Source organism: Elgaria multicarinata, chromosome 1 (assembly GCF_023053635.1).
Source record: "Elgaria multicarinata webbii isolate HBS135686 ecotype San Diego chromosome 1, rElgMul1.1.pri, whole genome shotgun sequence".
In the NCBI taxonomy this organism is placed as follows: domain Eukaryota; kingdom Metazoa; phylum Chordata; class Lepidosauria; order Squamata; family Anguidae; genus Elgaria; species Elgaria multicarinata.
The window spans coordinates 178,356,730-178,500,908 of NC_086171.1; the positions used below are offsets into that span (position 1 = coordinate 178,356,730).

The window sequence follows — 144,179 nt, forward strand, 5'->3', positions numbered from 1 at the left end:
AAACATACAAAACAAGACTGCTGTAGGCTTTCAGCACCTTCATGTTCAAGTTTAGCGATAGTCACAAATAAAGGGACAAAGAATGTAAAACAGCCAACAGAAATTTCACCTCTATGGGTTAGCGGATGCTTTGGAAGTTGGTGCTTTAAAATTCCAAATTCCAAATGGCAGCTGCCTGGCCTTGTTTTGGGTAGTGGAGCCCCGTACTAGGGAGCTCAGATGGAAATATGTCCAGGTCTTGTGGTCTGCCCAGTCTGCAACTCCTCTTGGAAACTGCCTTCCCCCAGTTGTGGCCATCTTGGATTGCCAGGCCTTCTGCTCTCTATGCCTGTGGCTGCCATCTTTCCTCACTGATGCCCAGGTGGGTCAAAGCTTCTGCCTTCCTCTTCCAGCTTCCTTTGAACTCTACCCTACCGGTCTTTGCTCAACCATATATTTGATCAGGCTGCTGCCTTCTGCCTGCAAGTTCTGGGTAAATGGGAGTGTCCTCTGACTTTCAGGGTTTCCCCTATGTCTTCCCAGTGCCTCTATGGCTCCCGTCACTGGGTTGGGCATGATTGACAATTTATGCAGACAAACAATCTTTCTGGGAAGCTTATCTGGCATTACAGATCTTCTTGTTGAGAAGCTCCTCAGAACACAGTATGAAAATCATGGCACTAGCGGGAATTCTAGTCCAGGCCGATGAATGGAGTTTCCATTGCCAAACCCTCTGGGGCACCGGCAGCAGGCCAAAACTTTTTGGGGAATATGTATGGAAATCCCAAACAACATGGATTACAAGAAATCTCAGGAGCTACAAACACGATGAGAACAGAAACTTAACTCTGAATGCAAAATGCCAGTAATTTTCAACATTCTGCCCCTCTCAACTCAACACTCCACCCATCTAGTTCCCTCACTTCAGCCCACTCTTCCCCATACCCTTGTCCCTACTGTGGATCTGCCGCACTGTCAGTGGGCTGTCTCTGTCTTCTATCCCAAGAATTCCTTGCATTTCTTGCCCATTTACTGCACAGTCTCCTCCTGGCTCATGCCCAGAGGGGAAGGGAATGGGGTGGGAAGAAAGGGGGTTGTGCATGTGGAAAGAGAAAAGCCCGATTTCCTGCTGGATGTGTCAGTTACACCAGCAGCACACAAATCAAATCTAGGGTGGTGGTGAAACAAGGATGGCTTGGCAGGCACATCCACATCTCCAGGATTTCACTGGCTGCAGCAAAATCTGCTTACAATCTTGAAGGCTGCAGAGTAACCCTTCCTCATCCACCCCTGCCCCCAATTGGCACTGACTAAAGGATTGCATCAGGGTGGGGGTGGGGGTGAAATTGACTAGACAGGTTCCCTTGGGGCAGTTTATGCAGAACAGGGGACAGGGAACCTGTGGCTGTACAAATTTTATTTATTGCATTTCTATACCGCCCAATAGATGAAGCTCTCTGATGTAGGACTCCAAATGTGTTGGGACTACAATTCCCATTATCCCCAGCCAGCATGGCCAATTGCCAGGGACAATGGGATATGGACTCCAATACCTGGAGGGCCACAGTTGCCCCACCTGATACAGAAAGCAGGAGGCAGCCTATGCTTAAGCTAATGTATACCTTTGGCCATCCTGGGTTCCTGCCCTAATAAGGACCCTGGAAGTATTGCGAGTGAGCGGAGCAAGGCTGGACGACGACACAACAAAGCAGGAGTGAGAGGAGGCCACTGTCTCGAATCAAGGCTCTTGCTCCAGGCCCTGCCAGGATGGGTGAGGGGTTTGTGCGAAGCCTGAGTGCTGATGTGACCTGAATATCTAACAGGACAGGAGGGAAAGGATGGGAGCTGCTATTCATGCCGCGCTTTCCCCTGCTGGCTTAGTCGGAGCAAGGGCCAAGCAAGAACAATGCCGGGTTTGTTGCAATGGCTCCCGGTTGGTCAGGCAGCTGGGGGTGGGGAATGGATAGCAGAGTGGTGGGGGGGGGGGGGAAGAGAAGAGAGAGACCAACCAAGCCTGGCTGGAATACTATGGAGCTGGGGGGAGGGGGGGAGAAGCGTGTCTAAAATTTCAAAGACATTGGGGCCAGCAAGGGTAGGCCTGACAAGAGCACCCAGCATACTGTGCTGCTACGTCCACCAGGGGCCCAGACAGTGACTGCAGAAAAGAGGATCTGGAGTGACCACAGTAGCCGAGGGCCAATGACAGAAAGAGCTTCATGTTGCATAGCCTCTGGCAGCCGAGACAGCGGAGCAAAAGAATGGGCAAGCACTCCGCTTCTGAATGATCACAAGATCCGGGGAATCTTTGAGATTCCCTCGTCTTTGAGATTCCCTCATCGTGCAGGTTCACCATGAGAGCAGAAAGAGAGCTGAATTGCCTTGGGAGTTCTGTACATTACACCAAGTAGGTAACGCTCAAGCAGATTTCCAACCTGTGTTCCAGAGAATATCAATTTTTCTTAGAAGCTACATGGAGGTTTCTTGGTAAGATCACGAACTGCAGATAACGTCTCCCGAAGCGAAGATTCCCGTGCCATCACTATTGTATTTGCCTGTTTACTGACATCCCATTTGTATACTGCCCATATGGGTAATGTCGTCTGGATAAAGAGTTAACAAAAAATAATCAACAAAAGTCCTAACCCCGCCCCCAAAAGAGAATAAAACCAACCACACTAAAAGACAAAGAAAACAAAACCAGCAACAGCAAGAATCCAGCAGAGCTAAAAACACCGAAGGTCTTAAAATGCCTTGGACAATAAAACAAAAATTCAACCACAAAGTGAATTCAACCACAAAGTAGGAGTCAGGTGAGCCTCTCAGGCAGTGGCATTCCACACCAGGGCAAAAAGGCCCTTCCCCTGGTACCCACCCCATTTGGTGGGCTCCCCTGGAGAACCACCATTCTTCATCTGCAATCCACAGCTGCAGGGGAGTGCTGGTCATGTTCTAGGGTTGCCTCCCTCCAGGTGTTTTGGATGTTAACTCCCAAACTCCAGCCAGCTTGGCCAATGATAAAAAAATTGTAGTCAAAAACATCTGGAGAGTGCCAGGTTGGGGAAGGTTATTCTAGGGCACATGTGCACATGCACGCTTGCCATGTGGAGACAGCAAAGCCTGACTAGTGCCTCATGTGGACTGAGTGCATAGCCAAGGATGTATCCCAGTCTTCAGTCCTCAGCAGACAATTCAATGTTTGAAAGCTTAAAAGCACAGGATAAGAAAAGCAGATGAAGGATTTAATCTGTCAATTGTTAGGCAATCTGGTACCCTCCAGATGTTTTGTTGGACTACAGCTCCCATTATTATTATTATTATTATTATTATTATTATTATTATTATTTATTTATATAGCACCATCAATGTACATCAATAATCCACTATTGGCCATGCCATCTGGCGCTGATGGGAGCTGTAGTCCAAAACATCTGGAGGACACCAGGGTGCTGATCTCTCCAGAGAGCCAGTGTAGTTTAGTGGTTAGAGGCCATATACCTGCAATTGCCAGATGAGAAGGATAACATGCAAAGGATTGTTCTCTCCATCTCTCAGGCCCAACTTGTGAGTTCTGCCAGAGACATCCAGCTGGTTAGATGGGCTTTTGGCCTGATCCAGAATAGCAATTCTTATTCTCAATTTTTAAGATACCACAGTTCTGAAATTGGACTAAGTAAAGGGTATGCTCAGAATAAGGTCAAAGTCTTGAGCCTCACTAGAACACTCAAGCCTGTTTGGGGTAGGGGAAAAGGGTTACTGAGATAAACCAGATTCCAGAAGGGTAGCTGTACTAGTCTGCAGCAACATGAGCATATTTTCGGTAAAGTGCAATGCACCTTAGAGACGAAGACAATTGCAATGTTTTAACGCCCGGAAATATGGCATCACCTCATTTGCTCAAGAGTACTCCTATTGTCACTGCTAAATAACTCTTTACCTCATCAGCCTCCGGTTCGTTCCGACTATTTATGATGGTGGCTGCTCACTTTGCTGCCCAGTAGAAGAGAGGGCGGGAATCAAATCTTTGCCTACTTCAGACTGAGGAAGACTTTGTCCACAGGGGTGACAGTGTGCACCCAGGCACATATATGTACAATGTTACGGTGTGGGTGGGTGGCTGTGCGGCTGTTTCCTCGGGTTCAGTCTAGCAAACAGGGCCATCTGCTTCTTCACTGCTAGGACAAGAGGGCCCATGCTGAAAGGATATCCTTGTGCTGGGGAAAAAGCAAGCAACAAAAGCTGGACAGAAACTGCTGATGAATTCCATCGTTGTGTGATGAGTAGGTGGTACATACTTCTCCTCCCATTCAGGCTATACCAGCAGATAGGCCTGTGTACTACACTTCAAAAATGATATTGTAGACCTGGAAAAGGAGAAGGAAAAGGAACTAAAATGACCAAGAGAACAGAGCAACTCCCCCGTGAGGAAAAGAAAGCTTTCTGGCTTAGAAAAAAGGTAAGGGGGGATGGGATAGTTTTATACAATTATGCATGGTTTGGAGGAAGTTCTTGGGGAGTTTTTCTCCCTCTCTCATAATTCTAGAACTGAGCAACATCCAATGAAGCTGAATAGGAGATTCAGGATAAAAGTTAGTCCTACTTCACACAGCATATAATTAAACTATGGAATTTGGTACCATAAGATGTTGCAATTGCCACATACATGGAGGGTTTAGACAAATTCCTGGAGGAGGCTATCAATGGCTACTAGCCGGGCTGGCCATGTGCTAATTCCAGTGTCAGAGGCAAGATGACTCTCAACACCAGTTGCTTGGGAACACGACCGGGAGGGTGCAATTGTGCTCATGTCCTGCTTGTGAGCTTCCCAGAGGCATCCAAATAGCCACTAGGAGAACAAAATGGGGGACTAGAGAGGCCTTTGGCCTGACCCAGCATGGCTTTCACATTTTTATATGATGTACTGTAGTTGGATAGGTTTGACTTCTCTCCAGTGCTGCAAGGAAATGTAGCCAGCACTGTGGGAGGGGACGTATCTCGGTACTAGAGCAGCTGCTTTGCATGCAGAAGGTGCCAGGGTTCAATCCCCACCATCTCTGGGTAAGGCTAAGAAAGAATCCTGCCTGAAAACCTGGGGGGCCACTGCCAGTCCGTGTTGACAATACTGGGCTATATGGACCAACGGTCTGACTTAGAAAAAGACACCTTCCTGCGTCATGATGGTGGCAAAAGAGAAGAGAAGCAACATGTAACCAGCCTCCTACACGTCCCCTTCAACTTGGCCGATATTTCCTTCAGGGAGATAGAATCCTCTTCTCTCGGGTGGAAGAGCCATGCAAATTGTGTCGAGGGAAGAACTGGAAGATGAAGGCAGGATTTCCTTTGCGAGTGCAAGCTGGGGAAACCCTGCAGCCGCTTGCAGTGTTGTTGGGATGGGGGTGAAATTACAACCTCTTCCGCCTCCCCCCACTCTCCTTAGCTCCAGCACTGGCTCCACTTCAATGATCTTGCTGCAGGATTGCTGGGATGGGGGATGGTGTGTGTTTATCAGAGAGAGTGAAGATGTGTATGCACACACGTGCGCATGCACACACACGCACGCACGCACGCACGCACGCACGCACACACACACACACACGGCCACAAAGGGCCCTCTCCAGTACCAACAATGCTGGGCACCACTATTGTACAGGCTATGTCCCCAAGGGCATGAAAGTTTTGCTCTTCCAGCCAGAAAACAAACCCAGACGAAGCTGGTTTGTAGCTGGTAGCAGGTTCAAACTGAGTGAGGGAAAATGAAGGGGAGAGGAAAGAAGACCACCGTGCGACCACCACCAACACAAAATTGTTAATTTATTGTTATTAGGAGGCAAAAAAAATGTACTGTTACAAGATTCATTTCCCAACGGAGAGGGTCAAAAAATGAGCCAAAAATATATTTAAAAAAGGAATAAAATGACACTTTACAATTCATTAAATAATAATAAAAACGAGTAAAATATCTCCTTGTGCAATTCTGTGAAAATGAGAACAGAGGAGGGGGGGAAAAAGATGCAGTTAGAAAGCCCAACCCCCTTGAGGGGAGCAGCTCCGTGCAGGATAGGGCCAGGCAAGGGCAGGATAGGGCCCTGCAATCTCAGGCCTATCCGCAGCTTAAATGGGGCGGGGAAAGACCTGGTTGCTTGTGGCCTGCAGCCGGCTGCTCTTAACAGAGGGGCAAGGGGGGCTGGCACATGGAGCCGTACAATCCTTCCCAGAACCCCCTTCCTGGACCCTGTTGGACCCTATCGTGAATCCCAAGGTGAGCAGATATCAGCACAGAACAGTCACCACCCCTGCTAGCCTGGATTAACCCCCCTGGTCAGGAATTGCCATCCTCGCCCCATTGCAGCTTTTAGCTCGAAAGCTCAAGCACCGTATGGTTGTGAAGCACAGTTCTCTCGCAGACCATCATGCATGCAGGCATGGGAGATCAAGAACCCCCCTCTCCTACACAACTGCCTAATCCCAAGGCCAAAGCCTCACACCCTAAACTTGGCCAGAGGCAGCAGGTCTTGTACACTTAGTTCTGGGCTCATGGAGGATGGTGTGTGTGTCTCTCTCTCTCTAGCCTAGAAGACTGAGGAATAGCCCCTGCTCCTAGTGACTAGGCTCTGGCCAGCAGAAACACCTGCAAACTGGACGAGGGCACACTTCTCATCTCCTCTGCGCTGAAATCCACATCTAGGATTCGAGACAACCATCCCAAGATCTATGTCTTCCCGAAGGGGCTTGGAAGGAAACCTGGGCATAAATCGCTCCAAGCTGAAGAGTCTGTGGCACAGTAGAATCCTAGGCTCAGAGTCTGCCTTTATGCGGCCCAGGAGCACATGCATCCCGGCCCATCTATGTCTGCTCAGGCCCTGGTCCCCTCCCTACAGAAAGACTGCAGCCTTAGGCAGAAGGCTAGCATACAGGCTTGCAAAGGGCAAGCACACACCGCATCCACCACACATGGATTTGTGCAGGGCAGCAGCAGGAGATGATAATTCAGGGGATCCAAGAGCAAGCTGAGCGGGAGTCAAAGCTCAATCACAACGCAAGGAGACCTTCACAGCCCACCTTGTTGGGAAACAACAGAACTGAACTTGATTCCCCAGGATTCAGGGGGAGAAGGGACGTCACCGACTCCCCCCAATGCCTTAGACCAGAGGACTGACTCAAAAGTGAGCAATCCTGTTCTAGGAGGCCTTCCTCAGGGGCTTACCCCCCCCCCCCCCGTACCACTGAGCAGCCTGGGCAGCAGAGAAAGAAGCAGACACAGCGGAAAGCATCAGATTCCGTCACTGAGGGAGAAGTGAGCTGCCGGAGGTGGAAGGGGGAAGAGGTCGCTTGCAGGGAAGGTTCTGCCCAAAGCCATGCTCCTCCTCCCCACCCCCAGTGAGGTCCCCCCTGCTTGCGAGATGCCCAATACTGCGTGTGGTACTTCACCCCCTCCCCATCTGTCCGCCGCTGCCCCCATGACAGCTCACAGGCCCCATTTAGTAACAGCGTAATTGCTTAAATTAAAAAATTAAAATATATATACATATATATATATATACTGTACACACACTGACGACAACAGAACAGTGCCAAAACCAGAGTAAGGAGCGAGGGAACGGGGTGGGGGGCAGACAGTTTCTTTACAATAAAAACAGGAGTTCAATCTCAGCAGAAGAAGAGTCTGGGGTCCCCTAAAAATACCCATCTAGGGAAAGGGAGGTGGGCAAGGGGGATGGAAAGAGCAGGAGATGGGGGAAGAGGGGGGGGGGAGGAGGAGGAGGAGGAGGAGGAGGAGGAGGAGGAGGTGCGTTTGGGCTTTTACAATGGCATCTTCCCGATCCAAGAGGTGGCCGAAGGGCTCTCAGCTTCGCCGGGACTTTGAGTGCTGGATAAGCCACTGTAGGGTGATGTCTGTCAAATGCAAGATACAATCAATGACCATCAAGAGAAAGTAAGATGCACCAAACTGTCTGCTGCACGTGACTGGGCTGAGTTCATGATCCAATCCTGCGACGCTGCCGCCCAGACTCCAACAGAATGACCCTTGCATGCGAGGGAACTATTCCTCCATCCCTCAGCCTACAGGAACCCCTTTTTTTGCCTCGTTCAATGCTGTTTGGAGCAGGCAGGGCCCCGGGGACATTCAGCACTCTTATAAAACTAGCCCCATGACTCAAATAGCTTGGCCCATTGTGCTCCCATCATGGAAAGGCTCCAGTGGGGCATAAACAGGGCCATCTCAAAGTATTTTGGTGCCCCAGGTGAGAGGAACCAATCAGACACTGCTTGGGGGGGAGGAGCCAAGAAGGGCCCTGGAGCAGCAAGGGGACAGGCCTCTAACTGCGAGCTGACTGGTTCTGTTTACTGCCTCACACACTAGGGAAAGTATTGTGATTCAAAGTAGCATCCAGCTGCAGCCTGGACAGGCCCTTACTGTGTGTCAAGCCTTGCCTGGCAGCTATTGCTGCTGCCTGCCTGGGTGTCATTTGGTGCCCACTTTGCCCCCATCCCTTGAACTGGCCCTAGGTATAAGGCAGGATGTCCTCAGGAGAATTCTACATATTACTTGTGCATTTAACTCCCGGTCTCACCATCAGCTTCCAAGTTCTCAGGCATTCTCAGGCATGTAACCTCCCCGTTCCTTTCCACACTTACCAATGTTGTCCTTTTCTTTGCAAGAGATTGAATAGCAACAGATCTCGCGGTCCTGGATGGCAGACAAGTTCCTGCAGGAGAAATAGACGCAAGAGGGATCAGACTTCCTTAGGGAAAGGACATATACAATGATTTAAAATTAAAAACCCTGACAGTTTAAGACCAGAGTTAAGGCTATCTCATGTTGGCTGATCTACAAATCCAGGAAATTGAAAGTTAAGGCTAATGCCTTAACAGATGTGCCCCATGATCAGTAATGATCACAAACTGTGCTTGCTTACAACTTACCCCCAATGCACCTATACTTTTCTTTGGTCTTTCAAGCACAAGTCCTGATGGGGAAGATGTAGTGCCGGGGACCAGCAAAGAAGTCCCTCATTATCCTAGTCCTGTATTCCTTTATGAAGCCTCTAAACCTTACTGCATTGGTAGAGGAATCCTCCTGTGAGTTGACCTATCCCTGTTTGTTGCTTGTAAGCAAGCAGAATTTGTGACATTGCACAACACCATTACTGATCATGGGGCATGTTCATGAAGGCCTGAGCTTCCATTTTCCAAGCTTTGTGGAGCTTGAGCCAAAATGAGATAGCTTTAACTCTGGTCTTAAACAGACAGGATTTTTGATCATTGAATTTCCCTGGTTTTAAAAAGGAAATGTATTATTATACTAAAAAACAAAACACTAACAAGTCATTAACTGAGTTGATATGTACACATGAATAGATATATCCCTATAGGTTCAGAATAGCTTGCTTCTGAGTAAGCCTGAACAGGATTCCAACATAGCTTTTCCATTTTTCTCCCTCTCTACATCAGTGATCTGTCAATCGGTGAGAGTGATTCTCTTAGACTTCGAAATTACCTCACTCTGATCTCAGTCAACAGTTTCCTGCTCCCCCCCCCCCCCCCCCGCTGTCAAAATGCTGACAGGAGCAGTGGAATTCAAAACGCTGGTCTACTGGCAGCATTCTAGCTTCAGAGTGAAACTAAGCATGCCCGACATAACTTTGCTGACTTTTGCTGCCATGGGCTTTCAGAGGGCAGAAAAATCTTGATAACTTTTAAACTGCTGCTCAGAATATCACCATACCAATGAAAGGACCACCTCCTCATAGAATCATAGAATAGTAGAGTTGGAAGGGGTCTTGATAGTTTATTTCATCTTATTTTACTATAAAATTTTGTTGAAATCCATCCCCTTAACCTCTTTGGTTTTCTAGGGGCCTATAAGGCCATTGAGTCCAAAACCCAACGAGCCTGAATAAAGTACTTCTGTACTTCTCCCCAGAATTTGAAAGAAATATATAGAGCTGAAGCTTGGAGTAAAAAGTACAAATGTGTCAATTTTCAACACTAAAACTTGCTGTATCCATGGCAATTCATATCAGATTATCTTGAGATTAGGTACAATTGTAGAGAGTTTATAAAGTGGATTATGGAGTCCATGCTTCACACTATTATCTCAACACATCTTATTTTTATAAACTGTAGAATTCTGAGACTTAGAATGGTGGAACCTTTCTTTTTGGCACTCACTTGAACTAAAGGGGCATTCTAATGCCCATTTAATTAGTGGACCAAGGAAACGGAAAAAAAGTGTCCTAAAAAACATGTACTAAAATGGTGTGTTCAGATCTTCTCCCTATGAATGGCTTGGGGTGGGGATCATGCCTCCCACCTCTGTTCACCTCTGGGCCCACTGGAACCGCATGAACAGTTAGTTGCCCACATTCAATCTGATTTGGGCCTAAGCACTTTGGATTTTATGTATATAGGCCCCATGTGCACATTTATTTAAAAGATATTTATGCCACTTTTAAGGGTAAAAAGCTTCTCAGCATGGCTTCCAGAATAAAATCCCCAAACCCCAATATCAATGTTAATAATATTAATATACCAGAGATAATAAAACAAATATCCAGCCCCAAAATATTAACATCCAGGCTGGGTAGTGTTGGCCCTTTCTGCCTGAAAGTGCTTGCAGAGCACTTCAGATGGGGGTGCCCTATAGTGCACACTTTCTGCCTAGCTTTTCTATCGGGAAAGGAAGGCCGGGGGGTGGCGGGTGGCAAGTGTCTATTGATGAATCTCCTCAATGGTGAATGGAGCTTATTAGTGCAAGATGCTGAAAAAGTGTGCTATACTGGTTACAGTGTTGGACCGGGACTTAGGAGATTCGGGTTCTAGTCCCCACTTGGCCATAAAGCTCACTGTGTGTCTTCGGGTGACTCTCAGCCCAATCTACCTCACAGGGTTGTTGTGAGAATAAAATGGAAAGGAGGACTACATAAGCTGATCACAAAGAAAGAAATAGGTTTTCAGGATGTGAATATGTGTTTATTAGCAATAAACCCATAAAATAGGTTTATTAACAAGATGATAATAACTAATGAACCTATTTTAGCACCCTGAGAACCTGTTTCTCTCCTTTGTGACCTATTTTGGATGCTCACCCCCCTCCTGCTTTTTCTCGCTATATAAGCCGTCCTGGATCCCTTTCAAGGGGGCGGGGGGAGAAGCAGGATATAAATGTTATAATAAATAAATAAACACCAAGAGGCAAGTTCACTACATTTAATTCTACAGGACAAATGGAACAAGTGAAAGGCAGTACGATCCCTGTCAAGGCCTCACAGACAGAACTCAGGCGAGAATCTACTCTGTCCTCTCTCCCTGCCTCTTCCAATTTCTTAAGCTGCCTGCTCTGAACCAAGCACTGCTTTCTTGAGCTGCTGTCATCCCCATTTTAGCAGGTGATTGGGATAAACCTGCTTGACCTCTGTTCCACCACATCATCCAGACAGCACCAGAAAAAGGAGAGATGAAAAATACAGGCCTGCCTCTGGCGCCACCGTGTGGTCCAGGCAACGTAAGGCTCAAGGCACTGAAAGAAAACACACCTCTCCTGCCAAGCCCAGATTTTCCTCAGCTCTTTGCATTTCTGCAACAGCAAAATTTGATAGGCAAACTATGAGCCCTCACTCAGGTTCAATCATCAACACAACATATTCAATAAAGAGCTCTGTGGCACTTTGAAGACACAGCTTTTGTGGACAAATGGCTACCTCACCAGATGCATAAGGCCTTGTCCTCAGCTATTATTTACACTCACACAGAGAAAAAACATTGTCAACAGTAGGCCCAGAAGACCATGAAAATGTAACAGGTACAGTACATCTGTGACATTTCTATGCAAAATGTACAAACTGGCAAAACTGGTGAACAGATATTCTATAGTGTATTGTCATCAAGGGTAGCATTCCTGATGGCTTGTACTCTTATCTCCATACATCTCGGGTGCACAGAGTCTCTATACGTCCATGACAGCCAGGATGGAATTCACTGGGGGGGTTGCCAATGGACTGCAATTTCCTCAGTAAGTCGGTGATGTCACACAAATAACTAGGGACCCTGTACTACATCCCTAATCTACTTCTCACCAGCAACAATGGATCACCTAACACAAACCCCAATATGAGACCATGCAACAAACCCAGAGGCCATCTCTGCTCAGGTAACATTATTACAAAACCTAATCATATCAACCATGTGGTCAGCTGCTTATTCAGTTGCTTATCTTCCAGGGCAACATCTGCCATCCCCTGTCAACATTGCCCTTCTGCTGTCTATGCAGGACAAATAGATCTGACTCCACACACGGGAAAAACACAAATCTGACACAGAATGATAACATTCAGAAACTAGTGGGAGAAGGCCACTCTCTCAAGACACCCTGATGCTGACCTGAAAGTCAACACATTTCAACAAAACCACTTTAAAGGGAGCTCATGCATGAACTAGTATTCAGTTTGGACTTAATTGGGACCATGAATTTCTTCTCCCACTTGGAGCTAGAAAGATAGTATTATCACCTATGACTGCTGTTGTAAAAGGATCACTGTTCTTATCTTGTATCCATTGGCCCAGTTCACATTTAAGGACCACCCATGGCTTGTTGGGGCTGAGCAGAAATGAGTGAGCCCACTACCGCCCATCTGCTCGTCACTTCCATTCTCTGTTAACTTGTTCCTGGCATGTTATTGTGGCATCCAAATCTTGAAACTCTTGGTTGTTTAGGGGCTAACAAACCAGCATTAGCTCAACATTTGTTGTAGAGTCAACTCTGGGTTAACTCCTAAAAAACCAGTGTTTCCAGGTTCAAGTGTCACAATATCAATCCTGGAACAGGTGGAAACACCAAATGTGTGGGAGGCAACGTGCTCACTCTCCTGCTAGATATCAGCAACTCCTGGGTTAAACAACCCAGGAATTATTGTTATATGCGAACCAGGTCAGTGTGTGTGTATGTTCTGCCAACAGAGAACACCTCTTCATGCATCTGACAAAGTGGGTTCTAGTCCATAACAGGTTTTTTTGCCACAGTAAATCTCATAGATTTGATGACGCCAAAAAAGTCCATGCTGCTTTCTACCCCTCTGAAAGTTATCAACACAGCATGGCATCTTATGAAAGGAATTAAGAGTGTTTATACAGTCTAGACACTCCAAAACGGAGGTCACACAGCAGCCTTGAGAAAGCAAGCACATGCTTGCCTGCTGTCCTAACAGCAAATTTACTTTTAAGTCAGTGTAGCCAAAGAGCCCGGTTACTCAGCTTTTACAGCTGGAGAAATAGATGACCTGTCCTAATTCTGTATCAGGCTGTCACCTGGAAACAGCCTCCCATCTTCAGATGCAGGCTGTCATGGAGATGTCTGGAAATATGTGCACATTTGGAAGCAGGCACAAATGTTAATAGCCCTATAGCAACCGACAGCAGCCCTGGCCATGCCACCAGAGAGTAAGGTCAGACCGCCTCTTATGAGAGTTCTGCACAATCACAAGCCCCCTTCAGAAACTAAAGGACCTGCGGTTCAGGAGGCAACTGTGGTGAAATAATTCCCTTCCTGGATGGAGGAAAATGAAGAGCTTCTAAAAATGTAAGTATTACAATGAAAAAAATATTAATTTAAAACTAGCTTTTCCAGAGCAGAACATCTGCGCACTAGTACTTTATTGCTCAGTATCGTAAATTTCTTTATACAGAGATGAGCAGCTGCTGCGGTTTTCCAGGCGCCCTTGAGTGCACGGGAAAGCCAGGCACCTGGCTGACTAGGAGTCCATTGGACTCCCCTCCCAGCCACACACCCTACTCACACCCAGCCCCTTCGCCCACTCGCCTGCCCACTGACTCGTGGGACTTGAGAGAAGCTGCCAGCAAGCCACCCACCTTCCCCTCTGGGCTCCTCTCAGGTAAGTCCTGCGGCCAGCCTGTTGCTTAGCAACACAAAATTCTTCTCATAGCTCAGAACCTCCAGTGTGCAAAGTTCTTTTCATAGTTCAGAACCTCCAGCAGTCCACAAATTGCCGTGTGCCACACGTTTCCACATATATGTAAGATGTGTGCTAACTCCTCTAGAACTCCGCTCCCAAAGCAACCACCAGTGAAAAAAGCTGGGTACAGATTTTAACAACATTCAGTGGAGTGTTGAATTGCGTAGATTTAAACCAGGGATGGGCAACTTGTGGCCCTCCAGATGTTTTGACGCACAGTATTGGGCAAAAGGCGGGATACAAATAATAATAATAATAATAATAATAATAATAATAATGATGATGATGATGATGATGATGTTTTGGCCTACAACTCTCATCAGCTTTAGACAATACAGCCACAAGTTCCCCACCCATGATCTAAACAATATTCAGCAGAAGATCTACCATCATGCTCTTACCATGATAAGAGCTCAAAGAATAAAAGGTTAGGTAATTATTGATAGAGATGTCTGTGGACTAACAAGCTGTACAGCAGGAAATGGGGATAGGTTTCCTGTCGCTTTTTTTTTTAAAAAGGGTACCATGTTTGGAAGCCATTAACACTGTTTGGAAGATGGTGGTGCAGACAAGGCTGATAGTGGGAACACAGCCAAGTGCTGGTTGTTATACCGTAATAAACTTATTCATTCATTCACAGCCAGGAGATATTTCAAACACCATTTTGTGGTTGTGTTTACCAACATAACCAGAGTGAGATTCCGGTCTCTAACCATTTCTAGTGACCACAGACTGGCCCTATGGGGACATGAACCTGGTATGAAAAAGGGAAGGGAGACATTTGCAGATTCTGGCACTGGGCAACGAAACATGCAGGACTGTAGCAGTTACTGGTGCATCTCCCATTTGTTCAAAAAGGCTGCTACCACCTAGGCTTATGTTTTTTTAACTGCATTAAGCACATCCAGATCTGATTTCCAAGTCAACTTGAGTATGCCAAATTGATAGCCGTATGGTTTTTACACTGGATGTGTCACTTGTTTTTAATGTTGTATACACCTCCCAGGGATCCAGTGGGTGAAAGGGTGGTTTAGAAATTAAACAAAACAAAGAAAAGTTCATCACTGCAATGTAAATGCCTCAGCCAAGCTCAGCAACGACCCCTTTTTGAGATGACTGAACCCAAGAGGGGGCGAATACTTGCACAACTCAGTTGCAACAGCAAATACTTACATCTTCTCAATGAGCTCCTTCTCATCCAAGGCGCCAGGTAGATCTCGCTTGTTCCCAAGAACTAGGACCTGCAAAAGCAAAAAGGATACAGCTCTTAGCCCGCCTACCTCTGGAAAAGTCTGGGGTGGCTACATAAGCCAAGCAAATCCTGTACACCGATGTTTTCAATAGAACTGATACTGTTTGAACTCAATAATCCAGGGAGCCTCTTCCAAACACGGAGACAAAAAAGCCATCAAGGGACACGGAGATGTAATGCAGATGCTTTTAACCATATAACTTGTTTTAACCATATAACTTGTTCCTGAACACAAGGAAAATCCAGGGAGGACACTGTTACAGTGAAGAAGATAAGAGGAGCCTTGAAACCTGGGCATTTTACCCCCACCAGGTTGTCAATGACATATCTCCTCACCGCTAACAAACATGAAGAAAGACCTTTTGTGGAGCTCAGCTTCAGCTGTAAGCTGAAGTCCTATGTTAAATAGGACTTCAGCTTTAGGGAGACAGGCCCTGCAGCGGGCATGTCCCCCATTCAGCAGGGAAAGATCCCTGGAATCCATATAATAGCGAGCAATCACACCTAACGTGTCCTGGGCTTGTCGTGCCAAACCCACATACGGAGCATCCTCAATAGCCCTATTAAGAAGTTCACCCTCCATGTGTTTCAAATCGCATGAGAGGAAGGGCAGGGAAGAGCTCACTGGGGCCACCCTCTCTGTTGTGTGCTCATTGCTCGTCCCTGCAGCCCTCTCTGTTTTGGAAGGGTTCAATTCCACCGGGTGGTGGTGGCTTCTCTTACTTGTATAGACTCCCTGAGTCATTTAGAATCTTGGTTTTTCCAGTCTTCTAGATCCGACAGGGAGCCCACTCAAGTAACAGATGACTCCCTTGCTGCAGAAGTTAGCCCTGCAACCAGGAAGCCGGTGGCTCCGACATCAATGGGGTGGAGAATCAACTCTGGGTTTTAGTCAGAACTCTAAAGGAGCTCCTTTAGAATTCTGACTGAAACCTGGAGTGGATTCACCAGCCCAGTCACATCAGAGCCATCAGCCTCCACTGCCTGGGTGGCGGCAGGGAGAAGCGACAAAGACACGGTGCAGGGGGTGAGGCCAACAGGTTCATTCTCATTCTCCAGTTCTGATCATGCTGTGTGTGTGTGTGTGTGTGTGTGTGTGTGTGTGTGTGAACTTCTGAAGATGGCTAGGGGCTCGCAACACAAGGACTATAGCTATGTGCCCTGGTGCTACCTCAGACTTCTATTCAAAGCTACATGAAGAAAACACAGGCTCTTCCTCGTGTTTTCTGCCAGGCAAGCTCATGTGAGAGGGCAAAGGGAAGTTCAGCAAGTGAGTCTGAGTCGTTCCTTTGTTCCAAAACTACTGTAGAAAGGAAGTCGTCTGTCCTGTCCAGTTCTAGAAGCTGCTTGGATAAGCATCTGGAAAGGAAGAGTTGGCTGGGCAAGCGGAACCTACTGTAAGTTCCTTCTGAAGAGCCTGTTTCTCTGACAAATTGAATTTTGAGTTGCTTGACCTAGTCCGACTGGTGTCTCTTCATGTGCACAGCAAGTGGTAAACAGCTTCCCATATCAGCAGGGAATGGGAAGAGGAAGGGGTGAAGGCAATGCCCTACTTTGGGAAACCCAGTAGATGAAACACCCCTAAACTATCAGCCCAGCACAGTTCACAAGCACATAAGAGAAAAGTCAACCAAAATGAGTAATCTGGGGGGCGTGGCAGGCGTAAATGATAGAAATAAAAGTTTGCAGCTATCCAACAAAGGAACTGACAGAGCTAATACCAGGTATGAACAGTAATTCAAAGTAAAACAATTTAGCCCCCCCCCCCCTTCACACACACACACGATAGGGCACATGTGATCAATTCTTTAAATGCATTCCCCAATGGCAGCCACCACTACCCTAACCATTGAACAAAAAGCTACCCAGAAGTACAGATCTGCTATTAAACTCCAGCTACCCAATTGAGTACCTCCTGCTTTCTGCTGCAATTTCTTCACAGTTCTCTCTTCCCTCTATGGGCTTGCGAGGGCGGCTGCTTGTCAACAGATAAGAGTGGTTTTCTTTTGAAAGGTAAACTACAGTCTGCTCAAGTACTGCTCAACTTTTTAACTTTCAGACATTATTATAATCTGCTCCATCTAGCAGAGTTATCTAGCACTGCATTTATTTTGTGAAAGAGCATAATCCTACTGAAACGAAAGCTTCAGAGTTTGCCAAATGGCAAACACTGATCACAACATAATGCAAGAGACGCCTTGTATTCCCCAACACAGTCCCAAGCTGTGGATTTGGCAAAAAAAACAAATGCTATCTCCACAGCAGAATTCCAACCTTACTTCTCAGGGTCTATCTGACCTTTTGCATTCCAGAGACAGAGAGAGAGAATCTTACATCTTCACAAATGCTGCAGTAATAGCTTCTCCATATGATTTTCTAAACAGGCTTCTATTTTTCATGCTCTACTCTACCATGTCTTGAAAAGAGACATCTCAACAATAACAACAACAGAGTAGAGCATGAAAAGAGAGAGGAAGGATCAGGTCTGGATCATTGGCTACTAAGAAACTCTTACTAGTTATGGCCCAGCACACACTCAGATGGACCTGTTTGCTCACTCAGGCACAGCCACATCTCTGGGCCTCTCTGGAACTGGATCAACTTACTGGGATGCCCTGGAGCTGTGGCTTATCGAGCAGATTGTGAAGTTCGTTCTTTGAGGCTTCAATCTTCTCTTGGTCTGCAGCGTCTACCATGTATCTGGAATGAAACAAGCATGTTAGCAATGGAAGTCAAGAGGTGACTGGTGAAGTTGCAAGGAGCAGGCGAAGCCATGGAAGGGGAGAAATAATATCACAGGCACCTGACCAGCCCTCAGGAAAAAGGACAGCTTAATCTGAGGCTTCATTGGAGTCTCATCCACTGACTGGGTTACCCAGGGCCTCTCCCATCCCACTATCCTGCCTTAGGTCTGTCACTCTTTGCCACACTTGCCTTCAACATGGCTACTGGAACCCAAGTGCTACACATTGGTCAAACTGGTAGAAATCCATTCAGTTTGCACATTTTACATAGTATGCTGAAGTCGCTGTTGTGGGGTGGTGTTCACAGTTGTTGTCAAGGCACTGGAAAAGGTCATTTCACCCCAAAGAGTGAGAGCACAGAGATGAGATATGTAAGGGCAGGATTGTCTCTAAGATTTTACCAGCCACCTGCCCGCACATGTCCAAATTCACAAGGGCTAGTAATATTGGGAGGAGAGGGAAGGGTCAGAAAGTGCTGGGAAGATTCCTTCCAGATTGATTCTGCCACAAACCGCTGGCAGAATGGATTTCCCCTGGCCTCTGCAGCTCCTCAGACACCCCTCAAATCTGTTCCAGAGGGTTGGGAAGCCCTGCAAGCTATCCCAGTAATTAAAGTTCCCAATTATGCATTCGTATAGATAGCGACTGCCCAGCGTGAGAAAATGCTTCTGAAAAATGCAAACCACAATAGCACCTGACTCCCAAGGTGAGTAAATGCTGCTGCAAGCACTCTCCTTCTAAAAGTTACTTGACTAGGCATAGTCAAATCTACATGTCTGTACCAACACATCCATTCCCCAAAACGTGTACCTCTGTGTACAGCCTATCCTTGGATATTCTGGGGAGGGATCACAGCTCAGGGGTAAAAGCACAGCCTTTGCCTGCAGAAGATCCCAGGTGGAACCAGTGGAGGCTGGTGATTCTGATGTCAGTGGGGCGGTGAACCCACTCTAGGTTTCAGGCAGAACTCTAAAGCTTCTCACACCTTGGATAGCTCCTTTAGAGTCCTGACTGAAACCTGGAGTGGATTCACCACCCCACTGACATTGGAGCCACCAGTCTCCACTGGTTCAATCCCTAGTATCTCCGGTTAAAAGGCGCAGATAGCAGGTGATGGGCAAAATTGCTGCCCGGGACAGTGGAGAGATGCTGCCCATCAGAATAGACCAGGAGTAGGCAACCTGGTGGCCTCCAGATGTTTGGAACTGCAATTAGTATTAGCTCCAACCAGCATAGTTACTAGTTAGGGATTCTGTAGTCCAAAACATCTGGAAGGCACCAGGATGCCTCTGCCCCAGAATAGACAATACTGGGCAAGAACAAGTTGGATTTGGTATAAGGCAGTTTCTTATGGAATCAAAGGATTCTTTGCTTTAAAAAAAACTACCTCTGGCTTGAATAATTTTAACTTGAGGGAATTTTCCTTTTTGCTTGTTTTTTGCATTTGTTTCTACTAATCATGGGGAAGGAGCAAAGAGCTATGCAAGGCTCATTCTGGTTTCCCACATGCCTTCACTCCTATCCTGGCAGCTACCAGAATGCTTTAAAGTGAAAGTTAAGCATTCTCATGAAGCTGAACTCTGTGCCCAGCTGCAAATCATGTGCTTTTTCTGCACTTGGGTGGAGTTCCAGAATCTATCTAGCCATGCTTTGAAAGGCTCCTTTGTGTAAATTGATTTAGCTAGTAATAGATACAATCCAATACAGATGAGAATTTCCCCATTCCCCCTGCTTGCTAATAATTCCCACACTCCTTTCCTTCCCCTCTACTTAATGAACACGAAAATTCGTTTATGCCACGGGTCTGAATGTTGCAACTTATAGGGCAGGCAGCAGATACACATTCCGGCTCTAGCCTTCTGTCAATGAGTGTATGAGAACCAATGGTAGAAGCAAGGTTGAGTAATATTGCTACACAGGCAGTAGCTTAAACTGGCCTCTTTTATTTTGAAGAAAAAGGAGTCACAAAGGCCTCAATCTAGAATGCGCTCTAGGTACGGATCCGTATCGGGGATCGGGGGCCTGTGTCCGTTTCCTGTCAAAAGTCACCCTCCTCCAGGCTATTTGCTGTACTTCAGAAATAAAAGTGGCCAGTTTAAGCAACTAGATCTCTGTAACAATGACTTGCTTATACAGTTGCTTCTCCTACACTCTCTGACAGAAGGCTAGAAACAGAATCTCTCTCTCTGCATGTTTATCTTAATATGTAGTTGCTCCTTTGGTGGAGTCTTTACAGAAATACCTTGGGGCTAGATCAGAGGTTCTCAAACAGATCTGTGAGCTCTATTCAGTTGGTTCACTGAAAGGTGCAGAAGAATCAATATCTGTACTTTGCCCTGCAGTTGATTTAACCTTTCTGACCATGGAGTTCAAGGCTGTTCTGGCCATGGCCAGATTTATCAAACAAACAAATGAATATGCCGGTGTAGTCTACTATTTTCCCCTGAAAAGTGTACCAGTTAAAGGGGCCCTTCTCCACAGCCTGGCCTAAGGGCCCTTGATTTCTGAGCTAATACAGCACTGGTTTTGATGATGGTTCTGGCACTGAAGAAAGAAGTGGTCTGCCAAACCACCCCAGAAATTTTCAAGTGTGAGAGGAAGGAAGCAGAGAGAAAATTTGAGAATCATTGCATTAGGACTTTGCCCTGTTCTATTTTCAGCCAGAGGGAGGGTGATCATGAGCAGCTGCTTTCAATCTCCAGAAAGCAGCAGACTGGCGGGCGGTTATTCTGTCCACCCGTACCAGGTATCTCAAAGCAATAGAAAGGGTTTCATGAGAAGCAGCACTAAGAGGAACTAAAGCCTCAGCAAGGACAAGAGATCTTTCCGTGATGGCACAAGACATCTGCAGCTGCCAATAAGGGCCCTGCCCTGCAGCCTATTAAGTCTGTGTCTGAACTGAACAGGGAGCATGAAGAAACTTCCTCCTGCTGCCTTCCATGCCTCTTCCATGCTCCTTCCATGGAGCTCTGGAATCCAATGGAGATTCACTGTGTCATTCTACAATGTATAAAGTAGGGGTGGGCAACTTGTGTGGCCTTCCAGATATTTTGGCCTACAACTCCCACCAGCCCTAGTCAGCAAAGCCAATGTTGAAGAGTCATGGGAGTTATAGGCCAAAACATCTGGAGGGCCACATAAGTTGCCTACCCCTGGTATAAGAGAACCTGACCTCAGCACAGAAATGAAGCCATGCCTGTAATGCAGACAAGACATCATTTATGCGTGGGAATTTGATCTGGATGTCCATGGAGGTAGACATTACTCTTGGAATGAATAACAGAAAGGTCCAGCAGGCACCTGTTCCTGGTCCAAGAGGTAGGAAAGAAATGCATCACTAAGAGACTGGGGAGATTTGTTTTAGGGACAGGTCCTTGCATCATTCCAAAAGCCAAAATAAATCTGGTGGCTGAGGAAAACTCATGTAGAGGACCAAGGGATACCTTCAACATTAGATGTATCTTTAATAACCACTCAAAGTATCAAATAATGACTTGAGACAAAGATAAAAAAACTTGCTTAAAAGCAGACATGGGAACAGCAATTGACAGGAAGTCCATACAGGCAGGGGGCATAGTTCAGTGGCAGAGGAACACGTTACATACAAATGGTCTGAGATTAAATCACCGACATCTCTCATTAAAGAACTTTAAGAAGCACAAAGTTGGGAAAGGCCTCTTCTTCGGATCTCTGAAAGCACTCTCAGTCTAAGCGGACAGTGCTGGGTGCCAGGGGGATCAATCATAAGAACAGAAGAAGAGCCATGCTGGATCAGACCAAAGCCCTAATCCAGTCCAGCATTCTATTCAAACAGTGGTCAACCAGTTTACTGTAGGAAGCCAACAATTAGGGCTTGAGTACAACAGCATCCTCCCACTCATGTTCTCCAGCAAGTGCTGACTGCTTCCAATACTGGAGGTAATATATAGCCATCATGGCTGGAAACTATGACTAAATAAATTATCTGGCTCAGTAAAAGGTAGCTGCATATGCATGCTTCCCTGTCTCCAAGTAGTCACGCATGCTAATCAGTCAGATTAGGAGAGATGCGCAAGAGCAAATTCATGTCTTCAAACTGCAATGTCCAATGCAATGGCTCCTAAGCATTTCAGAAGCTAATGTGAAATCCCAATTTAGGGAGTAGACCTTCTCCTGTCAAGATGATGGCTGGTAGAAGCAGGGATGAGGAACCTGTAGCCCTCCAGGTGTTGCTGGGATCTTAAATATTCAAAATAATCCACCTAGTATCATTAAACCCTCCTTTTCTTCTAGCTTGATTCTCATCTTAGCCCAAGTTTATTTGAATGGCTTAACCCTACCTTTATTCTGCAAAAAAATATGAAAAAATATTTTTATTCTGTAAATTGGATTGATATGCGCAAGTTGACAGCTGAAGCGGTCTGGGTTCACTTAAATTAATGTTTGCGCTTAAATTAAAAATTCACCCACTGCATTTTTCATGGGATAAAGGAGTTATTTGAGCATCTGAATGTCTAAAAATGCTAGACTCAATCATACCTAAAATCATTTCCCCATACAATCACAGGCAGCATCCATTTAAAGGTGCTTGAGGGAACAGGTTATGTAGGCCGATCAATTAAAAAAGCTAGAAATTGAATGGGAGCTGAACAGGGAAGTCAAGAGCTAAAGACCCCCTATTCTCACTATATGGGAAGAAATGTTGTAAGTTGAGTCAATCTATCAACTCTTGTGATGTTTTTTGATATTTTCATGAAAGCAATGACTAGAATCTCTGAATGAACAGAACTCCAGTTTCTAGCATCCTGAACTGACTGGCCTACGCAGCCTGCTCTTGTGAATGCACGCAACACAACGCAGTTTGGATTATGCACCAATGGATCAAATTTTCTGTACTAAAGAAAGGGGTTGACCCATTATGAGTGACCTTGGTGGCCAATCAAAAATCTGTGGTCACCCGGACATCCCCCTCCCCCGCTCTATGGAGCAGGGTCTTGTCGCTGATCCCATGCTGCATCTCTGAAACACAGTGTGGTTGCAGGGATAAGCTGACACACTGTTGCCATCCAACTGCAGCTAAGGACTGGTGGGGCAGGCCAGCTCTCTCTGCTTCTGTCAAGTGCTTGGAACTCCAGCTGCCCAGAAAGCTCACAGGCAACCGGACATGTCTTTGCTGTCCCCATCCAGTGCCAACTCAGAGTGGGTGAGGAGAGAGGTGCCAGTTCTCCCCACCTCTGTGCCTGCCAGGGAAGGCCCAAGCTTCAACCACCCAAAGGGCGTGAAAACAAGCTTCCATGTCTCCAACATCCCTCTGCTCTCTCAAAGCCGGCAAGCAGCAGCTGAGGCCTTCAGGCTTGCTCTTCCTCTGCACTCAGGAGCTCTGACCACCAGCAGGGGAACAGGTCAATGCATCTCCATCGTATGTCACTGGCTCTATGCATCAGTTCAGGGACTTCAGAACAGACTGAGAACTCAGGCTTGAATTACTTACACAATGGCACTGACTCCACGGCAGTACCGCTCCCACATGCTGCGAAAACGAGGCTGGCCCCCAATGTCCCAGAGCTGTGGGGAGACAGGAAAAATGAAGATGAGAAGTTAGGTGTGAACTCCTACACTCAAGCGTTCTCCTCGATTCACACATAAACCTCTCCACCCCCCACCCCACCCCGACCGTGCCTGCTCTACTAAACTTTCCCACATCTCCCTTTCAGACACTGTCGGCCACACTCCCTCCACAGCCCAGGTCATTCTGCAGCTGAAGAAACAATACAAAGGTCTACCAGGAGAGCCCAGAGAGCCCTTGCGTTTGGGAGTTTCAGTGCTAGAGCTTCCACTTCACGAAAGCATTCTCACATTCACAAAAGTGCTTGTGTATTCGGATTATTATTACAAATTAAAATCTACTAGATTTTGTACAACAACAACAAAATCCAATCATTGGAACTGATACTTACATTAATTAAATATATTTGTAGGGTTTCCGCAGGCAAAGCTCATAAATGGAACTGAAAAAGGGATAACTGTTAACGGACTTGACTAGGGAGGCTGATTAACCAGATGGATTCTGTTGCCATTACACTGTTTGGACCACTTCTTTTAGGATTTCTATTGAAGACCTGCCCCCTCTACCAGGAACAGAGTTAGTTAGCAACAATCAATTTAGTGCTCAGATTCTGGGGGGAACATAGGGAGGCCCGACTTGGAGTGCCCCCAGTTTTAGACAAATGATTCTTCACTGTGGCCTTCTCAAAAAGTAGCGAAGGGGCTAGGCATTCTCTGCCCTCTGCCCCATGATTCAAGCACTGAAGTCATGTTCATAAGAACTGATCAGAGCACCCCAAGAGCCCTTGTCACCTAAAAGCCAGCATGGGATTGCATATGGAAGAAGCAAGATACTCTGTGTGGGGTGTGTGGGTGTGTTTTGGTAAAGGTAATTTTGTTAATTCAGTTCCATTAATCCGTCAGAATTTCCTTAACCTACTAAACTTGTCTCCAGCACTATATTGCAAATCTAGCAGCTGGCTTTGCAGAGACACTTTGCATCTTACCTTTATAGTCACATTCCCCTTGGTGATCTTCCTCATATTGAAGCCCACTGTTGGGATCATATCTTCATTGAACTGCCCCGACTAGAACAAAACAAAAACAGACCGGTCATTCATACGAAAGTTCCTGGCAGTTCCTGTCTACCCTGTATCCCCACTGAGAGCAGGGAAAGCTAAAGAGGAAACTGTCAGGCTCTATTCCTAGCTGGAAAGGAGTAGCTATCACAGAGTCCTTGCAAAGCAATATACATTCCCAGAATCCATGGAAGACACAATGAGGGACTGGGGAGCACCAGTGCCAAAGACCCTGAAGAAATATCTTCCTGGCTGGTAGCGGATACACCATGGCTAGCGCTATATTAATAATGCCACATGCTCCACTGGCAGTAATCAACTATTACATTAGGCATTCATTGTAGTATCTATTCACCAGGTGCCTTCATTGATGCTGCTTAAAAATAAGAAAATGGCACTGCTGTTAATAGGGAGTGTTTCAACACTGTCTGTAGTTAAAACAGTTTCTCTGCAGTTGAACATGAAGAAGAAGCATGGGGACAGATGAACCTTTTCCTTGGGATACTACTCCCATGGCGAGTATTTTTCCTAATTTTTCTGTCGGCTGTACGTCGATGGGTGGCAGGTTCAATGTATTTCAGGATAGACAACCTTATAACTGACAGCTCCACTGCTCAAGCTGTACATGCGAGAGCAAGACCTTTTTTGGGGTGGGTGGGGGGAAGGCACCTTCCCAGCCAAGAATCATAGAATCATAGAATAGCAGAGTTGGAAGGGGACTGCAAGGCCATTGAGTCCAACCCCCTGCTCAATGCAGGAATCTACCCTAAAGCATCCCTGACAGATGCTTGTCCAGCTGCCTCTTGAAAGCCTCTAGTGTGGGAGAGGCCACAACCTCCCTAGGTAACTGATTCCATTGTCGTACTGCTCTAACAGTCAGGAAGTTTTTCCTGATGTCCATCTGGAATCTGGCTTCGTTTAACTTGAGCCCGTTATTCCGTGTTCTGCACTCTGGGAGGATCGAGAAGAGATCCTGGCCCTCCTCGGTGTGACAACCTTTTAAGTATTTGAAGAGTGCTAGCATGTCTCCCCTCAATCTTCTCTTCTCCAGGTTAAACATGCCCAGTTCTTTCAGTCTCTCTTCATAAGGCTTTGTTTCCAGACCCCTGATCATCCTGGTTGCCCTCCTCTGAACACGCTCCAGCTTGTCTGCGTCCTTCTTGAATTGTGGAGCCCAGAACTGGACGCAATACTCTAAATGAGGCCTAACCAGGGCCGAATAGAGAGGAACCAGTACCTCACGTGATTTGGAAGCTATACTTCTATTAATGCAGCCCAAAATAGCATTGGCCTTTCTTGCAGCCATATTGCACTGTTGGCTCATATTCAGCTTGCGATCTACAACAATTCCAAGATCCTTCTCGTTTGTAGTATTGCTGAGCCAAGTATCCCCCATCTCGTAACTGTGCATTTGGTTTCTATTTCCTAAATGTAGAACTTGGCATTTATCCCTATTAAATTTTATCCTGTTGTTTTCAGCCCAGCACTCCAGCCTATCAAGATCACTTTGAAGTTTGTTTCTGTCTTCCAGGGTATTAGCTATCCCACCCAATTTGGTGTCATCTGCAAATTTGATAAGCGTTCCCTGCACCTCCTCGTCCAAATCATTAATAAAAATGTTGAAGAGCACTGGGCCCAGGACTGAGCCCTGCGGTACCCCACTCGTTGCCTCTCCCCAGTTTGAGAAGGTTCCATTGATAAGTACCCTTTGAGTCCGATTCTGTAGCCAACTGTGAATCCACCTAATAGTTGATCCATCTAGCCCACTTTTAGCTGGTTTGTTAATCAGAATATCATGGGGCACTTTGTCAAAAGCTTTGCTGAAGTCAAGGTGCCCCATGATAAGGATGTCCAAAGGCTGGATAAAGCCACCTTTAATCAGAGGCGTAGTTCATGCAAAGAGCACAAGTAGCAACAATGGACAGTTGCCATCATAGCCTCATAGGTATCTGCATGTGAAATAATTTCGGTTCCACAGCCCATTCCGTATTTGGCTCCTTCTGAGATACAACCAGTAAGACAACTTAATGCCACGTCTGACAAGCTCCCTGGGAATACAACTTTCATGCACACATTCCTATTCATTTTTAGCACCTGAATTTCAATCCTACTGATTTATTAGAAGGCAACTTTCTAGACAAAAAGGAAACTGTGATCACAATAAGATTATTATAACTTAAATGTATGTGTCACTTCTCACTGCAAAAAGCAGTCTTGAAGCAGCTAACATGCACAAATACAAATATCTATAACTAATGTCACAAATCCATAATAATACGTCACAAATAGAAGGCCCAAGCACCCTCCTCAATTCCTGAAGGAAGTACATAAATATGTGTCACCGGGACACTGTTATCACAGAACACTGAGGAGCCACACAAAAACAAAGAACAACAAAGAGGCTCCTACAAACATAGCTTTAGATAAAGGGCGGGTTTTTTGTTTTGTTTTCTACACTCTCGATGCAGAACAAGGAGAAAAGCAGAAGGCAAAGTCTGCACAGTAGGCTCCAGCTCTGTCCTCCATACACTGCACTGCAACATTTGATTCCTTGATTGCAGAAGTCCTTCGAAATTAATATGTATGGCAGCAGAGTTCAGCCCACTGCTGTTTTCTTGCAGTGATTTATAACCTCAACATTATCCGCATCCTAAAACTTCTCTTGCTTTTCATCTGGTTTTACGAGCCTGCAAGTCTCCAGCTCAAATCTATCTGTCAGCAATGAATTTATGCAACTCTATTAGGTTTCTTTTTTTTTTTAAAGTGCTTTTAGCCGTTGGCTTTTCAAGATATGACACATCAGCAACTCTTCCAAGGTTCCAAGACTCCTCACAAAGATTGTGTGTGTTCTCCCTAGCTTTCCACATTAAAAGGCATGTCTCGATTCTGGTCAAGGGGAGATCATTAGGCTGCTCAAGAGCATCATGCTTCGATAGGTCAACCAGTGCAATCTCCACCTGGGATTTAACATACCAGGCTATTCAAGCCCTTGGTTCTTCCACAATGCTAATAAGACCTCACACTAGTAGGGTGACCTCAAGTATCCTCTATTTTTCCTAACTGAAAGCTCTTCTGAAATAGGTTATCAATACCACTCAATGGAGAATTGCTCTCGGGTTAAAGTGAAAAATGCACACAGTGGGATTTCTAAATAAGGAGATAAACAAGTCATTTAGAGATATGGAACCGGTAGTAGTGCAGTCCTATCCTCACTTACCTGGATGTAAGCCTCACTGAACTCAATGGGACGTACTTCTGAGCGGACATGCATAGAAATCCACTGTAAAGTTCCCTAAATATGCATTTCTTTAAAAAAACCGAAAGTGCCCCTTACCCAAGATTGCAGGAATCATCATGACTCCACAGTTAAACAAAAAGTTCTGCCTGACCTACAAGAGTTAGCGTCCCACCACCACAAAACATGCCACACAAAGCAAGCTAACAAGCAGAAGAACTACAAACATGGCAAAACTGGGAACGGTCAGAAAGGGAGATCCCACCTGCTTTGCAATTCTTCACATTGAGGAGTTTCAATTCGACACTCAGATTAAGGTACGTGATTACGTAAGACATTAATATTCTTACCATGAAATTAGGGAAGGACCATCCTGCTAAGAACTAGGAGAGCCAGTGAGCCTGTTCAGACATGTTAAGCCATAGTTCGGCTGCTAACCCTTCTGCAGCAAATGGTTAGTGAGCATGTTTAAATTGTGGTTATGTAGCCACCATGGTTAGAGTTGGTTCACACGGCACACCAAGCCACAACATTTAGCTTAAAATGCTTAACCACTGTGGTTTAGTGTGTCATCTGAACAAGGTCATAGTAGTGTAGAAGACTTGGGTCAAAAGATACCTAAATTCAAATTCCAGGCAGCAATGAAACTCATTGGGCAGCTTGGGATAAGCACTCTTCTCTCAGCCTAAGCAAACTCAAGAGTTGCTGCAACAGCCCGACATACACCATTGACTACCCTGAACTCCTTGAAGAAAGTATGGGATCAGGTGTGATAAACCATGAATGGTTCAAAATCTAAGCTTAAGATCTTTATCTCAGAAGTCTCCATGCTCTCATAAGGCCATCTGTGCCCTGGTGTCATATGCAGGGAACACACATCATGCTATGTTGTGAAGCCTGTCTTCTCTGAGCACCAACCACTGGCACAATGCCTGGTGAAGTTGTGTAGTTACGAGAGATGGTAAGGCAGAACTGTCAACGTTGCTTTCCCACCTTTCCCTCTGCCCAAAAGCTGTTTTTTCTGGACCCCATTGCTCAGCAGCTCTTTGAACACAGTGGAGGAGCTAAATAAAACCAAGCAATTGTTTGCAGCACACTCTTCTACTAATAGGGCAATCCAAGGAGCTTCACAAAGCATAGTTCAAGGACCTGTTAGGACAGCGGATGGACAGTGACTAATCCACAGTTTTGTAAGACTCCAAGAGTGACAATCATGCATTCATCATAAACATACATTCAGGATATTTTGCTCCCTAGTTTTGTCCTACTACACAAGGCCTTGAGCCAGGGGTCATGGTTCTCTTACATGGTTGAGGAACAAATGAAAGAATTGTTTTGAAACAACTCTGACATGCACAGAGTACCTTTATTGCATCTCAAGAAGTTCCTGTTGAATTCTGGAGCAATATTTCCTGTAAGCTGACTGCCATGTAGAGATCTGGCTGGCAGAAGACATTTTGCATAAGATAAACTTTTGTATCTCAACAATTAAGCCTTCCTTGTTTTCAGGTATCCATGCAGAAAAATCAGAGACCAATTCATTCAATCATCGATTGGGAGATCGTACAATTGGGTATTCAGATTAATTTGTTGGTCCTCTTTAACGTCACTCCCTTGGAGTTGCTTTGAGAATTAGACAGTTTACCCTATTTTATTATTTGCTTCTCTCCTTTCTCTCTATTTTTGTGTATTGATATATTGTTCATAATTCAGTTACTTCTGTTAAACAGACTGGCTGTGTTCAGACAACAAGGTAGTCAATGGTGTGGTAATAATCAACTCATCAGTTGTTTATCTAGGGGGTACTCCCCACACAACATGATAATAACCAACTGTGGTGTGGAATAGGAGCAGCATTGAGTTGACTATTAGTCCATGCTGAGTTGACTAACTCATCCTCCACCCTATCTCCCCCCTCAGTCGTCCTGTTAGTATCCCATCAGCCATTGATGCCAAAAATCTATCCTGTCAGATGGACTAGAGTAGCAGCCGCCACTTCCTTTGCGACTCTGTGGCTGAAGAAATAACCAACAGTGGCCAAGGAAATAACTAATGGCACCCTCCATACAACATGGCTATTTGAACCACAAATAGCCAACTTTGCACAGCATTGGTTATTTCGGCCAAATAACCAACTGTTGGTTAAAAAAAAACCCTCCACACAACACAATTTCTAGCCAATTTGGTTAGAAATTGGAGTGTAGATATAAAACAAATACAAACACTAATCCAGTTCTCATGTTGGCCAGATTCTTGTTCTTTCCTTAAGCATGTTCCTTAAGAAAGTCCACATTATGTTTAAGGAAATTATTTCCCTGGAAATATCCCTATGTTGACAAAAATATTGTAAAAAGAAAAAGAAAAGACCAACAGCCTACTTATTAACAGGGTGACAAGTGGGACTTGTACCAAGTTTTTTTATCTATTATTTATTAACACTTATACACCACATATGCTAAAAAGCCATCAAGGCAGTGTACAACATTTAAAAACAATAAAACCATAAACAAAACAAGTACATTAAAACAGTAGAATATTAAACCAGCTCCATAATTTAAAAGGATAGAATTCTAAAAGCCTTTCTAAAAGCCAAGAGAGTGGGAGCCAATCGTAGTTCCTGAGGGAGTGCATTCCACAGTTGGGGGGTAACACAGAAGAAAGTCCTTTCAAGCATGCCCAATGGGCAGTGGTGCCCACAAGATTGTCTCTCTTGTAGATCTTAAGCAAGGAGGTTCATAACAAGACAGGTGGTCCTTTAGATAACCAGATCCCAAGCCACTTAAGTTTTTAAAGGTTAAAACCAATGCCTTGAATTGAGCTCAGAAAGCAATTGGCAACCAGTACAGGTCTTTCAAGAGAGACGGAATATGTCCTGATACCAGGCACGGGTTAGCAGTCTAGCACCTGTATTGTTGCGCTGTATCCCAGCTGCCTAGGGGTACTGTTGTTCAGGACTCCATGCAGCCAGGGAAAAGTGATCCCTTTTCTCCAGTCTCACCCCAGACTCCAAGACCATGTCATACCATAAAATGTCACAATAGAACAGTTAAACCAGTATACAATTGAAAGTAAAGATATCTACCTTCCTCTTAGCACTAGTTACTAAGTAATAGCCAGAAGCACTTCCTAGATAGGTAATATTTTCCCTATTGCATCCAAAGCTTAGCCAAGTTCAAGACAGCCTCCAAAGGGTGTCTGTTCCATAAACTGGGAACTACCACTACCTCTTCACATATTGGCTGGGCTCACACAACACGCTAACCCACCATGGGCTATCATGTTGTCTGAACGCAATGCGTTTCCCGCAGGGTGGCATGTTATTTTTCTCGAACAAGCCACCTTGAGAACCTATGGCAGCTCCTTTCTGAATAAAGTGCAGTCTATACAATCAATTTCAGTGATAAGGAAAAACACTAGGCATTTTTCGTCACACAGTAATATGGGCTACCTAACAGAAATGTGTTCATTCTGAGCGCATTTCCTCATAATTTGTCACTCCCATGGGATAAATGAGATCAAGCCAATCTTGTTAGACTGTTGGCTGCAACCTGCTGAGTCACACTCAATTCAAGTTCACGGCTGTAATACCAAGCATTTGGCACCCCTGATGATACAAAAGGCCTGCCCTACAAAAACGGAGAAGAGCAAATGGTAACCGGCTATACTCCACAACTTCACATTGTGCACAATTAACTTAAGTGGGAAAAGCAAGAACTATGCTGCGAAAACAGGATACAACTTTGAAAAAGAATTCTCACTCTAGCTCAACAAAACCTACATACCATCACAGCCTTTAAAAGCACCTTGAAATAGAGAAAAGGAGCTTGGAAGGCCTGCAGAGACTATACAGAAGACTTCCCCAACCTGGTCCCTTCCAGATGTTTTGGGCTACAACTCTCAGCATTCCTGACCACTTTTTGTTTGTTTGTTTTTTGAGGACTTATATTTAAAATAGGTGGATGAAAGCACATCGGATGGAAAGGGGATTTACAAGAGAACAAAAGACCACATTTGAAGACAGGCCCTTAAACTGAATGCAACAGACCATCTGTACCTGTTTTCCCCTTAACAAGGGGAATGTATGGAAAGAAGAAAGATAGAATCCCACGAATACATACAAATTTGAATACATATGAACAGAGCACAATATGTTTTACACACACAAAAAGGAAAAAAGCTGAGCGTGTAGATGTGCCCTGAGGAATATAGAAATATATAGGAATATATTTCAGCACTGAGTGTAGATGAGCTGAAAAAACAAGGGGAAATTATAACTGATCACATCTGCAAGAAGTGTAGCATACAAAGAGCACAGAAGTGAACAGGTTAATGAGGGGCTCCTTTGCGCTTCTTAACATGCACTTCTAATTCATCGGCCTGGTTCATATGATCACTGTGGTTTAAACAAACCATGGTGGCTTGTTTAAGCTACGGTGCATGGTCTGTTGTTGGGTTATTTGAGTGTTGTTTTCCCCTTGTTTTCCCGTCAGAACACACAACAATCTGAGCCTGTCACTATGACAAGTCACTATGGCTTGTTTAAGCCTCAGTGATCGTGCGCACCAGGTCACTGTATTAGACATTAGTTCTATTCATGCCTATTGTATATCACCCTGGTATCTGTAAGGATGAAGGCTCATCTAGAAATATTTTATACAAACAATCAAACTTAGAGCAAGTCAGGCCAAACGGATTTTCTACTCCAATATGGTTAAACCAGTAACTGGAAGCAGCTTTCCAAGGTCTCAAAACAAAAGCCATTCCTAGCTTTCTAGTCATAAGACATTTCAGACATTACGCTATGTGCTCTGAAATGAATCCCCAGTTCTAGGAACCATGCAGAGCACAATGCAATGAATGATGAATGGCATGCATGTGTATTAATTATGGGTATGGCTGCATTTTGTACACATACATATCATTCATAAACGAGCATGCACATGTATATTGTGTTTGAGATCTGTTTCCAAATACACAAAACATCTGAGGTGGCCCAAAGATTTTTTAAAAACTGGGATTAAACTATGCCAAGACCCTATTTGCGCCAGGGAAACCCAGCCAACCCCACCCCACACCCTGTTCTCAGTACCAGGGAGTATGCACAATAAAAATAAGTGCCTTTGAGCATGTAAAGAATGCCCTCTTGCTCTCACACCACTGAGCAACCACAGCTTCCCCCCTATATTCTAAGAAGCAGCGGGTTTTTCAGGACAGTTCATAGCTTCCAGCACTTCTCTTTTTAGGAATTAAACACCGGGGGGGGGGGGGGGAATTGTACATGCAAAGCACTCCCTCCCTCCTTCATTATCTCCCTGCTGCTTCAACAGAGAAGCCCTGAAGTCTAAAACTCTGCTCACATAAACCAAAGCACCCCAGGGAAGCTTCACAACTGCCACTGACAACCTAGTACTTTATCTGCAATAATCACATTTCTACGGAATCCACCTATTATTGCAAGGCTACTTTCCTACATGAAATAAATATTTCATATGTATTATGCCATGAAGCTTGCAAAATTTTGCTATTGCGGGGGGAATGCCTTAATTTAAGCAATCCTCCTTCCCCAACAAGTCTTCTACCCTGAGCCATGTTATATTTATACGGCACCTGAAAGAAGGGCTAAGTCTGCAAGCACATCCCCCTGGGTGGTACATATGCTGCTCCTTCAAGGAAAGTAGCAATCTCAAGCCTCGTCACATGGAGATCACTCATTACTGCAGAAAAATTGGACCATCTATTCCAAATAAAATAAGAATTATACAAGGTATGCGATGGTTTGACTCCATATCATCATCTCTGATGTCACAATTGGAAATGAACATGTGGCTATGCTCTGAGTTCAAGTCTTTGATGGCGTTGCCAAGCTCAAAAAGGAAACAGCTACCCTGACTGCGGGGTAGTGTTGGGAGTGTTGAATAATAATGTTGAGAACCATCCTTTTATAGGCTATTTGTTACTCAGTCCTGGTTGGCATATAACCCAGAGTACTGGTTGAGTATGGGTTTCTGTTAAATCATGGGTTGTTGTTACGTGAAAACACTGCACTATGGTATAACTATGGGTTGTTAACCACGAAAAATCCAGGAAGAGAACCCAAAGTTTGTTGTTGGGTTATGAACTCTGGGTTATATATGGATAATAATCCATGGTTAAACAATAGTGTAGAGATCGCACATAATGACAACCCCAGATTCAACAACAACCCATACTCAGGGCTGTCATTGCGTGCGAACTAGGCCCCTGTCTCCCTCATTCACAGAACTCATTCTTTTGTCCCTAGATGCAGAAGAACTGCCACTTTATTTATTTATTTATTGCACGCCCCATAGCCAAAGTTCTCTTTCCCCTTCAACTTACAAACACCTATTAGAACACGCTCCAAGTCACCACCCTAAGGTATTTCCCAGCTGATACAAACAATCCTCAACAATACACATTGTTTCTTCCCAAGTTCTTTGTGCTCCCATGTGGCTCTTATGAGGCTGCAATGAATGAGTTATCACTTGCATTCTCAAGTTTCAAATCTTTAGTTTTACAGCCCATGATGCCCATCACAACCCTAAGGAAATGTTCTCATCCTTCAACCTTATCTAATATGCAGTGCAATCTTAGGAGCAAAAACAGGAGAAGGCTGGGCACAGGCAATATTTGTAGGCATCTGACTCACTTATTACGCTAACAAAATATCACTGAATTAAGTTGCATGTTAGTGCTACCTAGTCAGATCCAATCAGAATTGATCTTTCTAATAAAATTACTTCTCCCTTTAGAACCAAGATCTTACAACTCTGATGTCAGGAGTGGGGGTGGGAAAACTGCTAACACCCTAATTAGTTTAGAAGCAGCAGCATGGTTAACCCCTTGCCACACGTTTCACAGCTCTCCAAGGAATTTCCACTTCCGGCAGACTGACCAGCCAAGGTCAGAGTCCCCCAGGAAACACAGTCTAGACATAAGAGCACAGGTTTATAGCTGAAAATTGCAGGCCGATAAATTGCTTTCCACAAACTCTATTCCACATCATTTCTGGACCTTCACTACAAGCAACCATTTCTCCTTCTGCAAGTATGCCAAGTACATACTGCTATGCTAACATTAGAGAAGTCACATGACACACACACCACACACATCATTGAAAGAATTTGTGAGAGAGGTTGTGTGGCTTAGTCCCTCCCTGCCGGGCACGCCTCAACCATACTCCTGCCACCTGTGTGTTGGACAGGCATGGAAAAGGGCTCTATGTAAGTCTTGAAGGATGGGAGAGCTCAGCACATATGTGAGGGGGACCATGATTGAGCCGTTCCAGCCAAACACGGACAGCAGGAAAGCATTTCTGCTGAGAGGGCCATGGCCAGGGCACATGATGCCATAACACATGAGGAGGGGAGGTTGTGCAAACCTGAACTGAGCAGGGGGATGGACTCAATGGCCTTATAGGCCCCTTCCAACTCTACTATTCTATGATTTTTAGAGAAGTGTGCACAGAAGCAAGGACAACCTTCATGGGCTCAGCAGGTAACAGCAACCTCCAGTATTTGTGGCATTTAGAATAGGCCAGGGTCATGCCTAGTGCTCCAAGTCTATTTCTGAAAGCAGCTCCTTTACTGGGGTTTAGATCCAAGGTAGGGTAGGGAACCAGAAACTCTCCAGACGTTGTACTGTAATTCCCACCAACTCTGAATGTTTACTGTGCTGCCTGGGGGTGATAGGAATTGGATGCCAACAAAATCTGGGTGGCCTCAGGTTCTCCATTCCTGCTTTACCTAATCTATCTAAGGCATATGTCACAGCTTTCCCCCAACAGAACCATCAAACTGAGGCTTTGAGGGCTTGTAGTAAATTCTCAGCTAAAGTTTTTTGGATTCACCAACAGTCACTTCCCAGACGTTTCTACCATTATTGGTAGGATGGATGTTTATAGTCCTGGGGAAATGTTTGAAACAGTGAGACTGAAATCTTTCCTTTTTTTAGGAGATAGTATCAGATTTTAGATGACATTTGAAAGCTTGAAGCAGTATTTCAAATTCTTTAGCAGCTACAATTTCCAAGCCCTGGATGTTAAGGTATTATAGGTCTGCAAATATGAACACAACCGTATCTGATTTGCATCAGTCTGCCAGGAAGAACATTCACTATTTAATTATGGATACATTCTGCTGTACACCTAGTATTTTGAATACAGGCACCGAAAGTGATGGGATCCTATAAATGGTGATATCAGGGAAACCGAGATACCTAGGTTTCAACTTATGATGCACAGCTTTATTATGCTTAAAGATGGACATATACAATTCACCAGAAGCTTATCTGTTTAGGATAACTGCTAACATACATCACAGAGAACAAGTACATGGACAGACAAGATGAAAATACCACCAAAATATAATAGAACTGACAATGAATACCTAATTAGTAGCACAGCTATGCTAACACCCCTGCTTTTGATCTATCTTAGCTGCATGTCATTATGGGCTGAGAAGAACTTATGCAGAAAAGCCTGCTCTGTAACTCTCTGCAGGTCACTGCAGGCAAGGGGAGGAGAAAGGACTGCAGAGGGCTGAACTGTTTTGTATCGCAACTCAAACTGCCAAAAATGAAAGAGAGATTCATATACAACCCTGTGGTTGATGAAATTTATGTGAGTAAGAAACAAGACATTATCCTAAAGAAATGGATCTTTTAACCTAAATTAAAAGTGGAAACAGGCTTATTTTAGCACACATGCTCAGTCACTTGCTGGCCCTACAGTTTAAGACACAACATACTGATACATGGTGGTGAGTGGTAACTGTGTGGGCTGGTAAACCTTTCTATTCCTTTTGTATTTATCTGCAAAGCTGTTTTAGAATCACACAGTGGGACTGGAATATTAGTGAAAAATATGGGAGCAAAGATCACAGCAGAAGGGAACAGGGAAATGGATCTGGGATTATCCAGAAAGAGGCCTTCCTGACTGGATCCTCTCCTTGCTTGGTATCTGCAATACAGGAAATAAATGGGAGAGAATGTAGCCTCAAGTATGTTACCCCCAATTACATGTCTAAGAGTAGACTTCTGGAATTGCAGGAATAGCTTCATAGGCTCAATTCAGGTATCACACCAAGCAATGGTAAAAGGAAGCTTAACTATAGTTTAGAACAATAACCAAATCACAAACCACCATTTGCAATTGGCTGGAGACCAGATTTAGAAACCAGGGTTTGAAGTTGCTGGGAAACATGAGCAGGAGGGTGTTATTGCAGTCATGGCCTACTTGCAAGTTTCCCACAGGCAGCTGGTTGGCCACTGTAAAGACAGAATCTTGGTGTCGTGTTTCTCAGAAAGCTCCTGATTTCGATGGGAGACAAATGACGAGGCCTGCTAGGCAATCCACAAAGCTTTTATTAAGGCGTATACATCTCTTCTACCTGAAGGGAGTCGAATCTCTAGGAAACTTCCCCCTAGGTAAAACTATGCAAATTAAGTGAGACAGCTGTCCGACCAAGGAGAACAGGAAGCCCCTTCCCAAATGCCCCTAACTTCAGAGAGCCTGGTGCGGAGGCAGGTTCTGGCGCAATCCTAGTCAGACTGACTTTCTCACACCTTCCTTCCGCTCTGTGCGTTTTAGCTCCCAGCGGACCCTAGCATCAGCTAGCTTGTCGGGGCGCTCTCCTCCGGAAGAAAGCTAACTTCCCACTGAGTGTGTAGGATTTGGCTTGGAGGAGATAAGCTCTGGAGAGGGCTGACTCCCACCTGGTGAATTGCCCACGAGAGCTTCCTCCCCCACTGGTACAGGCTGGCTGGTGTCTGGCACCACCTCCTCTAGGTCCAAATCTGATTCTGACTGATTACCCGAAACACCTTCTCCCAAAACATGGGCAGTAGGGTAAGACATGACACCTGGACTAGGTGGATCTTTGGTCTCATCCAGCAAGGCTCTTCTTATGTAGGCTGGTAAACTATGATTTGTACCAACTATGGCCTTGTCATGATGTCTGAACTGACAAGCCACAACTGGGGGGATGACGACTGCATCTCAAAACAGGAGTACTGAGCAGATAGAAAATAAAATAATCTGTAAACCATCTTTTGACTGATTATTTGGAAGTGCAAATGTATCTTTTATCTTCGTAAACTGCCCAGAGAACCTCAGCCATGGGGCGGTATAGAAATGCAATAAGTAACAAAATAAGCAAACATGGTTAGAACTAAGGTTAATGCAAAATGGCATAAACTGACTGAATTGGCCCAATGTTTGAATTCAGGTACTGTTAAGTATGTAAGAGTTTTGTTATTGTGGACTTCATTTTGTTCATCACTGACTTCTCCAATTCTGCACTTGGGAGTCTTACTCAGGGGGCTTGGCCAGCATAGATTATAGAGGTAAATCTAAAAGGTAAGTGAGAAGCAGGCCATAGCCATCTTACTACCATCTTTTAGCTACAAATTCTTGCAACTGAGTTTATATCATAGAATTTGACAAGATCTAGCACACGGGACCTTAAATGACTGCGTTCACAACCTTTAATGACTGTATTCACACACATTCAGTTGAACAGTCTTGGGCACTTTGGTGGTTATTGGGGAGCAAATATTTTAGCACTGTACCTTTCACACACATTTCACGTAGAGGGATAATTCAACACCCTTCTGCCTTCCCCACAAGATGGCTCCTGTTGTGTGAAATCAAGCTGCTCTGGGTTCCCTCACAGAAAGGAATCATTCCCCTCCTGGTGTCCAGGAGCATTCTGGGGGGAAACCAGGCAACTGCACTCTGATAGCAGTTTCATGACCATATTGTTTCGGAGACAAATGCAGGCACAGAACTCGCGTTGTGATTGTTGTTGCTGACATCATTTAAGTATGGTAGGCTTTAAAATCTCTGCTGGGGCAGTCAACCTAACCACTGCTCAGTTTGTGCAAGTCATATTGAGCAACAGCTTTGCAAGAAACTTAGAAGAGCTAGCCTGCCCGCCTCTCCTCTACCACCTCCCTCTCCTCCACGGCCAATGGCTCCCTTTAACAACCCCCCTTGATTTTCCCCTCAGCAGAAAGAGCAAGGCTGGACCATCCTAGCAACTTTTCAGATGAGCTCAGCATAAGGTGGCCCAGAAGGGCATGTGGGGTACTTTCCAGCATGGAGAACATTTGTGCCTTTCAGCCCTATGCTGCAAGGAGCATGCCACACAGCAATCGAAGACCAGGAATGGGAGCTGAGATAGTCCCACATGGCTTCCCTCCTTTTTGGTTCCCATGGGACCAAAAAGGCTACATTTCTTAGTCTTAAAGGGTCAGAGATACAAGCATTCTCACTCCACAGCACTCTACTTCTGGGAAGGAACACTGTCGTGAGGGCAGTAATTGAGGGAGGGGGAGGTTAGCTACCATTCACCCAAGAGCAACTGCAACTTGCTCAGATGACCAGATTGTACATTTGTAATAAAATAAAATGAAAATGTGACAACCCTATATATAATACCAGATTAGACAAGTATTATATTGCAATCTGCTATTATACTACGAATTCAGGAGTTACACAGGTATTAAGATCTTATCAAACTGGGTGCTGAACAAGTCTTATTAGCTCCCATTTCAAAGAGTCATAATTTAAGGTTAGGGAAAAACATTGCATACTGAAGAAACCAGTCAGTCTGGAGCAACTTGTTAAAGCGAAGAAACAGTCGCAGCTTGCATCCCCCAGCAATATTGTTGGGAACATCCCAACAAAAAAATCCTACTCAAATTGCATCCATGATAATGCAAATCAGCGAGGATTACAAAGCAGTGAAAAGACAGATTCGTTTCTAATTTGTTTCACAAAGTTTCAACTTCAACTCACCACACGAAAACTATCTGGTTCCTTCTTTTAAGATACTATTTCCCAAGCGGCTCAGGAGGAATTTCATGTTGCATCTTAGAAGACATTACTAAGCATTACTCATTCCTAACCCTCAGCGTTTGCAACTTGCAGGCCGCCTGCCTGCCTGCCTGCCAGTGTTGCCATTGCTAAGCTTCTGCACTCTGCATGAGCCTGCCTCTAGTTGAGCTTCCTTTACTACACATTCCTGCTGGCTTTCACATGCCCATTTTCTCTCCTGGATGAACAATTGAGTAGCTTTCTTTACACACTTTTCACTAATTTATTTGGAGTGAAAACATGAGAGTTTTCTCAACAAAGACTTCATCTGTATGAGTGCTATAGCAATCTGAATAATTCCCCCTTCTCCAGACTCTATAAAAATTACCCCAACAGCAAGGAAGCCAGATTTCCCCAGGGCAAAACCAGAGGCCACTGAGAAGAATGCCTTCGGCATCCGCCCAACATGCCAAGGCACACATGACAGTTATAGAACGAGCTCTAAAACCTAAGTGGGTGTGGTTTAAAAAGTTATATTGATCATCTGCAGGCTTCTGGCAAAATGGCAAAAACATTTTTTTCCCAGTATAGTGGACAGGGCTGGTTTCCTCAAACACTGCTAGAAATAAAGTTTAAAACTGCTGGTATTGTATTCCTGCATCCATCTCCTTCCTCTGCCATGTTCTCCTCCTCAGCCCTCCCTCATCCACTGTTTTATCCCCATTTTCCTCTCCACATTCAGCCTTTTGCTTAATAATAATAATAATAATTTATTTCTTACCCGCCTCTCTGATTGGATCGAGGCGGGAAACAACAACAAGCATAAAATACAGATTAAAAACATGGTATTCACTGTTTAAAAACATCCTAAAAGCATCCTAAAAACATACTAAAATATCCTAAAATTCTAATGGATAGGCTTGCCGGAAGAGATCAATCTTGACAGCCTTCCCTGACGCATCACCCTTTTTCATTCCCATTTTCTCATTCATGCCCCCATTCCCTTTCTCCTAATCACACATTCTAATTTCCCCAAATCCTAACCCCTTAATTAACTTTTTGTCTTCCTCAAACCTTCTCCATCTTCTTATCATTTCCAGACAAAACTATCTTCTCACACAAAGCAAATTTACCGATCCTTCCCCCTCCTTCTGCTTCATGTGGGGCAAAACCATACAGGATTCCAAGAATAATAAAGGGAAGTTTAGATCAGGCCCACCCCAAATGAAAAGTGAAAGCTGCACTGAGCTACTGTCCCTACTGGGATGGAGCTTCCCCCACTTCACACACCAAGGCCCTGCTGCTTCCCCACCCCAAGGTCTGACAGTGCTAAACTGAGCTCTCTTAAACAGCATCTGTGAACAGTACGGATCCTATCAGAATGGATCCCTCCTTCGTTGCCAACTGGATTTACAGGAGGGTCCCAAGTTTGGAAAGGCCCAAGACCCCACTGCACAAGACCACTATGGCTCGAAGACCCTGGCTACTATGAACATGGGGCATAAAAAAGAGCGACCAGCTTTGTAACAATCAGTTTGAGGCCTCGCGCAAACTACACTCAGGAAGTCTGAAAAGCCAATATACCACCAGTGATCTTACCTGTAGCTCCACTCAGCATGACACTGTGATGTCATGCAGCATTAGGAGGGGACAAAACAGGGAGATACATCTGCCTTTGTAAGAGCCAGTGTGGTGCATTGGTTAGAGGATCAGACTAGAACTGAGAAGACCCAGTTTTAAATCCTGACTCAGCCATGAAGTTGACTGGGTGGATCTTAAGATCCATCACTGTCTCTCAGCCTAAGCTCACAGGGTCATTGTGAGAATAAAATGGATAGAGAAGCATGTGTGCTACCTTGAGTTCCTGGAGAAAAGGCAGGATATAAATGTAATAAATAAAATAAAAAAAACATTGCAATCCTACACACATGCTACAGAAAAAGCCAAAAGTAAACAGGGGTTATAGCAACAGAAGCACATCTGTGCACTTTTCACGAGCAAACGCTGCACTACCTTGGGTAAAGTTACTGCCAAGGCTTATACCAGCCTTCCCCAACCTGGTGCCCTCCAGATGTTTTGGACTACAACTCTCAGAATTCCTGACAATTGGCTATACTGGCTGTGGCTGATGGGAGTTGAAGTCTAAAACATTTGGAGGGCACTAGGTTGAAGAAGGATGGCCTATACGATGCAGCAACACTTGTAAGTTTCTTGAGTTCCTGCCCCATTCCAGATCAAGAGGACTGCAGTACTTCATAAGAGGGAAGAGCACAACTTTTTTTTACACTTGTGTTTTTGCGCTGTGATTGTTTCTAAGATTAGCCTAAAGTTGTGTTGGATTTTCCCCCATCCAGATGAAGCTCCTCTGCTTATTAGACATTCAGGGCTTGCTCAATCTTCCAGGAAAACAGGCTGGACAAGCAGACAACAAATAGAATGACATCAGATGCTAAATGGGCAAAACCTGACTAAGGGAAGCTTTCATCTGTGGAACTCGTTTGCTTATGTCTTTAATATCACCCAATTGCCTAATCACACCAGCCTAAAAGATCATTATATTACATTATAGGTATGTTACTAGTTATATTACAAGTTACACCTTAACAAATCCTATACTGAAATGCACAAAGTGTTCTACTCCTAAAACTTCTTTAGTTCAACAATATTAAGAGAATAATGACTGCTTTAGGCTTGATGTTAAAACCACTAAAAAAAAATGTCCCCAGCACATAACAGGCTTTCAGCTGCATTGCCATATAACAGGAAACATTCTCACAGGTGACCTCCCTCCTCGTAAAGGTGCTTGTGTAGATTATCTGATGCAGCTTTTCTTTCTTGCACAAGCACTTATAAAACTGTATATACTAAAAAGGAGCTTTCTGTATAGAATCACTTAGAAAGTCTTACAGCTATAAAACCACAGCTAACATGTGATGAAGATTTTAAGCTGGGCACGTGGATTTAAGGATACAGCCTTATTCTCAAGACAATTAATTCTATTGGAGATGGTGGTTTACAAAAAAGCTACCAGAAAGTTCCTAACCAGGGACACTTAGCATTTACACAGTGCTTTTCCACTGTTCAAAGTACCTCACATAAACCATCTCAGTTATCCCTACAACAATAGATTAGTATCATTCCCATCCTAAAGGGGGGCAGTGGGGGCAGATAGACCTGAGGCTAAGAGATAGTGGCTTGCCTAAGGCCACTGACCTAATACATTCATAGATGAATGTTTTCAAGCTAATTGTGACTCTTTTGGTGATCAAAAAGGTTTAATTTTTTTTAATTGCAGGCCACACATTGCTCACCCGATTTAAATCAAAGTCTCCTCAACTCGCACTCCTACACACAGCATCAGCAAGTCCCTTCTCAAAGGGCAGATTTCACAATGCCTGAAATTTAAAGATATATGGGGTTTGGATCTTATTACTGCTGGCAACCAGGTTATTCAGCCACGCTAAAGGGTGTGTGCTAGGTGCGGAATAGGATGTAAGAGACATGCCCTGCCAGGAGGCTTAAAATCCGCAATAGCCAGATAGAAGTGGGAAGAGAGTCAAACTAACAAGCAGTGGAGATGGGCTGGAGGATAATCAGAAAATGTTGGCGAAGCAGAAAAGCATTCCTCCATCCCTAGAGAAACAGGTATTACAGTATTACTTAAAAGAGGAGAGGGAAGTAGCTTGAATCATGTGTTGTCTTAATGCAGCCAGGATGGCTTGTTAACCATGCAGTGTGGTTTACATTTTTTCTGAACAAGCTATTGTTTGCTGTTGGGTTGTTCAGAGTGGTTCACAGGCCTCACTGCATCGTTAATAAACCACTCTGGCTTCACTTTCAGACAATGCAATAACTCACACTATGGAAAAAGCACTGTGTTCAAACAACATGATAACCCAACATTTAACAAGTGACCCACAGTTCAAAGCGACCCACAGCCCACCAATGAGTGTGGGTTAGTGTCTTGTGTGAATATCCCCAAAGAAAGATATGGAGGTTTCTTCAGGTATAAGAAACAGCATGACAGAAGGCGTGGAGACTGGAGTGAAAGAAAGAGATAAAAGCAGTTTAGAGTAGATGAGCTTATGCAGAAAAGAACAAGGAGGACGCAAAGACAGAGGCCTCATTCACATATAATGCAAACCCATGGTATGGGCTGTTGAATTCTGGGTTGGTGCGATGTGTGAACATGATCGTGCTAACAAACCATGGTTTGTTAATCACAAATAACTCAGAAAGAAAACCCACTGCTTGATGTTGGGTTGTGAACTCTGGGTTGTTTAAAACATTGGTTGGCATTATGTGCGAAATCAGAAATCAGGGTTGTTAATGTGGTGTTTCACCAGGCTACAGAGGCAGAAGGCAAGAGCAGTCAAAAAGAACAGTCAGCCACTCTACATGCTAGTACTACAGTGCCACAAAAGCAAATGGGAAACAGGGCAGGAGCATGCAAAGGAGGAAGGAAACAACCTAGAGACTGAGAAAATAAACCATGATTTGTTTCATTGCCTGCCAGACAAACCCTGGTTAAGACAACAAACCATTGGTTAAATAAACCATGAGTTAGCATCATATGTGAATCAGGCCATTCACAAAGAGAGTGGGAGGCTTCCCCTGCTCTGGCTACTTGCCTACCCTCCTCTCCCCCATCTTGTAGCTAGGAGGCTACAGCTGTAACAAGAGGTTGACTAAAAGCTTCCTCTGCCTCTGCCAAGTTCTCTATATCATCCCAAACACTGAAATTAGCAGTCACTGCCAAATATCAGTATTTCGCACAACAAACTGGTTGGCCCACTCTTACCATAAGCCAAATCCTTAATGCTAACTGTGTCATCAGAACAGCATTTTTTAAAAAATAAAAATCAATGGCAATATGTTGCAGCAAGTCTTAAAAACAGGAGAGGGACAAATGCATTAAAAATATTTGGGACACATACACACATGTCCATTCCATATTAAAAACAGACCAAAGTTTGAACCCGGATCTAAATGGGCTAAATTAGGTCCTGGTCACAATTAACATCACTCCACTCCCTTCCCCACATCCAAACCTACACCGCAGAAGCAAGGGAAGACCCTAGACCAGTGATGGGGAATCTCTGCATGTGGCCTCTGGGAATTCCCCATCCAGGCCACAAGCTAGCTCTGATGAGAGAGAAGTATTTCAAGGCAATTAACCTTTAAATGCCCTGCAAAAAATTGAATTGTGCTTTGCAGGCAAGAGAGCCATTCCGTAGCATCGAGGTGTGCTTTTTGCAGGCCTGAGAGATGTTGCGCTGGGGGTTGCTCCTGAGTACACTAGCAAAGAATTAAGCTGCATTTTGTACGCTTGGTTGAAAAATGTCAAAATTGGTAAGAATTAATCTGGCCCTGCCCACTTTGCTGTTTTGTCCTTGCCCCCCTGTGCCCTTAGGCCCTCCTCCCCTGCTGGAATACAGCCCTCAAGACCCTTCCCAAAATTAAAATTTGGTCACTGGGCTGAAAAGGATTTGATGCCCCTGCCCTAAAATTTGATGCCCCTGCCCTTGGACATGCTCTTGCAGCATCCAAGGTCAACAGGAACCAAGGAAAATGACATCCTCGTGATTCCTGGAACCTCTGGACACTGCTGGAGCTGCATAAGGAACTGCATTTTCTGTGGTTCCTGGATCCTGCCAGAGCATGCTGTAGCATCAACATACAGGGCCTAATTGAAGGCCCCTCTGTACAATCCTCCCTGCTGCTACGTATACAGTAGAGGAATGGGGGCTTGTGCAGGTCTATAATGAGAGCTGAGAGAACTCTTAGGTTTAAAAAAGCCATAATTTAAATATATATTGAATATTTGTTTTGCTCAATCCCCATTTCAAACTGGTCCTAAGGAAGGCTCAACCATTTCTAGCTCAAGCCGCTTGGCTGTGAAGCTCACTGGGCAAGTTGCCATCTCTCTCAGCCTAATCTACCTCACAGGGCTGCTGTGGGGATAAAAAAAAGCCCTTGGGTAATTCTGGGGTGGGGGTGGGAATCCAAATGAGTATACTAAAAAGTGAAGGTACATGGATCCAAAGACCAAACCTTTGACTGAAACCTTTAGAAACCATGTGCCAGACCTATGCCTCTATCCAGAAAACACTGCTGAATCAGAGGACGGGGTTAGAGCATCTCTAACACACCAGACAGAACTTGCTATTTAGCATATTATCAATTTGCATTGTCATGTCTTCAGCACTCAAGTCAAGGCAAAACATAAAGGAGGGACAAAGAATCAATTCTACAGAGTCTACTTCTCCACCTTACAAAACGTTACAAATACAAAGGAAAACTCCAGACAGCATATTTAAAAGTGTACAGTACAGCACAAATCAAAGTTCAAATTATATTGTAAGTATGAAATTTAATTTAGAAGCATTTAAGTCAAGTGTCTTGTGATGTACTTGGATTTCCAGCATTACCTACAAGAAACTACTCACAGTAAAGTATATATATAAAGGGGATTTATGGGGAGTGGGTGTGGAAATAAAATATTGGATTTTCCTTGAGAAATGAAAGCTACTGGGCAAATAAAAACAAACCTGCCCCATGTATTATATCCTAAAAGCTTGGACGGAGTGACAAGATGGTTCCAGACTAATGGGGAGAATGCAATTGTAGCCTTCACGATTGCCATCCACTTCCTTCTACCAACAAAAAGCGCTTAGCATTCAGAGGAGGTGCCGCGTGATTCTGGCCTGAGCCATGCTGCAATCCTCTTTCCAGGAAGAGCAAGAGATGGAAGAACTCCAGTTCCGCAAACTCACCTGGAACAATGTAACCCTCTAAAATCAACAGCATAGCCCTCACACAGTTTAGCAGGTTCCAATCAAGGCCTCCGGACAGAAAGCTTAAGATAGCTATCAATATTCCCCGTGGACAATATCCAACATCCCATGTGCTGTCTAATGTCTCTTGCCCACCCCACCCCCTCCGCTGCCCTTTCATTAAATGCACACTTTGAAGCCATTACTGCAGGATACATGGTGGGGAGGGGGGAATGCAAGGCTTTCCATCTGAGAAATTCTCTGCAACTGGGATCTTCTTGCTTTCCCAAGATGGTTTCTGTAGATTGTGCTCTGAAACGCTTTCACAGAAAATCATCTTGTAATTTGAAATTACGTTTTCTAAAGTTAAAACACGCACACACAGAGTCCCTGCTAATTGCCATATTGATCAGAAAAGATGGAGATGAAATTACCATCCATCACAGGAGATGGAAGAAGCGTCCTTCCTTCCGCCCCACCAGGGACCCAGCCTATATACAGCAATCCGGCGCTTGAAGATTCTCCACTCGGGAGTACCTCCCGGCCCACAAAGGGATGGAAAAAGCAGCATTAAAAGACCGTCAAGACACGCTCCGAATCAAATACGTGCGCCCCCCCCAACCCCCCCGAATCGTTTTAGGAGCCGAGACTTTTAAAATTAAAATAAGAAACAGGCCTCTTCCTATCTTAACCCCAAAAACACAAACAAGAAGACAAGCAATGTGAAGGGCGGGGGGACGCGAGAGGGCTCAGAGAGGCTTTGCCCGCATTGCACACCCGTCTCCCGCACGCACGCACCCACCCACCCGCCGCCCCATTTACGGGGGAGAAGGAGGGGGGAAGGAGAGCAGCTCCCCTTCCTTCCCCAAGAAAGACGCAGACGCAAAGGAGGCTGCCGCTGTTTTTGGGAGGCGAGGGCGATCATGTCTCTCCCTCCCCAGAGAGAGAGGGGGTGGGGGTGGGGGGTGTCGTCTCTTTCCTTGTTCGCACATGATTTGGGGAGGGGCGTCCTTCTCCCCTCGATGGGAGGGAGGCCTCCGTCCTGCTGCCTGGGCGGGGAGATGCCCTGGAGGAGGAGGAGGAGGAGGGGGGGGGGCAAAGGCAGCGCTCTCTCATCCGGGCCCGGCCTGCCCGTGACCTGGCACATCTTACCGCGATCACGTTGACGAAGGTGGTCTTGCCCGAGTACTGCAGCCCCACCAGGGTGAGCTCCATCTCCTCTTTCCAGAAGAGCGCCCGGAACCAGTCCAGCAGCTTGGTGAAGAGCGCCAGCATCCTGCCCCCTGCCTCTGCTCCCGGCCCCCGATCGCGCAGCGCAGCCAGGCCCGGCGCCTCTATTGTCCCCCGGAACGAGCCGGCCGTGCCGCTGCCGCTACCGCCACCGCCGTCGCGTTCTGCCTCCGGGCGCACGCTCGCTCGCTTCCTCGCTCGCTCACACGCTCGACTCGAGTCGCTCAGCTGCCGATGGGTGGGGTCAGTCAGCAGCTACCCGGCCTGGGGTGGAGACTCGAGACTCGACGGCCTGTGCCCCGCGGAAGCCGGCAGCGGCCTCTGCAGGACGGGAGGACCTTGCGCGGCGGTCTCCCGAAGCTTCCCTTGCGAGGCCTAGCAGAGTAGCTGCTGTTGCTGTCATGGTCCTGCCGTAAAATCAAGGACACCCCCACGGCCTTTTGTCCCTCGTGACATTTTATTTGAAAGTCAAGCTAAAAAAAAAAGGGGGGTGGGAGAGAAATAACATGCATAATAATATAACAAGATCACTAAAGGGACAAAGAAATCCACTCGTTTCAATTCTTAGGGCACAATCCTATATGCATTTTGAGACTGTGCTCTACAACTCCCAAAATTCCCTAGCCAGCCTCCTTGAGTTTAATGGGGCGTACTTCTAGTTGGATGGTACAGGTTTATTTATGTATTAGTAATACTTGGATGGTACAGGATTATTTATATATTAGTAATACTTAATCTCAGAAGATCAAGAATGGAGAACAGGTTTTATGGAAGACTGCGTGCAAATCTTGTAACTAATTATTATTATTCCTAAAAAAGCTAGATGTACAATTATTGTGATCACCACTACTGGTCTTCCCTTGTAATGCACAGCACCAGGGGAGCGGTGGGGGCATTCTTAGTTTATCAGGAACAATTGAGCAGCCTATGAAACCTCACCAGCCCTCCAACTGAATGTAGTTTGATATTCAACAGATAACACGCTGCGTGTTGGAACACCCTCTCAGGATCTCTTTCAACACAGCAGGGCAGGCTAAAGCCAGATCTACACCAAGCAGGATATAACACTTTGACAACAGATTGAAAACTGTATACGGAGTCTGTCCTGGGCCCCAACAGTTGTCACTACTGTTATAAAAAGTAGTAGCCTAGATCCTGCCCAAGATTCTGTGGTAGATGAATCAGTGAGCACCTTGGAGGAATATATGTAATAAATCGAAATTAAATAAGGTTGCCAGGTGTTCCCAAAAATCCACCTTAAAAACATACACATTTTTGACTCCCATGTGTTGGATAATAAGTTGGACAATAAGCAACCTTGGAGGTAAGCGGAAGTTATCCCCAGCCTCCTTCCCTCCCCAATGCCACAGCTAGATAGGGGAACAGCCTCCATCCTGCCTCCTGCTATGCACTGCATACTCATAAGCCTCTGAGTTCTTAAGCAGTTTTTAAACTGGCTCTAGCCTGTGTTTATTGCCTGCAATACTAAATGCTATGTTGCCGTGTTTTCGCTATATAAAGCAACTATGCTGTAAGTCATACCAGACTTTCTAACACCGTGCATACACATAGAGTGTGAGGGCCCTGAAGATTGGTCGGCAAGAGAAGTTTTGAATAGAGCAGGACTGGCTAATGCAGGAAATGCCTTCCAGTGTTTATCAGTAGAAGAGGGGAGGTATGAATTTCCTGCACTGAAAATCCTTCAGCCTTCCCCTCCAAGCCTTCATTCCTACCTTTCTGTTCACACGCATGGGCTCTGTGCACTCACGCTCTGTGTGGGAAGGGGAGATATAAATGGTGCTTTCAATGTTTGATATACACTAAATTTTAATTCTAAAAAAAATAAATGGATGGAAGTTATACAAATCCATGTGCTGTTCCATAACAGATTCATTTAAACTTTGAATACATTTTTGGGTGGTATGAAGCTGCTTAAAGTAAGTGGTGTTTGATTTACATAGCCATAGGAATCACCACAAATGTCAAAATTTCCTTTGTGTTTATGCTCTGGTTTTCCTCAGCAAAATGAAGGTCATTGTCTTATTATTGAATATTAACAAGAACACATGCTTCATATTGCTATTGTAAACAGCCTCTATGGCCTGGTAGATGTTAGGTAAGGAGTTACTTCCACATTTTTCAAACAGTAGCTTCCTCTGCCTATTTTCACATCAATTTTTCAGTTGTGACTCATGGATATAATTTCTTTCTTTCCTGTCCACAGAAGAAGACTGTGAGTACAACTGCTCTTGCAAGATATTTTTCTATATTCATCACTGCCAAGAGATGACTGCTACTGTCATCAAGACTTCGGAGTCAAATTCTGAAGTGGAGGCATTCTTACCGTGCAGATCATGGGGAGGAGGTGTGCATTGCTCTTTCTTTGGGATGAGGATGGGATTGGGAAAGTCCAATGATGGCTTTTTGCCCAGAGAATCATAAAAACATGGGATGTCTCTACATTAAGGTAGAAAAAACCCACACCTTACTGGGGTTTCTTCTGGAATTTTTCTGCTTTTGCAACTGGCTTCTTTAGATGGCGACTACATGACTTTGAAAACTTCCCCTCTCAGAAATGCTATTCTGTTAGATGAAATAACCCCATCTAGTGGAGGAATTATAGCACTAACCTGGCTTTACATGCTGTGGAAATCCCACAATAATTTAAATATTGCATTATCTCTGTGTGTATTTTTATAAGTGAGGGAGACATCCTGGAGGTTGATGGCATCATGTAAAAAACCCACAAGCTTCTGTGAGTGGCCAATAATGAGCATGCAATAAATTGCTCATGTAGTTAAGTTCTCGCTTAGATTGGTGGGGGGAATTAGACAAATTCATGGAGGACAGGTCTATCAATGGTTATTAGCCATAACAGCTGAATGAAACTTTCAAATTCAGAGGCAGTATATCTCTGAATACCAGGAGCTGGGGGGGAAAGGCCTGTTGCCTTCATGTCCTGCTTGTAAGCTTTCAGAATAAGGGTGAAAAACGTGTGACATTCCAAATGTTTGGCCTACAAATCTCATAAATTCTAGGGAGTTGGTAGACCAAACTATGTGGAGGGTCAGAAGTTGTCCACCCTTGTTTGATAGTCATTACTCTAAACAATACTCTTGACTAGATGGCCCCCCTTGGTCTGATGCAGCAGGGTGCCTTATAGTTGGGCAAGAGAACAAATTTGCTTGGTTGGTTTTTGCCCTTTGCTCTGCCTTCCTTTGAAAGCACTTGACTAACGCAGGGCTCCTGCTGACATAGTTCCTCTAACTACTTCCTTTCTTGGCTTCCAAAGCAGAGCAGGATGATGAGTGTGTTTAAGTAAAGCAAGTGGCAGCAGAAAGGGGCAGGCTGGAGAGGAACAGTGTGTCTAGTGGTTAGAGCCAGTGTTGTTAGAGTACTGGACTGGGACTTTGGAGATGCAGGTTCTAGTCCCTGCTCGGCCATGATGCTCACTGGGTGACTTTGGACCAGTCACTGATTCTCAGCCTAACCTAACACACAGGGTTGTTGTGGGGTAAAATTGAGAGGAGGAGGAAGACCATGGAAGACATTTTGCAAAAGGAAAAAGAGGCAGAATGTAAATGTAATAATAACTAACTAATAAATGAACACTGATCTAGCCAACCCCCTCCCTTCATACCTACCACTCTCTCTTTCTCCAGGCCTCTGAACCAGGGTGTAAGCTTCATGACATGGTTTAAGCCAGTGGTTCCCAAAGTGGGCGGTACCGCCCCCTTGGGGGCAGTGGGATTGCATAGGGAGCGTTAAGAGGCAAAGGGACGGCAGGGGGGCGCTAACAGGCAAAGGGCGGCAAGGGGGCGCTTGAGGTGGTTTCTCCAAAAGGTCTTAAAACCCAGGGACTGAGCAGGGAAGAGTGGCAAATTCAGCTGCTCTCCCCACACCGCTCCTGCTCAGGAAGGACTTTCTCACTCATGCAGCCGCTCTCTCCTCCTATCTCAAGGCCACAGCGGCCCCACCAGAAGTAGGGGGTGGGGGGAAGTGCCCACAGGAGGCAGCAGAACAGCAGTTAATTCAGCTGCTCTGCCCACACTTCTCCTGCCTAGGAGGGCCCAGGGCTTCTTTCCTGCTGAAGCCACCACCCCTCGCTCCGTCCCTCCCTCGGCCAGAGCTGCTCCCTCCTACAAGCTGCCCTGGCAGACCTCTCACAATAGTTGCTGCACAAGGCAGGAGCAGTAGCCCTGCAGCGGAGAGGAAGGAACACGTGGAGGGCGGCAGAACAGCCGCCAAGAACAGCAGCTGGCCGTCTGGGTGGGGAACAGGACTGCTTGTGCTGCTGCAAGGTATCACCAGACTCCCTTCCCCCGTTAGAACTTGCAGGTTGGGGCCATCTCCCCTCTGAGCTGCTGCCCTCTTGTCCTAATCAGCCCGGCAGCTATTGTGAGGCTTGGGCGAAGGGGGGTTGGGGAGAGAGAGAGAGAGAGATGCTGTGTGTCTGTATGTGTTCGCACCCCCCCCCCCAAAAATCTGGACTTCAACAGGATTGGGAGAGAAAAGAAAAGGGAAAGGGAGAGAGAATTGCAATTCCCCAGGTCCTTCCTGGCTAAAGAAGATTCAGCAGCACCATTTTTCAGAATGCTTGCTGAAACAATTCCTATCTGCCCTTCCTTATTTCAGTGTGCCCAACCCCCTTTTTTCAAGCGTTCTTTTGTTAAACATGGGGCGTTACTAGACGAGGCTCTAGCGCGCGTTACCTTCCGCAGTCACGTCGAGGCTTCCAGATGACGTTCACGAGGATCCGCCGTTATCCTGCGGCGAAGCCTCTTTCTCCCGACTTTAAAAAGGTGAGTTCTAGTGCGCCTTTTCCTGCCGTCCCGCGGTAATTTGGAGTACGTGTGGGAGGATGTGAGGTCACTGCGGTCCGCACTGGGCAGGAAAAGGCGTGCTAAGGGGGAGTGGTCAGCGGCTTCGGTCAAGCCGCCTCCGCCATTTGCGCGCAGTCTGCCAGCTGGGGCAGCGCGGCGGAGCGGCTTTTTTTTTTTACTCACCCACTGATAGTTTGCGCAGGAACGGAGGAACGGAAAAGTGGCTAGTGTGCTGCTGGGGTGTGTGGGGGATGGGTGGGGGATGTGCGCCTGTTCTAGTGTTTTTTTTTTATTTCCCCAGTGACAGTTTGCGCAGGACCGGAGGACCGGAAAAGTGGCTGGTGACTCCTTGCGGTGGGCAGCTACCGTGGCCGCATAATGGCGGTGCTGTACGCTGCCTGTTAGTGTGGGTACCAGGCTGGCAGAGGGCAGAGCTGTTTGTGGGCTGCTGCCATGGCTACGGCCAGATGTGGGTTGGCTCCTTGGGATGGGGCACAGGGCACAGAGGCGATCATCGCCGCCGACACCTCAGAGGCATGATGGGAGATGTAGGCACAGAGTGCCCATGCAGACGATTGACCTCGGGTCATATTACACCCGCCACGACCCCCATCAGGAAGTGAGCGCATCAATGTTGACCCTCAACAGCACCAGCAGCACTTCAGCTGGCACTGGCACTGCCGCCGCCGCCGCTGCCGCCGGGGCCGGCGGCGGCATCGCTGACGGCTGCGCAAGTTTGCGGTCTTTCGGACGTGCGCAAACCGTGCAGCGAGCGAAAAAAAAAGCCGCGGCAATCAGGCCGGTGTGGCTGCGCAACCGTGCTCGCGGCGGCAGCAGCACAACCGGCGCAAACTTCCGCCACAAATCGAAGGCAGGTGTGGAGCATGAGGCGTCACGGCTGAACGGGAAAAGCCGCTTTCACCGCTCCTCAACGACGGAACACCCGGTAGGTCTAGCAACGCCCATGGTATGTGTGTATCTTGTGTCACCATAAAAACAGAGCTGCAGCACAATCCTAAGTATGTCTACTCAGAAGTAAGCCCCACTGAGATCAATAGAACTTACTCTGAAGTAAATGTGCATAGGATTCAGCCTGAAAACGAAGAGAGGGTGAAGAAAAGACGGGAGAAAATGAATTGTAGAAATAGAATAGCAAGGTAACTGTGGGATATTTAACCATATTTAAAGACAGTAAAATTAGTGCCCCTCTACTTCAGTCCCAGCCAGGTTTTCCATAGGAAAACTCTGTACCAGGTGGCAGATAAAATACATTATCCTTTCTTATAACAAAATGGTGCTTACTCCTAAGTAAGTGTGTTCCACTGAAGAAGGAAATCCTATTTGATTCCTGTATTCATGCTAGTGTGGCATGATAAGTTAAAGGCACAATTTTATGCATATTTAGACAAAAAAAAGTCCTTCAACTCCTAGAATCCCCTCTAAATGGGAAGCACCTGCCCCAGGCTTGCCAAGGGAGGGAGGGAAAAGAGAGCAAAAGCCTCTGTTTGCAGCCAGCGTGGCAGGGCACACCAATTGGATTTTGAATAAAGTATTCAATTAATTGTTACTGTTTTGAATTTTATTGTTATTATTTTCCTTAGTGGGTTGTTGAAAACCGCTATTCTGAATAATGATTTTTATAGTGTAGGGTAGGGGGCGCTGGGCATGAGTTTGTGGAACCAAGGGGGTGGTGACCTGAAAAAGTTTGGGAACCACTGGTTTAAGCACCTGCCGGATTCCTCAGGAGGGGGGCTCTGCCCACCCCACACTAAGGCTGCCTACTAATGCCAGGCAGCATTGGCAGGCGCACCAGGTGATGAACCCAGTTGACTCTTCTATCCTGTTGTAACTATGACAGCAGCTGTAACACAGGACAGGTCTCCATTGTGGTATACTACAATTCCCAGGATTCTCTGGGCTTTTGTTCCTGTTGGATTCATTGCTTTCATCCTTCACCTATCCTGGGGTACTAAATCATCCTTGGAGCAGACACATATCAAATAACTAGACATCTGGGTGGTTCAGTTGAACACAGGCTCTTCAGGGGGTCAGCCTCTCTTAGCAATACTGACTGAGACAAGGCTTCAGGTAAGCCCAACAGATCAAACTAGGTAGGCCAAGATCCTCCATAACAATAAATATAAACAGAAACTTCAGCATATTTTTATAGGGACAGTAACCATTTTGCCATAGTCACAGAATGCACATTCTAGTCACCACAATTATAATTTTTATTATTTTATTCATTTATTTATTGCGTTTTGATACCGCCCAACAGTTGAAGCTCTCTGGGCGGGTGGGGGGAGCCTCAGACTCCAACCGTAATTTAGTGGGAATTTATATCCTGCTTCTCCTCCAAGGAACCCAAAGCAGTGTATATAATCCTCCATTTTATTTTCACAACAACAACCCTGTGACATAGATTGGGCTGAGAGTGTGACTGGCCCAAAGTCACCCAGTGTGCTAAAAGCCAAATATATAAGCCATTCAGGATGGGCTAAAATCCAAATATATAAATATGGCTAGCGATGACCAACATTCCTCACAAGCAATGCTTGAAAAAATATGTGACCCTGATTTGGAAGGGGTTGGGGCTGCTTGTTTGATGCCTGCAGCCTCCTATCAGAGAGGAAATAGGAAAGAAGAAAGACAAATAGCAGATGCTGCTAAATGAAATGGACTCAATCAGTTTTAATTCTGTAGTTCTTTTGGTATGAGACTGTACTTTAATCAGGTTTCATTCTCCAGCCCTGAAGTGTAATTGCATCCCTTCTTTATAGTGATGTGAAAAAATGGTTTTAACTTCTGCTCCAAACTAAAATTCTTATAAAGTATACATCTTTGTTTTCTTCTTTCCTTGCATGTCATAGACAAAAGACATATCATTGGGTTCCAAACTATGGAAGAAGACACACATAACTGCTCGGTTTTTTTTTACTATTATGGAAGTTTTAGAGCAGGTAGTCCAAGACTTCAGGCATGTGGGATCTACTTTATATATTTTTACTGGAATCTAAGATGAGATGCAAAATAGTAGGTTAGGGGGCAGAGCCAGATACCTACTGCACTTCATCATACACTGGGATAATCTTTATATTAGGGTGACCATATGGAAAGGAGGACAGGGTTTCTGTACCTTTAACAGTTGCATAGAAAAAGGGGATTTCAGCAGGTGTCATTTGTATACATGCAGCACCTGGTGAAATTCCCTCTTCATCACAACATTTAAAGCTGCAGGCACTAGACTAGAGTGACAAGATACAAAAGAGGGCAGGCAGGAACACGGAATGTAGCATGAAGGAGGATATACACGGGGGCAGAAGGGAATATTGCATGTTTGCTGTTCTCAGATAACACGGTAAAATGTGGGTCAGTAACGGGAACGATGTCATTTAAAGAGCTTGTAACAAAAACGTGAGTGTGATGGGGCGATTGCACTAAGTAATCAGTGTGTGATGGACCTCAGCATGTGAATCGGATCCTAATACTTCAACTTTTTAAGCGGCTTGTGAATTATATTACAAGTTTATGAAGACTCTGGCTGTGATTAAATGTACAAAGTGCAGTTTATTTATTTATTTATTTATTACATTTATAGCCCGCCTTTTTCCCCTCTAAGGAACCCAAAGCAGCATACATAATCCTCCTCTCCATTTTATCCTCACAACAACCCTGTGAGGTAGGCTGGGCTGAGAGTCTGTGACTGGCCCAAAGTCACCCAGTGAGTTTCCATGGCCGAGTGGGGACTAGAACCCAGATCTCCCAACTCTCAGTCCGATACTCTAGCCACAAGCCCGTTCATTCCAGCAACTCAGCACGCTCTCCTCTTTCTTCAGCAAGATCGCCCTTCAATGAACACTCCTCCACAAAAGCGGGTTGTTCTGACATAGCGCAAGGATGGCAATACACAGGGACGGAAGAGCAGGTTTATCCCACATGGAGGGGAAAAACAGACTTTCCCTGCTCTAGAAAAACACAGAAAATGGAGGGGAAGAGGCAAGATGGCTGCAGGACAGGGACAACATTGTGTGAGTGTCACAGGGCGAAACAGTAAGCAATAAACAGGAGCTCGTAGTCCTAAGGTCTACAGTGGAGAATTTGATTGTTGGTGACTGCTTTTCTTGGATTGCCAGAAATTGCTTCTCCTTCCCTAACTCTGGGACTCTTCAAGATTGGTTCGAGTCCTGTGACCAGAATTTGCACATGTTCACATCAATAAACTGAATTCATCGCTGTAGCATATATTCTGAAGGAAAAACATTTGGCCTTTTGTGGGCTGACTGTTGGGGTGCATTTTGCCTCAATGGTTATTTCTTCTGCACACCTAGAGTTTCATTTAAGCCGAAACTGTTTATGCAACCCAGGCAAGTGTTTCAACATACATTTGCCATACAGACCTAGGCAAATTTATGACTAGGTAACTAGCTTCTCTGTGCAGTTTCTATATTGAAACACTTGCTTCTTTATGCACAATCAGCATAATGAAAGCAGCTCAAAGGAAAAGACCTCTAGATTCAAAGCAGGAAATACATATCCAAAGCCACATCATGCTGCAGGTATTATCCTGAAAACAGACATCGCTTCATTTCATGCTGAGATTCAGGAGGATAGAAAACACTAGTAGAAGTGGGCAGAAAAATATTTGTTTTACAATTAAGTTCTGCTTCATTTGAGAGAAGGAGCGGGGGGCGGGGGGAATAGTTATCCAATGCATTCTTCAAAGAATGGTTATAGGAATAAGGGGAAGGTATTAGATTAAAACTGCATTTTTTTCTGGTGTAAACTGACGTTTTTAATCTCTATGGGTGCCAGTCATTTTTCATTTAGACTATTTTGATCTCTGTCTTTGCTGTGAAAAACTTAGGAAAAAGAATGGGCTGGACCAGTATAGCTTTTGTTCTTTGAGGAAGACCGGAGCACACTCTTTTCCATGCCACTGAGAACATAATAAAAGCTATAGCTCGGTGTTAGAGCATATGTTTTGTGTGCAAGAAGGTCTCTGATCCAATCCCCGGTGTCTCCAGAGGGCTTTCTATACTTTGTCTTTGCCCCAGGGTGGCTCCGAATCCATGCTGTGTTGGTTATATAACGCACCCGCCAATTCAGAGCCACCCAGGGCAAAGAGCTGAGATGCAGAGCAGATTTTACTGCCCGAGTGAGATCAGCGCAGCTCTTCCCTGTCTGTCCTTGCTTGAGCGCTGCTCTTGGGAGCGTTCCTGGGCAGAAGACGGCATGCCATTGGTTGCCAGAAGCTACAGATGGGGGCAGGCCCAGTGAACCTAATAGTCGCGGGAAAGCCCATACTGCCTGCTTCTATCTGGATAGCTTGCTGGCACCCTGCACCAACGAAACCGTGGCATTTGTAACTGTAACTGCTGAACTTTCCAACTAAGATTGTAGTGCCTGAGTTTGCTTTCCTTTTCCCCCTCCTCCTCCTCCCTCCCAATCCCCTTTCCTTTTGTGTCATGTCTTTTAGATTGTAAGCCTGTGGGCAGGGACTGTCAAGAAATACTTTTGTAAGCCGCCGTGAGAGCCTTTTTTGGCTGAATGACGGCATAAAAATACATAAATAAATAAAAAATAAATAAAAATTTGGCAGCGGAGCAGTATCAACTTGGCGCCATGGAAACAGTCCCCAGGTAGAGCTAGGAAAATACACTGGGCCTGTTCAGACAACACGCTAAACCATGATTAGGCCACTAACCCCTTTACAGCAAATGGTTAGTGACCATGTTTAAACCATGGTTATGTAGCCACCATGGTTAAAAATGGTTCGCATGACATGCTAAGTCATGGTTCACATGACATGCTAAGCAGTAATGTTTAGCTCAAAATGCTTAACCACCATGGCTTAGCGTGTTGTCTGAACAGGGTCACTGTCTGAAACCCTGAACAGCTGCTGCCAGTCAGTATAGATGATATTGAGCTGGCTGAACCAATGGTCAGTCTTGATATGTTCTGTGGCCCTTGTAACTAGGTTTTTGTTTTTTGGGGGGGTGCAGCCTTCTGCCCACGGATGTTGTGCATCCAGCCCACAAAGCCATCCTGGATTCCTCCACCTGCTGGGTGGTGGACTCATCTGTGAGGTGGTTTCCTCAAGCGATTGGAAAAGCTACTGTGCAGTTGAAGCAGCTGCAACACCTCGTAGCTGAAGGAGCACTCCTCCAGCTGCCGGCTCAGCTGTAGTGGCTTCACCTGCCCCACATCCTTTCCCCAATGGGAGAAGGTGTGAGGCAAGTGAAGCCTCCTGGCACACTGGAAGGATCATCCTCTCAACACATCTGCTGGGGACCTAAGGCTTCACCTGCCCTGCATCCTCTCCCTATGGGAGAATGTGTAGGGCAGGTGAAGCAGTTTTGCTGCATGTGGATCTTCTCTATTGGGAGAAGACCCATGCGCAGCTAAGTCAGTTCCATGCTGGGAGAATTATCATCCCAACACCAAAGGGTATTGGGGCATGGCCATGCCCCCTTTGACATCATTCAGCCTGCTGCCCAATTTTGGTTGCCCTCTCCTGAATGGCTTGTTAGCAGCAGCTCTTTTGTGGTTAACCCATAAATACTTACGGCCTGATTTAAATACGGCAGGGGACACATAGAAATGTCTTACCTGTGTATGCTTTCCTTGTTCACATAGTCATGTTTAAATGCACACCATGTGCACTGCCCCATTGGCATATAGCATTCATATGCCAGCAGTGCACCGAACCAGGCCATTGTGTGCAGATATTCACACTTGAATAGGATATTGCACATACTAACTGTATTTAAATGTGACAGGATATATGCAAAGCATCTCAGGATGCCATCTTGTCTGAATCAGGCCCTACATTTTGGCTGAATGAAGGAGGCTCCCCTGGTGAATCTAAAAACACTAAAAGAGGCTAACCAGACACCTGAGGCCAGCTTTCCATTGTGTTGAAACGTGACCTCTTTACTTTCTACAAGTACAACTAGAGCTGAATTTTAATAGCTTTTAGGTTACTGAATTCAATTATCAGTTGGTACGATGGATAGTAAAAAGAACAAACTTTTCAATGAACTTGAAAGTAAGATTTAAGTTTATACAAATCATTCAGAAAATTCAAAGAAAAGAAAGAAAAAGGAATTGAACATATGCTTCCAGATAAAAAACATTCCATTTATATGCAACCAGTAACCAGACAGTTCTTCTCGTGATTGAAATATTTATATAAATACTTCTCCCGATATTGCTGCCAGGAAAATGCTCCATCAAGCCAAGTGTCAAGCAGCAGGCAGTTCCCCATGCTAAGATAAGAAGTGCCATTAACCGTTTGTGATCTTAGGAAGCTGTGAAGCATAAATGGCCAGAGTATGATGGAGGAACTGGTATTGTTCGATGGTTTGTATCATTCCACCTCTGTAAAACAAAGAAAAAATTATTTAGCTGTACCATCACTGCGAGCAACAATAATTTCATTCTGTGAACAATGGGCAGTATCCAACATGGCACGACTGCTAATGCAAATGACATTGCGCTGGCGTAAACTATCTCTAGCACAATGCCGAAAGCACACTGGCGCACTGAGTTCTAAAGGGAATTCCATCTTGATAGCAAGCGCTATTGGCATTGCACTGGAGATAGTTTACATGAGCACAACATCATTTATGTTAGCAACAGTGCTGCTCTGGATACCATTTTCCATTTTCTAAGTCTGGCAGGGATAATTAAATGGCAGACTGGTGCAGTCTCTCTTGTTCAAGGAAGTGAAACAAATCTTCTAGAGTGCCTACGTGCTAAAGGTACAACAGAAGTAGGGTGATGGTGGTAAAAACAATGTGATGTTTCTAGCTCCATCGCCAGTGTCCAGTGATTGTGGCATCAGTACTTGGTGGAGTGCTCCTTCTATCACCAGTCTGCATACGTTTTGAGGCTAAGTCCATTGCAGTAATCCAGAAATGAGGCAGCTGTTTGGTCCCCACATAATGCACTGCAAGTAATCCCATTGGTATTTGTTTATGGGGGGACGAATTCACCATGAGGCATCTTTTAGGCTGCAATCCTATACCCATTTAGGTGAATTCAATGGAACCTGCTTCTGAGTAGACATGTATAGGATTGCACAGATAGTTAAGCTGGAGTAGGCAAACTGGGGTTGATTGGAGTTGTAATCCAACACATTTGAAAGGCACCGGCTTGGGGAAGGCTGATCTGATGTGTCTCTGTGTGCACGATTCTGCTTCTTGCGGAGAGGGCCAGGACACACATTCCATCGTGAACAGTCTTGTTACCAAAGCAATAGCAATTATTGTTTTTAGAAAGAAACATTGCATCACCTAACCTAGTGTTTTTTAAACTTTTCCCGAGAGAGAACCTTTCCATCACTTATTTGCCTGCCAAATAGTCTCTGTGTGTCTGCCACAAAAACAAAAAATATTTATTTATTTGTTACATTTTTATACTGCCCATTAAGCAAGGCTCTCTGGGCAGTACACAGTTAAAAATACTGAATGTTGCAGACATTCCTGGGGTCTTTCCAGAGCACCGGTATTCCACTGGCCCAGAGGACAGCGTTAATTGGGTAATATACTAATGGTGTAAATTAAAAAAAAACAAGTTGGTGGGCCAGAACGTGCGACGGCCTCAGCCTGACATAAAGTGAGTCACACTAGCAGAATTTCTACTGGAGATCCATAGGAAATAGGGTTTTTTGAAGGCTAAGATATAAATACCTTATATAAATAAACACATACATATACGGTAAAAAATGAAGAAGACTTGGCCTAAAGGTGTGACCAGGATCTGAAAAGATTGGAAGACTATTGTTCTAGAACACACAGTCCATTCCCATGGAGTGGTGGCCAGGCCTATTGATTGCCATCGTTCCCCACATGAACGATGGTAGCTGTGTACACTTTGCCCAAAAAAGAGGAAATGCATCACCAGAAAAGAGGATAAAAGGGGACACTGGGTTGCATAAAATTTGCATATGTATATTTTGAAATAATTGCAATAATTTAAAAAGAAATCAATACATCTCATTCAAGCACAGGACAACCTGTGTAGCTGCTCAGTCTGCTATCCAGATGCTAACTTCAAGGTGCCTCCCCTGCTCTCGTTTTTCATGGTTCTTTATCTTTAAAACTGCACTTGGACTGGACAGCCCTTGAAATGCAGGACTGTCCTCTGTAAAGTAGGACACTGAGCTACCCTAGCATGAACTGAGACACACTCTAGGACACCCGAAACACTCCCCTGTACCAGCACATTGCAGAAGATTAGCAACATTGAGAATGCCTTTCAGGGAAGCTGTTGGAAGACTTTCTTGTTTAGAAAGGGATTCACTTCACTTTATGGTTTCTAAATCGTATTTTATTAGTGTAATTTTCTGCAGTGTTTGAAAAATATATCTGGGTGTTGTTTTTGTTGTTGTTTATTTGATGTACTGTATTATTCTTGTAATTAGATTGCATTGTTAACTTCTCAAAGAGCCTCCTAGTAGGCTAGTTTGGGCAGGATAGAAAAAAAGAGAAGAAGAATATATTAATAAAATACTGACGTTCTCATTTGAGCAACTTTTATAAGCTTGCATGCAACTCCAGATTTCTCTAGAAAACCACCAAGCTAATCTAAAGAGAGTTGAATTGAACAGAAAAACAGTAACTTCCTTTTATGTTGCATCCCAGAGCACCCAGTGTGATGGCTCGGCTCTGTCACAGGTTTTATAAGGTAAAAACCTCCCATTTTCCCAGCTATTAATTTCTTTGTTCTTACTCTCTCTTGATCATTGTATGAGATTCTGATTTAAGTCATCTCAGCAACAACAAGAAAAAGAAATCCTCATAAATGCTTCAAAGCAGCCTCAACCAACCTGGTACCCTCCAGGCGTGTCAGATTATACACGCCTGGAGGCATCACCACCTGGCTGAGGATGATAGGAGTTGTAGTTGAAGATATTTGTTGGACACCAGGTTGAGGGAGGTTGCTTTATAGCTACAAGGAGTGCTGCACAGGCATTTTACATATGCTCAGAAGGCTCGGTTGGTCACTTAGTATGCACCTGTCTATGCGTAGCTGGCAGACGATCCCCAAAATGTCCACCTCTTCTTTGTCCTTCAGTTGCTGGCATCCAATTTGCGTAGCAATAAAACAGCCAGTCCGACCGATTCCTGCACTGAAGGGAACACCAAATTCATATCAGATTGCGAAGGGTCACTTGAGGCTTTGGGGCTGAGAAAGACAAATATCAGGAGGGGGCCGAATCATTCACACACACACACAGGTATGAATGCTGATTTTCACATACAGAAATCTAGTGACTCCAGGTCCATACATTTTGCTTCCTTTTACCAGCACCAGCAAATATGTTAGGGGAGAAAGAGGATTGCCAAATCAGCAAATATGTAAGTTTCAGTTAAGGAGATCTATGTTCAAGCCACAGCTGCTGAACTCTTTACTTCTGGAGTATGCAAGCTGATGCCCTCTAGATGTTTTGGACTATAACCCCTCGCCCAAAGCCCTAGCCAGCATGGTTAGAGATGCTGAGAGTGTAGCCCAGAACATATGGAAGGTACCAGTTTGCTTCCCCCGGCCTTGCAGCCTTGCAGGGTTATGAGGAAGGTTTCTCACCTACAGTGCACAACGATAGGTCCTGTGCTCTCTGAAGACTGCAGAATTTTCTCCACCTCAAACACCAAGTGCAAAAGTGTCTTGGCTGATTCTGGGGTCTTCTGGTCTGGCCAGGAGGAGAAGACAATGTGCTTCACAGTGCGGCACTCGTCTTTGAGCTGAGAATCATGGCAAAATAGAAAACGTCATCATTCCCTCTATTTCCAATGTCCACGTGTGAGTGCCATCACTTAGCCAAAATGCCCCCACCCATGCATAAGAGGATTAGCAGATTCTGGGGGGGACCCCAACGTTTGCAAAACTACAAAAATATTTAGGAGAAATACCTAAGGGGGGGGACCCAAAAAAACAGCCCAATGAGGAATAAGAATGCTCAGGGACTACAGAATACTGACTGACATTTGGGGCCGGGGGAGAGGAAAGCTGGGTGGGAGCGGGAATGGAATGGAGTATCGTAGATGAGGGCATGGTTAGCTGACTGGAACAGCAAACCCACACAGCAACATTGTGTTACTGGTCCCACTTATGTAAGCTAATAGCAAACTCCAAGTGCCACTCCTTATGTAGTCAAAATGGGACAATCAGGACACAAGAAGGAGGCATCAGCAAGCTTGGGGAATCCCCCAGCAAAAAACCCCTAAAAGACCCTAATGGGAACTGAGCAAGTTCAATAGCCATGGAATGCTGACTGTGAGATGGGGTGGGGTACCAAGAAGGAAAGAAAACAGAATGGAGTTTTCTGGAAGAAGGCATAGCTGCTTGATCGAAACACTGAACAGGAGGATGCCACACTGCAACATTTTGTTGCAGGTCCTACCTTTCAGCGACAGCTAAGGGGTTGGATCCAGATTTAGAGCTTCCCTAAACGAGCAATTTATAGCACGCTCACAGAAATTTACATGACATTGCCAACAGTCACGATGTCTCCAGCACTAGCCCCTGGAAATTGCGCATTTTAAAAAAACCACATTTTTAAAAAATCCAGATAGCATGAGTTCTCTCCACCACTAGATGGCGATGTCTCATTAAAACACAATGGGTCCTTTCGAAGACGGGAACACATCACATGGTTATGTGTGAAGGAGCGTGTTGTGATGGTGGGATTACTGTGAGGGAGAAAGCCCTGGTAAGGAGCAGGATTTGTCCTGTGTGTAGAGAAGCTCTTACTCATACTTGGAGCAGACCCTCTGAAATCAATGGGACTTAAGTTCATCAGGACTAACCTAAGTTCCATGGATCTTCTCTTATGTCTGTATCCAACCCAATATAAACATATAATTAAAAATACCAAAAGCAATCATTGTGAATAAATGCATTCTTAAGCAGAAAGAAAGAAAGAAAGAAAGAAAGAAAGAAAGAAAGAAAGAAAGAAAGAAAGAAAGAAAGAAAAGCAGGCTGTGCCCAGGCTTCTGAAGAGAAATCTTCTTTCCTCTCCATTTTCCTATATACATAATCCCCAATCAGTATCATGGTTCCCTCTGCAGCCCTCCTGGCCTACCTGCAGAGCAAAGCTACGGATGGTGTATTCTTCATACTTGCAAACGCTTTGCACTTGGATGGTGAAAGGCCCATAGGTTGCCTCTCTTTCAGGCCAGTAACATATACATTTCTGAAATTAAAAGGACAAGGATCCTCATGAGAAGTGGCAGCATAAATGGCTGACTCTGAATCCTAGAAGCCTATAAAACAAGGAGAATCATGCATCTATCAGCTCCAGTCCCACCAGACACGCCTATACCATGCATCCATCCGCCACAGTGGACCAGAAGCAAAGAAGGGACCTTTGGAGCAACTAGCAAGCTAGGTAAGGCAGTGGTACTCAGAAAGTCCCAGTATTTTTAATAGCCTCCTCCTAAAGCTAGCTTGTGGTACAGAAGAAGCTTAAGGGAGTATTAGAGTATTAGAATAACGGGCTCAAGTTAAAGGAAGCCAGATTCCAGCTGGACATCAGGAAAAACTTCCTGACTGTTAGAGCAGTACGACAATGGAATCAGTTACCTAGGGAGGTTGTGGGCTCTCCCACACTAGAGGCATTCAAGAGGCAGCTGGACAACCATCTGTCAGGGATGCTTTAGGGTGGATTCCTGCATTGAGCAGGGGGTTGGACTTGATGGCCTTGTAGGACCCTTCCAACTCTGCTATTCTATGATTCTTTGATTCTATGAATCTGAAGAGACATAGCCATTTACATTCATTCCCCATTGTGCTGAATATGCATCAGATCAGGTTCATCCCAACAGCCTAAGCCTCCAGAAATCATAAAGCTGCAAGCCTATGCACACTCACCATTGAATATGGTTGCTCTTATTTCTGAATAAATGTGCATAGGAGTGCACAGCACAGTAGTGATCTTAAGGGACAGCCGTATTGATTTCACCCAGCTCCTGCTATGCTGTACTGTAATCTGGATCCGTTTAACTACTTTGGATGCATTTTATAAGTGTGGAAGTGTCACTGTAGACCTAACAGCAGAGAGCTGGTCCTTGGCTGGGAATAGCAGCATCCTTGCTGCCAAATTTCCCCCTAAATTCATGACCCAAAATATGCTATGACAGATGCTGGGTGACCATCCTTTATTAAGCTGATTGATTGGTAATAGTCAGGGATGCTCGGTTGATGTTTCTTCATTGGAGGGGATGACTAGAGATGTTCTTCTGAATGGACAATTTACCTGTAGGGATCTAAGACAAGTTGCTCTACATGGGTTGGGGTAGAAAGAAAGGAGTAGCAGTTTTATAGTATGGACACAGTCAGAGGCAGAGAGATGGGAGAGATTGATGTAGCTGAAATTCAACTATGCTGGAGGCATCCTGGGGTGGCTGTCAGGGGTAGTGTTTTTGCTGCCTGCTGTAAGTAAGGTGACCATAAAGAGGACAGGGGCTTCTGTATCTTTAACAATTGTATAGAAAAGGGAATTTCAGCAGGTGTCATTTGTATGCATGCAGCACCTGGTAAAACTCCCTCATCATCGCAACAGTTAAAGCTGCAGGAGCCCTGCCCTCTTTTGTATACTTGTTACTCAAGTATAGCCCTCTTTTGTATCTGTCAAGCATAGTCCAGTCCCTGTCTCTTAAACTGATCTATGTCACAGGGCTATCATGAGAATAACATAGGAGAAACAATGAATATTGCCCTGACCTCCTTGAAAGAAGGGTGAGAACACTATACTGCCCTAGTATAGCTAGAGTGACCAGATACAAAGGAGGGCAGGTCTCCTGCAGCTTTAACTGTTGAGATGAAGAGGGAATTTCACCAGGTGCTGCATGCATACAAATGACACCTGCTGAAATTCCCTTTTCTATACAACTGTTAAAGGTACAGGAGCCCTGCCCTCCTTTTCATATGGTCACCCTATATAAGAGTCCAATATTCTGTGCTGGTATATTTGTAAAGAAAGCAAATGTTACAAACATACCAGACCCTGTAGCATTGCCCCTGGGATTTCCTGCCATTTAGATGAGTGGAAATGCATAACAATATAACTACTGTTATTTCCCTACTACGGATGCTGATGTGTCATATATATAGGGCCTGAGAGGGAACAAAAAATGTCCACTGCTCTTTTCCAGATGTTATTTCATTATACATCTACAAATCTATGCTTGTTCACTGCTTCAGCAAGCCCCACCATACGCATCACTAGGCATTCATGCTCACTCGAAGCCAATGGAGAGAAGCCTACAGGCCACGCCCCAAATACCTCTTTCTCTTCCTTGAGTTTGGTGAGCATCACTATGAGAGGAGTCTCTTCCTGCCACACCATTGTCCAGAAGTCATTGACAGTATTTAGCATGGGCCCCTGTGTGGCAATGTAGGCTTTCTCCCGTCCAGCATAACCCTAGAAGGTGGCACAGAAATAAGAAGAGTGAGCAAAACAGGTCCCAACGGCCCATTTTCAGAATGCTCGTTTTCAGATGACCCTCTGGCTCACCCGGATGTAGTTTGCATTTATGTAGAGCTCATCTTCTTGGCTCTCGGCTCTCTTGAGGCAAACACGACTCTGGGGATCTAGAGGGAAAGTTTGGTTAGATGTGGCATCCAAGTGCACAGGGACAACAGCATCTCCTGGCCAGATCCTCCCACTGAGAGACAGCCCTGACTTCTTCCCTCCCCAGCTGCAATGCCCCTTGAAAATCCCCTCTCTGGGGCAATTAAATTGAAGGGCAGGGAGAAAAAACTTTGACTGGCACCAGTGGATACTCAGGACTCTGTCAAATAGATCTGGGGCCCTATGAAATCGAGTCAGGGCCAGGTGTAGAAACACCCCTGCTTCCCATACACATCACCATCTTGCACAAGCAGGATGGCATCAGCCACAGGTTCCCCTTCATCTCTGGCCTTCAGAATATTTTCCACTTCAACATAGCTTTTAATATCCATGTGGCCATTTTTAAACATCCTGCACTGCTCAGATCAGTAAGCATGGATTGAACCAACCACACCCTAAAGACAAAGTGGGGCGTCTTTACAGCGTTGACAACAACAGCACCTCTACAGGACTTGTTCTTATACATCCTCCTGGTTTGTGAAAGTTCTTGATGCATTACATTTCTATCCCACCCTTCTCTCAAAGAGCGCAAGCCATTGTAGGTGGGATTATTCTATGTCTCCGCCCCCAAACAATTCTATGAGGCACATTTATGCAGAAAGTGACTGACCCATGCCCAACCAGTGACTTCACAACTAAACAGGTGTGAGGTTTTTTTTACTTAGGTCACCCCAGTCCAATACTCTATATTAGTCTTCCCCAAGCTGGTGCCCTCCAGATGTGTTTGATTACAAGTCCCATCATTCCCAGCCAGCAGGACTGGCCTCGATTTTTGAGAACTGGCAGAGGACAGACCTCTATTTGAACATGTCCTCTGTTTGAATGGCTGCTCAGTTCGAAGATAAAGAACCATAAGAAGCAGAGGTCTTGAAGTTGCCCATTCACAGTTGGCATCTGGACAACAGTCTGAGCGGGCCTTTTAGTCACCTCGTCAGTCCTCTCCACCATGATGAGATGTATTGTATTTCTATTTAAATTATTATTATTATTATTAATAATAATAATAATATTTATAGCTATTATTTCTAAATTTGCACCTATACATATACATTTGCATATACAAATGTTAAGCAAATTGATGTCCTCTCTTTTGTCCTTTGGGGGGGGGGCAATGTGTACGTGGCCACCCTACATTTGGAGGGCTGCTCTACATACTATTTCACACTAGCTATTTAGAGGATCGCCCAGTCCCAGTCCCAATGAGCATACACTTTTTGCAGCTCTTGCCTCAGTGTAATTAAACATGGGACTGAACTGTTTTTCTCTGAAGCTAGAGTCTTTGTATCCTGATCATAAAAAATACCTATTGGCTCTATAGATATGTTGGGTCTGCGTTTTATGCACGTTGACGTTAGTGGCAATACTGGGATTAGTCATACCAGACTTCTCAGTGAGCACATAAGAGGGTTTAAGGCTACATGCTAACCTCGTGAACCTTGACAAGACAGGCTTGCTGTTATTGTTGTTGTTATATTATTGTTGTTGTTGTTGTTATTTTGATTTCTATATTACCCAATAGCCAAAATTCTCTGGGCGGTTTACAAAGCGTATGCCCTCCCTAATGCGAGAATACAAATTGTGAGCAAAACATTGGCCAAAACGTATATGGTGTTAGAGTATTGAATTGGGACCGGGGAGAGCTGGGTTCCAGTCCTACTCAAACCTGGAGCTCATTGGGTGACTTTATGCCAGTCACTGTGTCTCAGCCTAAGAATGAGGATAAAATGGAGAGGAGGGGGATCATTTATGCTACCTTGGGCTCCTTGGAGGAAAAGGCAGGATATAATAATAATAATAATAATAATAATAATAATAATAATAATAATAATAATAATAGGTCCCTCAGTTTACTGGTCCCTTAGTCTGTCTTCTTTTCCCACTCCCACACTCCTCCTGTCCATGGGAAAACCCCAGGTAAACGTACTTGGTAGGATGGATTTGTATCTGTCCTTTGCTGCTCGTCCAGGGATGTCCAACTCTTCTGGACTGATAAAGTTTGAGGGGACTTTCTGTTAAAGAGGAAAGGAGGAATCACTGAAACCAAAGCGTAGGAAAGGGAGACTATTAATGCCTTTTCCTTTCTCTAGTCGACCTACTTGCTCTGAAAAGCTCCTTTTCAAACTTGGTATCAGCCAGCAAAGGTAGCTTCTATGGAGATCTCCTATTCCCTGTATCCTATTGAGGCCCAGCTCTGAATAAAGGGATAGATTTATATCCCATCTTATTGTTCTGTTAAAATGATAGCACAAAATGCCCATAGTTGTAGCATATTTGTAATGGGGTCCTGGACTGATCAGCTTCTAAACACTTTCCCTAAACAGAAGAAAAGACGGTCTGTATTGGACATGGCAGTGAGGGAGCAGCAGGACTTGAGCTATTGGAGGGGCTTAACCTGGAATCAAATCAGGATGGGATAGTTCTGGGTATCTCACCGCAAACTCCTCTTGAAGGTTTTCCAGATTCCAGTTCCTCTGCTGGAGCATCTTCTGCGTAAGAACATGACTGGTTGTGTCCAGAAGCTTCACTGTGACATCTCTGGGGGTGAAGATTGATTGAATGGGTTCTGTGTTGCTCAGGGAACTCATGTCCAGCACCAGCGAAACATTGGAGCCCCTTCTGAAAGGCAAAGATACCTGAATGTGCAAACTATCAGCCTGGAGAAAGCAATCCATTGCAGGGCAAGCCCTACCTTTAGGGAGAGTGAGGTGGCTAATTTTGGGTCTCACGAAACTGCAACAAATTGTTATTTTAAGTTATTATTGTTATATTTTTACTAACTGATTCAGGTGCCAAAATTACTTGGCCAGCTTTGGGTCCTACTATTTATTTATTTATTTATTTAAAACATTTGTATCCCACCCTATATCATTAAGATCTCAGGGCGGCGTACTATGTACCTTAACTTGGGATGGGGGTGCAATTTGTTGCTGTGTCACAGGCACCAAAGTGTCAAGTTACAATGTGACAAAAAGAGCACACTTTGGTTCCTATAATAGCCATCAACACATGAGAGATGCTTGCACTCATATGGACACGGGCAAACATGTCCCTGGAAGATATGCCGGGATTTATTTACTAGTTTTGCTTGCATCCCGTTCCTCCTACAAGGAGCTGAGAGTGGGATTTTAGCCATACAACTAACTGTGTGGTTAATTAGTCTGAGAGAGACTTATTTATTTACTTGCTTATTTAATTCTATTTATATCACACCCTTCATAAAAAAATCCCAGAGTAGATAATAATATTAAAACAATAAAATACAATAAACAATATTAAAACAATAAAATACAGCACATCGAATAAAACCAATAACAAGCAGCAGAGAGAAACAAGTACACAAGAGAAATCCAGTCATATTCACTGACCATACATGATCTGTTTGCCTGGGCAAACAGATAGGTCTTAGCTTGGTGCTGAAATGCCATTAAAGTTGGCTTCAGGCGTATCTGTAGGGGGTGGGCATTCCAGAGTTGGGGTGCCACCATGGAGAAAGCCCTATTATGTATTTTTCCTAGTGGTGGGATAATGGGATGGGCCTCCCCCTCAGGTCTAAGGACCTGGACAGGCTTGATACAGGGAGCGGAATTCCCTCAGGAGGACCACACTAGTATAAGGGGAATACCTTTCCTTATGCTACTGACCACCTTAAGCTGTGCTCAGCAGATGCTATGTAACAAGCGCCAAAGATGATCAGAATCTTCTGTATTCCATGCACTACACTGCACTGGCTCTCCAGATTGCAAAGAATGGGATGCAGATTGCAGAATCAGTCGGAACAGATCCTCAGAGACTATGCTTGAATGAATATACAACACACCGATACAAAATTAGCACCACATTTAGCAGGACAACGGCTCCCAAGCATCATGGATTAACCAGCCAGGGGGCTCCCATGTCAGGCCTGTTTTAGGATGATACTGTGATGCACAAAAACGATCTTCAAACGGGTCCAGAGCATGCTCGCTTGCTGCTAGAAGCATCTTGGTCCCTACCCTATTAAGACACGATGAGCACTTCTTTGCTTCACGTGCCCATTTTCGTCTGTTAAGTCAGTCATCCCCAAGCTGGTGCCCTCCAGGTGGACTGCAACTCCCAGCATTCCCAGCCAGCATGGCCAGTTTGGGGAAGGCTGTACTAAGGGCTGGAGAGCACGACTTCCTCTCTCGCAGGCACACTCCTGGGTCCTGCTATCTCCGTCAGAACTGAGGCACTCACAACTTACCGATCCTGCAGACGCACATGTTTCTTAACTTCCTGACTGTTGCGGGTAACCTTGTCCATTCCTGCCCTCGTTCGCTCACGTAGCACGCTGGAACTATGAACTCTGGGGCAGGCTGAGCAGGCCAGGACCATGCTGTGCTAGTGAAGGATGCTTTGTCCGGTGGCATTAGAGGTCGGTAAGCAGAGGAAGCCCTGAGAGCAGGCACCATGCAGATCAGTGAGCCCGTGGGGCCGGAGAACCACCTAGTCGAAATCACAAAGCAAACTGTTCATCACAGAGAGCTCCGCCGTTCTTCCTGCATGTCAGTTGAGCTCCTATTAGGGACTCACGCGCCACGACAACAACCAGCCCTGCCACCACCAAACACAGCAGAGCCTTGCTCAGAGAATGTTGAGCTCCTGGATGTCCTTGGAACACACTGAGGGGACTGAGCAAGCTTCCGGGCCTGCAAGAACGAGTCACTTCCTGCATCCTGTAGGGGAAAGATCCCAGGTTTCAGAAGAGCACAGCCTTCCCCAACTTGTTGGCCTCCAGATACATTGAACTGCAATTCCCAGCATTCCCAGCCAGCACAGCCATTGCCCATGCTGGCTGGGAATGATAAGAGCTGCAAGAGGCTAACAGGTTGGGGAAGGCCTGCATAGGGCCTGGAGCAAGTTGACTACCTGTATCATCCCATGATTACATTTGAACCTGCGGACAGCAAGCCTGGCCCAGCCAGGATTTCCCCACTAGCCATCCAGGTTACAGCAGTCCAGTTTAGGCACATTCAAGGAGAAGGACAGAAAGAGCGTAGAAATGGGCCACCAAGTTCATGGAACGTAGACGGCTATTGTCACGGCGGCTGTTTTCAAGGAAACCACAAGCCGATTGAATAAAACGGATGTAGGCAGTTGCAGATCCCCTGGACTGTACAGAAGAGACAGTGCACCGCTGCCCAACCTCACTGTCCCTGTTTTACTTCCTCCTTCTTCCATCTCCACATTCCCATCAGGAGTTGTGGAGATTTTCTCCCATGCCCACCCTAATCTCAGTACCCCTGACGAGATTTTCACTCACCCGGTGCTGCTGGCGGCCCCATCTCCCCCGCTCTTTCTAGTCAGCCGCTGGGGCTCTCAAGAGATGTGCGCACAGGGTGAGCACACACACACACACACAAGTGAATGCAGGAAATTCCTTGTCACCGAGCTGGTGGCTGCTCTGACACTTCCCCTTCTTGCTCCACCCTTGCAGCCACCCACACATGTACTGGCCACAAACTTCGCAGCTCCATCCGCAGATGCGCCTCAGCCCCTTGGTGAGCTCTTGACAAGGCTGCCTGGAGAGTCAGATCCTATCAGTGTGTCTTGCACTTAGGAACACCAGACAATCTCTTATTTTAACAGCCCAAACGAAGATGGCATGCCTCCTATTGTGGATGCCGCAGCTGCACAATGTCTCCTTAGATGTTTGTCCTGCTAACTCTACATGCTATTTACACCTGCTTTATAGGTGAGGGACCTAAGCTGGTCTGTAAGGAAGAAGAATGTGACAAAACAATACTGTGGTAGTATAGAAAAATCTAGGTCTCTGTCTGAATATGATCTGTTGAGGCATATAAGGTCAGAGTGAATTGTACTAAAAAAGACAAAACATAAGCTTTTGGGGTTATCAAAAGTACCTATGGTGCTTTTGGGTTACCAGCTAATGTATGACGCTATTGGGGCTAATTTCAGCTGGAAAGCATAAGAATATGCCCCTATAGCTGGAGTTATTTCTTCCATTAAAGTCATTGTGTCTGAAGTTCAACCATGTTGATTTTTATTTTTCTTTAAAACTGGAATACCATTGTTTCTAATAGATATTTGGCCTGCTGCAACGGGGCATTTGCACACACAAAAAGTGTTTTTGAGCCTCTTACAGACCAAGCCTATGTATGATTATTCAAAAGTAATTCTCACTGTATTCCATAGAAACTGCTTCTAGGCATAGGGGTGTGGAAGGGGTGTGCCAGGTGTGCCCAGGCACACTGAAGTGTCTCAAGCAATAAGCACCGAATTGAGGGGACCATTGAGTAGGGATCCAGAGGGGGGTCCAAAGGAGTCTTATATGTTTAGCATCAGACCAGCAGAAACAAACTCCATTTTATTCCTGTAATCATGATGGTGCCATGAGTTAAGGGAGTTTAAAATGTGAAACTGTGCATGTTCAGGGTATTTCTTCTTTTATCAGTGTTGGCAAACTGCCTTGTTTTGTTTTACTAACATAACATGAATGTAAGCAGCTGCAAGGCATAGAATGGCATTGAGGGAGGGTGGGGTAAGAAATGTCACAATATGTCCATCTAAAGTGCAAGTGCACGCTCACACCCCCACACATAAGTCCATCCAGTCCAGGGCCCAAAATTACCTAGCTGCACCACTAGCTAAGTTTAAAATATATATATATATATATATATATATATATATATATATATTAAAAACACCTAAATAATATCAAAGTGGTAGGAGAACAGTAAACTGACCAAAAAACAAACAAAATCTGTTGACACAAAATTATTTAAGCTGGTAAAGTCAAAAGAAATCCACATAGTGTTACACAGCAACATGATTAGGCAATAGAATGGCCGTTGAAACATACTGCAGTTAAGATCTAATGCAGATAACGATAATTAGGAGGACTCCTTTCTACCGTGACCAATGAAATGTGGAGTCCTGAACCAGCCTCAGGCAAATGAGAAAAGGATGTGGGCGTCAGCGTGCACAAAATATGTTCAGCCAACAAACATGGTGGAAACGTAACAAGAGTTTTAATGTATCACATAATAACCCCAAATCCATATCAGTTCTAATATCAATTGAACGAAGTCTGAGGGATCTGAAGTCTCTTCAAATCCAATCTTAATTCTGGCTACTCGGAATTTAGAGCAAAAGTAGATAAGGTCCAAGGATTACCAGTCTCTAAAATAAATGTCCGTTCACATTATGCTCTGAAAACGAAGTATAGAAGTTGTAAAGGTGTTCTATTGATTATTGGTGATTCCATTCCTTTGGGATCTTCTGATGTCTTACCAAATGAAGGATGGAAAGAATTCCAATTTCTTACTTGTAATTACTGAATCATGCAAATTCTACTTGCAGGAAAAAATTTGCATTGCATAATGTGGAAAAGCCCCCAAAGCTCCTGCCGTTAAAGAATGGCTTTCAAGAATGACAAGGAATAAAAAGAACATGATAATCGGAGTCTACTACCGACCACCCAATCAAAGAGAGGACGAAACTTTTGAGAAACAAATTGCCAGTGTTTCAAGGAAGTGTGATGTAGTAGTGATGGGGGACTTCAATTACCCTGATATCTGTTGGGAGACAAATACTGCCAAAAGTGGCCCTTCCAAGAAATTCCTGACATGTATGGGTGATAACGTTCTCCTACAGAAAGTGGAGGAAGGAACTAGAGGATCGGCAATCCTTGACTTAATATTGACCAATAGGGATGACTTAGTGCATAAAGTGGCAGTTATGGGGACTCTGGGGGAAAGTGACCACATCATACTTGAATTCTTGATTATGAAGGAGACAAAAGTTGAGTGTAGCCATACACGTACTCTGGATTTTAGGAAAGCTGATTTTAATAAACTCAGAACTGATAAGTAAGGTTCCGTGGCAAGTGAGCCTAATGAGAAAAGGAGTGCAGGATGGGTGGGAGTATTTAAAAAATGAAATTTTAAAGGTACAGTTACAAACAATTCCAACAAGGAGAAAAGATAGAAGACAACAAATCAAATTTGCAGATGACACAAAATTAAGTGGGATAGCTAATAACCTGGAAGACAGAAACAAACTTCAAAGTGATCTTGATAGGCTGAAGTGCTGGGCTGAAAACAACAGAATGAAATTTAATACGGATAAATGCCAAGTTCTACATTTAGGAAATAGAAACCAAATGCACAGTTATAAGATGGGGGATACTTGGCTCAGCAGTACTACAAACAAGAAGGATCTTGGAATTGTTGTAGATCGCAAGCTGAATATGAGCCAACAGTGCGATATGGCTGCAAGAAAGGCCAATGCTATTTTGGGCTGCATTAATAGAAGTATAGCTTCCAAATCACGTGACATACTGGTTTCTCTCTATTCGGCCCTGGTTAGGCCTCATCTAGAGAATTGCGTCCAGTTCTGGGCTCCACAATACAAGAAGGATGCAGACAAGCTGGAGCGTGTTCAGAGGAGGGCAACCAGGATGATCAGGGAAACAAAGCCCTATGAAGAGAGACTGAAAGAACTGGGCATGTTTAGCCTGGAGAAGAGAAGATTGAGGGGAGACATGCTAGCACTCTTCAAATACTTAAAAGGTTGTCACACAGAGGAGGGCCAGGATCTCTTCTCGATCCTTCCAGAGTGCAGGACACAGAATAACAGGCTCAAGTTAAAGGAAGCCAGATTCCAGCTGGACATCAGGAAAAACTTCCTGACTGTTAGAGCAGTACGACAATGGAATCAGTTACCTAGGGAGGTTGTGGGCTCTCCCACACTAGAGGCTTTCAAGAGGCAGCTGGACAAGCATCTGTCAGGGATGCTTTAGGGTGGATTCCTGCATTGAGCAGGGGGTTGGACTCGATGGCCTTGTAGGCTCCTCTGCTATTCTATAATTCTATGATTTCGGGGTTTTGCAATAAACCTATTGAGCTGTTTTCAAAAAGCAAGAGGAGATGTTAATAGAAATCAGTTTGCAAACGCATGGTTACCTTTGATATCACTGATTTGAGGATGACATGAATTTCTACCTTATTTGCATATTACATTAATGCATTGGAGTGGAAGAGGGTATGAGTTCTGTTCTTCTTTTCTCTCTCTCTGTCTCTTGTTAATCCACTAAACTGATGATTTCCTGCTGGGTCAAATGTTATATCTGTAATATTTTATGTTTCTAATATTTTATGTATTTTTTAATTTTTTGATAAGTCTGTTGTTCTAACACAAATTTGATATATCTCTGAAACTGTTTAGTAAAACATAATGTAAACAAAGATGGCCATATGTACTTGTATGCTGCTGGTCGTAACATTGGGTGAAGATTGGATCTTATATTTTAATTATGCTGTATTTATTTATTTATTTATTTATTACATTTTTACACTGTCCAATAGCCAAAGCTCTCTGGGCAGTTCACAGAAATTAAAACCATAATAAAACAACCAATAGTGTAAAAACACATCTCAGAGTATGACCGCAACCCTATCTTACGCAGCTGGAATTACCTCTGAGTAGACATGTATAGGATTGTACTGTATGTTATGTTCGGGTATTAAAACATTTGTTTTCTTCCCCCACACCCTCTCTTCAATTTGTTGTTTGTGTAATATAAAAAGAAAAATCAATAACATAATATGAGTGTACTTTTAAAAATCATAACAAAAAAGCAATGGATTTTCAAATAATACCATAGCAATGATGAAAGTTTGGCTATTATGGTGTGGTCTCTATGTACTGCATAGCCCTATGTATCCTATCATCCATTGTCCCACCCTACAGAAGATGTCCCCAGCAGAGAACTGCACTGAACTAACTCCCTAACACTACTCACATTATTTGCAGATGCATTTCCGCCTTTTCTGATAATTTGAGCCCATGCAGTTTTTCAATCTGGAATTTAGATTCTTTATTACTGTTATCACAAACCTGCTCAGATAACATATCACATATCAAACACATGAACTACACATTAGATGGCATATATGTTTGATTTAAAAACAGCTCTCTTGTGCAAATGCAGACGTTGTGATGCAGAGAAATCACTTAGCGTCTTATTGTTAACCATCAATAATCAAATATAGAGTACACCTACATGGTAATATTTATAGATTCCGATTAATTACATTCATTTTTTCAAAGTCTGAACTTCCTTGGGTTCAGGCTGCAATGATCAATAACAGGAAGTGAAATTGGCAGGATGGTTGAGAGAAAGAGACACAGCAGAGGAGGTGGAAGAGGAAGTGGTTAAAAAACGGCTCAGTGCTGTCTTAGATACCAAGACTCCTTGCAGGCCTTGTGCAAAATGAAACCAATGCTGGGTTCCTTATCTCCCCTGGGATCATTTTAGGCCTTAATCAGCAAGAAAGCAGCATCCTATTCAGGCTTTGTTAAAAGAGAAGAGGGAATTTAAAAATACTCTCCACTTTCACCTTGCTAGCTGCCTCCAGCCAACCTTTGGATCTTACATTTTACCCACCTCCAGGCAACCTTTCTTTTAAAGTTTTATAACCCAAGCCTCTTCCCATTTGCTTGGAAGTCTACACATGATGATGGCTTAATTTAGCAGAACAATCCTATGCATATTTAGACAGGAAAAAGACAGAAAAAACTACAATTTCCAGCATGCCCAGCCAGACATGCTGGGAGTTGTAGGACTTTTTTCTGTCTAAACATGCATAGGATTGCACCCTAAGGCATTAGAATCTTGAGGTAGGTAGCATGGCTTCAACCACTTCAGGTTGCAGGTGGAGTGCTACAATTTTGTATGTAGTTAAAGCTGCAGGAGCCCTGTCCTCTTTTGTATCTGGACATTCTAGGCAGGACTCCTACAGCTTTAACTGTTGTGATGAAGAGGGAATTTCACCAGGTGCTGCATGCATGCAAATGACACCTGCTGAAATTCCCTTTTCTATGCAGCTGTTAAAGATACAGAAGCCCTGTCCTCCTTTTCATATGGTCACCCTAAGTCGTACAGTCCATTCTGCCACCTCATGGGCCGTGTCCTATTACGCCCATGCACAAGGTAGAGTGACTGCTTGCGCAACAGAGTTTTGGTGATTCTAAAAATAACTCCCAATTAATGGAAATGTTCATTTCTGGAAAGGGGCAGGTCAGCAGAACTCACAGAAGGTGCTCCACTGACCTGTCCCAATACGGAAATGAGCTTTTCCACTTGTTCCTGGAGTTATTTTTAGAACCTCCAAAGCCCCATTACGTGAGCAGCTGCTCCCGCTGTGCAGATCACACCTCAGACGGACTTGCACCTCAGTGAGTGCTCTTAATTTTTACTGTAACTGCATCTTCTCCCGGGCGGAACCACATGGAAATACCTATGAGAACAGTACTCTTATTTAGCTAATATTTTTTAGCAAAGCCTTCTCCAACCTGATGTGCTTCAGATGTGTTGGACTGCAACTCCCATAATTCCCAGACAGCACAGCATTATTATGCTGGCTGGGGATTATAGGAGTTGTAGTCCAACACATCTAGAAGATACCAAGTTGGGGAAGGCAGCTTTAGCTAAACAGTTTGTAGTTCTTCATATCATTTTGTATAAATGAGGTTGTGTGATATTCTGACCAATTCTGGCCAATGTTTCAGCTATCATGTCTCCCACAGTCTCTGTTCTTTTGAGTTTGCAAACTACACATCTGACCACAGAAGGAATGGGGATGAGAGATTCATTTCCTGAAAATATACCCACAGATCCAGTATTAAATTCTCAGGAAGCAACAGTGCTTCCCTAGCTGGGCCAGACACTGCTAGGAAAATAAAGGGGTGAATCCAATAGGCAAGTCAATTAGGCAGGCAAATAGTGAAGGACAGAGGTATCAGTCCAGTATGGGATCAGTTTAAGGCAGGAGTAGTCAAGATACAAGCAATTAAAGCACAGTATTACCAGGCAGCTAGGTGATTCCCAGAAGAAAGGTCTGAGATACAACCAAGGTCAAAGCAGAGTCAAGCAGGAGTAAGGAGCATGGAGGTTCAGTCAAAAGGCAAGGTGAAGGGAAGAAGATACAGCACATTGGGCCTGAAAGTAAGATGCTCTCAGGGGCTAGGTGGCAGAGCTCCCCTCATCTTGTAGGGATTGATCTGTGGTCATCTCCCCCAGGTATCTTGACATGGATGGTTTTTTGGTGTTGTCAATCTCTGGGAGCTCCCAACTCTTTGGAGGAACAGGATTCCTCCAGTGGGGCCATGACAGCAACCAAGGCAGCACCTGATACCTCAGAGGATGTGACAAGCCGTGGCATATAGCCTCCATGCTTCTCTCTGTGCCTGTTGGCTGCTAGAATGACTCAGTTGGTCACCCCTATGCCTGCTGCAATGCTCCCCCTCCCCAAAGGCACTGGCTTAGCATGAGAAGAACTCAGCACATACAAACAATAAGGCAATACGTTAATGACACAACAGTATTGTTTTTATTCATATTCAGCCCTTCTGCCAAAAAATGGTGCTCAAAGTAGATTGCAATAAAATAAAGTTTCAGAACAAAATCTTAATTCAAACAGAACATTAAAAAACAAAAAAACCTAATTAAAAACACACAATAAAAGAATTAAATACCACTCAACCAATTAAACCCCGCTTCAGCAAGAGACCAGTTTATATGCCGAAATCCTGCTTTTGGGAGGATAATACAGAAGGGGCCAACCTAGCCTCCCTCGGTGGGGAGTTCCAGGCCTTGGGAATGGCCAGAAGACCCTCCCAGCAATAGTGGGTCTCATGCTTGTATTTGCTTTGCGAATAGCAACTGGGGCTGGGGATGATAATCCAAATTGGACCACAGTGCACAGGGGAGTGGTATTGCCCCTTTCCCTATGTGTGCTGTTTTCCACTGAAACCTGCGCTCAAGAAGCTGTGATTAGCTATTGCAACGAACAGCACCTTCAAGGACAAATGTTATAATCTGGAAAATGGTGTGGGGAGGAATGTCCGGACTCCCCTCCTCACATGCCACAGTCTTGATGCAGATCCCGAGCATACAGAGCTGCTATGTGTAAAGAAGAAGAAAAATGCACATGATGAATGTATCATCAATTCGGGATCAAAGAGATAAGCAGTGCTGCAGAAGATGGCACCCAGGGACTAATGCTCAGGTCTGCCCAGCGAAAGATAATGTGCCCTATACATCAGGCTCATCTCACTTTTCCCACAACTGCTTTAGCAGCATCACTGTGATGTTTCCTCAGAACATCCAGGGTGTGTGACATCATTCTGCACATGATTTCTGTCTTCAGCTATCTGAAGGGCTGTCACCTCAAAGACAGAGTAGAGAAGTTTGCTTTCACTCTGGAGGGCAGGACTAGAATGAGTTGGTGGAATTTGCATGGAAGCAGATTTCAGCAAAAGGTTAGGAGAAACGGAAGAGCTGTTCAACACTAGATTAGTCTGCCTCAGGAGGTGGTGGTCTCTTCTTCACTGGAAGCTTTTTAAGCAGGGGCTGGTTGACCATTTGTCAGGGGTTCTGTAGCTGCAAGTTGGGTTGTATGGATTTGGTAAAACCCATTCCATGTCTGTTTTGCAGATTGTCAGGTGCCTTTCTTTCCATCGTCTCAATGATAGAACCAGATTGTTTTCCAACTGCAAATTGCATCAGCCCTAGCCAGCATTGCTATAATGATGAAGGATGCTGGGACTTGTAGTCCAAAAACACCTGGAAGGTCACATGTTCCCCGTTCCTGACAAATAGCATGCCCTATGCTATAGTTCTTGAATTTTCTTAAATGCTGCATTATATTACAAGTCAAGTACACTTACTCTGTGGCTGCCTTCCTGTGGCTGCATGAAAAACATGGATCCATGTTGATGGCCCACATGGCCAATGGCACATTTAATATCCATTTAAATGATAGAAAATGCCCCCCCTCCCGCATTTGCCTCATTTACACAGGCTGTAGAATTCAGCTGCACAATTTGTGCAGGATTTGAATTGCCTGGGTAGAGACTTTTTATATTTTTTAGAAAAGAGTGCTTAGAAATCAGCAACATATCTTCCTAGGAATAGGAAACAGGAAAGGGAACAAAATATTTGTCTACATTAAAGCACCACAATCCTATGCAAGTCTACTCAGAAGTAACCCCCATTGTATAAATGTAATATAAATGTACATGAAATAAATAAATAAATAAATAAAATTGTGTCCAGCCTTACAGACTAACACCAGCACTGTGCTTGGAGCATTTATAGGATATCAGTCATGTATTTTGTTTTCCATTCTATTACTAATTCCTGATGAAGCGAATTACAAAGAGCAGTCCTCTTCCATATGTTATGGGTGTCGCTGTCTTTAGGCTAAGGAAGTCTTTTGCGTTGCCCCTTTTCTTTCCCTTATAGCTAATGCTGGACCACATGGTCACTTTAAGTAGGGTGACCATGTGGAAAGGAGGACAGGACTCTTGAATCTTTAAACAGTTGTATAGAAAAGGGGATTTCAGCAGGTGTCATCTGTATGCATGCAGCACCTGGTGAAATTCCCTCTTCATCACAACAGTTAAAGCTGCAGGAGCCCTGCCCTCTTGACCGGATACAAGTATAGCTAGAGTGACCAGATACAAAAGAGTAAGCCCCATTGTACACTCGAATATACTAATGTGGTTGATTTATCCATGCATGAGCAATTTTGGAATTTGGAAGACATTTAGGTTGTCTCTTGTTTAATAAAAGCATGTACATTTGGAGATTGTTGTTGCTGATATTGTTGTTTATTTCCTCTCTCCTTCCATCATTTTTACCCCTTTAAACCAGGGGTGGGCAGAAAGTAGCCCTCTAAATTTTTTGGACTTCAACTCCCAGTACTTTTGACCATTGATGATGCTGGCAGGGGCTTCTGGGAGTTGAAGTCCAAAACGTCTGGAAATGTATCTTCTGCCCTCACCTGGGGCGGATCTACACAGCGTACTGAAGGCGCTTGCGTGCGCCTGCAGTGCGCCCCGAAAGTGATTGTGTAGATCCTGCCCTGGAAGAGGCGGAGGAAAAGGCGGAGGAGGAGGCGGCTGGGAAATCCGGCTGCGTCCTTGCCGCCGCCGCCCACCTCCCCGCCAGCCTCCTGCTGCCGGTGAAAGAGCCACCCGGGTCGGAGAGCTCTCCGACCCGGGTGGCTCTTTCACCGGCAGCAGGAGGCTGGCGGGGAGGTGGGCGGCAGCGGCGGCAAGGACGCGGCCGGATTTCCCAGCCGCTGCCTCCTCCGCCTCTTACTCCGCCTCTTCCAGGGTAGGATCTACACAATCGCTTTCGGGGCGCACTGCAGGCGCACGCAAGCGCCTTCAGTACGCTGTGTAGATCTGTCCCTGCTTTAAATTAATGTGCCTCTAAATCCCTTTTCCTCCATGCCCAGCACGAACCATTTCCTTCCACCTTCGTTCTCCTCCCTTCCCTTCCCATGTCCTATCCAGCCCATGTCTGAATAGCATCCAAAATGGGGGTAACTCAGAAAAATAAAAGGTAAAAACCTTTCTTTAAAACACGATTTTCCAGGCTCCTCAGGATCTCTATTTGCATGAGGTATATTAAGCCAATATACTTGTTCACCACTAGAGAGCACAATTCCCCACATTCTTCTCAAGCATTTTAACCAAACACTATTTTCATTTCATGGTGGCTCGAGCTGCACAAGTATTTTCTAAGCATTGCAAGAAAGCAATGGATCCTTTCTACAAGTTCCTAGTCAGCCAGTTTCTCCTGTGCCTTGTTTCCTGATCTTCTGCCCTGTGTTGATCCGCAAGCTATTAATCTCCGTTTATTTCCACTTGATCATCAAATGTAGCCTGTCACAAGGCCATGGTGGCTCCTGCTGATCACTTGGCTTTCCCTCCTCCTAATTTAGTGGCACAACATAAATCCCTAAAACCTAATTAACTGGTTATACTCATCTTTAATTTTATTTCTCAGCTGGATCCCAAGTATCCTCCAGCCCCAACTGTGACTTTAGATAGCACCTGTCAACTGGTATTGCTAGCCACAAATATTCAGAGTTTGCAGAGTTGATCCCCACTGACTTTTAAATCGTGCATAAAATATTATACTGCATATGGATTGCTTTTGTGCTTGCTGCCCTCCTTTAGGAGTATTTACATCATGTTTCCAGCTGTCTCTTGCAACTAGAAAAGTTAAGATCAGGTTGTATACCTCTGGGACACCTTTATGGCAGTTCTTCAAAACAGATTGGCTGTTTTTCAAAACAGATTTAACAATAGACTATGTGCACTTGGGTTCAATCCAGAAGGCCAACATCACAGTCAGCACCTGACATTTCCATACTATGGAAGTGTTGTCTACAAGCCTCAGTATGCACTGTAGCCAACGGGATTCTAATCCATCTAGGCTTTCCGAAATATGTGTGTTATGAACATTGCCATCATGAAATGTTATGGAACTTCAGTCTTGTTAGATGCATTCCAAAGCTCATCATAGCTCAGGGACCCACAATATATGTGCCTAAAACCCACAATGATACTGAATATCCAATGAAGACAACCAATGGTTTAGTAATTGGTGAATGGGAGGGGCCTTCCCCAACTGGTGCCTTTCAGATGTTTTGGATGTCAACTCCCATCAGCCCGAACAAACATGGCCAACGGTCAGGAATGCTGGGAGTTGTAGTCCAAAAACATCTGTAGGGTACCAGGTTGGGCAAGGCTAGCTTACACTGTCATTCAGTAAGGTCATGTGAAGTTGCCTCATGTCATGCAGTTTCTGTATAAAGATGTTAGATTTCTATTGCAGTTGTGATGTTTGTAGAAAAGCCCCAAGAAATCTCTTTTTGCAGTTAGAGCTGGGCAGGTACCGTATACCTTCAGCCAGCTTTCCCCAAGTTGGTGCCCTCCAGTTGAACTACAATTCCTACCACCCTGGCCAATGGGAGGGGGGCTCGCCAGCTTGAGATCATGGGACTTAAAGTCTAACACATCTGGGGAGGCCCAGTTTAGGGAAGAATGGAGTAGACCTATTCCAATTACCTACTATCTGTTTGCTCATATCTCACGATATCTGACACAGTAGTTCAGGGTGTAGAGTAGCGGGTTGCCTGTTGAACCTTGACTGCAGAAATCAGGCTCCACAGCAGTACTGGATAACTTATCATAACAGGGAGTTTATACAGCTCTTTGGCAGGGCTCTTAATCTTTGTCTGAGGGGAACCTTGGCAAAATGCCCTCTGGTAGTTTCCCTCCTACACAGGGCCAGCCCAAGATGTTCTGCTGTTTGAGGCAAAGAATAAGATTCTTCTCCAACCCACCCCCTATCCTCATTCCATGTACAGGTACCAACTGGGGAGGGGACAGCGTCTTCCACTATACCTGAGGGCAGCAAGCTAATTTAGAGTATGCAGGTCAGGCTGTGTGGACACAGTGCTGTCCTCCAACAGATGAGAATTGCCAGGAAGCCAGAAGAGGAATGACTGGGGAACTACCCCTGTCTGCCCCCCAGACTCTGCCACCTGTGGCAGTTGCCTCACTCTGCCTAATGGTAGGGCTGGCCCTACTCCTACATTAGTGTGTGGTGGGGGCAACCTATATGAGTGACCCTGGTGGGCTGGTAGTAGTGACTCACAACACTGCATCATTCCAGGACATTGCAAGGAATTAAAATGCTGGTTCCCGGACCCTGCCATCCAGCATTGATTGAAGTGTCAGGGAGAAAATTAAAGGGAGCCTAAGGCCAGGGCCGGTGCCAGACTATTTTGCGCCCTAGGCAAGGTGAGCTACTTTCACACCCCCAGCCCCCCAAATGCCAACTTTGATTTTTAAGAACATATGTTTCCTGGAAAAAATAAGAAGCACAAAACTTGAAACTGCTAAATTTATTTTAAAGTGCAAGAAATATGTCATGCCAATTATAGCAAACAAATTGGAAAGGAACGTCTATGGGTCTAAAATGCATTATTAAATAGGAATATCACCTCCAAATCATCCCCCCCAACTCACACGTGCACGCACACACTCAGCATCACTCACTCCAAACAAACACACACATGAACACATGCATTCACTCAAAGACCCCATGCACCCATGTAGTCTCTCTTGCTCTCTTCTGGGTGCGTTCCGGAAGTCCGAACGTGGAGCCGCCCCACCCCCACCCCAGCGTCCCTGGCTTCGCTTCGGCTGGGTGGGCGCGGGGCACCATCTCGCCTGCCCAGGCCCAGCTGAATCCTCGGGCTGGCTGGCTCACAGCCAATGCACATTAGTGCTGCACTGTGCTCGCTTCCCTCTGAGCTTGGCGCTCTAGGCGGCCGCCTGAGTGGCCTCTATGGTAGCATTGGCCCTGCCTAAGGCAGACAGAAATGGGGGTGGGGGGAAAGCCCTACCTATCTGAGAATGCTAGGAGAGTCTGCTCTTAATGTGGGCTTGCAGCAGGATTTCCTCATTTATTTATTATTTATTATATTACATTTGTATACCGCCCCATAGCCGAAGCTCTCTGGGCGGTTCACATAAGACCAGGATGGCAACACATGGTCTTTTTACAGCCCCTACTGCCTCTATGCTGCCAAATTTGCTGTCAAAAATTGGTGGTGTAGTAGCAGTGTAAAAAAAAAATAGGTTCTTTTTAAAAGTCAAAAAGTGTTGGTTAGATGCCAAAATTCAGCAGTGCAGCTGTGGCAGCAAAAGGGGGCAATTTTAAAGCAAATATCCCTATTTTTCTGCGTCCACTACCGTGCTGCTGAATTTTACTGGCAAACTGCTGCCTTTGATTTTTAAGAAGAGCCTATTTTTCCTTGCTGCTGCCACCAAAGTCCAGCAGTGCAACAGTAGAGGGAGCAGAGGTATAGCCCCTGGGAGGCAGGGAGGGTCCAGGGGGCAATCCACCCACCGCCAATGGATGTTGCCCACCACTGTAGTAGATCAAGGGAAAAGCAGGAGTGCTTTGGCAGGATTGTTGTTAAGGGGACAGAGAGTGCAGTTAATGCAATACAACACAAAGGAGTTTTGTTTTGGCCGCACTAACCTTAGGAGCTCAAGTTGATCCCAAATGGGGCAAATTATATTTGGGGGAAATATATCTTTGCGACTAGGGTCCACACCCACAGAGGTGATCCTTTATTTGTATTTGCAAACAACAAGCAGAAGCTGAAAAGTTGAGGAAAAGAAGCTATTTATTGTTTTACTCTGTACAGCACCATGTACATTGATGGTGCTATATAAATAAATAAATAAATAAATAAATAAATAAATAAATAATAGTGTCTGACAGGACTCTTCCTCCCATAAAATTGATGTCAATAATGTGTCAAATCCAAATGCAGGGAATGGCAGATTGAACCTGGATTTAAGGCACAATTCTATGCCCCTGCCAGCATAGCTGGGAGTTGTCAGCCTTTTTTCTCTCTAAACCTGCATCAGATTGTGCTCTTAACTATCTTATGAGGGGGGCATTATATATTACTTCACAACTCGCATTTCTCTTCTCACCTCCCCCCCCCATGCTTTACAACTGTGTCTACATTCCTGATACGTTAGAAAAAACAAAGAAAGAAGCAAAAATGGTTTGCCACCCTGTTAGATATAAAGAAAAGAAATAATCTGAGCAAGTGCAGCTTTGCATTTTAAATTTACTTAAATCATCGTACCATCAAAACACATTTACTGGGGGATGAAAGCATCCTTTTGTTGTGGAAAGATATATTTTTTTAAAGTAAATATATCATCTCATCACTGGTCTCTGCCTGGTTATTAGGGGTAACAAACAGCTTGAGGCTTGGGGACAAAGGTAAAAGAGGAAACACAAGGACCAAAGAAGGTTCTCCCCATAGTCAGGTGACTTGGGAGCAGAGCAGAGGCAGATGGCAGCATTTCAGGCCTGAGGCCTGTTTCTGAGGTGATGGCTTAAAGCAGGCGGCTTCAAACCACTCCCTCGTTTGTTCCAGTGCCGTTCTTGGGTGCTACCGCCCTTTCTCTGCAGGGCTCTGGAGGTTTGGAGAGAGGATTGGGGCGAGCCCAAGCAAGCCACCCACAAGGACCAGCTGGGACTTGTGGGCCGTGCTCTGTGCATAACCAAAAGTGCAGAGACTGGAGGCCGCATGCACACCACGCAGCAGTAGCAACGTGGAGAGACCCTGCAAGGAGAGACCCTGCAGAACGAATCTTGGGGAACTGCAGCAAGAACAGGTAGGCACCCACAAAACAGAAATCCCTAAGGCCTGGGGAAAGAAAGTGGGTGGGGAGAGAACATCTAATGGTAAAGCTCTGGCAAAATTTTCAGACCGGGCACCATGCTGCACGATATAGATCAGGAAGGAGGGGAGATGGATATCATCCACTCATTCCAGACAAGGTCTACTACAGTGGCCATGTCCTATCTTTGAGAGGACTGCCTCCTGTCTGAAGACCATCCAGTCCAAGGTTCTTTTAAAGATAAAAGACAGGGCAGAGCCTTGAAGTTGACCTTCATCAACATTTAGCACCTGGGCCACCGGCCACCTGATCGCAGCCTTCCCCACCATGCTGAGATGCATTGTATCTATTTTAAAATTAAAGTAATTATTTCTAAATTTGCATCAAAATATAAAAATTAAAATGCAATTTTTATGCAAATTGGTGTCCTCCTTGTCCCCCTTTTTTGATTAGGCATTTTCTCATTTCTGGCAATGCCTACATGGCCATCCTTTCTAATACTGCTTCGGTTTTGAAGGTTAGAAACACAGAACAGGACATTGAAGGCCAAGGAGTTGGTAGACTCAACCAGGCTTAGCTTTCAGTCCAGCAGAGTTATGAACTAACTGCCCCTCCTGCTTAGAACCAGAATACCATGCAATTAATTTTTAAAGCAATTAAACCCATTATCACACACCCTGTCTACATCAAGAGGGTGTCCCTTCCGTTTTGGCAGGCTTTGGGCTCAGGAAACACTTCTTCCTACACTGGTGTGTGACTCTGCCTGCCAGGCCCAAGGAGGAAGGGACCATGGCCCATTTGGAAGTTAGTAAGCCCATTTGGAGACTCCATATTTTGTGATCCTTACTTCATGTCTGATATTCTCTAAAAGTAATGGTTTAATCAGGACTGGCCCAAGTAATTGTCCTGAGGTAAAGGACATAATAGCGGTCCACGCCAGGTTCCTGATTAGATTGGCAGTTGTACCTTATGTCAACACTGGCTACAGGACAGAGCATCCTCTACTACAGAGGTCCGCAACGCCTGCAAATGGGTCCCCAAGGTGGTGCCTGTGGGGATCTGATTTTTTAATTTTTAATTTCCCCCCATTTTAAAAAATATACATACATGGATTTGTATGAAATGCATGCAGCATTCTAGCAGTTTTACAATGGGTTCAACAAAAGTGGACGAAATATCCAAATAAGTATTCATTTGAAGGTGGCATCTATATGCCGCCCTTTCAAATACTGAAAATGTTGTAAGGTCCTGAAATCATTGCATTATAGGAAGTGAGTGTTTATCCTCCTATAATGTCAAAAGGGTGCAGACAATCCATTTACTCTGACCTTAACTTACTCAAGTTCCATGAAGCAGATAAATAATTCAAAAGAGCATGTACATAAGTGAATATTACAGATCGTTTCAGTACAAAATCTATCTGCGTAATAATCTACTCCCAAAAAGAAGCAGCTATTGGACATTGCCAAATTGTATGTTTAAAAGAAGCATTAGACAATCCCTTATTTAAGAGACATTGTAGTGTCCAATAGACATGAAACAAAAGTTTCTACTGAATAAGATGCAGGCTAAGATCCACAGATGTAACAGGCAGATGTCAAAGTGGGTGAGTGAATGCCAGGGAAGACATGGCTGCTGTTCCGTAACAATTGTGCAGAACAGGGGTTTTGGGACAGGTATTTTCATACAGGGGAGAGAAACACGGCACCTGTTGAAATTCTCTTTTCACACTACTGTCAAAAGTAGAGGGACCCATCTGTGCATCCGCTCACACCTTTCAGCAGTGAATCTGTCAGACCAACCAGTTCCTGATTCTTATTCTAAACTAGCATCATGTTAGTGCACATGAGCTACCAAATCTGGCATAGCTTCTCTGCACCTTTTCAGCAGCAGCATTGCCAGGTCTTCTGTGTACCAATCCCTAACGACACAGTATACATGCCAAACTGGTTAAGCCAGTTTCCAGGAAGTTAAGAGAACACCAAATCAGTCTGGTTATAGAGCTGTGTCCTGGTTTTCGCAGCTGCAGCCATGCAGGAATCAAGTTTCTCTCTCTACGCTAAGCAGCAGCTAACGTGTGGAACCAAGACTGCTCTTCCCTCACTCCCTCTTCAGAGAAGCCTTTCCCAACCTGGTGCCCTCCAGATGTGTTAGACTACAACTCTCAGCGTGGCTGGGGATGTTGGGAGTTGTAGTCCAAAACATCTGTAGGGCACCAGGTTGGGCAAGGCTGCTCTAGAGCATTCTATAAACAGCAGGTGGTCTGTGTGCTGCAATCCAGGGGAACCTGTGCTGAGCTCTCTCCCCCAGGCAGCTCGAAACAGTTCCCACAATGGTGGCACTGAAGAAGCCTGTGGGTCCCCCTTTTGCCGCCAGTCTCTGCCTGCTGCTGCCTGTTCTGTTTTCAATTATAATGTGCTACACAGCATCTCCACACACACTCCCCTCCCCTCCCCTCCCCTCCCCCCCCTCCCCGCTCCCGTACCCTACTCCCTGCAGCGGCTTCCAGTGCTTCATGGAAAATGTGATGACTCGGCAGCCCCAATTTCCAGGCCTTTTTCCAGCCTTTGGGTGGAGGCACCTCTCGAGGTTTATGTGGAGTCCAGCTCTGCCTGAAGTCAAAGGCACAGGGTAGGAGCAGGCGGGAAGGGAGAGGAAACAAGTCTGGCTTCCGTGGATCCCTTTGTCCAGCCATCTTTTCTGCAGTGACTAAGGCAGAGAGGCACTGTACAAGGAACAGTGCTGTTTGACCAGCTGGGGGGCTTCTAAGCACACATCTGTGCCAGGATTGCCCAGTTCTCGCTCTGCATTTGGAGACTGAAGACACGTCTGCACTGCAGGTGAAACAGCTCCCAATTAGCACAGGGCCGATTGGGGAACTCAATGCCAGGAGGTATGGGTGATGAATGAGTTGCATTCTGCATCTACCAGAGTATCTGATTCATGTGTGTGGGCACACAGAGACACATGCACCAGGGAAAAGAAAAACAGATTATAGGATTTGAAAATTGACCCCCTTTTCTGTTGCAATGTCGATACAATCTTGTATTTCTCTGCATATACCATATTTCTTCAATTCTAAGACACACTTTTCCCCCCATATAAAACGAGGTGCGTCTTAGAATCGTGGGTGCAATTATTATTCTTAGAATCAAAGCTTTTTTTTCTGTTGGTGGTACTGAAATTAGTGTGCGTCTTACAACTGATGGTGTCTTACAATCGAAGAAATACGGTATGTCTTTTCTCCAAGTGCATCACTACAGGAATCATTACAACCACCATATAAGGTAGGCCTCAATTAGTATTCTCATGTTTCTGATAAGTGGCTGAGGCTAACAAGTTAGGGGTTCGCTTGAGGCCGCCCAGTGAGCCAAAGTTGTAGTTGGACTGAGTTAGCAATTGTGCAATATGGCAAATTAAAAAGAAAGAAAAAAAGAAAGGGCAAAAAGGGCACTTAAATTAGGCACACAACAAACAACTGGATGGTGACTGTTTGCATGCATAGATGTAGAGGAACGAAGGCTTGAGGAAAACTTTGAAACATTTGGGTGGAGGGAAACATCTCTTCCTAATTTTTTTTAAAAAAAAACTCTAGTAAAAAAAGCCCCCGCCCCTGAATCCCCCCCTATTTTCTCTGCTGTTCTGAGGCCTTATTGGGCAATTTCTGGACAAAACAAGTGAAGTGAGAGCAGGATAAGTGGAGATGCGGAAATGTGTCCCTCTCTGTTTGTATTGTAGTGAATCCACACTGATACTGATTCCCTGTTCCAGGCAGAAGTATAATGGGCAACACAGGGGCTACATTCGTACAAGTCATTCAGGATCAGTATTCAGTGTTAATACAAGAAGATGTCACAGCCTAAAGTATAGCGAGGTGTGAGATTTCCACAGTTCCTCTCTGTGTGGCTATTTCGTGAATACTGTACTGGTGATTCTCCTTCTGTGCTGTGCAGACAGGTGGAGAATCATCACCATCTACGCTTGGAGCATTGACTGAATAGGCATATGAATTACCCAGAAACTGGTCCATGCATTATAATTGTGGGTTGACAGCAACCAGTATAACAATTCAGTTAGATTAGAACAGATGGGATGGACTGCAGCCCCCATCATTCCCTTCCAGCATGACCAGTCTTGGGAGCTGCAGTCCAACACATGTGGACGTCACCAGGTTGACAAAGCCTGAGTTAAAAAATGCCCAAGCTAAAGCTATGTTCTGTCTCCTGCCAGAATTCCAGGACTATGGCATAAATTGGTTTCTCTTTGTCCATCTGTATACTTTGTCAGCAAGCATGTTCTACTCTATCCTTCCTGTCCTTCCTACACCTTATGCTAGACTGGAGAATTGTGCAGGTATCAGTTAGTTGGGAATTTGAGGGTTAACATCAGTTATACAATGCAAGATCCAGGCAAGAATCATAGAATCATAGAATAGCAGAGTTGGAAGGGGCCTACAAGGCCATCGAGTCCAACCCCCTGCTCAATGCAGGAATCCACCCTAAAGCATCCCTGACAGATGGTTGTCCAGCTGCCTCTTGAAAGCCTCTAGTGTGGGAGAGCCCACAACCTCCCTAGGTAACTGATTCCATTGTCGTACTGCTCTAACAGTCAGGAGGTTTTTCCTGATGTCCAGCTGGAATCTGGCTTCCTTTAACTTGAGCTCGTTATTCCGTGTCCTGCACTCTGGGAGGATCGAGAAGAGATCCTGGCCCTCCTCTGTGTGACAACCTTTTAAGTATTTGAAGAGTGCTATCATGTCTCCCCTCAATCTTCTCTTCTCCAGGCTAAACATGCCCAGTTCTTTCAGTCTCTCTTCATAGGGCTTTGTTTCCAGGCCCCTGATCATCCTGGTTGCCCTCCTCTGAACATGCCCCAGCTTGTCTGCATCCTTCTTGAATTGTGGAGCCCAGAACTGGACGCAATACTCTAGATGAAGCCTAACCAGGGCCGAATAGAGAGGAACCAGTACGTCACGTGATTTGGAAGCTATACTTCTATTAATGCAGCCCAAAATAGCATTGGCCTTTCTTGCAGCCATATTTATTTATTTATTTATTTAATTACATTTATATACCGCCCCACAGCCGAAGCTCTCTGGGCGGTTTACAACAATTAAAATGGTAAACATTAAAAGTATACAAAATTTAAAAACCATCAAAAACATAAAAAACAGTATAAAAACAACATCATCCATTTAAAAACAACAATTCTGGGGTCCATTAAAAACAAACTTAACGTTGTTAAATGCTGTTAAAATGCTGTTAAAAATGCCTGGGAGAAGAGAAAAGTCTTGACCTGGCGCCGAAAAGATAACAATGTTGGCGCCAGGCGAGCCTCATCGGGGAGATCATTCCACAGTCGGGGGGCAACCACTGAAAAGGCCCTCTCCCTTGTTGCCATCCTCCGAGCTTCCCTCGGAGGAGGCACTCGGAGGAGGACCTTAGATGTTGAGCGCAGTGTACGGGTAGGTTCATGTCGGGAGAGGCGTTCCATCAGGTATTGTGGTCCCAAGCCATGTAGGGCTTTATAGGTTAAGACCAGCCATATCGCACTGTTGGCTCATATTCAGCTTGCGATCTACAACAATTCCAAGAGCCTTCTTGTTTGTAGTATTGCTGAGCCAAGTATCCCCCATCTTGTAACTGTGCATTTGGTTTCTATTTCCTAAATGTAGAACTTGGCATTTATCCCTATTAAATTTCATTCTGTTGTTTTCAGCCCAGCACTCCAGCCTATCAAGATCACTTTGAAGTTTGTTTCTGTCTTCCAGGTTATTAGCTATCCCACCCAGTTTTGTGTCATCTGCAAATTTGATCAGCGTTCCCTGCACCTCCTCATTCAGATCGTTAATAAAAATGTTGAAGAGTTCAACAAGAGTTCTAGAGGCATCAACAATTACCTTCTGAATATCTGGGGCAAGGATGGCACACAACACAGGCAGAGAAATGATTTTAGATGTGACCAAACAGGATTTGCATACATGTAGGAAAATAGATTTATCATTACAAAAGGCTCTCTTATAATGCATTGAATACCAAGAGGGAAATTCCAAGGGATCTTTCTCCCCACCCCCTCTCTATGAATATATAAAAATATACATACATACAAATGCTCGTCTTTGTTATATAAAGGATACTCCTACTCGAACGTGCATCTTGTGTCTTCTCCCATATTATTAAACAGTGGCAAGCCTTATTATCTGGCTTGAATCCAGGATGCAGCAATTAATATCTTGTCACATAAGGAGCTTGGTATTTGATCCTATATCACTAGTCCCTGTCACAACAACACTTCCCTCAGGCCCTTCCTTTCCTCCAATGGGGAACCTGCCAGTTCTTTATCATTTAGCATTCTTTCCTCTGTCTGGAAGCTTCCAGAGGCCTCATTCTTTTAGTTCTTGCCTTACATTCCTCTTTAGATTTTAGCTGAACTTCAGCCATTTCATGATATTTGATAATTTCTATGTGTTGTTGAACTTCCTCCTGCTCAATTGACTTATGAGCTGTTTTAGGACAATGTACTACAGTGGCAGGAAGCCCAAGGACTATGGACAATTTCCATGAAATTCTGAGGTGAGCCAAGAACTAGGAACCAGGAGTCATGGGAGAAGCCAGTAGAAAGGGCCATAGAATTAGTCAGTGCCAAAGGACAAACTGAAACTCAATGTCGAGGAGCAAGCCAGATGTCTGAACCAAACAAGAAGCCCTTTATATGCCTTCCTGCTCAGACAGATCCAATGGTTAGCCTAAGTAGGTGGAGACAATCCAGAAGGTTCTTCACTGAGTAGCTGCTGCCTGAACTTCAATGTTCAATACATGGGGAAGTTACGCACAGGTCTAGCAGCTCCTGACAGTGACACCTTCTTAAGTAGTGTCCATTGTACCTCGGAGAGATGCCAGTCACTGCAAATTATGCAGGACCATTTGTTATGAGTGGAATGAATTTTTGGGAATATGGCACCATGTAGTTAAGTTACAGTGGTGCCAGTCCAGAATGTTGAGGTCCTTTCTTCTTATCATACTCTGTCATGCTTTGTAAGGTATGTTTAATCTTTAAAAATTACATTGTGATGTCAGCAATGTGAAACATTATCTGTGGCACTGTTATAAACCAGTTAGGATAACTGAACCATTTCCCTCTGCCCATAGATAACTTATAACAACACCAAAACTTTGACCAATGTGATTGCTGAGGTGATCTTGTAGCGGCTGGAGAGGCTACATATCATTGCTGTTGGAACTCCAAGGGTAAACCTGGCATCCATCCTCAGAAGTTCTAGTTTTGCCTCTAGTTTGTGAAACTAGTCTGTGGCATCTACCAGACCAGCAGACTCTTCTCTCCCTTTTGCTCTGACCAGCATGCAACTCTGGGGGCTGTCTTCTTGGGGGATTTCCTATGCTTGGGTGCATTGCGAGGATGTTTGCAGCACATGATATCACGGCCAGTGCGCTCCCAACCAGCTGCTTCCATCACAAAAACCCACAGTATCGAAGAGTTGTTTTACTCCATTCTTTTTAATTAAAGTAGCTCACAGGCTCTTCCTCTGCAATGTGCCCTGTTCCTCGGCATTAAATCCTAGGGATGTCTCTGTGACCTGTCTGTGATGTGGTCAAAGGGGGGAGTTGCTCCTTCCCCCACCTCACTCCTTTTCCTAGCCTGTTCTTGTTGACTGCCGTGATTTGCTCTTCCTTATTGCTGCGTAACTTTGCTTCTCTGAGGTTTGTGTTATTTAGCTTCTCTGAAGTTTGTGTTATTTAGCTTCCCTGATGTTTGGAGTAAAACAGATAGGAAGCTATCATTCCATAACAGTTTGCTGGAACGGGGCAAATTGTGGTGGTGGGGCACTCTCATAGGGAGCCTTCAGATCCTGCCCAGGATCATTTAGGATTATTCCTTCTTCATGGAAAAATGAGATTTCCCCCATATATCTCCAGTTGCCCCTATTCGGCAGTTCCCTCTGTGCTTTTCAATTTTTAATTTTTGCTTTGTGCATTTATGCATTTCTGAATGTGCGCATTTTCAGAGTTCTGAACAGGGAGCATTTACTCTTTCCATTGCAATTACACAACTGAGCATTTGCACTGTACTGAAATAGCAATCTACTGCGGGATCAGGATTAGGGGAGGCTGTCATTGCAAGCAGGGAGAAGTGGCAAAAATGGTGAAAAGGGTTTGGAGTGCTAATTCCATGACTGGGGCTTATTTGTCTTCAAGAAACTACAGGTGTTTCTAGTTAGTTTCCATTCATAAAATGTAGTAGCAGGGGAGAGCCTGGACAGGGGCAGATAAACAAGCCTCTTTCATTGATGACATTTGGTTCTACTCCTCCCACCAACCCAGAAGTATGATTTTTTTCAAGCCCCCAAAAGCCAGGTTTTAGGAACGGTATGCTCCTCCGTGTGACACTGAGTGAGCAGAGCTGATTTCCTAAAAATGCAAATAATAACGACGATGCACTTTCCTCCTGTGGTCGTGAAGATGGCCCCTGGGTGCTTCCAGACGAGGCTTTTATGGCACTATCCTCCTTCCTCATCCACAGAATTTTGGTGGAAGGGAATCCAGACATCATCCTCTTCCACTTGTGCCCTCCTATGTTTTCCTGCGATGTTTTTTTGCTACCACAGAAAATCTGTTAAAGAGCGTCATCAGATGAGCATTTTATCACACATTTGCTACTGCCCACCTACGGATGTTCGCACGTCTTTTAGATGATGTCTTCCGCCTCCCGCGCATCTCCCGCTCCTTCCTCTCATTTTTTCTGTCACAGAATAGACCCCCTTTAATCCGTCTTTTTTTAAAAAAGACCACACAGAATGTGTCGCCCTTTCCTGCTGTGTGCAGGAAAAGCAATGTGATAAAAACGGCCCCTGAATGGGCCAGGTGGTCATTGCTGCTGCTTCTTTCTCTCCCCACATAAAGAGAACGTCGCTATTGTGGGACGGCAGCTGGAGGCCATAGAGATGGTAGGGAAACACGAAAATCCACCTGTCTAATGACGCTAAAAGAGGGAGGAAATGGAATAGATGCACAATAGCTTCATTCTAATTAGTATTTATTTATTAATATTTCACAAATTGATATACCACTTCTAAACAAAATCATCAAAATGCTGACTGCAATAACAGTTTCAATACTACGCTATAAAATACAATTTATAAAAAATTATTCTACCGATCAACAATAAAACTGTAACTGTAAACTGCGTGGGTCACACTTCAGAGAAAGTTTGCCTGAAGAGATACATCTTCAGGAGACGTCTAAATTTCAAGGCTGTGGACCCCTGTCCGATGTCAACTGGAAGAGCGGGTGCTGCAACAATGAATGATCTATTGGTAGTACTCGTAATGCAAACCTCAGGACTAGGTGGAACTATAAATAATGCTCCTTCTGAAAATCACAAAGACTGAGCAGGGTGGGCAGTAATGCTAGGAAGCACCCTCACTCTCCCAATCCAACTTTCAGAAGGCAAGAACCATTCTTCCTCCAGCCACACTCTGGTTAATCCTTAGACCATTTTCCTCCATCCCTGTTTCGCCTCCTAACTATGGCTGCTAGTCCATTCTTTCTAACAGTGCTTGGGTCCTGCCACTTGCCTCTGCCTTAGCCACAGGAGAAGAATGTTGATTATGCACTGTGATGACTGGGATCTGCCTAGATCAGGGGTTAAAGCTGGCTGCAACACCCTCTTTAAAGGGAAACTCAAAGGCTGAGCTGGGCCGCCTGCAACCGCGGACGCCTGGAAATCAGCCTTTCCAAACAGCTTCCCATCCGGGAGCCAGCTGGCCCCCTCCCATCTGCTCTGGCCAATGGGAAAAAGCACCATCTCCCTCCCCTAGAGCAGCAGGCACGATGGGTTTCCCGTTACCCAGTCAAAAAAGTCAACCGTGAAGGAGGCCCAGCCACATCCTTGGGCTCCTTCTCCAATCACCCTTGGGCTTCCTCTCTCCAAGCGAGTCTCCCTACCTTATTTTTAAATAGCCCTGCTACAGTCTGTGCCTTGACTCCAATGTTCAAGCCATGCTTCCGTTTTGTAAATGACACAACACAGTGGAAAAAGCAATTCTGTTTTACATCAGGTCCTAATTTGCTGCAAAATGGTGTTTGTTTTGCTTTTTTAGTCTGCTCAATCCTGACTGCTTTCCAGGAGGAATCAATACATCCAAATGCACAGGGCAGCCGCTAAAGTAGGAAAAAAGCATAATAAAGTTTAAATTCTCGGACCCTCCCAGCAGCTTGAAATTAGCCTCAAAAACGTAGCTCAAGATAAAACCTTTCAAGATATACTCAGGCCTGTGATCTACTTGGGGGCTGCTTCTTTATTACTTGGAAGGGGCAACAGAATATGCACACGTAAATCCCATACTTTCTTTCAATGCTTTAGGATATCATGTATTTGCTTTCTTCCTCTCTTCTAATCCTAGATTTGTGGTGATCCAGTGAAGTTGATTGGCAGTAGATTTCAGAGCAGGCAAAAGACAGTAGCCATTCACACAACACATAATTAACTAGTGGAATTCATTGCAACAGCATGTAGTGATGCCCACTAGCTCTAGTGGCTTTAAGATGGGACAGATTAAACAAATTCATGAAGGATCAATCTTTTAGTGGCTATTGACCATGCCAGCCAATCTGTTCCTTTCCATGCACTCTGATCAGCATCTGAGATCCTGCACCAGGTTTGCCCATCAACTGAGGTGCAGCAGGCGTAGCATCAATGCGCATGGCTGTTTCAATTGTGGGGTCAATATTATCGACTGTACTCCCCAAGAAAGCCTGCTTGGCCGTATGGTTAAGTTCATCCACTGTCAGGTGGAAAGAGACTTCCCCAATCTGATGCCCAATGGACATGCTGGCTAGGAATGATGGGAGCTGTAGTCCAATACATCTGGAGGGCACCAGGTTGGGGGATTCTGGGTTAAAATGTGTCTGCTTAGGAAAATTATCGGGGACTGCTGATGAGGTTGTTTAGCATTTTTCTTTTTCTTGCTGTTGGGGTGTAACAGCAGGATTCTGTTACTTTAGACTGCATTTACTGCTTGCTTTATAATGGTTTGCTGTTGCATTTTTTTTAAAGATACTTTGATATTTTTATCATTAGTGTTTTGTTGTTAGCTACTTTGAATTTTGCAAAAGAAAAGCTGGTTATACATTTTTAAAGATCCACAGAGAAAGAACACATCTCAAGATACTGAAAAAAACATTTATTTATAATAAAGCCCGATGCATTTCAGCCCTGATAGTTTTAGGGGTCTTCTTCAGGGACTATATAAGAGACAATACACGTAATTAGATTTCTAGATTAAACAATAAATAACAACAAGTAAGGCAACAAAATAAATATCCCATGAACAGGAAGAGCCATAGTGATTCAGGACCATGTCAAGTATAAAAATGGAGTCTTCCACCAACTATCTGATAGATCAGCCTATGCATTGTGTCCAAGTAAACACATCCATCCATGGTGGTTGCTTTTCAGTTTGTGTACACTCATGCATTTTTAAAACAAGCTAGCAAAGAAATGGAACAAATAAATGAAGCAGTCTGCTTTTCTCCATCTCGGCTTTCCCCACTTGGCTGTCCGAATGAGGTACTGGCTGGAAGATTGCTCTTGGAACCAGTGCCTTGGGAAAGAGGGCAGGGATTTGGAGGGGGGAACGGCCTGCCCTAATGTCATTCAACCCCTGGGAGATGTTCTTTCCCCCCAGACCCTCCAAGCTCCTCACCCCACCCCTGATCTGCACCACTGGTTTCTAGCTGGGCTGTGTGGATCTTATCTAGTACATTGCTGCCTTCCCTAAGGTGGGTTGAAACAGCAGCGCTATCACCATATGAATATGTGACAAAAGAAGTAAGCACATCCGAAAATGCATGCTCAGGCTAGAGGTAGGTCCCCGATCTGAAAAGGTTTAAAGAATGGCAGTGGCTCTCCAGGATTTTAGGCACAGGTCTTTCTCAGCTCTACCTGGAGATGCCATGGATTGAAATTGGCACCTTTTGCACGCAAAGGAAGTGCTCTCCTATTGAGTTACATTCCTCCTCCATATTGTATGAGTTGATATAGCCTGAAGAAGGCTCTTCTTCCTATCTTCTCATGCTGAGAAGCATTAAGACAGAAAGTGTTACTTCATCTCAGTTCCTTTCCTGTCACACAAGCTGCTTTGTCATTCTGATTAAGCCACCCACACAAAATCTAATCTCTAAGGTACACCCAATGATCTCTCATCGTTAGAGAGAAAACTATACACAAGAATTAGCTTTTAGTCAGGTGTAAACAAAGCAATACACATTGTCCTTGCAGGCATATTCTCCACCTCTTGCAGGCATGTCCTCCCTTTCCCAGGCTCCAGAGGTAAAATAAAAACCATAGCCAACACCCTCAAACATATCTTGCATACAGCAATGTTATAGAAAATGCTGGCTTTAACGCACTGAGTGAATCTACAATGGATCTCTTTGGGACAATGATGAATTGGTATACAGTCTCCTTGATGCCGTCTGGTAAATATTTACATTCCTAGTTGTCCAAAAAGAACTGATATTCCCGGCTAGCTTCAGTTTTTGATTTATAGCTGGAAACCTAAAAGCCAAGTGTCAACATATGGCAGACTTCAGGACTTAAAGCCCTCTTGTTTTTCCTGACTGCTTTAGATGCAAAAGCAGGGAGGTCATCAAACCCTTTGGCAGGCCACAATGCCTGTATGATTGGCTGCATTTGACTTGGTGCGTCATCCTAAATTGTGCAGCCTGTTTAAGAGGCTGAACTAGGAGGGACCCTTCTAGTGCGTATAACAGCCTGGGATCATTGAGCCTTTTAAAACCAGAACTAATAGATTCTATAGCTTAATATCTGTCATCAACATGTAGAAGGACAGACAAGTGGGAAGTGGATTTGGTTAATTTTCATTAAATGTATTACAAGTGCCTCATGTCTTTCCTCCAAGGATCTAGAGTGGTATTTTTGCATCACAGTAATCCTGTACAGTAGATTAAATTGAGGGCCAAACTTGACGTTAATTTGCACCAGGAGCAGCTTCCCTTGAAATGGAAATAGCAGCTTCAGAAAGGATGTTTTTGTCAGCACTATGGCAGGGAGAGATTGGACTGGTTTGCATGACACGGCAGCCCACTGTGGCTTAATTTACCCACAGGGCTGTGACGTTGTGCTGGGCGCCTGTGGCCACCTGGCCTATCGTGGCTTGTCATGTCATGAGAATCCAGGCTGCATGGCTTGGTAGGAGTGGGCAGCAGCCCAACAGTAGCCCATGGGTTATCTGTGGGTTGCTGCTCATTCCAACAAGCCATGTTGGCCGGGTTTGCACAACACAGCATGCAAATTGCACTGGTATGCACAGCAGGGGGAATAAGAATAAGAAATAACCCGCTGTGATTGTGTGAACCCGGGCAAAGAATTAAACAGCCCCTTCCTACCTCCACAATTTCAAAGCACTTCAGCCTTCCCTGTGTCTACTATTTACATAACCAAAAATGTGCACCTTAATAGCATTCAGTGGGGCATGCTGGATAAGGATGATGGAAGCTGTTGTCCAAATCACCCAGAGGGCACCAGGTGAGGAAACACAGCATTATGCTTTACTAATGTGCTCCAGCCACTGTTCTATATTAGCTCTCAATAAATGTACTTTTAAATTTTTCTCATATAACTGATTTGTCCACATTGCTAGGCCTACCAGTGTGATTTTGTTATCTCATATATGCTCATCTGGCAAACCAGCTATACTCATTTGATATGTGTTTGAGTGAGTTAATATTAATACCTATAACCCAAGGGAGATAAACAAAACAAAAACACCCCCCAACCCCTATAGAATAGGAGTGCACAACTGTTCCGTCTCAAGGGCTACATCAGGTGTCCATTGGAGTGGTGGGCGCCGTGCATTGACACACAAACTCACATGCAGCTCTCTCTCTTTCATCCCCACCCATCCCCAGCAGCAACAGATCTTGCTTTTGCAGCAACAGCATCAAGGTCCTCAAGATGAGGGGGGGAAACTAGTTCCTGCAGAAGAGGGGGGAAAACTAGTTCCTGCCATAGAGCAGGAACTTCATTTCAAAAGCAGCCAGGGCAGGAACTTTCAACCAGTGCTTCCTGGTACGCTCTAGGAATGAGCCATGCAATCTGTTCCTGGGACATTTTTCCCTCTCCCCCCCCCCCGCCCCATTTTTTCAGCCTGGAGGCTGCACTTGTTGTACCCCTGCTACAGAAGAGCACTTATGGGAGGGCAGGGAGGGCATCCTATTTAGTGGTGTCATGAGGCTTTGCTGATGTCTTTTTAAAAACACACACCAAATGTTTAGTAGGCCTGGTTTTATCTGTAGCGGGAAAGATGACAAAACTCCTTAGGCTTGATTGGGGAGTTGGAATTCATACTGTGACAAACGCAAAGCTCCCTGCATATAAGAATTTGTAGTGCAAGCAAACCCTCTCAAGTATCTGAGGCCTTAGCTAGAACTAAGGTTTATCCTGGGATCATCCCAGGGTCATCCCTGTTCATGTAAATGACACATGGGGGATCCCGGGAGCAGGCAGGGATGACCCCGGAATGATCCCGGGATAAACCTTAGGTCTAGCTAAGGCCTGAGACATTACTTTTCGCAGCACATGTTAGTTCAGACCAAACTCAAGCGGATTATCCATTTGAGGAACTAAGCTTGCCGACAGGTTGGTGTGAAAATGGGACCAGACTCAGAAGATTTTATTGAGCTAAATAACTCAAAACTCCACAGCGGATCCAGATAATGACCTCATGGCTCCAAGGAACACTGCACAAAACTCTCCACTGGAGTGCTCTGAAAAAACAGCAGCACCCCACATAATCTGCTTTTCAGGTTACTCTTGAGATATTTCAGCCGCTTTTCCTTTCAGAGGCCTGGCTTGGCCTTAGGTCTCTGAAACTGAACCGAAATGAGCTTTCATTCTGGACCTGTGAGTACCCTGGAATAGAGCAACAGAAGTTCTGTACTGCGGAACAGAAGTTATGCAGAAGTCCTGTATTGCAGAAGTACAGTACTGTAGGAGAGAGGGAGAGAGGATACAGGCACTCCTTCTCTTATATGCACATATAGCTTTCCTGAGTGGCTTTGATCCATTGTTCTTCTCTTTGTGTTGCTCGAACACTCTGAGCCAGAAGAGTAAACCACCCCCAGTCACATCTGTCCGCTTCAACAAACTTGTTCTCACCGAAGAAATTGGCTCCAAATACCAGGGCCAAAGACAGCCTCTTTGGAGACACACACCCATAGAAACAGACACTCCCACATGGAGGAATACTGTTGGCAGGGCTTGCGCGCACACACAGCCACACACGTACCGTCTCTCCCACACAGTAGATGCTTCCCCACACAGCATTCTCTCTCTCTCTCTCTCTCTCTCTCTCATACAAACACACACATACACACACTCTTTGCGTTCTCGCACGAACAGACTCCCACTCACTGGCCACACGCATACACACACCTTTGAACTCCCCAGCAAATCGGCTGGTGTAGCTGGCATCCTGCATGCCAATGCCTTGATGTCACCCACGAAGGCGAGAAGCCTGCTGGAGTTGCCGTAGGGACAGCAGCAGGATGAGGGGCAGCTTCTATTAGCAGAAGGGAGGACTAACTTGCTGCTGCTTCCTTCTCTCCTCAGCCTGCCGGGCACCAGATGCTGCTGCTACTGCTGCTGCCCATGGTTTGGGCCCCATTGCTGTCACATCTGCAGCCCTTGGTTGAGGTAAGTCCACGTCTCCTCCAGCGCCGTTTCTTGCCGGTTGGCTTCTTCGAGTTACAGCCGGGCTGCATATCCTGACTCCGCTGGGGGATGACAGCATTCCTGCCTGCTGGCCTCACAGCTGCACTGAATTAGCACCGTTAGCCATCACAGCCGCCTGGATCTCCCCTCCTTCCCCATCTGATCCCCCAATAGACTAGACCACAGATTCTTGTACTGAGGCAGTGGGTTAACAGGGCGGGACAGTACTTCTCTTCTTGGCACTTGCGGGTTCGCCCTGCTCAGGGTCCCCCTGACACCACAAGGAGCAAAGCCACCTTGAGCGCCTACAAATGGCTGTAAAAAGTAATGATGGGTGATTGTCATGCGTCATTGCCTTAACTCCCAAATCCGTCATGCAGCCTTCCCCGATGTGGGGCCTTCCAGAAGATGTGGACTAGAACAACCAACATCTCTGACTCTTGGGCATACTGGCTGGGGCTGTTGGGAGCTAACAGTTAGTCCAAGCTAACTGGAGTGGGCCACGTTGGGGACAGCTGATGTAGCACCTGCCACTTCTGCTCGGCTCCTTTGTTTCTTGAAGCCTTCACCTGTCTGAATCAAAAATGTGCTGAATTTCCAATTTGGATGCTGAGTTTGGTGGAAATGCTGGAATGAGGTAAATGGATATATTTCACACCCTACAACCCTGGTCCTAGCTGGGAGCGTTCCTGCCTCCCCCTCTGGGATTATTGATGTTTTCTGGCTGGGACAGATGAACACTGGTCAGACTTAAGCATAGCTCCATGAGCAAGGGTCAGCTTCCCCCTCCCCCCAGTGCGTTCATAGCTGCAACCCCGTGTTTTGTCTAGTTATTGTGCAGTGGCCCTCAGAAATGCAAGGATTGCTCAACTAGGCAGGTGATTATCCTGGTGAGCCCAGTCACTGTCTTCATGCTGTGCGAACCTTGCTGGAACAGGGTGAGGCTTACATGTTACATTGTTCTGCTGCTAGCTAGTTTCCAAGTTGCACTGCCGGAGATGCTGTTGCCAGCATAGGATTTACATGCTTGACAACATTTGAAAATCCTGGAGGTAAACTTTTAGGTAGCTTCCTAAAAACTACATACAACTTTTATATTCTGATCATGTTATCATGAGCAGGATATAAAAGCATGACCCCTCTCTACACACTGAGGGTTCCTCTAAACGAGCGATTTATTGCACTCTTATGATTGGCCACTCAGGGAAGTTTTCAGGTCAATTTCATGATGTCATCAACAACCAGGACATCTCCCGTGGAATCCTCCGGCAATCCTGGGATAAAAAGAACCACTTTTAAAGTGTCAATAGCCCAGAAACACTTCTGCCACTAGATGACACTGTCTCAATAGAACTCAATGGAACTTGTCACCCCTCTCCTCTCTTGTCGCCCCTCTTCTCCCTTGTAATGCAGCCCATAACAATTGCGTGAAAGAACCAGGAAGCACAAAAGCCCCGGGTAAACAACGCGATTTCTCTTTAAGTCAGCCTTCCCCAACCTGGTGCCCCCCAGATGGACTCCAAGCATCCCCAGGCTATGGGAGTTGTAGCCGAAGACATCTGGATGGTGCTAGGTTGCGGAAGGCTGTGCTAGATCTATCTTGGAGTTTATTCGATGATATTGTTTGGCAGTTCATTCAGGTTAAACAAAACAGGGTATGTCTTCATACAATGCATTATTGTCATATGGAATCTGTGACATTCTGTGATGGCCACCAGCATAGATATCTTTAAAAATGAATGTACAAAGATTGAGTCCATCAATGACAGCTAGCAGAACCATGAAACAATAGATCTTCCATGCTCATGGGTAATATAATTCCCAGATGTGGGGGAAGACAATAGGGGAATGATGTTACCAGCGAGCATGCCCTGCTTATGAGTTTTCCAGGGTTATCTGACCAGGGGAGATGCTAGCTTTTCACCCAGCCATTGCAGCTATGATGTGCTGACATTAGTGGATGACGTTTATTTCCATGCTGTGACCATTTTTGTCAGATGATTTCAGCACATCAAACTGCTGTTAAAAGCACAAGAGCGAACCTGTGTTTTTTCATTTGGCAACCCTGGACTGGATGGCCAGCACTGGAGACAGAATGCTGGACTATGGGATCATTGGTTAGAGTTTGGCAAGCCATTGTTATGCTTTTAATGTTTTTAATCCAAATTTCATTGGAAAAAAGGAGCAAGGGGACAGCAGCTTCTGCCTGCTTAAACCTGCCCAATATTCCTGGTTTGTTGTATTTCTCAATGTTCAGAGGCTTTATTATTATTATTATTATTATTATTATTATTATTATTATTTACATTTATAACCCGCCCCATAGCCGAAGCTCTCTGGGCGGTTTACAAAGCTCATCTGGTCTTACTACTGTGATAAGAAATGTGCCAGCATAAACTGGGGCAGAGTTTATGCTGAAACTGATGCTGAGAGGAGGAATCTGCAGATTATTTCCTCCTGCTTTTTCTAACCCTCCCCCGCCTCATTGTTTCAACCTCATTATTGTCTTGGTGGAACAGCCAAAACACAGGCTGTACGTCGACCAGGGATGGGGAACGTCTGGCCTGCGGAGTTTCTCCACCCAGGCTGCAGAGGACCAAAGCCAGCTCAGTTGTTTTCTGATGGAGTGAAGGGGATTGAACCAGGTTGGCTTTGCTCTTCCCTCACAGGGAACATTAGGGAGAGCAAAGCTGGTGACTTCAGGGATTTCAGTCTGCTCAGGCTTTGCCTAGTCAGAATTCCCCACCCTTGACAACCCAGGGTGATTCCAGCTGGAGAGGGTTTCTCCCACTCCCACCCCCTGGGACCTGCATGCTGCATGGGGCTGTGCATTTTAAGCATGGCTACATGAGGCTTTTACTGCATGTTCATGATTGGTCACTCAGAAATTTGCGGGTCCTTTACATGATGTTGTCAGTCTCCAGAACATCTCCTGCTCTTTATCCCACTTTTAAAAAGTTCAGAGATAAGCCAATAACAAATATAAATGCGAGATACCGGCAGTGTGTAATGATGGCCTTGCAGTATAATACAGCAACTAGAAGGAATTGTATAATGAACCCTATAGAACATTGCCTAGAAAGGAAGTTTTCAATTCATAATATGTGTCCACCATGTAAAGTGGACACATATTGTAATCCTGCAAAGAAATCAGAAGCAGAAAGCCCCGGTAAGGATGTGGGATTTCAGCCTCATGTGATGAACCTCTTTGATCAATGCTAGTTCAAACAGAAAACCAAGGACAAGCAGAATCAGCACAGCTGAAACAGAACAAAAGAGCAAGGCTCATGCAAAAACTTGGCATGGCTTTGTACCTCTTTCTTAAAGTAGTTTCAGTCACGGACAAAGATATGACTGGGACAGGCTGTGGTAAAGGGAGAGATGCTGCTTCTCTTGTTTCATATTGCAAAGTATTTATTTATTTGTATCCCGCCTTTTGCCCAATGCTGGACCTCAAGGTGGCATTACAAAATTTAAAACATATACATTTAAAACCTATGAATAGAAATATACAGAAGTTAAAATATATTAAATATATTCCAATATTAAAACATTTAAACATCTAAAATATATGACAGTTTTAAAAGTCCTTGGCATAGACAGAGGTCCAGATTATTCGCCAAAGGCCTGCTGGAACAAAAAAGTTTTTCGCCTGCCTCTGAAAGCACATCAAGGAGGGAGCCAGTCTAGCTTCCCTGGGAAGAGAGTTCCAGAGCACTGGAGCAGCCACCGCGAAGGCCCTCTCCTGCATTCCCACCAGGCGTGCCTGTGATGGTGGTGGAACTGAGAGAATGGCTTCCCTGAAGATCTTAAAGCATGGGCAGGCTCGTAAGGAAGAATAATTCTTTCAGATAACCTTGACCCGAGCTGTATAGGGCTTTATAGGTCATAAACAGCACTTTGAATTGTGCCTGGAAACAGACTGGAAACCAGTGGAGCTGTTTTAACAAGGGAGTTGTACGCTCCCTGTAACCAGCCCCGGTCATCTTGGTAGGGATGCTGTGATTTTCTGGGCCTTGTCATTACCAGGAGGCCACTGAGGATCTTATTTATTTCAATCCTGCAGGATGGCAGATGCAACCAAACAGATTGGCAAAGGAATTCGGCAGTAGGAGTATCTGACGAGAAAGGTGAGTTTTCTTCACCTCTTCCCCCCCCCCGGGGGGGGAGCGTTCCCAGGAAGGGGAAATCTAAAACACTACAGGAAGAACCACTTTAACGTCGTGTTATCAAACTTATCAGGGGTGCCAAGATTTTGGGAGCAAGTCGTATTTCCCCAGGGCCCAGAGACAGCTCTGGGGGAGGGCGAGATGGAGAACTAAGGGTGTGAGCAAAAAGTAGGGAGATTCTCCACCCCACCCCCCATTCTTCTCACCTTAATTTCCCTGGAAAGGAGAGACAATATGAGGTTTCACTTGGCAAAGCGGAGACATTCTCTCTCCTAGTGCAGCTCAGCCTCAACCGTCCTTCCACCTGGAACCAAGCTGCATGGAAAGGGACAAACTAACCTTGAAAAAACTCTTCTAAGATTCATGAAATGGTACTGCCATTGGACTGGATCCAGCCCTGGGTTTGCACTAATGGGAAGTGTTTCCGTTCATTTGTGCAAAGTCACTGCAGCCTTCTGTGCCATATCCCATGCTATTACAGAGGGGGGCCCAATCCTCAAAGGTAGCTTTTCTGGGGACACAATGAGCTGCAGCGGATAGAGTTGATGGCTTCAAAAATGGCCATTATTAGCACATCCAGATTATACATTTTTATAGATTAAAAACAATTTCTAATATTTTTAAAATTTAAAATTGTATAGCTTTAAAATTTTAAAACACGTGCCTATCTAAACAGATTTTAAAATGTGAAACGTAGGGTAGATCAGGCTGGCACAAGTGAAAGTGCTTTCTGCTAGTGCAAAAACACCACTGGAAACAATCCCTTTTGTGTGGGTACATGAGGTAGCCTTTCTACGGACTACCACTTTTTCAAAAATTGGCTAGCTGTGTGCTCATGTACATGAATTGTGCACTATGGGAGTGCACACCCTTCAAAAAAATTTTTTTTTAAAAAAGTAGCAAAGTATTAGTAGATCTTGCTGATCTCTAATAATCTTTATTGATTGATTTATTATTTTTATCTCACCCTTCTTTCAAGGAGGTCAGGGCAATATTCATTGTTTCTCCTATGTTATTCTCATGATAGCCCTGTGACATAGATCAGTTTAAGAGACAGGGACTGGACTACAGTGACCACATACAAAAGAGCGCAGAGCTCCTGCAGCTTTAACTGTTGTGCTGAAGAGGGAATTTCACCAGGTGCTGCATGCATACAAATGACACCTGCTGAAATTACCTTTTCTACAACTGTTAAAGATACAGGACCCCTGTCCTCCTTTCTATATGGTCACCCTATGGGTGTCACTGTACCAGCGGCAATGTTCCCACTGGCAGTAGATCCTGTAATGGGGTGTTTCAGGGGAGGGGCAGGGACAGGACACAAATGGCCTTGCATCTGCTACATCCAAAATCATTTCATTCACCAATCTCCAGAGAGGTGCCAGGATTGGGGGTTCTCACTCCGTACCGACTCTAATATAACCTGTGGGGGGACAAAAAAAAAAAGTTAAGACCTCCCCTACTCCCCAGCATCTGTCCTGGCTGGCACGGGTTTGGAAGTGATGGATGATCCGCCACTGTGCACTCCCCTTACTCCATCTGGGATTGCCCTGTAAGCTACCCACATTTCACACTGGCTTGAAACTTTGCACAGTGGCCCCCACTCAGCTCCTTCAATTAATTACCACCATTAGGGATGGAGTTGATGTAATTCTATTGGGCGGTATAAACATTCTACCTTGGGCTCTTGGGTGGTATAAAAATGAAATAAATAAATAAATAAATAATGATATTGCTCTGACATTAATCAGATGCTTGTCCAAACTACTGCTCACCTTTCCTAGGATTTCTGATGAGTTCCAATATGTTTTCAAACAGCTAGAGCAGTTAACTAGGCCAAGAGATGCACTCTAAAACAATTCCTCTTACTCACTTTGGCTCCTTTTACTAAGGAAGAAAGTTCTTAGGTGTGTTGTGATTTCAGATCCCACCTGGGACAGAATCAATCCCCAGAAAATTGGCTGGAAGTTTCTAGTTGTCCACTGACTAATATGTAGGTGAAATGTACAGAGGGGTAGGATGGGAAATGATTGACAAATTCAGTTATCATGATTACTTGTCTCCAGTCACATTGGCAGAATGATGGGAATTCAACAGGTCTGTTCAGTAAGAAGGGTTGTAAAATATGTACAGTCTAAGTTTAGAAATAAAGGCATAGTTCAATCTGCAAAGGATAACTTCTGAGCTGGTGCAGACTGAGCATTCAAGGTTGCTGCATTTTCAGGCGTTGCTGCTACAATGTAATACAGCATATGCATATTCATCACAGAATATTGCACACTGAGTACTTGGAACAAGCAATCTCTCTGTAACCTAAATGCTACCTTGGAGGTAAATATGCAGCATGTATAGAAGAAATGGGAAACAAATGTCCAAATATGGTGGAAGGAAAAGATTGTGTGGAAAGTCCGCAAAAGCATTGGCAAACCTCATACTTCCTTTCCTCTTCACTACCAGCTGAAGCCAAATTCTGTTAATGAAGCGACTACACAGATCTGTATTAATTAACCTGGATACATGTTTGCACAACCATTAATTGTAGTATGCAGAATTCCCAAATGGGTGGTGAGTTCGACACAAGCTACCAAGAATACATTAGCAATTTCAACATGCAAATATCTTGGATAAAAGTAGCACAGATGGTAAACAGGCTTTGTAGGCAAATAGGAAATTAGATTCACTTCTAAGACATAAATGGTGCACTAAATAAGGCCTTTGTTTCCAGAGTAAAATGAAAAGAAATCCTAGCAAATATTAAGGCTCCAGTTCTAAGATGAATATTAAGGCTCCAGAATGGGATGGAAACTGGATTACGTCAGTTACTCTGGATTCCATCACACCTACTTTTTTATCCAGTTTTCATCCACAGTTTCCCCCTCTGTTTCCTTAGCTAGTCGAACCCCAGGCACTTTCACGTCTGTGCATCACTGTGCTCTTTCAGCTCACGTATCTTTTCACCTGGAGCGCTACTATGCTGGTGAAATATCCCACCCCACCCCTTGGGAAAGGTTTACAGGGGAGGAGGAGCAAAGGTTTGTTTTGCTCATTTCAAAGGGTGGGCAGATGAACAATCATTTTAACTAGTTTGTTTTGTAAAGGTGGTCAGGTCCCCTCCTTTGCTCCAAGGTAACCAAAATGCTTACATCCTTGTAATTTTTAAAGATGAAGAGATCAAACTTGGCATAGTGATAGATCATAAGGAGGGCTTTAGCCACCCCAGGTTTGAATCAGATCAGTTCATACCTTAATTTTAAAGAATTTTGTTAATGGAAATTTTAAAAATGCTTACATCTGCATAATTTTAAAGATAAAGAGATCAAAATTGGCACAGTGATAGCTTTTAAGGAGGGCTTTCTGTATGCCAAGTTTGAATCAGATCGATTCATCCCTTGATTTGTTAGGAATTTTTAATTTTCCCCTCTTAAACCCTTTTCCTCATAGTTCACCAGTACAAAGGATCACTTTTCCTTTCCTTTGATTATGCAAAGCTGTGCATCTCTAAGTTCTACAGATCTGCTGTTCCCTTACTCAAGAGTAAATCCCATTGATTTAAAATGTATTTACATCCAAGTCATACTAAAATCAGATGTATGCTTACCCTTGAGTAAACCCCATTGAACAGAGAGAGACTTAGTTCTGAGTAAACAGAAGTCAGACCTCAGAAGTAAGCATAGGGTTGCAGAGCACTTCTTAGACTTTTAAAAAAAGCTTCTGAGTGACCACACTATTAAAAGTCAGTTCTATATGTATTTACTCAGAAGTAAGTCTCTCTCACTTTAAAAAATCCTTTAAAATCAAGGGACGAACCGATCTGATTCAAACTAGGTGTGGCTAAAGCCCTCCCTATTTTGATCTCTTTAAAAATAAGGGAGCTGCGGGCAATGAGGGTGCATTTCCCACATTTCTTTTAAGGTGAAAATGCCTACTCAGAGTAAGGTCATAGAGTTAAATGGGACCTCTCTCCCTCCCCTTCACGGGTTGAGTGGAGAACCACTCTGCCCTCCTCTTTTGTTTGCAAGATCACCCTTAGACACACAGGCCCCCAACAAAGAATGGGATGGTTGGATAGAACTCAATGACAGCAATACATGGGAGGGAGGAGTGCATTTATTTCGCAGGGAAGAGAAATAATCCAGACTTTTTCCGCTCCAAAAAGAAACAAAACATGGAGTGGAAGAGGCGAAATGAGTGCAGGACGTGGACGACGTCATGTGAGTACCGGGCTGCAAAACAGCATACGAGGCATGGAAAGTGTGCGATAAATTGGCGTAATGGAGCTCTCTGTCTTCTGCAGGACAGCTCCTGAATGTGACTGTCAGCAACCAGGGTCGCTCTACCTCCCTGTTCCTCACTTGGGAAAACCTCTTGGGAGGTGTCCAGGGCTTCTCCCTAGCTCTTTATGACACAGAGACAGATGCTCTGCTGCAGAATGGATCAACTGGGCTCAACACCACCAGCTTTTACTTCCAGGGCTTGCTCCCTGGGACACGATACAGCATTGAAGTGACTGCACTGCTGGTCTGTGCACAGCACGTCAGTAGGAGAGTCACTGGGCACACAGGTGAGTGGGACAGAGCTACAGGGGCTTTGCACCAGGGCACCATTTTGAGCCCAGAGACAGTTGGTATTTGGATACGTGATTGGCATTTGAATACATTTTGATATTTCTTCCACTTTTTTCACACACTCAAAATTCAGCATAGATTTATTATTTTGTTATCTTCATTTTTTTTTATAAACTGAGCCTTCATTTCAAATAGGATTAAAAAATTAAACATTAAAAAATTAAAGTAAATAATTAAATATTCAATACAATAATAAAATGCCCTCTGTAAACAACAGTGCAATACAGGAAATCTTCCCTGTGTGCCCTTCAGAATCACTGATTACTACAGAATCACTGGGAGCGGGGATGGGGAGACATTGGGGGGCGGGGAGCAGAGGCATCTGATGGACTGCATGCAGTTTGTGTGCTGTGAGTTGCCCACCCCTAGTCTACAATAATGTAATAATCCCCTCACCACTCAAAAAACCTGTGCCAGTTGGCATCATACTCGTGTCCAGCTCTTACTTCTGTTTGATCATAGTCATTATGAGACTTGTGCTATCTGCATTCTGGCTGCCACCCTGCTTCTTTCATTGCCCCCAACTTTATGGTGAACTAGGGAGCTGGCTGGGCTCTGCAACACAAGAGAAGGTGCTTGGGAATGATTGTGCCAACAGCCCTTTCCATCACACTATTCCGTGGCAAGTCCAAGGCTCTGACAGGAGCACCAGCCGCATGAACGGGAAAATCCCTCAGAGCTTTCAGCAGTCCATTGGATTCCATAGGTCTTTGAGGGTGGACCAACGTGCCACATTGTTCAACGGGAGCCATTTCCTGATATTCCATGCGCTGTGCTTGTTTCAAAGCTGTCTCTGGCCTACTGAGATTGGAACTCAGTGGGGCAGGGAGGAAGCAAGATCTTTGCAAGCTGTGCGTGGGGATAATGATAAAAATATACAATAACCCCACAGTATACTCAGGGACTTGTTTTTCCCCCTGTAACATGCAAAGCAGTCCTAACTCTGATTTGGATTTTGGGTGGGAGGAGATTTTATTCTAGCTCTTCCAGGGCTGAGTTTACTCCAGCTGTGTCAGGCTAAATATAACATGATGTTCTTGCGGTTCTGCCTCTAGTCTTTAACACAAATCATCATCCGACCATTTTTCCCCCTGCTGGCACATGCAATTGGGGGCCAGTAAAATGTGTGCCTGGCCCATCTTTTATGCAATACTATATCCTTTCAGATGTGTGTGGGTGTTATTCCATTATCATCTTCACCCTTTCATTCCTGAAACATCTGATTCTGGTAGCCAAAAGCAACATGTTGTTTTTGTGCACACAGCATTGTTTTCATTAGCACCCGAACCCTAAATATTTTGTATTTGGAAGACGTCGCATTAGTTGGAATGAAACATACTTCCAAGTTAGCTTGCTGAAGTTGCATCACGGCTTAAGATGTTTGTTTCTTTTTACTGTCTGTTTCATTATTTCTTGTGTAAGTCATACATAATTAATCCTACAAATCACTCTGGCATTGCATCTCAGGCCTTTGTTCAGCTGCAAAAAGGATTTTTCCCCCCTTCCTGGCTTGCAATTTGCATTGACATTGTATACTGAAATAAGCGAAGGCACATGGATGTGCAACCGTTCCACGTGACTTGCACTAAAGATGGATGTCGTTGTTTGTATAATCAGAAGAGTCAGTCTGCAGGATGTTGGCAGCAATGTCAGCTCGGAGTTGTTTCATGGCAGATGGTTCCTGCTGAAACAATGCAATATGTACCACAACTCTCTATCAGTGTCCTTGTGGACACTGGAACTGCGAGAGCCGCTAATTGCAGAAATGGCTTGCCTGAAGATTTTCTGTTAAACCAGCTAAGATGGGCGAATCTGTAACAGGCAAACTCTTTTCAGGTTGCCAGGATACCCCCTATGACTTGGGCTGCCTGAGCAACACTTTAAGGATCTATGCCTTCTTATCAGTCCCACCTTCCTTCTTTTTACCTTCTTCTTCCAAGTAACATGGGGCTTAGACTGTAAATGTGGGGTGAGTGACATAACAGTTTACTATTAAAGTAAAACAAGCAAGTTACCACTAAATCTATTTAGTCAATACAGCTGAGTGATACAAAGGCATTAAAATAAAATAAAAATTGCAAAAACACAAGTTCTTTATCCTAAGCTGCTCCTTCCTGCTCCTTCCATAAGCTCTGGTTTTTCTCTGACTCTGGTCTGTTCTGCTCCGGTCTGGCTCGCTCACACTTTTATACCCTCTTCCCCCAAAATAGAAAGTAAAGTTCTCACTTTGTGGACATAAAACTTTACCAGGGAATGAATCTTTACTGGATAAATAAAACGACTTGTCTCAGGGATACCTCCTCCCAACATAAAAATTCCAGGCCTCTAAGCCTGACTCTATTACCTTGCCTGTGTAGGCCTCAAACCTTCACACAGGCTGATGGAGAATTCCTCCAATCTCATGCTCAGCAGCAGAAACTCACTTGATGCATTCTTTTTATTAAACCTATTTTTAGTGCAGCAGTTGAGGAGCTGCACGTGACCGATTCAGTGCTTTCATTGTCAAGCTGCAGCAAGGGGTTTATATATATATATATATATATATATATATATATATATATATATTTCACCCTTCTGCCAAAAAATGGCACTCAAAGTGGCTAACAATAAAATACAGATTGAAAACAAAACTTTAATTAAAACATAACATAAATACAAATAAATTAAAAACACAAGAATAAAAGAAATGAACAGCATCCAATCAATTTAAAACTTGTTCTGCAACAGACTTGTTTATATGCCAAAGGCCTGCCTAAAAAAAGACATCTTTGTTTGCCAATGGAAGGACATCAGAGAGGGGGCCAACTTAGCCTCCCTCAGCAGGGAGTTCCAAACCCTGGCCATGTCCTCCATGAAGACCTTCTCTTTGGGGGAGGACCTTCTCTCTGAATGGTGGTGGTATTGAGAGAAGGTCCTCCCCCAAAAATCTTAAAACCCAGGTCTTTCAGGCAGCCAGGTCCAAAGTTATATGAGGCTTTATAGGTCATGAGCCTTTCTATATGATGCATTTATTGTGCGCCCATGATTTCTCACCGTAGTTTATGGGTGCTATACAAGACATTGTTATCCTCCCGGGTCTCTCCTGTTCTTTGGAAACTTTTTTTTGGGGGTGGGGAGGGGTTTTTTGAATGAGAAATGTCTGATATACCCAGGCATGGTGGCATGAAACCCTAGTGTATTTGCACAATTCCACTATACGACAGTGTCACCTAATGGTTGTGTAATGGAACATATAGAAAGACAAGAAAGAAACCCCCCAGAAAAAAAATCATGAATAAAGGAGCCGATCAACTAGCACTTTGAGCCACACATTCCAGACTGTGCTTGTGAGAGGGCCTGTGAGATACAGGAACTGTCCAGCACTTCGTTAGATATTCATAGTGTGTCTCCCAGTGGGAAAGTCACCCTACACAAGACTGAGATAGAGTCTTTGAGACTTTAAGAATGCAATCCTGTTCATACTTTCCTAGGACTCAGCCCTAGAGGGACTTCTCTTATGTTTACTTTTGAGTAAACATGCTTAGGCTTGCGTTGTCTAGCGTGCATCTTTATTTTGATTAAATCAATCATAATTATATTTTTATATACAAACAACATTGAGCAATAAGAATTCAATTAGAAACTTAATAAAAAGACCATTAAGAAACTAGTTATAATACCTCCATTAACAGTTTCACATGTACATTTATCATGACGCATAATTTTATGTAGTTTTCTTCCTTTTGCTTTTAGTTGGGTATAACAATCCAGAAAGATGCATGGAAATCTGGGGGAATGTAGTTCAGACAAATCTCCATTAATATATATGATAAATCCTTTGTGAATATATGTGTTAAACTACAAACCTAATACTCTTAGGACAGAGCACACTGTACTCCTTTCGTCGCCAGCTGAAGACCTTTTTATTCTCTCAGTATTTTAACACATAATTTTAACTTAAATTTAAATTTTACTGTTCTAACTCTGTATTTTAATCTTATATCAATTTTTGCTGCATGGTTTTATCCTGGTTGTGCTTTTTATATTGTATTTTGTATTTGTGTTTTTAAACTGTTGGTTATTATGGTTTTAATTTTTGTGAACCGCCCAGAGAGCTTCGGCTATTTATTATAAAAATGTAATAAATAAATAAAATAAAATAAAATAAATAAAATCTTTTGGAAATCTGCTCAGGATGTGATGTGGAGCTCAGGTAGAGCTTTTGGAACTGGGTAAAGAGTATGGACTACGTACATGTGCAAGTGCCCTTACTTATTGGCAGGTCTGTTTTTTGAACCTCCCATCTTGTTTTAGTTCCTTCCCCTGTGAGGAATGTGATCCTGCGTCAGGACAGCCCCTCGGTCTTACTGGCCTCCTGGAATGAAGCCCCTGGTGGGAAGGATAACTACCAGCTGGTTCTCTACCATGTAGACTCTCAGGCACCTGTCTGGAATGTGACCATCCCCAAAGATGCCACTACCTTCCGTTTTGAGAGGCTCCTAGCCGGCAGCGAATATGCCCTCCGAATCACCACGCTGGCTGGGTCAGCCAAAGCAAGCACCAGTGCACGGGAGTGGACAGGTACTGTGAAGCTGGAGCTCAGTTCTGAGGGGTTGGCAGATATTATTATTATTACTATTTATTTATTTATATAGCACCATCAATGTATATGGTGCTGTACAGCGTAAAACAGTAAATAGCAAGACCCTGCCGCATAGGCTTACATTCTACTAAAATCATAGTAAAGCAATAAGGAGGGGAAGGGAATGCAAACAGGCACTGGGTAGGGTAAACAGGCACAGGGTAGGGTAAAACTAACAGTATAAAGTCCGAGCAACATCAAGTTTTAAGCTTTAGGAAAAAGAAAAGTTTTTAGCTGAGCTTTAAAAGTTGCGATTGAGCTTGTAGATCTCAAATGTTCTGGAAGAGCACCATGTACATTGATGGTGCTATATAAATAAATAATAATAATAATAATAAGAGCGTTCCAGGCGTAAGGGGCAGCAGAAGAGAAGGGACGAAGCCGAGCAAGGGAAGTAGAGACCCTTGGGCAGGCGAGAAACATGGCATCAGAGGAGCGAAGAGCACGAGCGGGGCAATAGTGTGAGATGAGAGAGGAGAGATAGGAAGGAGCTAGACTGTGAAAAGCTTTGAAGGTCAACAGGAGAAGTTTATATTGGATTCTGAAGTGGATTGGAAGCCAATGAAGAGATTTCAGAAGTGGAGTGACATGGTCAGAGCAGCGAGCCAAGAAGATTATCTTAGCGGCAGAGTGGTGGACAGAGACCAATGGACTGATGTGAGAAGAAGGAAGGCCAGAGAGAAGAAAGTTGCAGTAGTCCAACCGAGAAATAACCAGTGCATGAACAAGCGTCTTGGCAGAAGAGACAGACAAAAATGATCGAATCCTGGCAATATTATACAGGAAAAAAATGACAGGATTTAGCTACTGCCTCAATATGAGGAATAAAGGAGAGCGAGGAGTCAAATATAAAGCCAAGACTACGAGCTTCCTTGACTGGAGTAAGCGTAACATCATTGACAGTAAGAGAGAATGAGAGATGAGGAGAAGGTTTAGGAGGAAAAACAAGCAGTTTAGTCTTTGCCATATTAAGTTTCAAACGACGATGAAGCAGCCAGGCTAAGATATCTGAGAGACATGTCTCTGGAGGTTGATCAGCTATATGGATCAATCCCTTTTACCTCAAGGTTCCCACAACAACAACACTCAAGGCAGCTTGCAACACAAGTACCAAAATATTCAAAATATAAAATATCAAAAAACAATTTCCATTAAAAATATCAACACATAACCTTTCATAACATCTACAGTCTTTGTGGGATGACCTTGTAAATATGCACTCACCTGGTTGTCTGAGGCTGCTTCTTGATGAAGCGTTCCCAGCGCTAACATTCATAAGACATTGTGTAGCTATTCCATCTTCTCCTCATTAACAGATTTTCTGCGATTAGGAAAAAGATGGAAGAAGCAGGGGGAAAACATTGGAGAGTTATGAATGGAAGGACCATAGCTTAGTGGTAGACCAGCTGCTTTGCCATCCCCAGGTAAGGCTGGGGAAATCCCTGCCTCAAACCCTGGAGAGCCGCTGCCAATCAGTTTCGACAATCCTGGCTGGGTGGACCAATGGTCTGACTCAGTATAAAAAAGGACAACAACAAAGAGGGAGAAAAAAAGGATGTTTTATTCAACAAAAGAAAAAGTTTCCAATGCCTTTCAGACCATGTGCAGGCCCTTCTTCAGGGAAATCTAAAAAAATAATATATACAGCATTTATAGACTTTAAATATTCCCTGTGTTCAATAGAATATACATCAATAATACAATTGTCAGTCACCATGCTTAGATATAAAAAACTACATTCCCTGTGGGAGTTCTGCTTTTTGTTGTTTTCTGACTCAGTGGAAGGCAGATTCCTATGTTCCAACGAATGGAAGTCAACATCGTCTAGACCCCTGTAAAATTCTGTGAATGAAGCAGGGTGATGATTAAAGCCTCATTTGTAAGCAGCCCAAGGCTCACCTTCAGCCAACCAGGCAGGAAAAGCGAGATGGTTTAGATCAAGGTAGGATGGGAGAAGGAGATAGGATTTTAGGGTTGAGGGGGGGGGGTCTGTGGTGATTGTGCAGGGATTGTTTGAGAGTGATTTTGGAGTATTGTGGAAGAAAGAACATATATTGACAAAGCCATTTAAGGTTACTTCCTTATCATTCAACAACTTATTATTGTAATTAATAAAGCTTTCTTTGTTTATAAAATCCCATAATTCATGGCTGTGTAAGGGGGAGGTAGTAAAGGGAACAGTACAAGGTTATAAAGTTAAAGTCTGTGTGTCTTCACAGATAGAGGACTGAATAAAGGAATGGGCCTGAGCCTTAAAGGCCCTGGTGGCAGCAAAACCAAGTATGTGAGAAAAATGGTGATCCCTGCTTGGGGTGGGAAAGGCCTTAGAGAAAGGGAATTCTTACTGAGGAAAGGTGGGAACACCACAGGTCCTTTTCTCTTCCTTTAGGCTGTCAATGTGGTGTGGTGTAGTGGCTAGAGTGTTAGACTGGGAGTTGGGAGATCTGGATTCTAGTCCCCACTCGGCCATGGAAGCTCACTGGGTGACTTTGGGCCAGTCACAGTCTCTCAACCCAACACACCTCACAGGGTTGTTGTGAGGATAGAAATGGAGAGGAGGAGGATTATGTGCGCCACCTTGAGTTCCTTGGAGGAAAAAAGGTGGGATATAAATGCAATCAATCAATCAATCAATCAACCAATGTGCCACAAACAACTAACGTAAATATGAATGAACAGCCAGGCTAGGAAAAAATGTCTGAGGCTTAGCAATTTTATGGATTGACTTTTTTACAAAGTAGCTAGAATGGCCTCTTCCTAGGATTAATTCACCAGGCCTGGGTTGGCCAATGTTTTCCATGGAGTTGGGACTTCTGGGAAAAGGTGCCCTTCTCCTTTGATTAGGTGGTCTCCCGCAGTAAGTGATAACTTATCTTTGTCCCAACAGCCCCTGTTGCTCCCAGGACATTGGCATTCCAGAGCAGCAGGTCTACCTCCAGTTTGACTGCTTCATGGACCAATGCAGAGGGAGCAGAATGGCTGCATTTTACGCTCCGGAACCTCCATGCTGCAGCCGAGAGGACCACAGTGTCACTCAGGAGGGGCTTGTCCAACTACACCTTCCAGCACCTGCAGCCCGGTACCCCCTACCACCTGGAAGTCAGAGGTACAGCTGGGCTGTATCTGGTTGAGGGGCCCAACATCACGGCTTATACGTGTGAGTATGGGCCAAGATACTTATCACGGCACTTGGAAGGTAGACAGGCTCTAAACTGGAATAAGATGCTATTGAATTACAAACTAACCCTGCATCACAAGTACAGTTGGCTCCTGCCCTGAGCGACCTAGAAACCTTATTTGTCTCAGTTTCGTATGGATGACTAACACACTGCACATAATATGTTTATAGAGTTTCTAGGTGTGCAGTACATATAGACTTACGTTGCATTATATATTGTTCTGGGCTTGTATTCCCTAGTGTAAAAGAGCCTCCTTAGCTGTTTTTCGGCATAGGTAAAGAGGAGACATTTTGTTTTATATAATAATGAAATCAGTGCTAATACATTTGAGAACTGTAGAAAGCCAGCTAGACTTTTTTTTCATTAAAATTACCTTCTGCAATTGATAGGTTTGTTCCTAGTAGCAGGAAGTCCTTTCAGGTCATATTGGACTGTACTAAAAATAAGCTAGCCCTCTGGTCAAATTGATGAACTTTCATTTGGAGACTTCAAGCTAAAGGCAAAATGAGCCTTTTGTCCTCTCCTAAGCTGCATTATGCAAAGGGACTCTGTTCAATTCCTTTCTTTGAAGTATGGTTTTCCCTTAAAGCAGCTATATTTGTGATATGAGAGAATTCACTTTTTGTGAATGGACAATTAATATTCAGAATATTTCCGTATTTATCCAAGCAATCCAGAGCAGGACAGCTCCATTCAGAGCATTTAGCTTTATTTGTATGTTCACATGTCGCTCTGAAAGAAGTGTCAATCCTCCATTGTGGTGCTCAGTCTGTCTACCATAGTGGGACACCACAGTGCTAGCTAGAGCTTCCAATTGATGAGGTGGGCCATGCTGGCTGATGGGAACTTGCAGCCCTACACATTCTGGAGGGTCCCAGGTTGGGGAAGACTGCTCTATGCTATTTCCAGGCAGTTCATTCATTGTGGCTGCTGATTCCTCCTTTCATCTTTCCACAGACCCCCTGAAGCCAACCAACATCAGTTTGATCAATTCTGGCAGAAGTAACAGGTTGAAGGCCACATGGAACTCGCCAGCTGGAGAAAGAGACTTCTATCTGGTGCTGCTTCTGCAAGAGGGAGAGAACAGCACACCTGTCAGAAACACATCAGTGGGCAGGAACAGCACCCATGTCACCTTCCATAGCCTGAGCCCTGGAAGCCGCTACACTGCCTGGGTGACAGCTGTTGCTGGGCCCCATAAAGCATCTGCATGGAGCAATTCTGCCTGGACATGTAAGCAGGGGCTCAACACTTAGATGTTGCCAGGAGACTATTTATTTATTTATTTAAAATATTTATATCCCGCCCTATATCACTAAGATCTCAGGGCAGCGTACAGATAAAAACATACAGTATAAAACAATAAATATACACAGTTAAAAACAAATTAAACCATAATCCAAGTTAAAACAATATATAATTTAAAAGCAATAGATGCAGTTAAAACAGTTAAAACAATGTGCCAGTGAGTTTAACCATCAAACGCTTTGTTAATAAGCCAAGTTTTTACTTGGCGTCGAAATGCAATCAATGTTGGCACCAATCGGGCCTCCAAGACGAGGGCATTCCACAGTCGGGGTGCCACCACAGAGGAAGCCCTCTCCCTTGTCCCATCATAACGTATATGTTGCATTGGTGGGATGCGGAGAAGGGCTCCTCCAACAGATCTAAGGTCTCGGCAGGCATATATAAGGAGAGGCGCTCTCTCAAGTATCGAGGTCCCAAGCCGTTTAGGGCTTTAAACGTCATTACCAGCACCTTGAATTCCAACCGGAAGCATATAGGCAGCCAGTGCAGTTCCTTTAAAACCGGTGTTATATGGGCTCTGTAAGATGTACCTGCCAGCGGTCTAGCTGCTGCATTTTGCACTAGCTGCAATTTCTGCGTTGTCTTCAAGGGCAGCCCCACGTAGAGTGCATTGCAGTAGTCTAATTCTGGAAGTTACCAGTGCGTGCACTACTGTGGCTAGGTTGTCCCTGTCCAGGAAAGGCCGTAGCTGGCGGATCAGCCGAAGCTGACCCCAAGTACTCCATGCCACGGAGTCCACCTGGGCCTCCAGTGACAAGGATGGATCAAGGAGTACTCCCAAGCTACGTACCTGCTTCTTCAGAGGGAGCGCCACCTCATCCAGAACAGGCCGCTTATCCATTTCCTGGACTCGGGAACCACCAATCCACAGAGCTTCCGTCTTATCAGGATTCAGCTTCAGTTTATTGGCCCTCATCCAGCCCATTACAGCCTTCAGGCACTGGTCCAGCACCTTCACAGCCCCAGCTGACTCAGATGACAAGGAGAAGTAGAGCTGAGTATCATCAGCATACTGATAGCACCCAACCCCAAAACCCCTAATGACCTCACCCAACGGCTTCATATCGATGTTGAACAGCATGGGGGACAGAATAGAACCCTGTGGCACCCCACAGCTTCATTGCCATGGGGTGGAACAGGAATCCCCCAATACCACTCTCTGGGATCGGTCCCGCAAGTAGGAGCGGAACCACTGTAACACAGTGCCTCCTACTCCCATCTCGCAGAGCCGACCCAGTAAGATACCATGATGAGTGGTATCAAAAGCCGCCGAGAGATCCAAGAAGATCAACAGGGTAGCACTCCCCCTGTCTTTCACCCAGAGTAGGTTGTCAATCAGAGCCACCAAGGCTGTTTCAGTGCCGTGCCTACTATGGAAGCTCTCTAAGAAAGGTGTTGAATGATTACTTAGTAGGGCATGCTGATTGTGAGAGGAGGGTACACTCTCTTAAGTGCCAGAATTATTGCTTTGCCTCCTGCGGCCTGAGGTTTCATGGAAAGAAGTACTTTCTTTCATCCTAACCAGCTACCATGATGTCTATGGAGAAAAAAATGTCAATTAAGAGTGTTGTGGCACCTTAAAGACCAAGAAATTTATTATGGGATAAGGTTTCATGGTCTACAGTCCACTTCATCAGATGTTTGGGCAGAGATCATAAAAACATAAGAAGAGCCATGCTGGATCAGAGTGTGTGAACAGTCCAGCATTCTCTTCAGATAGTGGCCAACCAGCTGTTGACTGGGGACCCGTAAGCAGGACATGAATGCAACAGCACTACTAGCCATTGATAATCTTTTCCTCTAGGAATTTCCCAATCCCCCTTTTTGTTGTTTATTCGTTTAGTCACTTCCAACTCTTTGTGACTTCATGGACCAGCCCACGCCAGAGCTTTCTGTTGGCTGTCGCCACCCCTAGCTCCCCCAAGGTCGAATCCATCACCTCCAGAATATCATCCATCCATCTTGCCCTTGGTCGGCCCCTCTTCCTTTTGCCTTCCACTTTCCCTAGCATCAACCTCTTCTCCAGGGTATCCTGTCTTCTCATTATGTGGCCAAAGTACTTCAGTTTTGCCTTTAATGCCATTCCCTCAAGTGAGCAGTCTGGCTTTATTTCCTGGAGTATGGACTGGTTTGATCTTCTTGCAGTCCAAGGCACTCTCAGAATTTTCCTCCAACACCACAGTTCAAAAGCATCTATCTTCCTTCGCTCAGCTTTCCTTATGGTCCAGCTCTCGCAGCCATAGGTTACTACGGGGAATACCATTGCTTTAACTATGCGGACCTTTGTTGTCAGTGTGGTGTCTCTGCTCTTAACTATTTCATCAAGATTTGTCATTGCTCTCCTCCCAAGAAGTAAACGTCTTCTGATTTCCTGGCTGCAGCCAGCGTCTGCAGTAATCTTTGCGCCCAGAAATACAAAGTCTGTCACTGCCTCCACGTTTTCTCCCTCTATTTGCCAGTTGTCAATCAAGCTGGTTGCCATAATTGGTGGCCATCTAGTGATAATGAATTCCATAGTTTAATTATGCACTATGTGAAGAGATATTTGCTTTTACCTGTCCTGAATCTCCCACCAATCAGCTTCGTGGGATGACTCAGGGTTCTGGTAAGATGAGGGAGAAAAATTTCTCCCTATCCACATTCTCCACACCATGCACAATTTTGTACACCTCTATTATGTCCCCCTTACTCTTATAGTCTATGGAGAGAGACTCTCACAGAACAGCTATCTTGGTTGAGGTTTCAGTTATTAGACTTTGAGACAACACAAATCCTCCAAGACCCAATAGGAAACGGTGGAAACATGGCCTGAGTAGGGGTGCATTCTGATCATTATGCCCATCCACCACCTGGGATGCTGTGAAAAAACAGCGCTAGCAATCTTGTGGGAGAGGCCTTTTTTGTCACCCTCTCCCATTCTCCATCCCCAAAGAAGAGCTACCCATTTTGGTTTGATCCCAGTCTCCCTTGGGAGGCCTTGCACATAATTTTGTGTCTCTCTTTTCCCCTTCCAGATCCCACAGCTCCATCTGGTGGGACCTTATCGAGCCAGGGGAATGGACACATCCTTTATGCCCACTGGCAAGAGGTAGCAGGGTCTGGCTATGTGGCAGCACTATACAGCACGGAGACCTCTATGCTGTTGCAAAACAATTCAGTGACTCGGGGCTCTTCCAGCCTGCGTTATGGAGGGTTAAAACCAGGCACTCGCTATGCCTGGGAGATCTGCACTGTAGCCGGGCCCTACATCTCCCTCCCACTTCACCTCAGCAACTGGACATGTGAGTGCCAAGAGAAGAACAATATTCCACCATACTTAGCGTCTCCAGGTTCAGAGCTTGGGAGGACAAAGAAAGGCAAATTCCACCAGGGTGGTTTCTTCTAACACTGCAGCACTGTGATGGAAAGAGTTGTATTTGGCAGATTGCCTTTCTCTGCAGCTCTTAAAGCAGGGTTGTGTCTTGACGACAACGACTTTGCAGCTCGCTCCCTCGAAAGCCGGTGGCATCGCAGCTGCGGGGTGGGAATGCTAAACCTTCATTGCAGGAGGGAGCGCAGGCTTTTTGTCCAAAAAAGCCAATGCGACCGTGGCCATTCAGCTGGTCGAGCCCTCCCCCTGCCCTCTGGCCTGCCTTCCTAGCTTACCATGGCCTATCCTGGGCGTTGATCCTGCCCCGGGAACGGCCCCTGCTTGAACCCAAAGCAAGGTCACCAGTGTCAGATGGCGTAAAGAAGGTGGTGACCGAGCAAAAAAGGGAAAAGCTGCAGTAAGTCGGCAACTTTTCAAGCGCATAGTTTTTTGGGGGAAAGCCCGTGGTGGATGCAAGTTAGTGGCTGCGTTGTATAAATGACGCAGCGCTACTGTGCAGCCACTATGGGGTATACTGGGTGTATAGACGCTCCCTAGGAATGTTTAACCTCTTTCAGCTAAAGGGCCAGATGAAATTTCAGGGAAGCCCATGGGGACCTCACTCCAGTGGTGGGGTTCAGGCAGAGGGGCAGGACCAAAATACCAAAAATGCCAGCCTATTTTAGCTTAAACCTTTTTATTGCCAGCCACTAAGCTTTAAGAGAGGCATTTCAACCTTTTGGAGTGGTAAAAACCCTGCAAAACCCACTAAAACCGAAATAGCCTAAAAATGGCCCTGATCTCCTTTCAGATCCTTTGCCTCCAGAGCATCTGAGCCTCAGCAATGGCGGCCACAGCACACGATCACTGCATGCTTCTTGGCAGAATTCCTCTGGGGGCGGAGGAGGCCGCTATGTCGGAGTTCTCATGGAAACCAAATCCCAGTTGGAGGTAAAAAACGTGTCAGTGGCAGAGGGCCAGACGAATATCACCTTTGAAGGGCTGATTCCTGGACGTCAGTACACTCTGAAGATGGCGGGAGTGGCTGGACCATACCAATCCCTTCTTCAGGCAGTTAGTGACTGGACCTGTGAGTATGCCTTTCTCAGGAGAAGTAGCAGCAGCCTTCCCCAAGCTTGTGCCCTCCAGATGTGTGTTGGATGTCCATTCCCACAATTCCCATTGGCCATACTGGCTGGGAATTATAGAAGTTGACGTCCAGCACATCTGGAAGGCAACAAGTTGGGTAAGGCTATAGAAGAGGGTTTCCCTACAGGTTCTGGCCCTGATTTCTCTTTTGTTGAGTCTCTCTAAACACCAACAAGCAGAAAAGATCCCATGTGATGATGGGTGAAGGGAGTAAGAGGAATAGCAGTGGCAGGAAAGACAGGGAAATGGTGGGTGGTGGGGATATTCTGAGGGATGCCCTGGCCTTTGCTGAAGGAGGAGGAAGAACAATCACAATGGGCCAGTTCAGACAACATGCCTTTTGTAGCAAATGGTTTTTGAGCATGTTTAAACCATGGTTATGTAGCCACCACCACCACGGTTAGGAATGGTTCACACGACATGATAAGCCATAATGTTTAGTGCAAAATGCTGAACCACCTTGGTTTAGCATGTCATCTGAACAGGGTCAATATTTTATGCAAGTTTTAAGATTCACTGAGAAATTTTAGACTCTGGATTTGTAGTTTGAATATCAAACATTTTCAGATTGATTGTAAGGCATTTGGCAAATGAATTACTTTTGCACCTTTGTTCCAAACAACAGCAACAACAATTCAGAAACGAAATCCCAAACTATCCATAATAGATAAAGTGGGGGGAAAATTGGGTAAGGAGATATGGATGAGATTATTTATTAATTTTGTTGCAAGCAAATGCAGGTTAAGAGAATTTGCTTGAGAATTCCCCACTACTCACTGCCCACATTTCTGATTTTCTCTTAATGCTATCTTACATTTCTTTATTTATTAAATTTATATACTGCCCCATAGCTGAAGCTCTCTGGGCGGTTTACATGTTGTTTGAATGGGGCAAGTTGTATTGCCTGGCCTTGTGGAGTAGAGCTTTCTGACTCTTCCTGTGTAAAGGTTTTGGGGTTGGATCCAGAATAATTCCTCCGCCTCGAAAAGGATATGGGACTTCCTCCCCTCCCCTGAACACCCTCCAAATCTCTTTTAGACCAGATGAGATTTGGAGGACGGGCGGGCGGGGTTGGGAGCAGAAGGCACGGAAGTCCTGTTCCCCCAGCAGTATCTTTCTACAGGCAGAGGAATGATTCTTGATCCAAGGCCTGGGCTTTCCTTGTGTGACAGCCATCAGTGTGAAGTGTCTTTAAGCTGCATGTTCCATTTCCCCCCTGTAATGTAAATTCCCCCTGATAAGTATTTTTAAACTATGTATATGAAAAGGAACAACCTCTCCTCAGTGTGTAAGTACAAAGTCATCTAGTCCAGAGGGGAGGCTACACATAACATACCTAATAAGGGTCATTTTGTGGATTTTGGCCAGGGTGCCTGGGCAGAGCAGAGTGTCTGAAAGTAGAGGAAGGGAGGAAGGAAGGAAGGAAGGAAGGAAGGAAGGAAGGAAGCGATATCACTGCAGAAGCTGATGAAGGTTGTTCAGGGAAAGTCCAGATTTGCTGCTTGCTTGTCCCCTTGACTGCAGCCCAAGTTTTTTTGTATTTTGTGCAAATTTTAAATAAATTCCTTATAGTTCCTGACATCCAAAGATCAGCCTTTTTGTCTCTCTAGAGAACACCTGCAGTGGCTTTGGTGTCTCAGCTGTCTTTCCTTACCTCTTCCCCCCAGTGTGGAACCAAGCAGTCACTGAGAAACCTGTTTCCTTTCAGACCCTTTAGTTCCTTCAGGGGTGACACTGGCCAATAGCAGGTGGTCCTCCAGTCTTGTTGCCTCTTGGGACCCAGGTCATGGGGACAGAGACCAGCTCTTTCTGCGATTCTACAGCCGGGAGCACCCCATGCAGAGGAACATCACGATTGGACCCAGCCTGCAGAATTTCACTTTCAAGGGCCTTCTTCCTGGCAGCCAGTATTTTTTGGAGCTTATGGCCCTGGCAGGACCATACCGGGCGTCATCGCAGCTGGTGTCTGCATGGACGTGTGAGTATTCAAAAGTGTTTCTGTGAAGTATAAGACCTCGAGACTTCCCTAAGAGGGCAGCGTTTGCTGTAGCCTAACATCTCAGTCCCCTGAACAGGCAGAGTGATACACAAGCCATTTCAAGGGAATGTTACAGTGGTGCCTTTCTTGCATCCACCTGATAACATTCGGTTCAACTTCCATTCCCACTCAACTACAAAGGGAATCCAGCATTTATCTTGTTGCATGAGTGAGCCTGTCTGTTTTTCTGTGGTCTTAAGCCCATGGAATTTGCACCAAGTGTTAACTGAACTTTTAAAGTAGTCAGTAGGATGGACCTAGATAATTATTTAAGCAAAACTAAATGATTTTTTAATGTTCTTTATTGTGGTGTTGTAGCTGCTTAACTGCAGTGATTGATTGCATTGTTTTAATACACTTTTTTTTAATTGTTGTGAGATGCTCCAAGGACCTATTTGATCTTAAAATGGGATATGCGTTTAATAAATTAAAATTAAAATAGGATTCCTTCAGGACAAAATTCCCCACACCATCATTATTCTGTCTCATATAATCTCCCCCTAGGGCAAACTTCCCCATCTTAGTGCCCTCCAGTTGTTTTGGACTCCAACTCCCATCCTCTCTAACCATTGGTCATGCTGCCTGGGGCTGAAGAGAGTTGAAGTCCAAAAGATCTGGAGGCCATTGGGTTGGGGGAAGGCTGCTCTAGGGCAGGTGTGGGCAGAAGGTAGATTTCCGAATGATTTGGACTTCAACTCCCAGCATTCCTGACCTTTGGCCATGCTGGCAAGGGCTTCTGGGAATTGAAGTCCAAACCATCTGGAGATCTACCTTCTGCCCACACCTGCACTAGGGTCTTCATAGAGGCAGTACATGACACTATCATTGACCAGTCATGCTTCACATACTCTGGGGACAGTAGTTAAAATATGGTTGCGTTACTGTCTTCTGTTTTGCTAACTTGCTTTACCTTCACATGACCGTATGCAATATTCCAATATCATCAAGAACATAAAGTCTAGTCAGGATTCTGCAAGTGTTAAACACATACCTTGCTGGTTAATCTTTAAACACAGATTGTACAGATTTGAACAAGCAGGCAGAAAATGATTCCCATGGTGGTGGTGTACCCACTCTGGCAAGACATTAGAAGGAACAATGGAACCGTGGTAAATGCCATGGTCAAATGCTGCTGTGAAAGCAGCTGCTGTGAGGTTTGCCCAATGCGCCTGCTCCCTTATGCCACCGTCACGTACCACCCCCTTTTGTTGCCACTGCAGACCCTCTATCTCTGGCTAACGTGAGTGTGAAATGCGGCCAGAGCCCCCAGCAGCTGATTGTGAGCTGGATGGAATCGGGGCGAGGACGAGAGTACTGGGTCCAGCTCTACTCGGATGAATCCCTCTCCATTATCCGGAATGTGTCAGTGCCACATGGAACTACCCAGGTGACCCTGGATAGCCTGGTGCCGGGGACCCGGTACCGGGCTGAGATTGTCTCCAGAGCCGGACCTCACTACATTTCCTCACAGACAGCCATTGGCTACACAGGTACATTGTAGGCTGTTCTTAGGCCTTTTCTCTCAAGCCACACTTTCTGTCTGAGTCTGCTTGGGATGGCACATTTTCCGAATGGAGAAGCGCTGGCTGCTGGTTTTCACAAGCCTAGAAGGCGCAAGAGCTGCTAATGGCACAGAGGCTAGGCAAAATCATGGTTCTATCATTTGTCTCCCTGGCTTTTTGAATTGCACAGGTTAATCTACCATCAAATGTAATGAGGTATTTTAGCAGAGGCTGGATGGCCACCTGTTAGGGATTCCATAGTTGCATGCTGCATTGTAGATCCCATATTGACCAGGGGGTGGACTAGATGACCTCCAAGATCCCTTCCAACTCTATGATTCTTAGTAGTATCTCTTTTTAAAAGTGTGCTTAAACTCTTACTGATTCCTGTCCCTTCCTAGAACTTTCCAATTTCCTACCTGATGTTTGGCAATTTTCTTTATATGCTATATTATATTGATTTTTTAAAAAACTTACTTATAATCTTCTGTCTTTTTGCCAAAGCAGTCAAGATGATTTAGAATGTAAAATAATCATTTACAATCTAAAAGGCATTGACCCTGTTTAGACAACATGTTAAGCCATGGTTAGGCCACTAACCCTTTTGCAGCAAATGGTTAGTGGGTGTCTTTAAAACGTTGTTATATAGCCACCATGGTTAGGAATGGTTCAGCTTAAAATGCTAAACCACCATGGCTTAGTGTCTTGCCTGAACAGGCTCTGTGATACAAAAGGAAAAGGGAATGAGAGGGGGAAAGGAAAACAAGCTCTTTCGTAGGCTGTGATTGGACATAATGCTAAACCATAGTTTAGTGCTACATGAGTGAGCAGAAAAGAGCCTGTGTGAAATACTGGGCTTGCATTCTCCCCCTCTGCTTCCCTCCTCCTGAGGAGGGAATAAACCAGAATTCAATTTTGTAATGATGCCACAGATTTACTAAAGTAAAACCAAATCATGGTTTATTCCTCATCTGAGCTGCATAGGAGGAAGAAGGGGCAAGGGGGAGTGCATTTGCCCAAGATTAAATTATTTGTAGTGCACTATTGTTCTAATGGATTTTTTAAAATGGTTTTATCTGCACCACCTTGGTGGCTTTTGGCTAAAGGTGGTATAGAAATTAAGGCTTTGCTCAAGCCTGTTTCTTGGGCACGTAGTGCTAAACCATAGTTTAGCTTTACACAAGGACCACATTGCATAATGACATGACACCATGGCCCGGTGGAATGGCCACTGCAGGAGACAGTTCTGGAAGTTGGGAGGAGCTGAATGGCCTTTTGTCCCAGCCAAGCCAGCTGGAGGGTACATCGTCATACCTCTTTCCATATTATTGTGGCTGGCCCTTGCTGTTATTCATGATTACTTTTTATTCTGACTTCCTGCAGTGTCTCAGTTGCTTGTCTTTCCTGCTGGCTCATTAAGAATGGATGAGCTTACTTGTCATTGGTTCCGCCCCATCTCCACCCCCTGCCCCACCAGTCTGTATTTCTTGTATGACTTGTATGTAAACCTCAAAGGACATGAATAAATACATTTTTTAAGAAATGTAGCCAGGGGTAACACAACATAGGAATCAATGAGACTGTTGGCCCCTAAGCCATGGCCACGGTCTGCATCAATACGCCTCTCCAGAAGCCCCTTGTGCTTCCCTTTGTAGTGCCCTTGATGCCACTCTCCTTGATGGCAACCAGTCACGGCTCCTCAATGTTGACTGTGCAGTGGAAGGCACCACCTGGACAGAGAGATGGCTACATGGTCTCTGTGTCCGAAGAGGAATCCACAGGTACCAGAAGTCATGTGGCTATGGAGAAAGCCAGCACTAATCTCACCGTGGTCGGGCTAACCCCAGGCACGTGCTACCTCATCGCCGTGTGGTCACTGGCTGGGCCCTACAGCTCTGCTTCCCGGAACAGCACAGTCTGTACAGGTGAGTTGCCAACCCAGTGGAAGAACAGGGTGTTACATTGTCAATGACTGAAATACAGAAGGTTGCGAATTTTGTGTGGTTCACATTTTGATGCAAACATATATAATGCACACCCCTGACGTATACATGAACCGGAACACAGCTGCGCTCCAAAATCTACACATTTCTGAATGTGATCAAGTTCATTAGTTAAAAAATGTGCACCAAAAAAAACATGTGTAGTAGGAAAAAGTGTACCCAAAACGTGCATATTAGGATAAAGCATGCACAAAATCACTACGTACAATCGGGGGAAATGCGTACATGTTAAGAAGTACATACAAAACTGCGTAGATTGGAAGAAATGTGCACAAAAGGCTGTACACATTTCCATGCTGACTTTTAAAAACACAATTTGCAAATTGACCTGGAAACGGGATGGCACAAACTTAATGGTGGAAATCCAACAAACTGAACTAAAGTGGACTTGACAGATGTGCCCAACCCTGCGCATAAGATATGGGAGGAGTACCCAAGCCCTGGGGACATTCAGCCGATGTCAGTGGGCAGTGCCACAGAGCCATATTGACTATAATCTGGTGCAGTTATCTGCAATCTGGTGCAGATTGTTATGGAGGTGTGGCTGTTGCCCTGCAAGGGCTGTTCTGAATGCCTCATCAGATGCTAGATCTGTTTCTACTCTTGTGTCACGTGGACTGACCTTCGCTTCATAGCTGGTCTTGGTTACAGCAGAAGGTGACTGCACCTCTCATTGTATCACCATGAGCTGTGTGGGGTGTTGCTGTGCCATGAAAGTTATATTTATTTATTTATTTTTATTTATTACATTTATGTTCCGCCCCACAGCCGAAGCTCTCTGGGCGGTTAAACAAAAGTCCTCTGTTTCTGCCTGAACCGTCTCCTCTTCTCCTGCAGCCCCTGCTGCTCCTGTGAACCTGACCCTGAGAAACACTGGAAATTCCTCTGTGCTCTACTCAGCCTGGGCAGAGCCTCCAGGACGCAGGGACCACTACCGGATGATCCTGTACAGCCTCGTGCCTCCTGGCCTAGAGAGAGTTCGTAAGGTGGGGCCGGGCACCCAGGACTTCCTCTGGACCGGTTTGCCACCAGGAAGCCAGTTTGCTCTGCAGGTTATTACAGTGAAAGGTCAAGCTGAGGCCTCCTCTACCATCGCCGTCGAGTGGACGTGTGAGTGTGACAGGCCCGTCTGAACTGAAGGTCTAGGGATGCACCCGTTACCCATAGACACATGGTGTCCTTGTGTAGTTCTAGGCCCACAACCCCTCTCCTCCTCTGAAACAACTTGACTCTTTCCTGCTGAGTCTGCCCTTACCCTACAATCCCATCCATCTGGTTACGCATTGGCTTACCCCACTTCATGTCCCTCCCCTTCCCAATATCCACAGGATAAACAAGAGGAAATTTCCCCATGTTGAGACATTTCTAGCCTGGGCTGTGCCTGGACCATCTCATGCCATTTGAAGAAAGGAAATGTGGGAGTGGAAGGGATTGGTCTTCTGTACATGTGCGTGCTCACATGGATGAAGATATGTGCAGACGCTGGCATGCACAAATATTTCATCTCTTCCCTCCCATGCAGTCTCTCAGAGGCTGCACACTTCGGCACTGACATATAACTGCACACCTGTTTTATATATGTGCAAAGACACACATCCTCACAGCACATGTTCACTTGTATGCACAGAGATTTGGCCAGAAGGTTCAAGGTGGATGTAGGTGTGACAAGTAGGACTGTCTAAACTATGTTATGTAGGAAGGTAGACTGCATCGAGTCCTTCAGCATTTTTCAGTGTTTAAGATGGTTCCGCTTCAAGATAGAGTGAAAGAAACTGGATTGAGGGGAAGGACTGTAGTAGCTCAGAGGCAGAACACGTGTTTTCATGCAGAAGGTCCCAGGTTCAACCTCCGACATCTTCAGGTAGGGCTGGAGAGGTCCCTCGTCTGAAACCTGAGATAACATCTACCAGCCAGATGGGCCAATGCTCTCAGTGTTGAGAACCAGTGTGGTATAGTGGTTAGAGTGTTGGGCTGGGACTTGGGAGATCTGGGTTCTGGTCCCCACATGGGCCTGGAACACACTGGGTAATTTTGGCTCAGTCACTGGAGAGGAGGAGGAGGAGGATCATGAGAGTGGCCTTGGGTTCCATGGAGGAAAAGTGGTGGGATATAAACGTAATAATAAATGGTCTGATTCGATAGAAGGCAGCTTTCCATGTTACTATGTTTCTCTCTCCCATCCTGGTTGTTATTGATAGTCTAATCCAGCCTTCTTGCCCCAGATACTATTTTAGATTATTACTCCCAGCATCCCTGACCATTGGCCGTACTGGCTGGAGCTGATGGGAGTTGTAGTCCAAATCATCTGGAGGACACCGGGTTGGGGAAGGCTGGTCTGTCCTCCCTGCCAGATATACTATGCAGATCCCATTGTGCAATTATGATCTTCTCATCCATTGCAGCTGCCATGTGCAGCCAGTTACTTGGGCCACCCTTCTTCATTTTCTCATGTACGTTCTTCCTGTTTCACAGCCCCACTGCCTGCCACCTCTGTGCGGATGTGGAGCAGAAGGCACCCCGACAGGCTGCAGGTGACTTGGTCACCAGCCTCTGGTAGACTGGACGGCTATGAGTTGAACTTGTACCACTCGCGATCCAGCACCAGAGCGGCACAAGCTTCTCTGGGGAGAGATGCCACCAATTTCACCTTCTCAGGCCTGACACCAGGTGCCAAGTACTTGTGTGAAATCATCTCAAGGGCCGGACCCTATAGGACTTCAGCAGGGAGCATCAGCGCATGGACAAGTGAGTAGCCCTGGCTGGCATCAGCCACTTCCTTTTGTTTCTCTGGGAGGGACCAAGATCCATTGTCATATTGGTTTCCATAGTCAGTCAAGGGAGCATCGCTTTTGACTCCGTGTCCTGCATCTGGGGCTTGATGCTTCAGTGCTTTTCATGGTTATTTGCCTTTCCTTCTGATGCGCTGAATGCGTTATGCAAAAAAGTCAAATTCGTACAGATTTACTTACTGATCTAATTAGTAGCCGATGCCAAATCCTGCTTTTCTCAGCTTAGTGTTGTGTCATGCAGACAGAATACACACAGCCGCGGCTATAAGAAGCTGGGGAAGCAGATGGCTTCCATTTTCTCTTCCGATGTTCCCTCCTTCTTAGGTCCGCTTCCTCCTCGCAGAGTACATTTGTCCAACAAAGGGCACACTGACAAGCTGAGGGCTGCCTGGGAACCCCCTGGAGGAGACCAAGATGGCTACGTACTAACGCTGTATTATGCTGCCTCAGGCAATGTGGCAGCAAAAGCATCTGTGGAGAAGAACGTCACCAATTTCACCTTCGTAGGCCTCATCCCAGGAAGTAAATACTTGCTAGAAGTGGCTTCCATGGTCGGGCCGAATCAGATATCAGCAGCGAACGTCAGTGACTGGACATGTGAGTATGCGTGACTTCACACTCTCCTGTATTTATCTACACAGAGATTTTTAGTGGTTTAAATAGAAATTACTGAAGTTAAGGAATCTGTCTATTCCTCCTCCTCCTCCTCCTTACTGCCCCTAGCCAAAGCTCTCTGGGTGGTTTACAAAGATTAAAACATTGAACATTAAAAATCAATATACAAAATTTAAAAACCATAAAAGCATTTAAATATACCCACACATTTAAAACCACTCTCAGCAGATCCGGGGTCAATTACAAACTCGGCATATGCTGTTAAATTCCTTAGAAGATCATTGATTACAGGCTGTGGCCTGCTCCATTCCCAGTGGTTTGACTGGGAACACTTTTAATCTGAACGACATTAGGCAGTTCTTAAACAAAAGTACATGTATCCACGTGGGGAATGGCATTTTCTTAATCAAACACAGTCATATGGAAGGGGGGCGAAACTTAGTGTTAAATTGTATACTTTGCATTTATTGGGCTCCTAGTTCAATTCCTAACTTCTCACAGAGAGCTTCTGCCAATCCAAATAAAGAAAAAGAAAACCACTTGGAAGGAGCCACTGATCTGCCTCAATCTATGGGAGATGCTCCCCAACCTGGCGCCCTCCAGATGTGTTCGACCACAAATAGCTGGCTGGGGGATGCTGGGAGTTGTAGTCAAACACATCTAGAGGGTACCAGGTTATCATCCTAGGCTGCTCTATCTTGACTCTCTGCTTTTATTTTCACCAGTCCCCAAACAGCTCTATAGTTTTAGCAACCAGCTCACTCTCTTCCACTTCCTTTTTTATACCTTAGACCCTCTGGTTCCTCGGAAGCTCTCCGTAAAGACTGAGCAGGGAAGTCCTGTCCTGTCTGTGACCTGGGCGAAGCCCCTCAGCAAGCCAGAGCGCTGCCAGCTGCAGCTGTGGCATCCGGGCAATAGCACTGCGCTCCAGCATCACACCCTGACCCAGTGGCAGGTCCGGCATGTTTTCCAGGGACTGGTGCCAGGGAGAAATTACTCCGTCTCTCTGAGCTGCACTGCTGGACCATATGAGAACAGTTCTGAGACAGTGGCAATACCAATAGGTGGGTATGTGCTCTTCCTTTGAGAGTGTGGAAGGAGATTGCACGACTTGCTTTCTCTTTTATGGGCAGCAGCAAAGGCTTGTGGACTGTGTGCATGGATGTCATGGTATGCATGTGACTTTGGACCAGTTACAGGTATTGGCCATTTCCCACCACCCTATGACACTTCAATATGTTTAGAGTCTCAGGGTTCTTCTACATTCATTGTGTGCTCATCGTTCCCTATTCACAGTTGTTTACGGGTTCTTTAGACGACATCATGACCCTCCAGTTTCTCTTCTGTGACTAACCAGCACTTTCAGCAAGTTTTTCTAGAGCATGGAAAATGCAGCATTTAATTGGGAAAGCAAAAGAAAGTGCAACTTCATCTTTTGTATTTATTCTATCCACTATACCACAGAGCCACATAGAGGTTGTGTACTGGAAAAGCAGGAAAGGTGCTAGGCTCAGGCCCGATCTCCCTAGTGTGTATCCTGAAATGGACTCAGAGCCTGAAGAAGATGAAGTAGAACAGCCAAGACAGGAAGTGGGGGAGGAAATTCTCCAAGACTCTCCAGGAGTCAAGGAGGAGTCTTCCCAGGAGCTTATCGGACAGGCAGCCCAGGCTCAGAGATCATCTGCCCCACCCCTGAGAACTCAGTCTTTGTCGGATGGGGAAGGAGTATCGGAATTGATAGATCCCAGAGTCTGCAGCAGGATCAAGCGGGCAGAGTTGCAAGGAGTTGGGAGGCTGTCCAGTAGGCTAGCCACTCGCCAGAGATTAGAGCTTGAAGGCTCTCCCTGAAGGAGGAGTTCACTTAGGGTGTGTCGCACACAGTGGAAAACTGTTCATTTAACTCAGTGGTTCCCAAAGTGGGCAGTATTGCCCCCTTGGGGGCGGTGGGATTGCATAGGGGGGCGTTAAGAGGCAAAGGGACGGCAGGGGGGCGCTGGCAGGGGGCGCTAATAGGCAAAGGGGCGGCAGGGGGGCACTCGAGGTGGTCTCTCCAGAAGGTCCTAAAACCCAGGGACCGAGCAGATAATTATTTTAAAATTTTAATTAAAATACATTATCCTTTCCTATAACAAAATGGTGCATCCTTCCTGGCTAAAGAACATTCAGCAGCACCTCTTTCCAGAATGCTTGCTGAAACCATTCCTATCTGCCCTTGCTTATTTCAGGGTGTCCAACCCCCTTTTTTCAAGTGTTCTTTTGGTATGTGTGTATCTTGTGTCACCATAAAAACAGAGCTGCAGCACAATCCTAAGTATGTCTACTCAGAAGTAAGCCCCACTGAGATCAATAGAACTTACTCTGAGGTAAATGTGCATAGGATTCAGCCTGAAAACAAAGAGAGGGTGAAGAAAAGATAGGAGAAAATGAATTGTAGAAATAGAATAGCAAGGTAACTGTGGAATATTTAACCATATTTAAAGACAATAAGTACAGTAAAATTAGTGCTCCTCTACTTCAGTCCCAGCCAGATTTTCCATAGGAAAACTCTGTACCAGGTGGCAGATAATTATTTTAAAATTTTAATTAAAATACATTATCCTTTCCTATAACAAATGGTGCCTACTCCTAAGTAAGTGTGTTCCACTGAAGAAGGAAATCCTATTTGATTCCTGTATTCATGCTAGTGTGACATGATAAGTTAAAGGCACAATTTTATGCATGTTTAGACAGAAAAAAGTCCTTCAACTCCTAGAATCCCCTCTAAATGGGAAGCACCTGCCCCAGGCTTGCCGAGAGGGGGAGGGAAAAGAGAGCAAACGCCTCTGTTTGCAGCCAGCATGGCAGGGCACACCAATTGGATTTTGAATAAAGTATTCAATTAATTGTTACTGTTTTGAATTTTATTGTTATTATCTTCCTTGGTGGGTAGTTGAAAACCACTATTCTGAATAATGATTTTTATAGTGTAGGGTAGGGGGGCGCTGGGCATGAGTTTGTGGAACCAAGGGGGCGGTGACCTGAAAAAGTTTGGGAACCACTGATTTAACTGATAGGCATCTGCCTTTTTTTGTTAGGCTAATTAAGCTTAAAGGATAGCTTCTAGCATTCACACTCCCTTCAGGTCTATTTACTGAATAAAGCTTTGTGGATTGCATGACAGACCTCTTTATTGTCCCACAGCAGGAGGGCTTGGAATCACAACAGCTTGCCTATCACCTAAATGAACAGTTTCCCCAAAGTCTATGTTAAGCATTTGGCTTCTAGAGACAGCATACTCCGACTGAAGTGCCCAAATCCCACAGAATCCCTTACAGTGGATCCTTGTCCTAACTTAATAAATAAATAAATAAATAAATAAATCATCAAACTCCCAGGTACTAGCACATTTTTAGGAGGCACACCTGTACAAGGGTGAAGAAAAGTTTTGAAATGCCAAGTGCCAAAATCATTTTTTTAGATGCCTGTGCTACCAAGCACCTGGGATTTCTGGGTCTCATTGCTTTCTGGCTTTGTATCTCTACTAAAGGAACAAAACAGTGTGGACCAGCCATAGCTCAGTGGTAGAGCATCTACAGAAGATCCCAGGTTCAGTCCCCAGCAGGGCGGGAAAAATCCCTGCCTGAAAATCTGCAGAGCCGCTGCCATTCACTGTTGACAATATTGGGCTAAATGGACCAATGGTCTGACTCAGTATAAGACAGCTTCCTTTGTAGCTATTCTGCACATCAGCCTTCCCCAACCAGGTGCTTTCCAGATACTCCCATGCTGGCTGGGGTGTGCTGGAACACCTACGGGAACCCCAGGTTGGGGGAAGGCTGCTAAATATTTATTGTAGATATCTATTAACTCACATAGAGACAGTTAAGTGTCATCCAGTCAGTTCCTGTTCAGTTCATTGTGAGCTTTTCTTCATGAGACATTTATTGTGTGGTCATCATTTCCAATATTGTTTATGGGTTCTTTAGGTGATGTCATAAGCCTAATTTTTCTTCTGTTTGTAAACAGCACTTTTAGCAAGTTTTTTTTAGAGCTGGGAAAATGGGGTATTTTTTGTGATGATTGAAAGAAAACACTGTTTCTACTTCTGCATTTGTGCTATTACACTATACCACAGTGCCACCTAGAGGTTATGCAGCCAAAAAGCAGTAAAGAAAATGCTCCTTGTATAGCGGTCAGATCTCAATTTGGCAACGAAACTGAAAGTAGATGCAGTGGATAAACAGCCCTGTGTAGAAAAGGCCTGTGTTTTGTCTCTCCAGAGCCCACTCAGGTGAAGGACTTGCAGTGTCTGCCTGACAGCAACAGTGCCTTCCTAAACTGGACTGTCCCCGAGGGAGACATGGAGTCCTATGAGTTGGCAGTGAAGGCGTTTCCAAGAGCAGATCTCCAACAGTCGGTGTTTCTTCTGGCTGTTTCCAGGGCTGACATCACTCTGGCAGAACTTGCCTCCAACACCTCCTATGAAGTCAGTGTTACTGCTGTTGGCAGGAATAGCATAAAGGGCCCAGCAGCAGCGGTGTTCTGCAATACATCTGTGGAAGGTACGTGCCTCCCACACTTTCCATTGTGCCGAGGTGGACTTCTGAGTAGCAACTCATCAGACCAATTGATTGACTGAACACTTGAACTTTAAAAGTGGAGAAGTGAGAGTCTGGCAGTTTGGTGAGAGACACTGATATCCTACAACTGTGCTTAGCACAAGGGCCAAGAATGTAAGCTGCGAGCCACAAATCACTAGCTAGCCTTTGGCAAGCTACAATCCTCCTGTTCCCAGCTTCCCATCTGCAACAAAGGGATAATACTGTTGGCCTGCCCTACAGGGTCATTGTAATGCTTGTCGAGATAATGTATGTGAAATTCGCTGAACACATGAAATGTGTTATTTAAACTTTTTATTGCTATGCTTGCAAATCCGATGTGCACAACTCTAGGCCTGCAGCGACACCTACTGGTGGCACCCTAATACCTCTTATTTTCTGGCTTTCCATTGCAGTCTTTCCTCCTCCTGTGCGAGTGGACACCCCCCAGTTCGATGCCAGCGCCAGAGTCGTCATCTCCCCCGATATGTTCAGTGAGGAAAACGGCCTCATAGAGTATTATGGGGTTGTGGTCACCACCAATGAGTCTTGTAAGTGTCTGTCCATCCTGGGGCCATCCTTGCAGGGGAATCAATGCGGCCCCCGTGATCATAACATTGCAGTGCTTCTCTCCACATCTCCAGTGTTGAGGCCCAGCCAAGACATCATCTCTCGCACATGGTACGACCACTATTACGGGCAGGAAGACTCATACTTGGCTGTGTTGGTGCCAAACCCGTTTCACCGGAATGAGAGCAACAGTCCCAAGGCCTGGCCGGTGATGGTGGGTGCAGAGGAATGCAGCCACTCCCGGGAGACCTGCAATGGGCAGCTGAAAAAGGATGCACAGTACAGGTAAGAAGATAGGAAATGCCATCCGTGGTTAGCTAGACACCTTTGGGAAGCTCACAAGCAAGTGTGACTGAGACAGCCACGTCCTATTCAGTGGACCCAGGGCTTCAGGGGCACAGTGTCTGCAGTTTTTTATTAGAGGAGACCCTGACGTCATCTGCCACTAGCGCACACCTCACACACACACCCCGACTTCCTTGGTCTCTCTGAACTGAGCCATAATCCTCATAGTAGCTGAGAGGGGGATGAATTTTCCCAGCAACAATACATTGTTCCCTGTTGTAATCCAAAGTATTTCAGGGCGGCTTGGTCTTGAATTCGCTTTACGTAAGACCTGCTGCTAGTGGAGATGAAACAGCGACATATTAAACGGGTTGATACGTAACACATCAACTGAGTTCTCCTAATGCGACATATGTAGCATGAGGAGAACTCAGTTTGCAGTGAACTCACCTCATTCTTCAGCCATATGGACCATTGAATAGTTCTTCCAGCTCAGCTCTGAAAGTGTTGTGAGAAGAAAATTAGCCACTCAGGCCACAGGAGTGAAGAATTTGGAAGTGAGGCGGTTGATAGTGAGACACAGCTTTGAGCCAGTGACCCTGTTCAGACAACACACTAAGCCACAGTGGTTAAGTGTTTTGAGCTAAATCTTATGGCTTAGCGTGTCAGGTGAACTATTCCTAACCATGGTGGCTACATAGCCATGGTTTAAACATACTCACTAGCCATTTCCTGCAAAAGGCTTAGTGGCCTAACCATGGCTTAGTGTGTGGTCTGAACAGGTCCAGTAACTGTTTGTCTCTCAGCCTAATCCACCTCATCAGGTTTTGGTGTGGGTAAAAGTGGGTAGTGGGGGACGACCATGTATGCTGCTGAACTCTTTGTGCGGAAAGCAGGATGGAAATGTAACAAAAATAAATAAATGGCGGAATAAATAAAACACTGTTTTTTCTGCTCTAGGTTCAGCGTTGCTGCATTCACCAGATACAGCCGACAGGCTCCTAAAGTGTCATTCACAGCGTTCTCAGGTGAGGTGTGTCCCTTCATCTAGTGGTATTCTGGATGGACTAGACCTCTAGTTTCATTAAGACCTTCCCTGCATTTCCCATGTAGATAAATCCATGCAGTCCTAAGCATTGAGTTCAATTGGACTTACTCCTGGGTCAGGGTATATGGAATTGCAGCCTTGTAGATCAGGGATTAAAGTGTTGCTCTTGACGCTCCTAATCCTCTGGCAATGTGGTGGTTGCAGTTGTGTGTGAGTCGTTTTTGCATGAAGGATTTTCTCAGGGCTGAGGAGAAAGTTGCCTCGTATAAATGGGATTTTTCATTGTCTTGTTATCCAGCAGCAGATGCCTCTGCAGCCTCTGCTACATTATCTGCCCCAGTCGTGGCTGGGATCATTATGGGATTCCTCATGACAGTTGTAGCAATTGCTGGATGGATCTACTGGAAGCATCTGAGAGCAAGGAGGTAAGGAAAGTTGGAGGTTTTCAAGAAATGCCACAATGCAGGATTTTCTTCTTTGGAGCTGGGTTTAGGAATTGGCCAGAAACCCCTTTGGATAAATCTAGATAAGAGGTATAAAAAGGGTCCTAGATAGGATCTCTGATTATCTCTGAGGCAACACACACATTCATGTCTCACAACAGGTGAGAATCTAAATTATGTGATTACTTGAATCGCAATACAAAAGCAGAGGAATATGAGCATTCGCTATCACTGCAGTCGTGAACTGCAGCATAGGAGAAATGATTGGAGGATAAAAAGAAAACGGTCCATGAGCTTGAAAGACTTTTCGTTCTGTACATTTATTTATTTATTTATTTATTTTAACTAAAGCCGCTTTTTAGGGCTCAGTCAAAAAGTGGACAAAAAAAGGATTTGAAAAGTAATCGCATTAGAACAAGTGAGCAAATTACTTTGTGAAGCTACTCTTGAGACCTAATCTATGTGATACCAATCAAAGGCAGCTGTGTAGGTTTTCAAGGCCCACCAAAAATACCGATGTAGAAACGCCAAGGTGTAAGTTTATTGGAAGGGAGTTTCATAAATTTGGTGCCACCACTGGGAAGGCCCTGTCTCTTGTGCATGCCAGCCTCCCTGATCTTGACAGGGTGAACTCGAGATGGACCCCCAACGTAGATCTGGTTGGCCACTGTGTGAACAGAGTGCTGGACTAGATGGACCCTTGGTCTGATCCAGCAGGGCACTTACGTTTTTATCCAGGTAATCTGGTTTCAGGCCATTAATGTGCTCTTAAAGTTTAAGACTAGCACTATACATCTCAGTCATTTAGATGAAACAATACATTATGAGGGAAAGCCTATTAGGAGGACGGGTTCCTAATGCCATGTTTCCCTTACGATGCTAAAGCATGGGAGGAATTTACAAAGGAGAACTGGCAGTCAGAAGAACAGTGCTTAGCTCTTCCCCATGCCCACTGATCCCTACCCCTGCAAATGCCTTGATTGTTTTAAACCATGGAGGCATTTACAAAGGAGACTTGGTGGTTGCATGGAAAAGTTTTAAGCAATCCTCCCTCCCGCCCACTGACCTTCTCTTGCAAATGTCGCTCCCCCCCCCCCCCGTCCCTCACCACACACATTGATGTTATCTTGGCAGATACAGGATTAGGAACACGCACACACATTTGCTGAGTTAACATGGCCTTAGGAGGGAGATCTGCAGTAAAGGAAATGCTCATCACCAAGAAGTAACATTCTGCATGTCTTGCTTTCAGAATGGAAAAGGGTAATATACCCCAAGAAATGGCCACTTACAGTCTGAGGTGAGTAAAGCTATTCCCATGTCTCACTTCTCACTCAAAGACATCATGTGTCACAGGCAACAAGCCAGGCTTTTGGATATGGGAGGACCAACAAGGGCTGGCCATTCCATTTCTTCTTGATGCATAGGCCGTTTGACACCAGCTTTTATTCTCAGCTTTTGAAATCTCATCTCATGGGATTTCAGTTTGCTATAGAGTAGGGGTGATCAACTCTTGACATTTTGTCCTACAACTCCCATGATCCATCGCCATTGGCTATGCTGCCTAGGGCTGATGGAAGGTGTCAAAACTTCTGGAGGGGCACAAACTGCCCATCCCTGCTCTAGAGAGTTACTTCTGTGTTAGTACAAGAAAATGAGATACATTTGACTAAACTATTTTTCTCCAGTCTTTTGGGGATTCATGCCATACCCTTAAAACAGAACTAGGAAACTTGTGGTCCTCTAAATGTTGTTGGATCACAACTACCATCATCCCTGATCACTGCCATGCTGCCTAGGGTTGATGGCAGTTGGAGTCCAATAACATATGGAGGGGCACAAGTTCCCACCCCTGCTTTAAAAGAAACACTTGGATACCAAAGTTCATAGCTATGGTAAATTCCAAATTCAAGCAATGAATCAGAGATCTATAGCTCTTCTACACAAGGCTGTTAATCTGCATTTAATCCGCTGTATCTACTTTAGGGTTTGTTGCAGAACTGAGATCTGAGCACTATGCAACTTTTGCTTTTCCTGCTTTTCCACTACACAACCTCTAGGTGGCACTGTGGTATAGCAAAATAGAGCAAATATACAAGAAGAACTCTCGCTTTCATTCACTTTCACTATTAAATGCCGCATTTACTCTGCTCTAAAAAAATTTGCCCAAAGTGCTGGTTAGATACAGGCCATAGCTAGATGGAGCAAAATCCCAGGGTGATCCCTGGATCGTCCCTGTACATTCACATGACACACAGGGGATCCCGGGATCAGGGAGGGATGATCCCTTCCTTGCCCCAGGATCTTGCCCTCCCCTTTAGGCCCGGTTTTTCCGTGGTCTCAGGCTGAGCCCGAGACTGCGGAATGTGTGGCCGGGTGCTGTGGTTTGTCCCAACTCCTCGTGGTTCCTCACGAGGAGCCGGGATCCACACACGGAGCGCACAGCTCCGCAGGAGCACTGCGCCCATCGGGGGTGTGGTGAGGGGTGTGGGGATTATTATTATTATTATTATTATTATTATTATTATTATTATTATTATTATTTTAAAAAACGTTCCTTTGGCCCCCATAACAATTCATGATGCTCCTGTTGATTTAGCTTCCATTGCAAATAAATATTTTATGTTTGCGTTTGGTGCTTATCTGGAAGTAACTTAAATTTCACCTAGCTTGTAACTACGTCAAATCACCCACTTCGCATCTTCACTCTGCCTAAAGAAAATCACTGCTCAGCAAGTGCACCGTTTCACTGCTCTTCCTGCTGTGTTTTTATTTCATGCAGAAATACCCACCGGCCAATCCCCGTACAAAGTTTCAAACAATATTATGAGACACGGGCAGCAAACTCCAATCAAGGATTCTTTCAGGATTTTGAGGTAATTGCCCCTCGCTTTTTCTAACCAGGCTGGCTATGTGGCCATGGATAGATAGCATTGTCATTATTTGCAAGCTGCAGAATTATGCCGGTTTCGTGCTTTGTATTGAGAGCTAAGATTTACTCCCTATGAAA

The 144,179-nt window shown here is 44.9% G+C and overlaps 3 protein-coding genes across 7 annotated transcripts in view; 1 reads left to right on the top strand and 2 right to left on the bottom strand.

Moving 5' to 3' along the window:
• Positions 1-5,770: 5,770 nt before the first annotated feature.
• Positions 5,771-47,743, bottom strand: ARL8A (ADP ribosylation factor like GTPase 8A). The gene is made up of 8 exons (XM_063144174.1): positions 47,544-47,743; positions 24,473-24,553; positions 23,413-23,486; positions 17,805-17,898; positions 15,120-15,187; positions 8,614-8,684; positions 7,753-7,869; positions 5,771-7,718 (listed from the first exon to the last, which is right to left on the bottom strand). The coding sequence occupies exons 1-7, from the start codon at positions 47,664-47,666 to the stop codon at positions 7,820-7,822; spliced, it is 561 nt and encodes a 186-aa protein (XP_063000244.1). The 5' UTR covers positions 47,667-47,743; the 3' UTR covers positions 5,771-7,718; positions 7,753-7,819.
• Positions 47,744-59,474: 11,731 nt separating this feature from the next.
• PTPN7 (protein tyrosine phosphatase non-receptor type 7) lies at positions 59,475-72,449 on the bottom strand. 4 transcript variants are annotated; one of them, XM_063119710.1, is made up of 10 exons: positions 72,364-72,449; positions 71,305-71,546; positions 69,515-69,698; positions 69,007-69,091; positions 66,966-67,042; positions 66,735-66,872; positions 64,533-64,643; positions 63,035-63,140; positions 62,466-62,574; positions 59,475-59,824 (listed from the first exon to the last, which is right to left on the bottom strand). In XM_063119710.1, the coding sequence occupies exons 2-10, from the start codon at positions 71,433-71,435 to the stop codon at positions 59,731-59,733; spliced, it is 1,035 nt and encodes a 344-aa protein (XP_062975780.1). In that variant the 5' UTR covers positions 71,436-71,546; positions 72,364-72,449; the 3' UTR covers positions 59,475-59,730. The 4 variants fall into 4 exon arrangements, 3 of the variants coding, with proteins under 3 accessions (XP_062975780.1, XP_062975771.1, XP_062975762.1); XM_063119701.1 differs by having other exon boundaries at positions 63,035-63,192; XM_063119692.1 differs by having other exon boundaries at positions 62,466-62,579; positions 63,035-63,192.
• Positions 72,450-102,629: 30,180 nt separating this feature from the next.
• LOC134410717 (receptor-type tyrosine-protein phosphatase V-like) overlaps positions 102,630-144,179 on the top strand; it is a 70,036-nt gene continuing 28,486 nt past the window's right edge. Inside the window, exons 1-22 of one of the 2 annotated variants that reach the window (XM_063144187.1) lie at positions 102,630-102,881; positions 106,966-107,029; positions 111,363-111,629; positions 115,987-116,253; positions 119,202-119,471; positions 120,451-120,726; positions 123,816-124,082; positions 124,962-125,240; positions 127,008-127,277; positions 128,558-128,827; positions 130,495-130,764; positions 131,680-131,952; positions 133,315-133,587; positions 133,956-134,228; positions 135,038-135,310; positions 138,506-138,787; positions 139,240-139,374; positions 139,468-139,678; positions 140,639-140,715; positions 141,025-141,151; positions 142,422-142,469; positions 143,952-144,045. In XM_063144187.1, the coding sequence (XP_063000257.1) occupies positions 102,813-102,881; positions 106,966-107,029; positions 111,363-111,629; positions 115,987-116,253; positions 119,202-119,471; positions 120,451-120,726; positions 123,816-124,082; positions 124,962-125,240; positions 127,008-127,277; positions 128,558-128,827; positions 130,495-130,764; positions 131,680-131,952; positions 133,315-133,587; positions 133,956-134,228; positions 135,038-135,310; positions 138,506-138,787; positions 139,240-139,374; positions 139,468-139,678; positions 140,639-140,715; positions 141,025-141,151; positions 142,422-142,469; positions 143,952-144,045 (4,635 nt within the window). In that variant the 5' untranslated portion in view covers positions 102,630-102,812. The remainder of the gene's footprint in view (positions 102,882-106,965; positions 107,030-111,362; positions 111,630-115,986; positions 116,254-119,201; positions 119,472-120,450; positions 120,727-123,815; positions 124,083-124,961; positions 125,241-127,007; positions 127,278-128,557; positions 128,828-130,494; positions 130,765-131,679; positions 131,953-133,314; positions 133,588-133,955; positions 134,229-135,037; positions 135,311-138,505; positions 138,788-139,239; positions 139,375-139,467; positions 139,679-140,638; positions 140,716-141,024; positions 141,152-142,421; positions 142,470-143,951; positions 144,046-144,179) is intronic. The other variant, XM_063144194.1, reaches the window with a different exon arrangement.

Excerpts from the sequence above, each read along its gene's own strand:
- ARL8A (XM_063144174.1), bottom strand. The coding sequence starts at position 47,666 with ATGCTGGCGCTCTTCACCAAGCTGCTGGACTGGTTCCGGGCGCTCTTC. Across the intron at positions 23,487-24,472 it reads AGGGGAATGTGACTATAAAG|CTCTGGGACATTGGGGGCCA; the intron begins GTAAGATGCAAA and ends GTCTCCCCACAG. Across the intron at positions 8,685-15,119 it reads AAGGAGCTCATTGAGAAGAT|GAACTTGTCTGCCATCCAGG; the intron begins GTAAGTATTTGC and ends TTTCTCCTGCAG.
- PTPN7 (XM_063119692.1), bottom strand. The coding sequence starts at position 71,435 with ATGGTCCTGGCCTGCTCAGCCTGCCCCAGAGTTCATAGTTCCAGCGTG. Across the intron at positions 67,043-69,006 it reads ATACAAATCCATCCTACCAA|ATCCCCAGAGTCGTGTTTGC; the intron begins GTACGTTTACCT and ends CTTTCCCTCTAG. Across the intron at positions 59,825-62,465 it reads TGCCAGCTACGCATAGACAG|AGGTGGAATGATACAAACCA; the intron begins GTGCATACTAAG and ends TTTGTTTTACAG.